Consider the following 144179-nt stretch of genomic DNA (forward strand, 5'->3'; position numbering starts at 1 on the left):
GGGTTTTGTGTGCAAGTTTTAACCCGAAAGCGCACTAGTTTTTCGTTTCGAGGTATATATGATTTGCAAATCTATTGAGTCGCCATTCGAGGGTGTATTTGACAGGAAAAAGTAATGGAAAAGGAAAACGAAGGGGTGATAACCTCGCCCGCCCGTTCTTAATGGACATATGTTTGTCTAAATAATTGGTTACCTTATTTTTACGTTTATAATTTTGTAATAATAAAATCGATATTAAGTTTATTTTCAGTACAGTTTTTAGTCCATGTGAGATGGGATCTAAACACGAACAGATTCCTTTTCCGATAAAGTCGATGGGTTTATTTACATTTAAGTCTGAAGCAGCTAAGTTTTCTTGATTATTTTGTTTCATCTTTAACTTCATATTTAGTTTTTAATGTGAATTTTGAAGTTATGTGTTTCATATTTGAGACTCTCACTTCCTGGAGATAGTACTTCCTGCATATTTATTGAAAACCTGGTATGTTTAAATGTCAGTGTTATCATTTTGTGTTTTCTTACATAATGAACGTTTAATTTTAAAATGTATTCTTATGTTTACGATTACTTAATTTTTTGCTCATCTATTTTTTTTTTAAATTAAGAGCTATTGTCATCACCTTGGCGTCGGCGTCGGCGTCTGCGACAGCGTCGGCGTCCGGTTAAGTTTTGCGTTTAGGTCCACTTTTCTCATAAAGTTTCAATGCTATTGCATTCAAACTTGGTACACTTACTAACTATTATGAGGGGACTGGGCAGACAAAGTTAGATAACTCTGGCTTGCAGTTTTGACAGAATTATGTGCCCTTTTAATACTTAGAAAATTGAAAATTTTGGTTAAGTTTTGTGTTTAGGTCCATTTTATTCCTTAAGTATCAAAGCTATTGCTTTCATACTTGCAACACTTACTAACTATCATAAGGGGACTGTGCATGCAAAGTTATGTAACTCTGACTGGCATTTTGACGGAATTATGGGCATTTTTTATACTTAGAAAATTGAAAATTTGGTTAAGTTTTGTGTTTTGGCCCACTTTACCCCTAAAGTATCATAGATATTGCTTTCATACTTGGAACACTCGCAAACTATCATAAGGGGACAGTAAAAGACAAGTTGCATAACTCTGGTTTTCATTTTTACGGAATTATGGCCCTTTTTTGACTTAGTAACATTGAATATATGGTTAAATTTTGTGCTTAGATCCACTTTACTTCTAAAGTATCACGGCTATTGTATTCAAACTTCATGCTATAATGTACCTGGCAAGTTGAATTTTACCTTGACCTTTGAATGACCTTGACTCTCAAGGTCAAATAATTAAATTTTGCTAAAATTGCCATATCTTCTTTATTTATGATTAGATTTGATTGATACTTTGACAAACAACTATTACCTGACAAACCACAATAGACTCCACCCAAACCATCCCACACGCTTCCCCCCGAATCCCCCCTCCCCCCCAAAAAGTGTTTTTCTTTCTTAAAGATTATCTAATAAATGATTACCACACCCTAACACTATACCCCTCCCCCAACCATAAAAAAAGATATTTTTTTTAAACATGGTTAAAAAACACAAATATTTTTTTGTATAATTTATTTTTGAAATACCGTCCAACCATCCCACCCAAGAATACCCCCCCCCCCCCCAAAAAAAAAATAAAAATGTGTTTGAATTTTTGGAGAATAATGTAATAAATGACCACACCCCCACACTATACACCCCCTCCACTCCATCCGTCCCTCCTTTGTGATTAAAATTGAGTTAGGTCCCTTAACCTTTAAAGAAGAAAAATAGATGAGCGGTCTGCACCCGCAAGTCGGTGCTCTTGTTTCGTTTGGGTGTGACTGGTTAGATGATGACGTCGGTTTAGTACAGCTGTTGAAAAAATTCGTCACATGCATATATATATATATATATATATATATATATATATATATATATATATATATATATATATATATATATATATATATTACTCGGAATACTTTTGATTTATCAACATTCTTTTTTAGTATTATTTTATGGATTGTATGGTTTTAGTTATTTGATTGTTTCTTGATGATGTCCGGGGTGTGTATGGTATGCTTGGGATGTGTGTTTGTTATGTTAATTTGCACAATGAGATTGTTAATGTTCTATTAACATGTTTTGCTAAAGAATACTTAACTTTTACAGTATTATAATAGCTGCTTATTTTTATATTGCTCTTAAATTAGAGGTTTCGGGAGGTGATGAAGGCACCTAGACACCGGTCTTGAGCCATGGGTCCTCATACGTCCCCCCCCCTGCCATTAAAAGAAAAAAGAAAGAAAAGAAAAATGAGCAGTAGGGTTGCGTATCCCGCTCGCGGTTTTACCTGAATCGTTTATTATTTTGTATGGGGTGTACATGAAGTCATGTAAACTTCTCTTGATTGGTGGTGGTGGATGAATCTTGCAGATAATAGCAGCTTCTTTGGGCGTCCTGCGTGCACTTTGGGCATCGGGGGGATCAGTTTAGTCAAACCGTAACTCTTGATTTTAGATATATATTTGCCGTCGAATTGTTATGAATAAATTTGCACTTTTCACATGCCATTTATGTGCATATTTAGTATTCAAAATGACATGCCCTACTTCATTTAGATAGTATCGTCTCAGTTCTTTACACATCTGAACAAGGATGTTACACCGTTGACAGTCGCCTCGAGTCTCATCAACTGAGCGGTGTCATTGAGGTCGATTTCCGTTGCACATGGAACATAAACGGGCGTCAAAAGAAATTTTTTTTGCATTTATATGTCGAAAGTCCTTTCAAATACAAGCACTCACTCCTATTTGTCTTTGGGTTATTATTTGTATGATAATGATTATTTTGTTGAAAGGATGATGATGATATGGTTAATAAAGATGAGGAGAATTTAATAGTATTGTGAGAATAGAGAATAATAAATTTACTCATAACTATGAGTACACATGCTGTCTTATATTTATATGGTAGTGAAATACAAATATTCATTTTGCTTCCATTACACTTATTAATGAAAGATCTTTAGTTTCGGAAATATAATAAATGAATTAACGTTGTTTGTCGCGTCTTATAATACTGTAAAGACAAATTATACGAGTTATTTAATAATATTTTCATTTAAATACAAATAACATTTGTTGAGCACATAATTAAAATATAAGTTTATAGGATTTACAAACAAAATATGGGTGTACATTGATGACCTACCAAAAGGTTTGCCTGGACTAATTCAATTCACAGACAAGGTATCCCGGTCAAAGAGCATTAGTATTATTGTTTCAAATCATCCTAATAATATAATGTCATTGTTAGCGATTTAATTAAAGTTTATAATTGTATTATTTATTCGAATCTTATGGATGTAAACACGTATGCTAATTAAATACATATTAAACATAAAAAGTTATACAAAAGGTTTTACAAGATAAGTAATGATGCAAAGCATCAAAGGGCGTCGGGAATTTCAGTGTAAAAGGCAGTCAATGAAGTTACATGGAACGATTTTTTTTTTTACATGAAAATATTAATATATTGGCCGATTATTTTAAACAAAATAGAAAAAGATACTGGTATAACCAAGTATCTATGTTTGTGTGTTATAACCCCCAAATAACAATTATCTATGATGTTGTGTTATAACCCCCAAATAACCATTATCTATGATTTTGTGTTGTAACTCCCAAATATTTCATAGTTCATTTTATTCACATTAGTTTCCTTTTTTTAACTGGCATTCGTGTGCAGTTTTCATTAATGGATCAGAATTGTGTAGGTTTTAAAAAATCTGCTTAATCTTGTAAGCGTAATTTCATATTTGTCTCAACTTCAAGGTGGGATGATTCTGAACTTATTCTTACGTTGCTCATTTACGATAGGAGTTGAGTACTCATTGATATGAAAACACTGTAAAAGTTTTAATGTGTTTACGAACCCCCCCCCCCCCCCCCACCATCTCACACATATATTTCATGGGCATAATACAAACAAAAATGGTTACAATAAAACAGCATATTTATTTAAACTAAAATGTCTACATCAAAACAAAAGGTTAACATAGAACACAAATAAAATAATTTTATTCTACTGGGGCTCGAACCTTGGGCCTCTCACATGTGAAGCGAGCGTGTAACCACTACACTACGGAACCGCTTGAACAATCACCTTCTAACTAAGATATTAATAAGCTATTAATAGTCGGTTTAAATGTTAACCCGGAAGTTTAAACGCTGGATAGTGAGCGGGGTTAAAGGTCCATACCAAAGGGTCCATACCACTGGCAAGATACGGGTCAGGCCTGCGGCCTTCTATATGTCGTTCTTAAAAAATAACCTGTAGGAGGACTTGATAGTAATGAGACTGGGGTGCTGTGATGGTGCTCCTCATTGATAAGCAGCTGCTTCCTTTATCAAGACTCATTAATACAGTTAATAATATGTGTCGCGCTTCGCGCTCTATAGCGCCTTTATTAGTAACTAGGTGGTTGCTATGATAGTGGAACAAAGAAGGTTTTAATGTGTTGACGAAACCCCCCCCCCACCCTCTCACACATATATTTCATGGGCATAATAAAAACAAAAAATGGTTACAATAAAACAGCATAATTATTTAAACTAAAATGTCTACATCAAAACAAAAAGTTAACATAGAACACAAATAAAATGATTTTATTCTACTGGGGCTCAAACCATGCACCTCTCACATGTGAAGCGAGCGTGTAACCACTACACTAAGGAACCGCTTGAAAAATCACCTTCTAACTAAGATATTAAGGTAGTGGGAGCCTAATGGGTACTTTTCCAGAAAAACTCTTTGTTATTATTTCCACATAGTAAATTTTATATCACAACTAATTGCAAATTTTTTTAACTTTTTACCAGCCGGTTAACTTTTTATACTTGGTTGAATATACCTACCCATTGACTCTGTTGGGCGTTTTCTATGGATTTACCCTATATCCAAAATATATAGATTTTTGTAATGGGATATACATATAATTTGACAATTAACTTAATAAGCGTACTCGACTGGATTTTGTTAGTAGATACAGAATTTAAAAAGTGTCATTGAAAGAGAATCGTGCCTTTGATGTCCAATAATAAAAGCACTTATCTGGATAAAATGGCAAAACAACAACAAATGGTTCAGTGACAAGAAACTTTAATTACGTTTCATGTCACTTGTAGTGTGGTGAAATGCATATATTGTACATATTTTTTTTAATTCTTTCTGGTGGTGTATAGAGAAATATCAGTGAATTAAAACTGATAATTTCACTGTTTCAAACAGTGAAAATTATCAGTGAATATTATCGATAAGTTTCACTGCTTACTGTGAAATGACGTCATTCTTTTTAACGAAATGGCGTCATTATTCCAGCGAAATTCTTTAATTTAAATCTCTAACAATGTATATAAACTGTGGAAAAAAAACATAAAATAAAAAGAACATGTGTTGGATTCGGTGAATTATCGATTTTAATTCACGAGTGATTTTCGTCACTGAAAAACTGACCGATTTTAGGGACCACTTCAGATAAAATATTTTTTGCGTTTGTGACTTTTGATTTTAGCAATGAATGTATCCCTAAAGTAATCCACTCCGAAACTAAAGAATATGACTTTCAAATGACACAAGGCCAGTTCATATCCCGCATTTTTTTCAGCTGTTGGTCGCTTTAGAGTTCCTCTATGCAACAGCACGTCTAACAATCTAATGTTATTTGTCTTTAAGGCTTTTCTTGACTTAAACAAACTGGATCATGGATTGCAGTAACAGTAAAGATGTGGGCCATATTGTCAGTAATTTTACATGTTATAAGCAAAGATCCCAGTGCTTCAACATCATCAGGAGCACTGTGGGCGTTGCAGATTGCCTGGAGAACACGTTCACTAGATCTTCTCGTTTGTGTGACTGTCCAGGATACGATTTTTGAAAACCGGCAAAGAGTCAACAAATCTGCTTACACAATTACAAAACGTTTCAAAACAGTGTGTGTTCATCAATGCACTAACCAAAACCGGAAAATCAAACCTGCGCCCATTATGAACAACAAAAATGGCTCAGGGATTTGCAAGCCACATCATACAATAATGTTGAGAAGTTTTAATTGATACACTATCAACACTTCCACCATTTACACGCATTATGCCATGATCATCAACATAGATGCCAATCACTTTCTGAGCTTCGAAAGAAATTGGCACTGTTGTCTTCACATATGTCGAGAACTTAAAACCCGTCTTCAAATGCACAGCAGCAATCTGAGTAATATCAGGCATTACTGTACCTCGAACTGAAATACAAAATTAAATTCACACAATGCTTATTTCATGAATTTTATAATTCCCCTTTTAAGTTTCATTCTGAAGCCAGCCTTATATGATCGTTGGTTATGAGAAAAATCAATTTTCAGCACAACAAGCACATTACATATCAACAAGTCGTTGAACTCAAATTATCGCTTGTGAAAAGAATTCACCATTTATATGAATAGCTCAGAATATTAATATAACCATGCTCCTTCATAAGATTTATTACTAAAAGTGATGAATTTATTTTAAAAAATTGTAATATTTGGAATAGCTTTTAATATTTATAATAGCAATCACAAATATTTAAAATAATGTGCCTGCCCTGGGGTTCTAACCAAAAATTATTTTTTTTAAGTTATTTTACCAAACTATGAACACAGTGCCTTTAATAAAACAATTATTATTAATATGTTTCATGTTCATCTGGAAAAGAAAATAAGAAGACAGTTGATGAGAAAGAATACTAAAATTTGGCACCAGAGTAGTCAATAACATTGTATTAAAAGTTAATTTTTACACTTACTCCATTTCTGTCTCATAAGCATCAATGGCAGCCTTGTTAGACGACGCAGTTGAGATTTTCTTGATGGCCTCCCCAGCACGAGCCTCCATCTTCTTAAGATTTCTATTTGCAATAAGCGTTATGTTAAGAGTGGTTAGGCAGTTATTTACCTTCACCGACCTGCCCAAACTGACTATCATTGCTGAAAAGAGAATTGAAAATGATAAGAACATGAAAACGAAATAAGGCTTTAGTTACTTAATAATGACGTCACAATGTATTTTCATAGAATCCATTCGTATCATCATTACATAATTAAATAACATGAATGAGCAATCAATTTGATTAAACAACACAAATGCGAAACTAAATTTGAAAACTGAATATGATGGACACCGGAATGTTTCCTTATATATTACACGATAAACAAATATTCACTGGGAATGACACTTGGACTTTTAAGGGATCTGAAAATGTGTAAGAAGTCCAAAGATCAATGGCAATTTACAATGATTAAACATTGATAGAAATGGCAGGTTGAAAAATGAAGACATGCATAGCTGTTCCAAGCTTGGTATTTACGTCAAAGCATGGCATTCCCTTGCTCTGAAATGGTACTGCTTTCCATACGCAACACGGTTGACTTTTCTACAGTCAGGGTTTTCACAAACAACGTACAAATAACCACTGAGGCCATTTTGTAGTTCGCCAACAATGTTATATATTGTCAAAAATGGGACAGAGATAACAAAACTGACCATACTGTAATTTGTTTGGCAAAACCTCCAGCTCAACGAGTAAATCAATCTTCTTCCATCCCCCCACCCACTTCTGCTTACTCTTTTCACGCCATTTAGCAAATGCGAATAGCTTTTACGTGAGTCATTTTCACACAAATCGCCATCGCAGAGCTCGGTAAATGAATAATTGTTATCGAACACAACGTTGTCGATCGGAGTTTGCTTCTTTTTCGATTTTGCAAGTCGCTCGCTTTTATTTCGCACTTTCATTTTGCGAAGAAAATGTCAACAACCGTGACGTCATAAACACAAAAAAATTATGAAACGAATTAATTTAACATATATTTGTTTTGTATAATTATTAAATCTTAAAGAGATAAGCAAATTTAACTCTTAAATAAAAAAATACAATTTTATTTCGTGTATTTAGTATAATTTCCGGACTTTACCGTATATATCGCTTATAACAGAAACGCTTTCCGAATACGGCGATATCGACCGACTATTCCCGATCTCACTAGGCACCTACTGCCTTAAAGGGGCCTTTACACGTTTTGGCAAATTGTCAAAATTGAAACAAGAAATATCTTTAAAAAGATATACGGCGTTGATGTTGTTATGTTTCCCACCAGCGAAAGGAGACGTAATGAAGCGACCATGTATTTTAATGAATGTAGTGAGTGATAATAAGATAATATATTTTACTGTATTTACAAATAAAAAATGAAGAACAAGAAGAGGTGAAATTAATTGTACGTTTTATTGTCAATAAGTATTGTAATGACTAGATTTCATAATTGAATGAGTAATAAATTACTTTCAAACGGAAAAGAAAACATATTTGCCACTGAAATACTTCTACTTCGTAGTTCCTACAGTCAATTGCTGACTATTACAGGTAGCCTATTATAGGCAGATATGGACACTGTTGAGTCCGTTTCCTGGGAAGAACCATTACTTTGTGTCTATGGAGGAGATAATGAGAACTACTATGAACGTAATGTTGGAATGAAATAAAAGATAATGTATTAAGATGTCAGTAGAATGTAAACATAAAAGACTCAATATTGCAAGCATCATAGTGACATGATTTTTTTTCAGAAACACAGAACATTATAACAAAATGAAAAAAACAAAGAACACAGAAACATATTTACACCAATAAACGCAACTATGAATAAGAATAAATCAAAGACAGATTAGGATAAAAACAAGTGAAAAATCTAACAACAATGTTGTCAAATGAAACATGAATGAAAATAAATGAATATTCATGTACATATTCACACATTTTTTTTGGCTGGACAGGGAATAGAAAGTGCAATACAGAGATTTATAGTGCAGGACTTTATATATGCTAGTAATCCTAGTTAGCATTAAGGAAGTAAATATGTTCTATATAATAGTTTGAGAGAAGTACACAAGGATATTAAATTAAAATAAAAATTATGTTATGTTAGGATTATGGATGTTGCAAAAGACATCAATGTGGTGTTCATTGCATTAGAGAAAAAAGGCACAATAAACATGTACATGTAAAGTGATGGTGTAATCAGCTTTTTAGAAAGTATGCAACACGAAACTGATGTAAATGAAATAGTAACAAAACAGTGTAAAGAACTGTACTGTCACATTAAACTTAAGTATTTACTGAAGGAAATTGTAAAGATTTATTTGCATAATGTTGGACAATCCGACATTAATAATAGATGAAATACAAGTAAGTCATGGTGGAAATGAGTAGGACAACACATTTTCGATGTTTAAATGAAAAACACATGCAAAATCAAAATAAGCATTGCAAGCATATAAAAAACAAGAGATGTGTTTGTCGGAAACACAATGCCCCCTATTGCGCCGCTTTGAAATAAAATTGTAATACATCATTTGGCAGGTTTAGAAATTATCTCCCTTTTAAAGATTATTACTTCCCTTGGATTGTATTTTTTTAATTTTGACCTTGAAGAATGACCTTGACCTTTCACCACTCAAATGTGCAGATTCATTAGATACACATGAATGCCAAAATATCAAGCTGCTATCTTCAATATTGCAAAACTAATGGCCAATGTTAAAGTTTTCGGACGGACGGACTGACTGACTGACGGACAGTTCAACTGCTATATGCCACCCTACTGTAGGCATACAAAATGTAATTTTAAGGAACACATGGACTTTCAGATTAATCATAGCAAATATATGTACACAATATAAAGGCTGCATAACATATAAAAAACATATATGCAAGAGAATTTTTGATAACACTCTTCATATGTAAAACATGTCAACAATTTACATGAACATGGGAGTTATGTAAATAATGCATGTTCAAAACTTTATGACAATCATGGCAGATATGAAAATGGTAAGTTTGTTTTATTATAGACTTAATTTATGATAGATACGCAATGCGAAAACAGACAAAAAATATTTCAGGGTGGCATCGAAGAATCAATACGCAAGCAAGGCGTGTCGAACTAGGCTTCTACATGCTCATCCCCTTTCAACGAGGTAATGCGGTGCCAGTGGACTGAGGATTCAACTAGTGTCTGAGCACTTGCTTGCCCGTGGGCATAGAAGGAAATTCAAGGAAATCTACTGAAAACTATTCGACACCTGGGACAAATATGAGGACGATGAAATCCTCACCACACAACTACTGAGGAGATGCAGACACTTCGCAGGGCTTTGGCCCCATTCAACACACGACCCAATCCATGACGAAGACATCTGAAAAGGAACATAGACATATAACAGACAGAACTCTGACTGTACTGTGTGTTGCGTACATAATATATGAAATGATTTCTGTGTATGTAGTGTTATTGAGAAGAGCTGTAGGGGCAATTGCACTTTACCGGTACGCAACACCTGATACCTAACACCTAACACAACACCTAATAATCCTTTTTATCCTATATATTTTCTTAGTATCGGGGGCTACCGCCCCCAAACCACCGCTTTGTCGATAGTGGTAAACAACTGTGTACCGGTAAAGTGCAATCTACCCCAGTTGTATTTAGTGTATTGTGAATTTGTGTTGTATTTGATTATGTCTTTATGTTTTATATGTAAATATTTATGTTTGGTGTAATATTGTTTGCAAATAAATGGATGTGTTGTGAAATGTAAATATATGAGTATAATATTATTATACCGTTTATTGAGTTCAAATGTATTTAATTCATGAACAGAACAGCACAAAAAACTGTTCTTTTAACATGGAAGAAAGGTGTCAATCAAAGGCGCTAAAGTTTTCCAGTATTATTCAGACCTATATATTACCATTGTGACGAACCCTCTACCCGTTTTCTACAGTAAATGCAGTGGGACGAAACTGCAGTGTTACGAAACCTACGTAAACCAACTGGAATATAGCAAATAATCAAGAATTAGGTCAACATCGTCAATCAATCGGGTGTTTGAATTAAATTGCAACCGATAAACATAATGGCAGCCAGAGCTGTTGCTGTACATTGAAAACCCGAAGAACTAGATATAATATGCGCTTGGTGAAATCTTCAATTAATTATTATTACCATCTTGAAATGAAAAATTCTTCAGCAATCGTCGATTCTTTCTTGGGTTTGAATACACAACCGCAGTACACCGGCATAAATTAATGTGAGGAAATTTAGTTCCATAACAATTATGATTATGATGCCACTTGTAGCGATTAATAGTAATTACACGTTTAATTAACATATCAGTAACATAAATATTGCAATAGACAAACACTAGTATAAATTATTACACTTTTTTACTTAAGACGTTGACGAGTATTACTACGCTGTTTACACATTTAGTGGGTCTCACTAAACACTGCAAAGTATCGGGGTCTCTCTAAAACGCATACGGGAAACGCAGACAATTTACATTATAACGGTTCGTAACATTGAAAAATGCATACGATATGAACAAAGAAGGAACATGCAGACGGTGATTGGTGCCCGTTATTATGGTTTTTATTATTGTTTCGTTGTTTGAATGTTAATGTTTGATGTTGAAAATAAATAATTGATTCCTAAATATCGATGTTTTGTTGAAAACGTGGATCGGAAAGAGCTTTCGACCCAGATCGGAATTAGCGTAATGTAACCTCCAACCTTATCTTGATCGACTGCGTTTTTACGTATGCGTTTTAGTCACCGCCCCGTTACGGCATGTAAACATCAGCTTCTTTTTATTTTAAAGAAGTTTGATTAATGCTATTATGCTTCGTAAACTAAGGAAAAACATAGCATAAATTCCAAATTGTTCTCTCCAATTAGAAGTCCGCATCCCCTTCGATGAGCAGTGTTACATGCTCTAATACAAAAACGCGGTGGTGTTGCCAATGTTCTGTGTAAAATGCTCAAATCAGCCAATGCAGTCAATGAAGTGTATTCATTTGTATTTAGCCGCGGGAAGTTTTATTTGAATTCTTTTGGACGCTAACAAAGGTCACGTAGGGTGAAAAGCTGGCTTAGACAGCTACGCCGAAACAGTTTTTTCAGATTAGCAAATTTTCGTTTTAGTTATGATATTTGTGAGGAAACAGTAAACTTGAACATTCACCATGCTCTAAAATATCCATTATATGCATCTTTTGACGATTTAAAAACCTGAAATCATAAAGCGTTGCAACGCGAAACGATTGAATAATTTGGAGAGTTCTATTGTTGTTTAATTTTGTGAAATTACAAAGATTACTTTTATAAAGTTTAAAATACATCTGTCATGCATACTTGCCAGGATGACCGAGTGGTCTAATTGGTTTTTACTCCAGGACTCCAGGGGTCACTGGTTCGAGCCCTGCTGAGGTTTACTTCTTTTCTTTTTAAAACAATTTTATTCTTGATTTTTTACTGGAGCTTCTTAGATCCAATGTTTACATTTATCAATATAAAGCATTTAATGACAAGCTTCAATATATGTCAAAATCTGTGAAGAGGCCCCTTTAATAAGTGACTGTATTGTAACGGTTATCAATAAAGCAATAAACGGTGTAATCGCTGTCGTCTTGTAAAATTGAAGAAAATACGCGTTAACCAAAACTCGAACAGCAAAAGTCTGCGCTATTGTTAAAAAACACAAAATAAATATATTTTGATTATGTTTTGTTTTTATACAAAACCAGAAAGTTTCGCGTATTTGCCCAGTGCCTGTTATCTTTCCCCTGTGATCAGTTATTAATTAAAACAATAAGCTTTGCATTATTGGCAATAAATGTTGTAATAAATGTAATTGGCATAAATGCAGTACTTATTTACACTAATTCACACAAAAAATCACCACTATGCAAGATATTCTTAAAACAAAAATATATACATTGATCCGTATAATAACTTCTCCTCCCATAAGCGAAAAAAAAATGCATTACATACTAGTCGCCGCACTCCAGTGCGACGCCAATAAATAATGTAATTATTCCTACATATAAATAATTGATACGCTATTCGACGTTGATAAATAAATTGTGTTTAGATATTATAGAGGAAAATCATCCTCCAAATTATACACATTGAATGGATGAGTATTTAATTTGTTTATGAATGAAAAATGGCCTTGAGTAATATCATAAATTATAAGATATGCGATTGCATACAATGTGATTATTTATTTTGTTCGATTCTAACTTGTAGCTATATACTCGTTTTTTTCCGAATAGATAAAAAGCGGACTTACAAAGTATAAAGGGAAAACAATGAATGTCTTTTAGTGAAATAATGTATGTTTGGCACATAAAGTTGTGATGATTTTACAATTGAGTATGGGTTAATACAAACATAATTGCATTTTATTTTTTATAAATATATAACATGGCAAGAAACATTTCAGCCATACTCTGTTCTGTCATCGCACTATCGGATACCTATCAAGGTTAAACAATCTTTAAACAAGCATTTCAATCTCTTAAATACTGCTAAATATCTTTTTATCTTTATCGCAGTTATAATAGGCTGTCGACATATCCATGAAAAAGTGAAGATTCTATATGACCTCTCGCGTCGTATATTAACTGTTTGTTATTGATTTAAAAATATTATTGATTTTGATATGCTCTAAACAAAAACAACTCACTTCCACCAATATCAATCCCAGATACTTTATCTTCTACGTTAAAAATCACATTCGAAGTATTCCTTGATTAACCTCGTAACCTTTGGAAATAGATGATTTTGTACACTGAAGAAAGAGCGAATCTTAAGAAGATACATGCATTTATACCGGTGAATATATATGGGAACTTCGAGGTAAATTTTATACAATTGAATGTGTTGTGTAACGTGTTATTTGCTACTGCTGTTTCGTGTGTTTAAAAGTGATTTATTTATTCAATATGTGCTCATCCAATTTTGATAAACACAAAAGTTAACGTGTAAATAGTTATAACGAATATTAGAAAATTCGTACTTTATGTCAAATAATAAATTATCATCCAATTACGCATACTTGAAAATATATGTTTAGTACAGACGATATTTTGATGTATCTAGCTCTAAGATTATATGGTTGTATTTACATTGTAAACATCGCGAAATGAACGAAGACAGATAAAAAATCTAATGTCCTTAAGTCGCTGTTTTTCATTTAATCTCCTTTCTTGAGAATTCATCTCACGTCTAATGATTTCTATTTCTGACCAGGACTTGCCCAACTTATTTGTGAACTCAAGACTATAGCTTCTGTAAATAGTTACTCAATGCGAGATGCTGAAAATAATGATTGTGTTGCTAGGTTCAATGTGTTGATGTTGATGTTGACAGCACGGCGTTATCATATTGATCAATCGAAAAATGCTACAACATTTAATACCGTATTTAGTTATATCAATGTGGAAAACTTTTTGCAAATGTATGTAACGTCAACAAAAAGTAAAAAAGTACTAGGACAAAATATTCAGAATTAATATGTGTACAGAGCTTGGTTCCGTACTTATATATGCAATTAAACTTTTGAATATGATTTGTTTGTATTAGATTATCCAGATATTTAACCTTTTGACGCGACCACAAACTTGTGGTTAATGACGGTGAAAGGAAAAATTGTAGTTTATACCAATTATTTACTTTCATTATTGTGCGGTATTATCAGTAAATAAATTCCATGAATATGTTCCTGTCACAGTATGGTAAAACACGATTTTCCTTATATTCATATTTGTGTATTTCTTGTACCTCAACTGTCACAGCAGTGTTTTAAATATATGTGTTGCATATGATGTATCCAAGTTGTGAATATTGTGTTTGTAAATGTATTATAATCGTCGAACCAAATTCCGATATTGAAAACTTTGGCATGCACGAATGTATTCAAATTTCATTATTATATTATTCAAAAGAAAAATATAAAAGTCGAAAAACTCGTAAATTCGTTACAAAATCATCATAAAACTTAAACAAGCTTTAGTAAGCTACGATTTATACATTCTATATGTATTTAACATGGGTTTTGAAATTCACCGGATATCTCACAGTACACGACTTTTTATGCAATGAAACTAATGAAATAAACAGCTTTATTTATACGGTGTTTTACTACAGATAAATATTGATATTGAAAATATGAAAAAAAATTAATAATTTGAGTGATTTGAGTGAACATAGCACATGTTGTCACACTGTTGTACCCGTTAATTGAAACAAAGAAGCCATTTGATGTCGAGTTTTAGTTGTTCGCGTAGTGAACAGCTCATGTTGTAACTGAAAATTTCAAATCAGTTCGGCTTACGTACGGAAAGCCTTCTACCCGCCACACCTACCGTATCCGCGCGAGAAAGAGTTGTATAATGTATGCAAGAGGTTTGAGTTCTCCAACTATATTCATTCACAAATGGAAACATTATGTGAATATCGTGTTAAATGGAATATTTTTGGAACGGAGCTTATATAGAAATTAATGAATAAACATCTTTGTATTATACTTGTCGCGGAAGAAATTATTTATAAATGATTAAAGTAGTCCACTATCTGCTGCGTCTTAATAACGTAGTACAGGTCATTCATAATCCGAGGCTATTAATAGATTCGGGAAAACAACGCTATAGTATATGGTTATGCTTGTTTATATTCTCAATTAATAAAAGTTGAACATGAGTTCAACAAAAACTTCAGGGATACAATAGACAACAACAAAAATACTTCATAATCGCTTCAACCGAATATAAAAACAATTAAATATAACACGAATTATCTGTTTCGTAATCTCGTTCATGCTTCTGCAGCGGGGTTAAATTTGATATTTCTGGGATAAGTTCTTTTATTCTCAACAGATAGCGGCGATCTTTTGTATTTACGGGTGCTAACAACGCAATAGAAGAAGGTTAAGCTTGTTTATATTAACAGTTCCTAATTTATAAAACGTTGAACTTGAGTTCACCAATTACAACAGGTATACTAAAGACAACCTCAAAATTTCTTTATAATCGCTAAAACCGAATATTAAAAAACAACTAAATATACAAGAAATATCTTTTTAAAAAGTAGTCGTTGTAAATGCTGACTTTTGCAATGTATGTTTCTAAATAAATTAACTGAAAACAAAAGTTAAACTATTGTGGGTTTTTTCACTTGTAAGTCGCATATTCACCGCATAAAATGTGTGTTATCATTGTCAAACCACAAATTAGTGTAATTAGATATGATTATACTACGGGAGTGCACATCATATGTGTCCTCACATGCCTTATTATGAGTAAATTACTTCACTATCGAAATATATCGTATGTTAATATTTGATTTAAACGAAGTTTCCTTTCGACACATTTAAATCACACTTTCATAGCTGCGTCATGCGAAAATGGGTCTTATGCGTTTCGGCCAGCGTATCTTATACCCAACACGTGCATTTGCGCAGTCTGGTCAGAGGCGATGCTGTTCGCTATAAAAGCACTCAATGTGTTATGGTCATATTATGTACATGTATCTCCTGACCAGACTGAGAGATGCGCAGGCTGAATGGGCTATATATATGATGGGCGCATATGGAATAAGACCCATTTTCGCATGACGAGGGTCAATAAAATTCTCATTGCGAATTGTAAATTGCACATTTTAGAACAATGATTTTCGATACAAAATTGAATTCATAATAGCAAACTTATAAATAAGGGCAGCCTTTCCAAGCCTTCAGGAACGATTTCCAGACGTGCTGACCGAGTACGGCAAACAGTTTGGTTGGATAATTAAACGATTTTCCTCTAATCATGACACTATACTATTTCGGTAATGTTTGTTTTCTCATCTTGAAAGCAAAACTGTGTTTATCGATAGTCAATTATATATTATCCGGACGTTTGAGTGAACGAGTACTGACCCTGAAATTCTGCGAGATGGGTTTTAACGCGTAATTGTAACTGGACCACACTGTGTGTCGTTTGAACATACAGAGAGTAGTCCGGAATTCCTTACACTGAACAGTGCTACATCTTTTGCGCTGAGCACAGACACGGTGATGTAGCCAAAGTTCAGAGGTTTTATCTCGAATCAACCTATGAAATATTCGAAAATATTCACGCGCGTCTGCGCACAAACTTGGTAAAAGGCATTTTACAGTCTGTCAACGATGTTTGTATACAGATTAACGTTGAAATATACGTTAAGGAGCGTAATATGCAGTACAAAAATAGTAATATTGGTTGACAAAGTGTTCGAATCCTCTTTTACTATCTGTATACTTGACCAGTATTCGCATATCAGCTTACTCGTTATTATCCCTATATATATTCGATATGTGTCTTTGTTATTTGTTTTAATTCTCCTGAGTATTATGTTCTCACTCCAATTTTCCAATTTTTAGCGCCACGATTAACTTTTCGATTTCATATTGAACATAAGATGTCGGTGGAGGTTAAACATATCTACATGTGATTCGATTATGTATGTCTTGAGACCTGCACACATCATAACAGATTTCTACTATTGTTTTGCTACCAAAGCATAGCTTTTGTTTTCAATTTCACAACAGTTAACGGAGCACACCGCATTGAAGTTTCCAAATTTGCATACTTGAATATAATCTACATTTTGTAATTTGTCAATATTTTATATTTATCTCCAAACATTCGCGTACAGAAAATTTGATATCATGAATTACGGATAGTGAATCATGCGTTTTAGCAAATTTTTAATGAGACAATTTGTTTTTATTGTTACAAATGACTACCACGCGTTTGCAAATTCAAAGTCAACGAATGCATCATCAATCATCGACATGTTTGATGAGCGTTATGTTCGTTGCACTGCTTTATCCATGAACAGATCTCGCTCTTCACTTAATATGGCTGTTAGGGGTGGATACATGTTAAAAAGCATTCACACGATGTCATAAACGGAATAAGGGTCATGTTGGTGTGCTCTTTGGCGACGTCACTCGCCTTTTCGGCGTCCCGGCTTTGGCAATAAGTTTTTCAAGCATAATGCAATTATGAGGAAGTGCTAGATTTTAAGTTTGCGCATGTTTGCACATGTTTGAAGATTATTATCACCCCTGACGGCGTCGAATTTTACCATTGTATGCATTCTTTAAAATTATCCCATTGAAACTAACGTCAAGAAAATCTTTGCATTAATGGCAGTATTATATATGTTCTCGGTATAAATATTCTCATCAAGCAATGTACATTTAATAAAATATTTATTTTATGCTTTCCGGTGGTTTATAGAGAAATATGAGTGGAATAAAACTGGTATTTCACTGTTATAAACAGTGAAAAATAACAGTGAAAAATATCGTTATTTTTCACTGTTTGAATGTGAAAGGACGTTATTTTTTCTACGGAATGACGTCATGAATCCAGCGAAATTATCCAGTTTTACTCTTTTACCATGTAAATTAACGGTGAAAAGAGCATAAAATAAAAAGATTTTTTTGGATTCGATGAAATATCGATTTTACTTCACTCGTGATCATAAAAAATACATATTTTCACTCGTGGCTGCGCCACTCGTTAAACTATTATTTTATATGATGACTCGTGAAATAAAATCGATATTCCATCGAATACAACAAATATCCTCTATATAAATGACATATTCATATATTTTTGGACATGCCCCGTCCGCCAAATAATGCGATTCGCATAATTGTAGTTCGAAATATTGGTCAAGATATTCGATCTACTTTTTAATAGACTGGTACAAAAACGAAATCTTAGTAACGGCTTGAGTTTCAAACCTACATGCGTTTTCGCATTGACCGTTCCAAGACAGAGAACACACAATTTATCATTTTCTCTACCGTCTTATTTTGTTCTGTTGTGACAAGTTTATGTCGTCATCTCCGTTCCATCCCTTAATGATACCATACGCGTCTCATTTGAAACTGGTTTAATTTAATCTACAACCTTTAATTTAAGTAAATATTTTGAATGTAAAGACCTGTAGAATCATACATTTTTTTAAACCATGTCTGTTCTCCTTTTAGTAATTTACGATGAACGCATTGGAGAAGTACAAAAGGTATGTCATGCCATATGTGAGAACGAAGTTAACAGTTATCAGAGGTCAATGTTTTTCATCGTTTTTCACATGAATTGATTGTAACCCGCCTTCGTATTAGTTTCCAGCTGAAGTATCAAATCTTAAAACATATAAATGATTTCTAAGAAAAACACGAGCAAAGAATAACATATCAAGTGTCATTAGTTTAAATCCTGTCTTAAATGTTAAGTATTGTATAATGTTGTGAAGTATAGTATAGTAAAGAATAGTACGAAATATCTCAAGTAATTAGTATACTGCAATCTTTACGCCTCACTATTTTTGTTTATCGCAGAAGAAAATGTCTATTCATCAACTGCATCATATACTTGCGGCGTATACAAATTTTCAGACATATCAACAAACTAAAAAATGTATTAAAAATGTATTTTAGAATTTCCTATGAAAAGCCACTGTGGATTGCGTATCAAGTAGTCAACGCATGTTGGATAAAACAGATAAAGACGCTAACTAAAGCGTGTTCATGTTTGGTTTTTGTCAGGATTTGTTTCGCTTTGAGATGTAAAATGCGAGTTTCTGCATCATTTGGTATAGTTCATAACCAAAAAAGCGATTTTTGCTGGAACAAAACGTGCCAAGCTCTCAACATTTCCAACTGATTGTCTTTCTCCCCTAGAACGCTTTAAACTCAACAAACTATGGCAATTTCATGGAGAGATCATGTAAAAATTATCACTTGGCTATAATTGCCTGAATACTATTTTAGTGACATAATGTGTTGGATATTGCGGAAAATAACTTCTGTAAATCAAATAACTTCTGTAAATCAAATTTAACATATGTCTGATTTCCCTGAACACATGATGAAAAGAGAATAACAATGAGTGTCATTAACTGTAAAAATCGTTTCCATTAAATCAATACCATTTTAGATAGTATAGAATTGCATACCGCAAATCTTTCGCCAGCTCTTAAAACGTTTGCTAAAACTCATGGTTCACTATCCGTACTTGATTATATCGATTTTTCCGTACGTGAATGCTTGGAGATAAACATCAAATCTTGACAAATTACAAATGTAAATTATATTCAAGTATGCAAATTCGGAATATTCAATGCAGTGGGCTCCATTAACCGTTGTGAAATTGAAAACCAAAGACCTGCTTTGGTAAAAAAACAAAAGTACAAATCTTAAGTCTCGATTTCCCAAATAAGGTGGACAAGTCCTGTCAAAAAATAGAAATAATTAGACGTGAGATGAATTCCCAAGAAAGGAGATCTAATGACAAACAGCGGCTCAAGGACATTAGATTTGTTATATGTGTTTATACATTTCGCGATGTTTACAATTTAAATACAACCATTTATTTTATGCTTTCCGGTGGTTTATAGAAAAATATCAGTGAATTAAAACTGATAATTTCACTGTTTCAAACAATGAAAATTATCAGTGAAAATTATCGATAATTTTCACTGTTTACTATGAAATGACGTCATTTTTTGACGAAATGACGTCATTATTTCAGCAAAATTCTTTAGTTAAACGCTTTAAAAATGTATATAAACTGTGAAAAGGCATAAAATAAAAAGAAAACTTGTTGAATTCGGTGGAATATCGATTTTAATTCACTCGTGATCATAGAAAATATATATTTTCTATGATCACTCGTGAATTAAAATCGATAATCCACCGAATCCAACAAATATCCTCTATATAATCAAAGAGCTAGGTACAACAAAAGGTCGTCTGTACTAAACAGATATTTTCAAGAATGCGTAATTGGGTGATAATTTATTATTTTACGCTGATATTATTACGTTGTCCTCACATATAACTGTGTCTTTTTATTGTAAATAGATTCCGATTCTCTAATATTCGTAATATCTTATTACACGTTTGCTGTTGTGTTTATCAAAATTGGATGAACACATATTGAATAAACAAACCACTTTTTAATACACGAAACAACAGTAGCAAATAACACGATGCACACCACATTTATTTATATTAAATTTACCTCGAAATTCCCATATATTCACCGGTATACATTCACTTCTTAATATTTGCTCTTTCCACAGTGTAAAAATGTATCTATGTCCAAAGGTAACGAGGTAAATCAAGGAATACTTCGAATTTGATTTATAACGTAGAAGATGTGGTATCTGGGATTTATATTGCTGGAAATGATTTGTTTTTGTTTAAAGCATATTAAAATGTCCCCTTATATTTTGAAATCAATTACAAACAGGTAATGTTCAACGCAAAAGGTTACACAGACTCTTCACTTTTTCATAAATTTGTCGGCATTCTATTTTAACTGTAATACAGATAAGAAGATATTCAACAGTATTTAAAAGACTAAACTCTTGGCGGCGCCTGTATCTTCTCCTAGAACTTGCAGCTGGTCGTTCAAAACGCCCCAGCCCTGTCACTTCGATTCGCACGCCAGCAGAAACGGTTACAAGGTGTGATTGGATAAAGGTCCATGAACAAGACATGAGAGTTGTCAGGTGAAAACAAATAGAGCCTTTCCTCTCGAGGGATCTGCTTCCAAGCGACAAAGTACCATCAATACGAATAACACCCCATACACTCCAATTTTATTTAATCATTACAGGTTTAAATGCTAATATCATATAATAACATGGTTACGTCTGCTCTGCGTTCTTCTATTATAGGATTGAGACGAGATTTTATTCAACATTGAACTCAACGCATCATTTTCTATATAATTGCTAAGATCATTCATATAATGTATTCAAAAAGGTTTTTACAGCTTTCCTCAGTGTAAAAGAGTATGTAAGAGACTAAGTCCCACATAATAGATCCAGGAAAAGAAATACTTAATCCAATTTGTCCGGACATCAAGACGAATTCCACACACGACGGCGTGCATAACTGTTGCCTTTTTTGGCGCATCTTTTTTTTAAAACGTTAACAGTATTTTCATTGCAGCTGCAGTTTTATCTTCAAGATTTCTTTTGTCATTTGCGTACAAATGTAGAAACGCGCACAAGCGAACTGTATTGTTTGATGTGTACGCTATGTTGCCGCTTTAAGTGGATTATTTGTGTTAATTCACCTAAATGGCATCTGATGCTGAAATTCTAAAAAGATGACAAACATACTGCCTTGAATATAATTTAGGAGCGAGATATAAAATTCAAGAATTTGTATGCGACACATCTTTCACCGCACGGTTATATAATATTAATTACGTATTTCAAATCTCATGGGAATATGACCTCAAAACTCCCAAACAATTCTAACAAACGCCTAAGTTCGTCTCACGTCATGTGTGTTTTGTGTCATAAAAGTAAAATAATAATAAGAATAAGAAACAAAATAACTAATTTATTAAAACGAAGATAATTATAAACGGAATTTAAATGTGTTTTTATTGTTTTATAAATAACCATGTTATATTAAACATTGAAAATGTCTTGCACTTTCAAGAACAAACTCTCTTCAAACTTAGATCAATCATTTCAATAAAAAATTCGCTCAAAGTCTCCTATTTCGAGTTTCATTCGAAAGACTTGTAAACAAAGAGTAATTTTATCCAAACTAATAATTAAATCAATTTGTTTGACATGCAAGTCCTCTTTGTGTTGACTGGAATTTCTATTTCTGTTTACGTCTGCTGATTTATATTATGCCACAAAAGTTAATCCCCAAGAGCAAAGCTGCAAAAATTTGCTTAAATGCATTATATGAATGATATAAGCAATTATATAGAAAATGATGTGCGTGGAGTGCAATGTTGAAAAATTTCGTCTCAATCCTATAATAAAAGAACGCAGAGAAGACATAGTTTTGTAATTATATGATGTTTGCATTTACACATGTAATGAGTAAACAAAATTGGAGTGTATGGCGGTGTTCTTCGTATTGATGGTACTTTGTCGCTTGGAAGCAGATCCCTCGAGGGGACGGACACAAATTGTTTTTGCCTGACAACTCTCACGTCTCGTTCCGGGACATTTACCCAAACACACCTTGTAACCGCGTAGGCTGGCGCGTGCGAAAAGAAGTAACGGGGCTTGGGCGTTTTGGACGACCAGGTCCAAGTTCTTGGAGAGGACTTTGGCTCCGCCAAGATTTACTCAATCCCCCAGAAAGGAGATGAATACGACAATAAAACCGACTATCAAGCGTGATCGGTAGGTCGAGGCATGGAATAAAAACGACCGAAAACTCCACTGCCAGACTACATGGTTGATGCGCGAGAAAAGTACTGGAGCTGCACCCAACGATCAATATGGCTACGAAGAGAACAACCATAAGAACATGGAACGTTAGAACAGTAGACTCATCTCCATCCGCATGTCAAAACATAACCATTATCCAGGTCTACGAACCAATATCAGACTACGAAAATGGAGAAAACGAAACGATTTATGAAGAGTTAGAGCGCATTTAAGCCAAGATTCCGATGAAAGAAATCTTAATTGTCCATGGCGAATGAAACGCCAAGATTGGACCATGCTGGACTATGAGCTGAACGGAGCACAATTAATCAAATTTTCAACTGCAGCATTGAGAAACACCTGCAACACCAACGTGAGTTCTTACACAATGACATCGACTTTACGAAAACGTTCGATCGCGTGTTCTGCGAAGATTCTACATTAGCGAAGAGATAGGCTAAATAATCCAAGCAGACAGGTGACTTATTCAGGTTATCAGTGCATTTCCGTCAGGGATGTCAGCTCTGCCCCGATCTGCTTAACGTTTTCCTTAAGAAGATAAGAGAGGATACTATCCACGACAATCACACCTTCATCTCTATCGGCAGCAGACCAATCTCAAACTTGAAATTCGCTGATGATATTGACCTCATGTGTGGCACCACCAGATATCTCCAAGATCTCACAGACTCAATGATGGCATGGTCGTGTTTAAACATCTCATTTTGTCATTTTCATATATGTGGCTGGGAAATGAGACTTTTACCCATAATGCGCTGACGTCGTTTCAGAGAAAAATGACTAAGTTGGCAATACCGTTTCGCGTACTTTGTCAACCTTTTTTTAAGCTGTTAAAATTAGTTTGATTTTCAATTAGAACCTAAAGCTAAATCATTAAGTACGGGGAATTATAATTTACGGTTTTTCTTTTGATTTTTATGGTCTAAATTAACCTAAGCTTATATGTCAATTAACAAAGTAGGGCGGATACAATTCCTGCTTTTGTTCAAAGTAGGTTTTTCTTAGTTGTTCAGTTGTTTTCTTCAATCAATATCAAAGTTTGTCTGTCTGGTTGGACTTTAATGTAAAATTAATCTTTTGAAGCAATCAGGGTGTCTGAATGAGTTGTTTTGGTTGTCAAAATAAAGATTTTAGACATTTTTACCCGAAAGTTGTCAAATATAACAAACTTCTCATTTTAGTTTTTGTAGTTGAATTTTCCAGGAATGGCAGTAATTACATGTGGTTGAGAATGTTTCTTGTTCATGTATTCTTCTTGCTATTTTATTTTCACTTATGTAATTCAAGATAATTGTAAAGCAGTTGATAAATTTACAGCAGACACACTGTGAACTGAATAGGGTTTTAACTTGTATGATACAATTTTATAGCAAATTTCTGTGCAATCCCTCTTTGGCAAGTAAGCAATTACATTTTTATTTGAAGTGACAACACAATTAAAATTGTCGGCAATGTGATACATTCTATTTGATGATGTTTATGAGTAAAAATTTAAATGCTTCTATTATTTTCAGAATTTTCAGTTGTGGATGTCAATATTAATGGTTGTGTTCATGATGAAGTAAAAAAAAAAACACTTACCGGAATATTGTTTTCTTAAGCTGCATCCTATAGGTCAGGTTTTTTAGCCAAAAATACAGATCGAGCAAAACGACAAATAGCGAACACCAAAACAAGTTCTCATTATTATTATGTTTCATATAGATGCACAACACAAATTGTTTCATGAGCAATTCTTCATTTTTGTGTCAAGTTGGTAGCTATACAAAATGTTCTATTTCTGAAAACACACCTTTTTCTAGAAAATTTGCATACATTTTAAATATTATTTATATGTTTACGATGTTCCATATCTGTCCATATCTTATGTTGTTGATATGTCTGTGTTTTTTTGTCTTAGATTCTTTAAAATAGTAATAAATATGAAAAAAGAACATTTTTGCTTCCATGGCAACCATGATTGTTTAATGATTTATAATACAACAATTAATTATTTACTTTGTAATAAAGTCATGGCCATACGCGAACAAACCAGTTATTATCAACACAAACAAATCAGCATAACATGTTATGAGTTCACTGAATTGAAACGTCATTTCATACAAAACAGCGCTATTCGGCGTTTTTTGACATGATACACAAAATGTGCCATAACTTCGCCAGTGTATCCTATGCATGTTCCCACCTCGTGTATATTATTTTGTATTCAGATTGATTGTATAGATCTGTGTTTGAACATTTCTTCTAGTCTTACTTTCACCTGTACTTTAGAATTACAATTATTTCCTATTGGATATAAATTTCAATATCTGCATTTATGATATGTTATGCACTACATAAAATCTATTACAAACAATCACAACATTATGTTATTTACGCCTGTGGTCGACAATCATTATACAACTGTACATTCTTATCAGTGCAGCGAAATGAGTTATGTAGATAACGATGAAGCTAACTACATAGGAAGCCATATGTCAGAGCACATTTTCATCACAAACTTTATCAGATGGGCGAAATCTCAAGTAGATAATTCAATTACAGTTGTAATAGCGTCTTTGGAAAGGCTAATAACAAGGTGACATTCGCACGTAACATTTATTTATGTTGGTTGATTCGACATATCCTGAAACTTGGTAATCTCGCAGTACTTAAGGAATATTCATTTGCGTCTATAACTATCGTCATATATCAGATAAATGATTTAAAAGTCAAAATATTTTACTTAACTGCATTGGATAATTGCATTTTTATGACGAAATTCCTTTTATTTTAACTGCGGTAGCAACCAAAACAAAACCGCTGTACGCAATTATTGTTTATTTGTTCGTTGCAAGTATACCGCGGTAAAAAGGTTAAAAAGCAATAAAAATAAATTAAACATGAATAAACTCAGATCTGACATACCATTCAAATTAACAATCAACAACGTTCATAAAAATTTAAACATATAGAATAGAAATAGACACCAAATAAATTTGATATCACAGTAATTTACAAGCAGTGTCTAAAGTTATGGATTTTTACATAAATTGGGTGCCAAATGATGTTTTCCGTCGTTTGGGGGTATTGACTTACAAAACATCTATTCATACTGACAGCGAGAGATGTTTTCTGTCAAATTTTGCAAGTCAGTCACGCAGGTTTGTTTATAAACAAACTCCAGAGGGCGATTATGAAATACCGCGATATACCCGTGGTTTGACTATACATTAATACGATAATAATACTTTAATAATTACTTGCCTTCTTTTTCTGACTACACTATTGATACGTGTTTGAAACGTTTTTTTATGGACTCGCCCAACTGAATCCTTAACATTCAATGTACGCTTATGTATTCTTTCTTGAAGTATTATGCTATACCAATGACTTGTAGCAATTACACTTTACACTTTTCCGAAAGTTTAATACAATGTAAGTTAACACTAACCGCAAGTGTGAAAGTGTTAGTGCAAAAACTGGGCAGCACACATGTTTTGAAAATAGACAGATTCCAGACGAAATTGCTGAAGTATGTTTCGTACATACTTTATGTTAACCGTACGATACTTTTTTTAAATACTTGGTCAATGACATTTGAATCATGCACTAATAGTGTTGGTGTGACTTCAACAATGTGCAGGATGTTTTGAAACGGCAGTGCCTTGAAACAATATTGAAACAAATATTGATAAGCAAATTGTTTTTTATTACATATAAGCTTCCTATCAACAATGTTTTGCAGAAACTTGTCAATATCGCCATGAACATAACAAAAAATGTTTGATACATGCATGTAGCTAATGCATAAACCTACTTTTAAGATTATTTTGCTATTCGAATGGGTCAATATCGCATAAAGAATGTATTTTTGAGGCAGATAGCAAATTCAATATCCTCGAAACGCCGTTTGTCATTTTATTTGTTTGATTGAGATTTCTTAAAATACCCAAATATATATTCTCGAGAACTTAAACGAATTGTTGATGCAATCCGCAAAAGCGTCTATAAAAAGATATTGAATAATTCGTTATCCCGAAAAAGTGTTGGTCAAATATACACTCCTCTTAAACCCACGATCAAACGCACAATAATTTCTTAAAACTACATAAGACTTATGACATTTGCATGTACACTTAAAAAACCTATTTATTATCGTGCAATATTACAAAACTTACTGTTTTAATTAACGCTTTTTAAATATTGATATTTTCAATTCTGGACATGTTCATGTTTTAACTTTGCGGACAATTACTGGAATCAATTATGTCTACGTTATTCGTTTGTATTTCAAGCATTAATTCATCATTTGTTAAAACATGGTGCGGTATATAATGTTTATGTTTGATGTATTTTGTAAATTATGATTTAGTTGATCTCAAAGTAATTGTTTGTTCAGTGAGTTATTATGTTCGTCTAACAGAGTGAAATGTTCATGCGATAAGTGCAGGTTGTAAAACCGATCAACTCCGGTTTCTATTTTATCCTTATGGCAAAAATGACACGCCCCTACGTTGACATACACTCCAATTGCCTTTGTGTATAGATGTTTCTTTCGACATTTATTTTATGCAAGTCAATCAGTCTATATTGGTGCAGATTAAAAATAATGTGATATTTGCGGTAATTAAATTGTATTACACAACGTTAATATTCAAGTTTCTACGTTTCATTTTGCGAACAATTAGACTGGTATTTGCTTAGTTCGTGTTACTTAATCTACAACCCATCTGAACACGGTCAGTACATCTCGTTCAAGCGTCAATTAACACACAATGTTTATTTAAACAAAATTTCGAAAGTCTATGTTAAAGGTTCGATTTTCGATCAACTGCACGTTATAACAATTCTAACTTTGATTGCAGCTGAGTGTTCGAATTCTTTCAGGAATTAAGTCGAGAAACCCATCTGACCCTATAAATGGTTTTTAGCACGCAATTGCTCACGACAAACTTCCATTAAGGACAAAAAAATCAAAGTATCTTGAATAATTATGTTCCTCGCAGATAATACAATTTTAGCCCCGTCTAAATATTAGATTATCATTCTTCTCTGAAGTTTATTCATTCGTTAGTCATGCCCTCTTGACATTTTTTTTTAAGTCTTTAAAAAATAACACGCACAAATCACCACAGCGTTTAAAAAACAAGTTGATTACTGAAATATACTTTTGATGGTTTTGTCGACGAAACACGCAGATAGTATTCATAATTAACATTCTTGGAAAAGTACCGGAAAAAATTGAAACGTGATTTAAAATTCGCGTAAATACAATTTTAACAATCGCCATCTTAACTTTAACATAATAATGCGAATGTGAATATGCATAATTTACAAACGTAATAATATAATTCACAATTCACAATTAGCCTTTGTGATAATTACAGAGTCATGTTGGAGTTTGCACTTTCGTTGTGTTTGCAACAGAGTAACAATATATGCACGTACTAAATAACTGTATTTAAGATGTTGCTTGCAGCCATTAATTTTCCACAACATTCGAAGTACATCTACGTCATAACTTAAGAATATGTCAGCTGAACGATTTCGTCCTTATGAACCAAGAAAATAATTATGTTATAGAATAATAATGTTATTTCAATCGATCGCGTATTAGTCCCATACCATTAAATACAATCGAACATCACAAAGGCGACGAAAATGTAAAATGCAACTAGTGAATATTTGTTTTACCTAGTACCCTGTTTTGACACATTTTTTTTCAAGAATAATAATTTATTGTTAAATACTGAATGCAAGAATTGATGGTGTAAAAATCAACCAAAGACTTACTTGTTAGAAATACCATTGGTTGTGATAATTTATAATCTGAAGGATAGCATTGTTTCTGTTGTATTAAAAGTTTACGATTTGCACTCTTATACCAAACAGTTCATCTAGACTGCAGTTAGCTGTCAGTCTGTATTAAAACATAAATTGACATAATGTTACTTCTGTAATGTTGTATCTCACCTCAAGTAGAACTTTTTGCTTCCATTGTTGCTAATCGAATAAATGTGTGTTATCATGTTATAATTCATGACTGACTTTTATAGAACTATTTCATGTGTGCAATAAACACTACACATCGGTCTATTTTGGCGGCATCAGGCTCACTCGTGTGAATATTGTACTATACTGAAAACTGCTAAACATTTGCGGTGTGTTTTATTTCACATGTTTCATTTGTTTTTTACCCGAAGTTGGTGGCATAATAATAAGAACGTATCGTTGGTGACTTTTTGTATCATATGATATCAGACTCTTTCGATATGACGCATAAAAAGGGTCGGCAAGGTTCGCCTTTTCCTACGACAAAATATAATTGTCTGATATCAAATAATATAAAAACATATGGCAACCTGTGACTCCATTTTCAACAGGATTCAACATTGACAAAGGACTTGTGAAAGTTATTCAAGAACACTGAGCAAACACCAGCAGCGCTGTACTTCTCTCCACGGACAAATGTGGACTTCTTCAGGATATCAGTAGGCGCTCGGCAGGGTTGTCTGTTCTCTCCCGTCTTTTTCAACCTTTTCATTGAGCAGATAATGCAGGATACTCTCCAAGTGAACCGTAAATGAATGAATTCCGATGTGAAAAAAACGTGCCACAAAAAGATAGTGTCTGCATTTTCAAATTAGAATTTTTACTTTAAGAGTAAGCATAGGTTATATTTTATTAAACTGGAATAAAAGAAGTATCAACACATTTTTTTTCTCAAGCAAAACTTTATAACGCTTCTGATCCGGTAATGGTAACTCGACTGTATGTACTTAAATTTACGCCGTTCTCGGGGGAACCTGTGTTATACAAGTGACCCCAGTCTTGACATTTACTGGCCAAACCTTTAAGATAATACATTGTTTAGTTTAACTATTTTTGGCGTTTGTCGTTGAATAAATGGGTAGGAATGAAATTAGTAATGAATACAGATGTGGTTTCTAATACATATATAAACATACAGATGATCAAATGCTATCTCAAAATCACGCACACATTCAACAGATATTAGCTGATAATGAATATCTGTACGTTATTGAAAGGGGTTTTTGAAATGATTATAGATTGTAATTCAAATCATTCTGTGTCTTTACTAGAAGCTTTTATGGAAATTTGGAAATCAAAGTCAGGTAAGTAATAGGAAAATTGTATCATTCCAATACAGTAATAACGCAGCACCATTCCAAGTCATGAGTTTGGCTATTTGATTGGAGCTTAGTGTCATTATGCTGATATATGTTTTGACCTGATTGACTTACATTATACAGAGTATTGGGTAAATGTCATTTTGTTGTTAGAGTCCCTACGTAAAACCTCAATATATTTTGTAACTTTATGTGTGAAAACCCTTATTAAATACACATTGTTAAAATGGGTATTTACACAAATTGCGGATTTGATAACAAATGCGTCGATTATTGCCCAAACATGTAAAATAAAAACAACTTGTATATTCATATTAAAACGCCGCACTTACTGTACTTACAAGTTTTCTATTATTGAATCATGTTGTAAGACCACGAATTATCAAAGTTTATAGGTAGTCAGAAAAAAACAAAATAAATAATTATATGTAATTAATATTTCAATAATACTTCTTTAAGTAACATCCAAATTAAATACATTGTATTTGATTGATGATGTGTCGTTTCGATAATTAGCCTGATTAATATTGGCGTTCATAAACGATATTCAGTTTCGTGCTATGAAATCCAGGTGTACGCATCGACCATTATCCTTAAAGTAATGGAAAACATGAGTGACATTCTAAACGGACCAATTACAGTTGAAATGAATGTATCCGTTAAAGATTTGCCTTTGTTCTTCGAGGCACCCTTCACTGTTACGAACAAACTCACGGCAACCATCACTTTACGTTATTAATACGGTAACTTCAGCCAAAAGAGAAGCGTCCAACTCTCTCCTGATTGTGTAATTATTTTTTTATTTTACGTATTTCGGTAGAGCGTTCTACACCCATGAAACGTAACTCGTTAATCACAATGCATTAGGAGGTACACAATACAAATTTAAACAATGAATATTAACTATATAGCTTTTAATCGACCTAATCCACTTTTACGTTTGAAACGGTCGGGTGTTAGGGCAATTGTCAGGATTAAATCTTGGCGTTACATACCCAGTCTTCACAACTCTGAAAGCTTACTTAAAATTAATAAAACATCATTTATTAGTTTTGACAACAAATTTTCCTTTCTTGAAAAAAAAATGTTAAAAAAGAAACGAATTCATAATAATTAATATATTTGTTGATTGAAGCACGAAATACAACGAGATCGACATGTTGTTCCTGTGTGAAAGAATATAAAAATAAATTATAAAATGTACGGTTAAAATAAGCTTTACAATCATGGGATTTGTAAGTTAACGTCAAAATTTCAAGAAACTACAACAAAGTTCAGGATAGGGCACATAATGTTTCGCGTTTCACATGTTAATGTTATAGTGCAATAAGTATACAATTGATACCAATTGTTTGTATTTACAAGGTCTCCCAAACACATTTAAGATGTAAAAGAAGAACAAGTCATCAGATGACAGGGTCGTTCGTATTGTGGTTTTTATTATAACATTGTATGAGTACTATCTCAACGAGTCTGAAACAATCGAACTAAATGGATGATAACGATATTATACATGTATAAGCTCACAGTACATTTTGTTTTGTCTATCCCCTTTCTGTAATCATAATTAGTTATAATTATATTTATGTGTATTTTGATGTATTGTTTTGGAACTCGGCCACAATTCCTAAATTTATGACAAACGGAGGCTCCAAAATGTTCTTTTCACAAAATGTTTCTAGGCATTCATCAATTCTGTAACGCATCGAGGACCAATTTACTCTAACATAATCGTGGATCATGCTACATCGACAAGTATCTGCCCATTGGTAAATTAAAACCCATGGGTTCTGAAATATAATGTACATCAAGCATTGTGTAAGTTTTTTGTTAACAAAATATTTAAAAAAAAACTGCAGCTTTGCACATTTTGACGCGTGGATTTTTCTCAGCATGCGATATCCCTTAACGTTCTTTCACCTGAAACCATAATTGAACTGTACGCGTACTGTCAGTGCAAATTTTGATGACATGCATAATTGGGTAGTTAACGACTAAACACACAATTCACTTAGACTTGCGACAATGACTTCTTTAAAGTGGCAGATTGATTCGTGGTCTTACAACATGATTGACGTCGCACTGAAGTGCGGCGACTAGTATGTAATACGTGTTTTTTTTCGCTTTTGGGAGGAGAAGTTATTTTACGGATCAATGTATATATTTTTGTTGTCAGAATACCTTGCATAGTGGTGTTTTTGTGCGTAAATTAGTGTAAATAAGTATTGCATTTGTGCCTATTACATTTACTACAACATTTATTGCCAATAATGCAAAGCTAATTCTTTTAATTAATAACTGATCACAGGGACTGGGCAATAATAAAAGATCACAGGGACTGGGCAAATACGCGAACCGGTGAAACTTTCTGGTTTTGTATAAAAGCAAAACTTCTATGTTCCACTATCCTAGCAACCACCTAGTTACTAATAAAGGCGCTATAGAGCGCGAAGCGCGACACGTATTATTAATTGTAATAATGAGTCTTGATAAAGGAAGCAGCCGCTTATCAATGAGGAGCACCATCACAGCACCCCAGTCTCATTACTATCAAGTCCTCTTACAGGGTTTTTTTAAGAACCACATATAGAAGGCCGCAGGCCTGACCCGTATCTTGCCAGTGGTATGGACCCTTTGGTATGGACCTTTAATCCCGCTCACTATCCAGCGTTTAAACTTCGGGTTTACATTTCAAACGACTATTAATAGCTTATTAATATCTTAGTTAGAAGGTAATTTTTCAAGCGGTTCCGTAATGTAGTGGTTACACGCTCGCTTCACATGTGAGAGGCCCAAGGTTTGAGCCCCAGTAGAATCAAATTATTCTATTTGTGTTCTATGTTAACTTTTTGTTTTGATGTAGACATTTTAGTTTTAATTAAATATGCTGTTTTATTGTAAACATTTTTGTTTATTAGTATGCCCATGAAATATACGTGTGAGAGATAGGGGGGGGGGGGTCGTAAACACATTAAAACTTTTACAGTGTTTTCATATCAATGAGTACTCAACTCCTATCGTAAATGAGCAACGTAAGAATAAGTTCAGAATCATCCCCCCTTGAAGTTGAGAAAAATATGAAATTACGCTTACAAGATGAAGCAGATTTTTTTAAACCTACAAAATTCTGTTCCATTAATGAAAACTGCACACGGATGCCAGTAAAAAAAGGGAAACCAATGTAAATAAAATGAACTATGAAATATTTTGGGGTAACAACACAAAATCATAGATAATGGTTATTTGGGGGTTATAACACAACATCATAGATAATTGTTATTTGGGGGTTGTAACACAAAATCATAGATAATGGTTATACCAGTATCTTTTTCTATTTTGTTTAAAATAATCGGCCAATATATTAATATTTACAGTAGACAGTAGCGTAATGAGAACAAGCTCCAATCAAATAGCCAACACATGCCTTGGAATGGTGCTGGGTTATTACTGTAATGGAATGATACGATTTTCGTATTACCTACCAGACGTTGATTTCCACATTTTAATAAAAGCTTCTAGTAAAGACACAGATTTGAATTACGGTCTATGATCATTTAAGATACCCTTTTCAATAACGTAAAGATATTCATTATCAGCTAATATCTGTTGAATGTGTGCGCGATTTTGAGATGGCATTTAATAATTTGTATGTTTGTAATATATGTTTGAAATCACATCTGTATTCATTTATTTCATTCCTATTCATGTATTCAACGACAAACGCCAAAAAAGTTATACTACACAATGTTTTGTATTATAGGTTTGGCAATTAAATGTAAAGGCTGTGATCATTTTACTACACAGGTTCCCCCGAGAACGGCGGAAATTTAAGTTCATACTGTTTTCCCCACGTGACAAGTTGGAAGTGTGTTCATCGAAACTATGCCAATAAACATAATAATTTGTTCTCCAAGACTGGTACAGTTAATCACGCAGGATCCGAAATATGTAAACCTTTTGCCAGACTAACGTTGTTCCGCATGCTGCAAAGTCCCAGCCGTGACGTTTCCGGTTTCAAAGGGAGCTCGTAGGAATCGAAAACACTGGAATATAACACAAATCCGGCAAGCATCGCGTTACAATAAGTTATTGAGTGAGGGGAGGGTGGAAAATGAAGAATTGTATAAACCAGCTACTAACTCGGATATGCGACACGCTCGATTCTGGTCGAGGGCAGTGGTTTTAACGACTGGACGAGTCTAAGTGTTACCATAGACTGGGTAGAATGGGTTATGCAATAGGGGATTTAGGTTTCGGCATTCCCTAATGAAAATAGCTTTTGCGTTCAATAAGTTTGTTCTTGAGCGAAAAAACATTATATATCATCACCCCGAAAGAAAAAGTACTGTTAATAGAACACATAATATGCATTTAATCTGGAAATAATTATTTAGAATTTTAAATTGTTAAATTGACATTTCGCAAAAACAGAGAGCGATGCTTTTCATACTATATTAGATTGATGCTTTGTCGTTCCTTTCATTCTCTGGATTGATTTTGGCATTCAGTTTATGCTGTTTTTGCAATTCATTTCCTGAAAAAGAATATTGACGGTTCGTACGGGTCAGCCTAAAACCTAGATCCTGTCGTTTTTCTGACAGTAATTAAACTCATTTGTAAGATATTGGATTGACACATTACAGCTGAAATAAAGACCTTCGTAAAATGATGGTGTTTGTACTGTACCGTATCCTTAAATTGCCTTTCAACACTTAATCATACCTATTCCTTGCAGAAGTCGCCTCCCAAAGTGTCTCCGGTACATGGCGTTACGAGTAAAGTGTCTCCGGTACATGGCGTTACGAGTAAAGTGTCTCCGGTACATGGCGTAACGAGTAAAGTGTCTCCGGTACATGGCGTTACGAGTAAAGTGTCTCCGGTACATGGCGTTACGAGTAAAGTGTCTCCGGTACATGGCGTAACGAGTAAAGTGTCTCCGGTACATGGCGTTACGAGTAAAGTGTCTCCGGTACATGGCGTTACGAGTAAAGTGTCTCCGGTACATGGCGTTACGAGTAAAGTGTCTCCGGTACATGGCGTTACGAGTAAAGTGTCTCCGGTACATGGCGTAACGAGTAAAGTGTCTCCGGTACATGGCGTTACGAGTAAAGTGTCTCCGGTACATGGCGTTACGATTAAAGTGTCTCCGGTACATGGCGTTACGAGTAAAGTGTCTCCGGTACATGGCGTTACGAGTAAAGTGTCTCCGGTACATGGCGTTACGAGTAAAGTGTCTCCGGTACATGGCGTTACGAGTAAAGTGTCTCCGGTACATGGCGTTACGAGTAAAGTGTCTCCGGTACATGGCGTTACGAGTAAAGTGTCTAGAATTAAAAGGGTTTGTTGTTGTTTGTTTCTTATGTGATCATAATCGGTGCAGTTTCTACACAACAAGGCCTTTTATTTTTCATTACAGTCTATAATGCAAAAGTGAGCCCAAAACCTAGTTACAATAACAAATAGATCGTAATCGATCACGCTGGTTGTTATAACGGCATGATTCGTTTTAAGCTATTCTGCAGACCGAAAATTGTACTGGCAGCAGCATGTGAAAATCAGATAATATATGATGTGTTTGTTGTAAAAATTGTATTACGTCGCATTCAAAACATATTTACGTTACATTTAAAGCGCGGACTTTTTTTTATTTAAGATATCAATACAAATCGCATACAGTGCGTATGTCTTGTAAAATGTTGCTTCTCGGTAAGAAGAGGGATAGTTTTTGCAATTGGTTCGATGATATTGCGTGACGTCGATTTGTAAATTTAGTCACAGCAACGGCAGCTATATTGCGACGTGCGGCGTAATATGAACGCTGCATAATTGTTATTCAAACAATTACAAACATACATGGCTGGCATGTCCGTATTTATTGCTTACATTTTAAATAACATGAAGCTCGATAAAATTAAACCAGTATAAGTACCTAATGGATTGCAGAGACCGTTTCAATATATCTTGTTCTAATCATGATGTTTGTTTTATGTGTTGTATGTTGTCTTGTCCTGTATTTTGTTGGCAATTGGTTACTAGTCTTCATTAAAGTCTAACGGATGGTCCATGATTTCTTAACTGATAATGTTTCTGGATATTCATCAATCCTATACTTCGATTATAACACAATCGTGGATAACCATTTCAGTCTGAACGTCCCACCCAAAGTTAATGAATACGCATATATATTAAAATACACTTAACTTCAAGCATAGTTCGTATTCCAGATTAATACAGAAATGCAGCTAATGCGCATTTTTAAATTTTCGAAATTCGCACTGAAAAGATGAGTCAAATACAATGAGTGCATATAAATATCTATAATTGTGTGAAATGTAAGCATTGCATTTGACTTATCTTCTCAGTACCAGTTTCGATGACAAGCTGTATTGGGTAGTTAAAGACTGAATACCGAAATCCATAGAATTCATATATGATGTAACCGAACGGTAAAATATATCATTTCTAAATTCAGTCAGCATAACGGCACATTAGGCCATATCCTAAAACACAAAGCATGTTTTCGAATTGTGTTGGATTATTAGTGGCATGGCATTACAAGATTTACATATTGATTAATAGACGTTGATCGCCACATTGAAATACATTCAAATTCATTATATAGTCACTTAATTGCACCTTTTAATCTCTAAGGATATAGGATATATCAGCTCATAACGAATGTTCGTGATCTAGAGATTACATTGAACAATTTGCAATGCAATTTATCGGTTTTTAATTATATCTTCTTTTTTCTGACGTTGATTTTAACATATCATTGATATAATTACTTCCCAAACCTCACACTTTCAAAAGCTTGTATACTTGTAACAGCTACATATGATGCGTTTCACGAACACTTATTTCACCCATTTATGCCTAGCGTCTAGAAAAAAGGCCTTGGCAAACAGCGTAGACCCAGATGAGACGCTGCATGATGCGGCGTCTCATCTGGGTCTGCGCTGTTTGCTTAAAGGAATTTTTGTAAGAAATATTCTAAATATAGAAATAAATATACTAGATATCCCTAATTTTGGAAATAAATTGATCCAATTTAGAAAGATTGGTCTCGGTATTGGAGATTCCACTAGGCTTAAATGCGTTAAATGCATTACAGGAAATCAGACAGCTTTTGTATTTATTTTTGTATTAATGCTTCGATGTTTCAGATATAGTTTATTTAAAAAAATACCGGGAACGCAAACCCCAGCTACATAAATAAATCGCTGTTCAGCAATTTATTATGAGAAGTTGTGAATTCAGATATTAACCAAAGAATTCAGAATATGCTAAGATATATTTACTACAAATGGCGAGCCAACCGATGTTATGTCTAAAAGATCAAAACACATACATGTATACAGCTTTGTATACATGTGATATATGTGACTTAAAAATATATATGTGACTTAAAAATGTGTTGGATAATTGAATTTATAGCCTGATAAGATTTACGTTTTTACCAATATGCTTTGATTGTCAAATTGCAAAAAGCAACGTCTAAGAAAAAACACGTTTGCATTGCAGTTTTTGTCATTAAATATTCGTTTAATAATCCGGATAATAATCAGTAGATGGCGAATGTTCGTGCTATTGCGATATTATTAAACAATTTGCGATACAATATATCCATCTATAATTACGACTTTTCATGTACGACTGTCTGAATTAATGGTAGATTTTCATTACCTCTGCCTTATCTCAATTTGTATTTGAATGAATGTGTACTTTAAGAAGGTAGCAACTGATGCATTTAATCTGAAAATAATTATTCGAATTGGGAAAATATTACATGGAATAACGCGCAAACCGAAATCAAGCGATCCGACACTGTATGTGATTGATGCTTCGTCTTTCATTTCATTTTTCCGATTTATATTGGTATTCAGTTCACTCGTATATTGTATTTACATGTTGCTTGACTGTGCATATATTAAGCTTCGGACTGGTATTCAATAGCATACTCTGATAGTTGTGTCGAAATCATTCCAATATTTTCTGACAATTATGAAACCCATCATTTAACGATATTGACAGATAACAAATAAAGCAATACAGTTAATTGTTTTTAAATTGTAACGTGCATGGATAAAAAACCCTCTCAGCGGTCCCTCCAATACACTATAACGAATAACAAAAACTGTCGCCACTAGTAACGCTCGAGTTGTTATTGTCGGCTCGGGTACTACTTGCATGTACCCCGGGTACTCTTAAGTATACTTACATGTACCTCGGGTACGGTAAATATACTTAAACGTACCCGGTCGATATTAGAATGTACCCGATTTGTAATCCCGTCCAAAATCCAATGTTGTAAAACGCGCTACCGATTACCGTAAAACGATATTGTTTATCTGAAACAAACTTCGCTTTTAAAAATACTGCATCAACATGCTTTTTGAGTGTGAGTTTCGATAATAGAGGCCATTTAACAGAAAATTTGACATAAAAATGAACATAATTATTTTTTTAAATAGCCGACAACGACCGATTTAACGTTAAAATCCTGGGTACGTTTTCTTATATTTACCGTAACAAGTGTACATGTAAGTATACTTAATAGTACCCGGACCGTCAAAGACCAATCGAGCACTAGGCTCGATCCGCACCCCAACCCCTCCCGAAAAAAAACTGCGTAAATGGTTTGTATTTTATGTGATGTTGATCGGTGCAATTGTCTTCATTTTTGGTACTTTCATCTTTCATTTACAGTCAACAAAACATAAAAATTAGTTTAAAATTGACAATAGGGTCATTATTCGCCATAAGCGCTCACCTGAGTCTATGACACACTAATTGTGAAAGACCTGAGTTTGTGACCTAGTTTTTCCCACTTGAATAGCAATGAAATGTTGATTTGATATTGTAATGTTACCCATGTTTCATCAAGATTTTTTCTAAGATTTGGCATATTTGTTCGACACACGTTACCCAGATTTTTACTTGATCCCAATATTTTCAAGATATTAATCTGAACATGTTGCATGTTGCATAACGATAGAATAATAATTTTTGGTTCTAGTGGGGGACATATTTTTTTATGTACGGTACCGAGTTTCGAACTTATATATATATTAATCGTGTTCTGAGAAAACTGGGCTTAATGCATATGCGTAAAGTGTCGTCCCAGATTAGCCTGTGCAGTCCGCACAGGTTAATCAGGGACGACACTTTCCGCCTAAACTTGATTTTCGGTGAGGAGGGACTTCCTTGAAACTAAAAAATACCATAAAAACCGGAAATTGTCGTCACTGATTAGCCTGTGCGGACTCCTAATCTGGGACGACACTTTACGCACATGCATTAAGCCCAGTTTTCTCAGAACGCGGCTCAATTATGTAAAGATAAGTACTCCAATTAATATTCATAAACATTGATTCATAAATAGCTTCTATAGTGATAATAAGGTTTGTCTAAAGTTTGACCCGTTTACCTAGTTTTTCGACACACATTACACAGAATCGATCTTGGTCTAGATATTGTCATGTACATTTTTTTACGATTTTATGACGGAAATTGGTCCAAACTACCCCTGGGACCTAATATCAGCGTTACATACAGATCGTACTGAAAACGTTACGCGGTTTACAAGCATTTGTTTATACTAGAGGCATATTTTTTGTTTTATGGTCGGTTTATAGTAAGCCGGGGATACATTGAAATTGTGTTGTTTTTTTTAATAAGAAACTCATCTACTTGGAAGATTGTCAAACAGTAATGCAAGGGGGACCACTGCGTTTGGTCATAAAACAAATCTATCGCTATTCTGGTTCCCGTCGTACTAATACTTTACAAAGTGTCAGGGGCAGGTAATCCAGACTAATCTATCGCACACGAATTGCTGTATATGGCTTGCATTGTAACAATTTCCATTATTCCTGTGTATTGCATTCTTTTTATAAGATAAAAGGAAGTTTTTCATGAATGTTTACACAATATCGGACAAAGTTTCCATGAAATTAATATTATAGACAAAATATTTTGAAGAAAAAAGATTTATCAGATTAATTACGGTTAAAATCAACCGAAGAAGTGGCATATGTTTGCAACATACTAACTGACACTTTTCATGAAAATTTGTAAAACAAAACTACGACAACTTACAAAGTGATTGAGACTTGAATAAAATATGTTTAATTTAATTTAATTTGAATTGAATTGCAAACTGTTTGTGAAAATAACATTAATTATCCCGAAATTCTTTGTTAACTTTCTCTTAAACAAAAGTTCAACATTATTTCTTGAGAAGACAGTTTGTTTTGCGAAAACTAGAAAAATACCGAAACATATTTTTGCCAAACTGTGTCTATTGATAATCATTTGCAGTTAAATGCACTAATGAGATATTGGCCACTTGACATGAAATCTCAACCTCAGCACATCTCATCTTAGCATGTGGTCCCGTCTGGGATATAGGCCGCCGACAAGCTTTTTTCAAGCGTTTCGGTTCTCGGAGAGTCTATCCAGCTGTCCCTACGTCTTGTCCATCTGCTTGGCATCTGCATCCCGGTCTCGACTGTTTGCCGCCCTTTTTTTCTTCACCCGTTGGGGTTTAAGGTGAGATATTGCCATGTCGCATAATATTCATACGTTTGAATGGTGTGGCCTATCCTTCGCAAACGTCTTTGAGGGATGTCCTCTTCAACGGGCTGCTGCATTGTTCTTCTCCATACATTTTCTTTGTCCAGCGGATCTTAAGGATCTTCCTGAGAAAAGTGGTGATGAAGATCTTGACTTTCTTGATGGTGGTTCTGCAGGTCTCTGCTCCATATAGTAGTCCTGGCGTCGCAATTTTATGAAAGAGTCCTCTTTTGGTGTTGATGCCTATTACGCTGGATACCCAGATGTTCTTCAGCTGATTAACAAAACAAAACCTATTTTAAAGGGATCTTTTCACGCTTTGGTAAATTGACAAAATTGAAAAAAGTTGTTTCAGATCCGTAAGTTTTCGTTTTAGTTATGATATTTGTGTGGAAACAGTAATACTGAACATTAACCATGCTCTAATATAGCCATTATATGCATCTTTTGACGATTTTAAAACCTAAAAATTATAAAGCGTTGCAACGCGAAACGATTGAATAATTTGGAGAGTTCTGTTTTTGTCGTTAAATTTTGTGAAACTACGAAGATTGCTTATATAAGGTATAAAATACGTCACGAATGTGTACTCGGCGGAATAGCTCAGTAGGCTAAAGCGTTTTTACTTCAGGACTCTGGCAGGACTCCAGGGGTCACTGGTTCGAAACCTGCTCCGGGCAATGTTCTTTTCCCTTTTTTAATTTTTTTCTTGATTTTTTACTGGAGCTTTTATGATCCAATGTTTACATTTATCAATATATAGCATTTAATGAATAAGTTTAAAAAATGCCAAAATCTGTGAAAAGGCCCCTTTAAGCACATATCTTCAAATACCTTTTGAAGATTGACTAATGGATGATACTTTTTTTTCAAAGAATAATTTGATTATTCAAACTTTTGCAAGTAGGTGTTAAGACCCATTTTACCATTGAAAATTCAATATCACTGTAGAGACTCGGAAGCGTCACGCGAACCAATATTTTAAACCATACATACTTTATTTGTTTAGTGATCTCTAACCTCGGAATGACATTTCCGCATCTGCGAGTGTAGACAACCCAACACATTTTTTTATCTTACAGTGCATTCAATACTTTCACAAGTTGTAAATTTGTTAGTTTTATATTCTTATATTAACAGATTCCGTTTATTTGTCATCCTTTTGAATATTCGTGTCTACGGATCACGTTTGCCAAGCTGGCTTTGAAACTTATGTAAATTGAAAGTAGAAAATCATGGATAAAGAAAGTCAATCTTCATCTGTACATGATCCGCTAATATACTTGTCAGAGAAAGATAGACAACGTGCTTCAAGTGTTATTTCACAGGCCGAATATGCCGGATATAAAAGCGGACCAATCCCTCAAAATGCGCATGTTTCATCATTTGATTTTGACAAAGGTTACGGTTCGAAACTTGGCGAGCGACCTTCGTTTATCACAGCTTATCCTGTAACAGTAATTGGTAAAAGTTATGTTTTGTTCATGGTGCTTTACTTAACCTCAAAAATATGTTTTTAAATATAAAGAGCTAACAGTTTTCTCCTTCTGAAGCAGGGGCCTTATAAACGCCCATACTATCCTTAAAGTACCTCTTCTCGAACTGCACCTCTTTTGGAACCCTTCATTTGTTGGTATCTAGTCACTTCGGCACCTGGTTACTTCGGCACCGTAAAAAAGTGTTAATAATTTGATGAGATTATGTAAGAGATATGATGGTTATTATGGATTATTTTATCGTTTTATTGACTAAACAAAGGTCCTTTATACATGTTTTCCATTACTGTAACCAGTGTTTTTGCTAACCAGTCAGTGCGCATGCGCTGAAAATCCCGAATGTAAACAATAACAATTTACTCCTCTATCGCCCTACAAGCCCAGAAAAGCGAAGATCAAGTCGCCTGATTTTTTAAGTAAACAAGACTGGAAAAGCGAAAATCAAGCTGCCCGATTATTTTTGCTAAGGCGTGCTACCTCCCACAGGCGATTAGCAAGTTTATTGTTTGTTGTTTATCTAACAGTTACACAATTAACCCCCAGCACTGATCGTAAATTGACCGTGACAAAGAAGTCCCTTAATATTGGTTGCTATAACAACACACTCATGCCACTTCGCGCGTGATGTAAGTTGTCTAATGATAACGTGCAGTGATTTTTTTTGCTTTAATTTGTTACAGCCTGTGCCATTTGAATTGGGAAAATTAGCGCGATAAACCGTGAAATTGGGAAAAATAGCGCGATAAACCATGAAATTGGGAAAAATTAAGCATTATAAATAGGATTATAAGTAACAGAAGTGATATTGTTTTTAAGTGCATGTTCAGGGAATTTTCTAGAAAAGGAGTCTGGTCAAATTGGGATTTTTTTTAATCAATAAAAGTGGCAAGTTTGGGAATGATTTACGGACAAAAATGACTAAATTAAAGTTATATATTTTGTAAGATGTTTAAAAAATAAAGTTGAGACCTAGATTTAAGAAATCATAATTAAGTTATATGAGACTTCTTTCTAAAAAAAACCAACAAATTTTTTTTATTTTTTTGGAAGTTGGGCTTTTTTGGGGAATTTTGGGGAAAAAACGTGTATTTTTGCGATTGGGAAGCAGCCAAAAATCGGCTGTAAATTTGAGCAAAAAAAATCACTGACGTGATAATTGATTGACCATCCGATAATTGCAGGATTTTGGCAGACAGCACGGTTAAAGAAAGTCGGCAAATAAATTAAAGAAAAACAAAATTGATCAAAGGTCTATTAATTACGTAGATCCACTATCAAGTCCGGCGAGTTTTGTCAGTTTGTTAATCAACCGATAATTACGAGTATTTAACAACCATCTTATATAAACTAGAATCACGGTTCATTTTTATACTAACAAGTCATAATACTACACATAAACATTGAGAAAACACATTTCCTCGATTAGATATAAATTATCCGAGTAGAATTAAATCGCTACGTCATGACCTTTGACAATGCAAATGGCGGACGTATTGTAACATTAAACCCGCGTTTAATTCAAAGCCTGCGATTCCAATTACAAGTAATGGTGATTCAATAATGGAGAAAGCATTAACTGGATTTAACAAACATTTGATAATGTTTGTTAAACCAGATAACAACACGAAAAATTTGGATTATTTAAGTTAAACAGGTAATGCATTCTTAAGTGTACATATTTCTGACATGTATAGTATTCGGATAAACAGTAATATATATACTAGATGTTCCATGCATTCAGATTGTGTTTTGTTATAGGGATGATGATAAATTGATAATATAATGACGTAAATATGTAATGAAAAGGTGCTGCCGGTACATTTCTTAAATTACTTAAATGTGTTAAAGGACTTAAATGTGTTTCAATGAGAATTTATTTAAATTTTTTTACAAAAAACATAGTATAATGATAGAATTAATAAAAGTTGTGAAATGAACATGTTTTTTATTGGATATTTTTTGCACGAACTTCTCTGTAACTTTCCAAACTTCTCCCTGTTTTAGAAAAAAGGAGAAATGACTTCTCCCTATTATTAAGGCCTAGGGTAGTCCCTGTTCCTTTATATGTAATTTGTGATCTTTTTTATGCTTTAATATTGATTTGAAATTAAAATTTTGAAAAGTATGTCCGTATGTAAAATCATTTAATTTGCATATCTAATAATTAACATTGGTATTCTTAAAAAAAACACCCTATAAGGCATTATAACCGATATATGCATTTAATTTATTTTAAACCTAGGCACTTTTAAAAAAAAAAAACTAAGTGCTGAAGCGTCTAACTATAATTGCCGAAACGTTGAACTTCAAGTGCCGAAATAACTACCAAGTGCCGAAATGACTAAAGTCCGAAATCACCAGATGCCGAACTGACTAGGATTCCATTTGTTTAAATTTCATAAGCATGGGTGCACACGCACTTTGTTACTTTTTTTTGTGTATAATTAATTTGTTCACGCTGACCCGCACATAGTGGCAAATCAACGAAAATGCACCAAAAACCTGTAGAATAAGTAGATTAATCATAAAACACGTACAAATCATAGTGTTCCTTAATGCTTGTTATGCCCCCGGATCGAAAGATCAAGGGTATATTGTTTTTGGCCTGTCTGTCTGTCATTCATTCATTCATTGTATGTGTCCCAAAACTTTAACCTTGGTTAAAGTTTGATAACTTTTGCAATATTGAAGATAGCAACTTCATATTTGGCATTAAGGATATCACGTTTACAGATTTTTTATAATGTTTAAACGAAATGAAATAAACGAAATGTTACCATTTAAACGGTATCCCTATGTCCGTTTAAAAGCATCAGTACCGTGGCAGTTCCAAACTGGAAAATAGTAATTATTTTCGTAAGTAATATTCAAGGTCAAATTTATGGCTTCAAAGCGACGCAATAGGGGGCATTGTGTTTCTGACAAATACATCTCTTGTTACATATGTAATGATTTTCATTAAAAAAACTTATAAAAACATGGTCTTATTTTCGTTCTTAACTTTGTTTGACAATTTACACAAATCGGCTACTGTTATAATTTTTATATGAATACAGATTGATATATAAATTATTATGGCATGTAGGTTCTCAGGGGTTTTAAGCCTTATGTAACAGAGGCCTATTAAAGGCCGCTTCCCAATTGAAAATTTCTTTAAAATCATGCAGTTTTCCCAAAAATCCTAATAACCAGTATATCTTATTCTGGCCTGTAAAAAAAAACAACTGCATTCAAACAGCCAATAGCCAGAGCAATATATTTAAAATATTCCACCATATATAGCTTCATTTCCACAGTACTGTAAACTTCTAATCAAATTTCAACGGCACTAAAAGACAAATTCAATACTGTTATATCTATTTTTATTTCAGGGTTAGCGGCCTGTTTTGGCATTGTATGTTATGGCGTATTGAGGCGCAATAAGAATTACTTCAGCGATCAGTCGTTAATGAACATCTGTTGGGCAGCGCAAGTTGGGACAGTACTTTCATTTGTTGGACACCGCTTCTATCATGACTCAAAGAAACAAGCAGCTGAAAGTAAACAGTTAGGTGCTGTGAAGACATTATCAGAATAATGAGACTAAAGTGATATTTTTTGTACAATTAAATAACAAAACGAGGGATACTGAACAGTGTTAATCATTGCATGGAATAAGTATGGAGCGAGTTGCAAGTGTCAAATATGGTGCATTGCACATGTGTAAAAATAACTTTACATTATTGTTTAAATTTAGTGTTTTCCTTGTCTTTTGAAAATATGTTAAGCCCTTAGCAAATATTTGAATACTTGGTTTAAAGTACATATATCAAAGAGTTTATCAAAATTACACTGTATCTAAAGCGCAAAGATTGCTGAGATAGGTCAGTATTGACTTGTGACAATTACAGTTATAAATGTATACACCTTCATGCGTTTACTGGTGCGTTTCGGCAGTTCAAAGCAAATTCAATAGAGAATGGTTACCACCCAAAATGACCTGTGATGTTTGACAAGTTGGATTATTGTTTATCACAGTACACAGGTGCTAGAGTGGTGTACAATGAGAGCAAACAATCTGGTTAAAACTGGATTATGAATGTCGGATTAAACAGAAATTAAGGTGGATGAAAAAAGGGTAAAATACAACTTTGAAACGGATTTTATCTCATTAAATTCTCAGATATTAAAGCATGTTATTTAGAGATAATGCTCATCAGATTTTTGGGAGCCATTGCCGATTCGCGATATATTGGACAACGCGATATAACGGAGCGTGATATATTGGAGTTGGAGTGTATCAAATTTTAAACTTAACATTTGTTGGACTCGACCCTGTCTGTTTGTATGTATAATTTAGTTGTATGTATAAGTATGAAAGAATTTTCAAAGAACTTGGAAGTTGTTTACGAGTTGAAAAAGTGTTTTGTTCGAATAACAGAGCCCTTGTTCCAATTTTAAGGTTGCACTTAAAGTAACTCATTAAAGGTCTCAATATTTCGAGCGTACTTAAATCCATTATTGATTTTTTTTATCACTAGGCAGAAATGTTCAGCATGATAACCAATTGTGAGCAATTGTTTTTGCATGCATGAAGTACTCTCTAGGTTAAGGTCTTAGTGAAAGGTCAAATGTAACACATTAATAAGTTCTGTTGGAAGCGTTTTGGCCCTGCATGGGAGAGCCCTAAACAATTTTTGGTTTCAAGGTTTTATTTATTTTCCAGAGCAGAACTATTGTACCACCCTTGTCAAAAAATAACCCACTTTCATACCAAAACACACATAAACCAACATAAAACTGTGTTTTTTCTGAGTTTTTCTTAGCGGAAGTTGGTTTTTGCTAATAAAAGTGAGTTTTATGTGCGCTAAACTGTGCTTAACTGAGTTTAAAGTTGGTTATTTTAAGAAGATGTGTGTTTAAGCGAGTTTTTTTCTGTAAGAAGTCCGTTTTTTGTGTGTCAAAAGTGAGCCTTTTTATTTATGAGTTGGTTTATGTGTGTTTAAGTGTGTCTTTTTGTTTTATAAGCGAGTCTTTTACAACAGAAGTTGGTCTTTTTTTAAACAGAAGTGGGTTTAAGCGAGTTTAACTTGGTCTTTTTGTAAATAAGTTGAGAGCTGCAACGAGGCTTAAAGACTCACTTTAACACACTTTTCAACAAGTTGGTCTTTTGTTTATTAATATAACTCATCAATGAAACAATAATTCTTCAACTGGGTCTTTGTTTGATGTTTATAGCCATAAATAAAACAAGTCAATTGTAAAGGGGCTTTTTTTACAGCTTGTTTGCCATTGTCCCTATTGTACATTTGTGTGCTCCCCATAATTTTTAGGGAATATTGGATGAAAATGGCTCTTTCAGAACATCACAGGTTCACAGATGGACAACAAGTTTCACTGACAAAAACTATAACAATGGTCAAGCTTAGTTTTATACATGAAAATGAAAGAGTTTGTGTTTCACTTTGAATTTTTATCTTTATGGTTTTTTTTTTATTATAAACAATATCTTATGATTGTTTTATGTCTTTATTTTTAATTTTTTTTAAACAATCTCATATGATTAATCTCATATGATTGTTTATATTTGTTTAAAACAGTATTTACTTGTTAAATCTGCATATTTAAATAATTATGGTATTGGAAACATTATTTTGGAAATAATCTATTCATTTTTGTACATAAGTTATGCAAGATTTTGATATTTGCATATGATACCATCATATCCATTTTCTTAATTTGCAATAAAATAATAAAATGCCAAACATGACCTGTGTTACATAAACTGTCAACAAAATAACAAGACAATACCTAAAAACACCCTTATTTCACACCACTAACAATAAACAGATAACAATCTGTCAGGCATTCAGAGCAAAACAGGGTACTGATTATCTAGGGGCAGATAAGGCTACTGATGGGGTTTGCCTAGAGATAAGGCTGTGTGGAATAAGATATAAGGCTTTTGATTGGCTATTGCACTGAGGAAGTTATCTTTTTGAAAACAACAACTTTTGAAAAACAAGCTGGTGAATTGAATATTGAGCTAAATTTAATTCAGCAACATTAATATAAAGAAGTGAAAGACTTATAATGGTAGTGTAAAATGTCTTGAAATTCTGTCAGCATGAAGTATTGTGTGATGAAAACAATGTTTTTTTTACTGCAATGTGGAAATCAATAATAAGTTGGTTGGAAAGGGGGTTGAACTGCCTGTTGTTGTTTTTGGAATACTGAAGAACAGTTTTAACAGGTTTGTATTGTCATTTCTTCACCCCTTTTTTATTTAGTTTATTGAATTAATTATGATCATTATCATATTTATGTATTGTCACTGGGAAATGTAAATGGATAAGTTATTGTATTGCAATTTAAAGGATAAACAACACATTTTGAAGCGAAAATAGATAAACTTACACATGAAAAAGTGTAAATGTTGTGTACAGTGAATAATTATGGTTGTGTTTCATGGTTATTGTCATCTAAAATTTTATTTAGATATATTTCTGGTTATTACTGAACGGATTTCTTTCCCTCATACTTAATTAGAACTTATATATTTTAATTTTGAAGGTTAAACTCTTGCCACAAGGCAAAATTGACATCGATGGGAAGATCCTTTGGAAAGAATGTGCATCATCGCCTGCCTGATGTATGGACTTTTAAACCTGGTTTTTACCCTGCACAAGCTGGTAAACTTGAGGGGAACAAGAGTGGGAAAACCTCGCCCTGTCCTTGACCAAGAAAGCTCGATTTGTTGAGAGGTAAACTATACAGGTTATTGCATTTACAATGCCACCAGACCACACAGCCAAATGAGACCACGCATCTTGGTACATTTTCAAACTGCATTTTCTACCAAACGCAATTTCTTTTAATAATTGATGAAAAGTGCTAAGTCACATGTGATCACGGGATTAAAATTTCAAAAATAAACAAACAAAAACAACAAGCAAATAACTTAAATTTATTATTATTAAAGCAACAAGATTACAATAACAGCAATATTTCATAGTTAAGTGGAACGAAAACATAACCAATCAACATGTTTGAAGAATGCCTTGCCCTTTTGAAAGTGATATGGTATTAATCCTTTGCAGATCAACTGGCATAAGAGATGCTCAAGAGGAGAAGGACACAAGCAGCATCAATGGTACAACTACATGTCGCTCCAGCGCCCGCTTTCCAGGTCTCTACCAGCTGCTTTCCAGGTCCCTCCACCTGCCAAGATCAGGTCTAGGTCCCTGCACTGGCTGCTTTCCAGGTCCCCTAGCGGTCAAGGTCTCTCCAGTAGCTGCTGTGCAGGTCCCAACACCGTATGCCGTCAAGGTCCCTCCATAAGCTGAAATCTAGGTTCCTCATTCCACTGCGGTTCAGGTACCTCCAACAGCTGAGATCCAGGTCTCTGCAGCAGCTGCGGTCTAAATACTCCACCCGCAGTGGTCCATTGCGGTCAACCTTTTGCTTTCAAATCTTCCACAAATGTCTATTATTGTATAATGTATTGTAAAAATAATCTGTTTGTATTAATTTGCGGTGTACTATTTTTGTCATATAAACATAATTTTCGTACACATTGTGTTTTTTTCCCTTTTAACCACATGGGGCTTATAATGAACTGTTGTAATTGCTTCACAAAAACCATTTTTTCTAGAACATATCAGTCCAAAATTATTTTTTTTCACACTGCAAAATCCCACAAAAGGCTCACAAAAAACCTACTTTCTTAAAAAAACTCACTAAAACACTGTTAAAACCGACAAAAATCAACTTACCCAAACCCACAAATTGCTTTTGTTTTTTTCACAGATAAAATACTGTTAATAACTAGGTTTAAAGCGAGTTAAAAGCTGTTTTCACTGTGAAAAAAACTAACAAAGGCGTGCTTTCAGCTCACTTTTCGCTCACTTAAAAACTGTGTTTAGACTGCTTATAGCTCACATAAAAAACACACTTTTTACCCACTTAAAACCAACTCCACAGACAGAAGTTGGTCTAAGCATGTTTAAAAAACCTCAAAAAACCAACTTGTAGAAAATCATACTCACTTTAAACCCACTTAAGATGGTTAAAAAACCCACAATTTTGGTTTGAAGCGAGTTAAACCAAGATTTTACTCAGAAAAAACCAAGTCGGTAAGCTAAAAAAACCAGTCGGTAAGCTAAAAGCGTGTCTGAAAAACCTGCTTTTAGCACAGTGCAAATACCGCAGAGTTAAACACAGATGCCTGAAAAAAACTCACTTTAAACCCACTTAAGACGGTTAAAAAAACCACTATGTTGGCTTTAAGCGAGTTAAACCAAGATTTAACTCAGATAAAACCAAGTCGGTAAGCAAAAAGTGTGTTTAAAAGACTCGCTTTTAGCTCGGTGCCAATACCGCAGGGTTAAACCCAGTTTAAAACTGGGTTATAACCGGATTTTGCTCACTTTTTTGACAAGGGCATATAGGTATTTTCAACAGATCCATAAATGTTGAGATATAAAGTACTTTTCTTTACCTACTTGTATTGAATTGGTTGAATATGTATTAAATCTTCAGCAATTTCAGCTATCTGCTTGATAACACTTGTCAAATGTCATAAATTAAATAATCATTTCTGATATGTTGGTAAACAGGCGAGTATTAAATGGTAATGCAGAAAATATGCTGTCTTAAAAATACACTAAGTGTAGAGGAATAAAAACTTATTAACTTGCATTTTAATAAAAATCCAAAATATGTACTCATTAAATACTGCATATTTAATGTTCATGTTCTTTCAAAACTGAGTATTTTTCATATGTTTTTGTTAATTGTTCAGTTCATGATTTTAATAAAAAAAAAATTATCTCCTCTTTTTAGTTATGATATTAAGGTATATCAATATTAAATTAACTGCATGGTTAGCTTATATCGCTCAGACTTGTGAATTTGTAGACAATACCATGGTACTATTTCTTTCTATTTTATTAGAATGACAAAATGTATGCACTTTGGATGGTTAAAACTCAATATTGTATTATAAATGTTAAAAGCATTATCATTAATTTTGTAAACTAAATTGTATATATTTTGACATGCTTTTCAAATTGTATGTCACAACTTGACTTACATTAAATATTATAACGTCTCGGTAAAAAATAATTGTTAAAACTATTATATAATGGGTGATATCCATTTATGTCCTGTAATCAAATTAATTAAATGAAATATATCAAGTTTTATTAAATCTTGCTTTAGGAGATTTAGAAGTGTTCCTGCATAAATGAAACATCCATCGTTTGGTAGCGTCAAATATGTGGTTTTGGTCAATAAGTATATTTTGCATTTTCCAATCTTAATAAAATTTTGGATATACAGAAGCAAGCTTGCATGGAGACCTAGGAGGGGTTCATATGTGAGGCATGTTGGTTCAAGGTCAAGGCCATAAGTACTTAAAATATAAACATATGCTGCTCTATAACTTGAGTTTGGATGGAGATATTGCACTAACATTATACATGTATGTGTTGGTTACTAAGATGAATGAGGTTATGGTGTGTTTAGTTAAGGTCACGCTCGCTATTAATTGAGAAAGAAAAACAGGAATGAGGTAGTTTATTGGCAGTAACTTTCCCTCACATTGGAGAACCTTAATGAAACTTTGAGATAAGCAAGCTTGCAGGAATATCTATGTTGGGAGTGAATTTGGTACAGTTTGATTAAAGATGTGGTGACCGTTATTTAGTTTGCATTAACCAATCTAAATAAAACTTGGGATATACAATAGCAAACTTGCATGGAGATCTAGGTTGCGATATTAGTTGATGCATGTCAGTTGAATGTGAAGGTCATTGTTACTTAACATTGAGAAACAAGAAATATCTTTAAAAAAGATATACGGCGTTGATTGTGGTCGATGTTTATGAACGATCAAAAGTTATCTCTATGAGATAAAAAGTAGCGGATGCCTTTTTTCTGCGCAGTTCTTAGCTACATCACAAGCAAATCAATTACGGGGTGTTGCGCCAGATTTCGTGGCTTATTTTGCTTTATGTGATATTTTTACTCAGATGTCTATATTTACAGAATAGAAAAACACAAGAAACATGAAAATAAACGAGTGCATATAGGTCAGCCGGCAATACTCGAATCTTATTTAATTGCATAATTATAGTATAGTGAATTATTGTGCTCATGCTGAATAAACTGGTCAAAATGGATAAATATTTCTAATTAATTTTATCAAAATTGGTCCTTATCATGCAAATGTTGAAAACATATTAAAAATCGATGATTGGCATACCACAATAATATTGCCGAATATCTTTATTTAGTATCTTTCTGATCAAAACAGACTTCAAGTGCACAAAGTTTACGAGACGGCGTTTATATAAAGATTTCTGCAACTGACCGCAAACTGACCTTGATACCTTGCGGATTGGAATGCAATGCATTAAAGTTAGGTAACAATTCTGCTGCTGAAACGACGGATTGTTTACGCCACAACTGTACTCGACCAAGGCAACAGCTGTGCCTAAAATATTGATAAAGCGACTAAACGAACTATTTACTCCATCAGACAAAAATAGCATAGATTCCAATTTTGTCCTTCAATGAAAAGGTCGCAACCCCTTCTGCGAACTCCGGTGATGAACTGTATATAAACTCTGACTTTCGCGGGTTGAAATGCAATGCAAGTAAGTACTAAATATGAGAATATAGCCTTTAGTATAAACGCTTTTGCGCTGGTAATTCTCTGAAAATAAAAGGTGAACGCACAAACTGTATTTATGTCGAAAATTGATTGTAAAACTGTTCTATCTATTGAGCCTTTTCATTAGAGATAAAATTGTTTCATGCAGTAAAACAGTGTTACAAAGACGCGGATATGTTTCCAATGTTCTGGTGTTATACTCAAATCAGCCAATGGAATAAATGAAGTGTATTCATTCGTACCTAGCCGCGGGAAATTTTATTTGCATATTGGATACTTACAAAGGTCAAGTCAGGGTGAAAAGCTGGCTTAATACAGCTTACGCCGAAAAAGTTTCACTTAATAAATTGAGTTTGGAGTAAGATATTGCATTACAATTTTGTGTAAAGGTATCTTACATGAAGACGGTTTTGGCATGTTGGGTCAAGGTCACTATTACTCAAAATAGATCAACAGCAAAGCGGTGGTTTACTGTCAATAACTTTTACTTGCATTAAACTGTCTTATTATGATTTTGCAATATTGCATGTAAACCTATCTTGGAATTATTTTGGGGGCGGGCCAAATAAAGATTGGTCAATGTTTCTGAGAAAAATAAAACAAAAGGCTTACTCTCATTATATTGAATACATGCAGACCTGGCTTTGAGTCCGTCAGGTCACTTTTTTAAATAAATATAAAAAACGGTTTCCAATAAATAATTTAAGTATTGATAGAGGTATTGTTTGGAAGTTTTGTTAATATATTGCTTTTATGCAACGATGTTAGTTATATGGGTCCAGGTTGGTTTGATGCCAAAATGTATATGACTAAAAAGATATAAAAAGTTCCCCACTAAGTTATACTGATTGGATAGAGATATTCTTCTTATAATACTCTGTATGTATGAGGTTAACATGCAGACCTTGCTGTGGATTGCATTTTGGACCAGTTGGGTCAAAGTCAAGGTCACTTTTACTTAAAATATAAAACCCTTTTCTGCTTCATAATTTGAATTGTGATGGAGCTTTTGTAGGTAGCTTCAAATGCAAATATTGTGCGTTTAGTTTTGCTTTCCTTTCTTTGACTCTGCTCCACGATATAAATGTTTTAAATACAAAATCAGATTTCAAAATGCAAGCAACAATTATACCACCGCTCTATAATATTTGTGCTCAGGTGAGCTATTGTGATCACCATATGTCCGGCATGGTGCGGTGTTTTAAAGTCAATTTCAAGCTTCTTAACCATGCAAGAAACCAAATTATTCAACAAATATTGATAAATCTTGGTCAAAATGTTTAACTGAACACTTTCTATGACGAGTTGGAATCTGAGTAAAGTACCTTCAAAAACAAGGTAACCAGGTCAAAGCTTTGAGAACTCGTAAATGTAACCACTCTAGAGGCCATATTGATGACTCAGACATGGTCCGCCAGTGTGGTATGTATATACACAAGTGCGTTACACATCTGTGTCATTAAACGACGCAATAAAGTAATAACTATGCAATGTATTTAAAGCAACTTTAAAATAGTATTGCATTGATGAATACAATATGGAATGAACACGAAATAAATATTTCAGACATGCAAATGTGGTCCGTATACACGAGTCCATATCGTATCGTCCGTGGTCCGTATCGTCTGGTCTGCATGGTCGGTATCATCTGGTCTGAATGGTCCGTATCGTCTGGTCTGTTTGGTCCGTATTGTCTGGTCTGTGTGTTTCGTATCGTCCCTGAAGTCATACACAAAAGTAAAAATCGTATCGTCCGTATCGTCTAGTCTGTATGGTCCGTATCGTCTGGTCTGTATGGTCCTTATCGTCTGATCTGTGTGGTTCATATTGTCTGGTCCGTATGGTCCGTATCGTCTGACATGTATGTTACGTATAGTATGGTCTTTGTGGTCCGTATTGTCTAGTCTGTATGGTCCGTATCGTCTGGACTTTTGGTAGGTATCATATGGTCTTTATGGTCCGTATCGTCTGGTCTGTATGGTCCGTATCGTCTGGTCTGTGTGGTCCACATTGTCTGGTCTGTATAGTCCGTATCGTCTGGCCTGTATGGTACGTATCGTATGGTCTTTATAGTCCGTATCGTCTGGTCTGTTTGGTCCGTATCGTCTGGTCTGAGTGGTCCATATTGTCTGGTCTGTATGGTCCGTATCGTCTTGCCTGTATGGTACGTATCGTATGATCTGTGTGGTCCGTATCGTCTGGTCTGCATGGTCCGTATCGTCTGGTCTGTATGGTCCGTATCGTCTGGTCTGTATGGTACGTATTGTATGGTCTTTATGGTCCGTATCGTCTGGTCTGTATGGTCCGTATCGTCTGGTCTGTGTGGTCCATATTGTCTGGTCTGTATGGTACGTATGGTATTGTCTTTGTGGTCCGTATTGTCTGGTTTGTGTGGTCCGGAGCGTCTGGTCTGTGTGGTCCGTATCGTCTGGTCTGAATGGTCCGTATCGTCTGGTCTGTATGGTCCGTATCGTCTGGTCTGTTTGGTTCGTATTGTCTGGTCAGTGTGGTCCTTATCGTCCCTGAAGCCATACACACGAGTCCAAATCGTATCGCCCGTGGTCCGTATCGTCTGGTCTGTATGGTCCGTATCGTCTTGTCTGTATGGTCCGTACCGTCTGGTCTGTGTGGTGTACCGTCTGGTCCGTATCGTCTAATCTGTATCGTCTGGTCTGTGTGGTCCTTATCTTCTGGTATGTGTGGTCCGTATCGTCTTGTCTGTGTGGTCCGTATCGTCTGGTCTGTTTAGTCCGTATCTTATGGTCTGTATAGTACGTATTGTATGGTCTTTGTGGTCCGTATCGTCTGTGTGGTCCGTATCGTCTGTGTGGTCCGTATCGTCTGGTCTGTTTGGTCCGTATCGTCTGTGTGGTCCGTATCGTCTGGCCTGTGTGGTCCGTATCGTTTGTGTGGTCCGTATCGTCTGGTCTGTTTGGTCCGTATCTGATGGTCTGTATAGTACGTATCGTATGGTCTGTGTGGTCCGTATCGTCTGGTCTGCATGGTCCGTATCGTATGGTCTGCATGATCCGTATCGTATGGTCTGTTTGATCCGTATCGTCTGGTCTGTATGGTCCGTATCGTATGGTCTGCATGGTCCGTATCGTCTGGTCTGCATGGTCCTATCGTCTGGTCTGTTTGGTCCGTATCGTCTGGTCTATGTGATCCGTATCGTACGGTCTGCGTGGTCCGTATCGTTTGGTCTGTGTGGTCCGTATCGTCTGGTCTGTTTGGTCCGTATCGTCTGGTCTGTGTGGTCCGTATCGTCTGGTCTGTATGGTCCGTATCGTCTGGTCTGTGTGGTCCGTATCGTCTGGTCTGCATGGTCCGTATCGTCTGGTCTGTATGGTCCGTATCGTCTGGTCTGTTTGGTCCGTATCGTCTGGTCTGTATGGTCCGTATCGTCCCTGAAGCCCTGTCGTCCCGCTGATACGTAATCGAGACATTTGAAAGAATCTAACGAATGAAATTCACAACGAAGCGGTGTACATTTTAGACAAATTGTATCAATTTGAGTGGTGTTTAAATAATCTTTTTGCAGTTCGATCTGCATCGTCGTATGAAAAAACTCTGTACGAAATATAGCGTTGACGCAGACATTGTATTGAAATGCATGCGGGAAAGAGCCAATATGTATGCCCCTCCCCTCCAGATGACATGGCCGTCGACAGTCACGTTAAAGTATTGCCTTGTAATCACCAACCAATACTAAGACTCGTAAAACTGTCAAATTCATATCAAGTATTAAAATGTTGCACTTCATTCGAAATTACAAGCTTAACTAACAAATCCTGTGTCAGTCATATTTTCAACACAACAGAACCATTTTCGAACTATTTTGACGTATAATTAGAACTGAACAAGTATTCTGAGAGAGTTTCATGACGATTTGGCAAAAAATGTGACTACATAAGTAATAACTAGTTGTCAATATAGCCATGGCAGAAAACTTCCCCGGACCAGGCAGCCATGTTTTCTAAAATCTCGCATAACAATATTTCAACATCGGCAAAGATATTAATGGGTGAACATTTTCTGTCCAAGTTTCATGAAGATTGGACAATAAATCAAAATGTGGCCTCTACTATAGTGTTCACAGGGTAGTTGTTGATGACGCACGATTTACGGGCTCAATGCGATCACAAACGATAATCCTATGAGCTCAGCCAGGTAAGCTAGAAATGAATAATTGTACACCTATTTGTCAACATCATCCACAACAAAGAAATGTACCAAATATCATAGTAATGCTTGTTTTTACTTTTTACCGGATATCACTTGAAAGCACGTTTCGAATTTCTTTCCATATTGTATTGGTTAGAAGTCCAAACAGTTGTTTATGTTGGAAGTCCAAACAGTTGTTTATGTTGTTCATTTTTTAATTCGATATGTTTGCCAATAGTGTGTTTTAGCTACTGTAAAATACATGTATTCATACAAACATATCTAATATGCATTTTTATAACATTATCAGTACTGTATTAACAGGTGAAGACAACCCAACAATTATAATTGTTCACCAACTTTTTCCTTACATCCCTCCTTTGCCTAATAGAAAACAAACAAAAATTCTGTTTTTTGGTACTAGCCATTGGGACTCGCATACCGGCTGAATTAATAGAACGGGCTACTAGACATAACATAATTGTAAAACAATACAATATTAAAACAAGTGTTCTTAATATTTACATATACAATTACAAACCTAAACACTTAGACACCCTTAACCTCTCATCAATCGAATCCTTGATATAACAATCCTTCGCGGACTCACTGGACCATCGTCCGTGACGCTTAAACAAACGGTCAGGAATACCCATATTAGCTGCCGCCGTGGCAACACCCGATCTTAATGAATGCAAACCATAACATTTTATATCACTTACAAAAGGTTTGATAGCATCAATTAGAAGTTTTTTTAAATTGCTGTATGATAAATGTTTATAAAATTGCCTTATTTTAAAACCGTCTTTTGTTTTTGACAGTTGAGAGAAGACAAAACATTCTGAATCACTTGGTATCTTAGCCCACACAAAATACATTTCAAGATTAACTACTGGGCATAAAACAGTACCAGTTCTAGCTAAAGGCACCCATGCTCCATCCCGATACTTGTCGGTCTTGGATGACTCACTAAAAATACTCGTATACATTGAGTAAATAATTATATCACATCTCTTTAACACCCCCGGAAACCCGATATGCTGTGAGAAGTTGCATGTGCTAGGAGAAGTTGCCGATATATTTCGATGAATTTCGGTAGGGTAAGTAAATCCAGTTCTATAATTGTTTAAAGGCATTTTTGAATTAAAATATATGTTGGTGTATGCAAAGGAGGTAGTACCATGTATTTTAGAAAAATCCAGGTTATTAGTATTCAGGATTTATTGAAATATGGCTATTTAAAGTCGACGATGCAGGGATTTGTATCATATTTAGCACTTTATTTACACATTTCTTTAAAGGTATGCAAGTGAAAAAGTTTTTGCACTGACAATTATATTAACCAATGTCCCCGAGTAACATATCCGCCAGGGTTTCTTAAAAAAAATCGTATTGGTGGAAAAATTCGACTTAACATTCAACATGTTGATGAAAAAATGATATGACATGGTGCTGTACAAAGATGTCGAGAAATGACGTAAGTGCTGTTCATTTATAAACTTAAAAGCGCACTATTACAGCTGATTTATGCCCACTGTGATGCATTGTAGATCATTTTCATTGAAATTTGAGGTTTTATAATTATATCAGTTCTGAAGCTAAGTTAATTTCCAGCTTATTTGTATCTTTTTTTTATTGCTTGAAAATCATTGTAAATGTAAAGCAATTGATTCATACAGGTAAAAATATACGTCCGGTAGGCAATCTAAACATTTACAATAATATTTTCTGCCTATAGTTCCAAATATGGGTAGACTTTCATAAATGTGAACTAAATTTGGATCTATTATACATGACTTCAAGTTGACAGCTTTGCAAACATCTCCGACAATGCACGCGTGTAAATAAATGTTTGTTTCTTTTCGTTCTTTTTGGTAATAATATATGCAAAATGTAAACATCAAAACCCAATCCACGCCTCCTTCTTATGTGTATTTGCATAGATAACACGCATTTTTCATCTGATGAAGCCCCAAGCCTTGAAGGAATATATTCAGCCAGATTTCAGCAAATTATAACATTTAAAACTAGGGCGTACTTTCCATTAGAGAGTACAACGCATTTGAGAGAAATCGTCAAGATTGCATTTAAATTATATAGCTCTGGTCTTTTATCGCTATACTCATTAAATGACGTCATAGAATGTGTTTAACTTTACAAGTCATTTAAAGTTTCACGTCATGGATAAAAGGTAGTTATCGTATTGAATATTAAGTACGACGTACAGTTTGTTTGCAAGTCGCATAACCCACTAAAGGTAGATTATTAACTAACGGCTCGCGTCCATACAAACAGTGAAAAACTCAAGTACAGATACAGAAATTGGTTCTTTTCTTTTCGAAGGTTTACTTAGTCTCCTCTTAGCAGCCTTTAACACCTTTTTTAACTAAATTAGAATCAGTTGGTGATTGTAAGTCCAACAAGTCATGATACCACTTTATACTATAAAAAGCATTCACAATAGGACTTGGTGAGTGAGCAGTTTGAATTAAAGATGTCATATATAAAGCCACATGAAACGCCTTGGCGGGCAAAGTATCCTCACTGGTTAAGTTATTACTCAAAACCCAATCGCACCACCTTTTTAATCCCCTTTGTATTCATAGCTCTTGATTCTTTGAGTAACTCCGGCAGCAAGAAAACTTCCCCCACCAAGAACTCAGGCAGCGCGTTTATATCATCTGCATGTCTCTGAAAAAACAGATGTAAACACACAAATTTATGTTAATTAAAAGTTCAACACAAACTAATACATTCCGATGTATACTACTATTCCGACAGTCGATGCCGGCACGTCGTTCCGTGCTTATACGCACGTTCCCACACCTGGTGTGTAACAAGCCACATTGGCTTCTATTTAGGCAAGCGCCTTACCCGCGGAACCATCAGCGCATACTCAATCACGAGTAAAATTAATAACATACACGTATTAAACACTCACATTGGAGTTAATAAAAAAAATCAACATAAACACACACATTAAAAAAAACAACAGACAAATCCATTGCAATTTATATTACAACCACGACAGCGAATACCGGCACGTCGTATCGTGCTTACACGCACTTTCCCACACCTGGTGTGTAACAGGTCACTGTAAAAAAGGCAAGCGCCATAACCGCTGTACTTCTCAGCGCATACTCATTCACGAATAATCTCCTTTCTATGAATTTTGGGCTAACACAGAATTAGTTATGTATGGAAACACCGAATTCATGGTATGGTTGTTATAATAACCTTTTATTACCTCCCTCGGTAAATAACACATGCCGATTTGACATTTAAAACCCAACGAAAAAAGCAATCATTCTGAACCGCAGGTTTTCCATACCTAATATGCCAACACCATTTCTGCATGGTGTATATGAATCTTAATTTGAAAGCAAAAAGATAAATTCTTTAACAAATGCACCTAAGTCGCCAGAATTATCACATATAAGTGGCCAAAAACTAGCCGATTTCCATTCTGGCGCAACCAAAACGCCTTTCGCTTTACAATACGCCATTTTACTCAAAACTCTGGGAATTAGAGTAACCGGAGGAACGTACAGCCCAAAAAACATGCTCCAGTCAAATGTAAAAGCATCGATACCTGCAGATGTTGGGCACCAAAATCTACTAAAGAATGTTAAAAGTTTTGCATTATGCTCTGAAACAAAAAAATCTACATCTAAATGGCCCCATTTGCTTTGCAACATTTCAAATACATTCAAACTCATTCCCCAGTCATCCCTCTCGACAATCTTAGATAAATAATCTGCCAATCCGTTTTCTTCTCTCGGAATCCATTCAACTTCAAAATGAATTGAATTTTTCGCTGTTTAATGGAATATTTTGATAGCTAAATATTGTAAATCCTTTTTCATACAACCTTTTTAATAACACTACAAACTCCTTGATTGTCTGTAAACCATTTAACGCGGTGACTTGCAAGCACATCAATTAACGACTTTAAAACTCTATAAACTCCACAAAGTTCCCGCCAAGTAGAAGACATTTTAGCCTCCTCAGACGACCATGACCCATGCGCCACACCATTGACCGTCCCTACCTCATATCCGGCATAAGACACAGCAGATGCATCACTGTATCCTACTTTTGAGCAAGCGCCAGTAGTAACAAGCAATCTTTTGTTAAGCAAATTGAGCGTTTCTCTCCAAAATGCCAATTGCTCTACACTATCGATTGACAACTTATCGTACGCATTCCACGTGCACTCTTTCGCAACATCGATACTCAAATATCTAGTCATTATTTGAGCTACAGGGCCAATTACCATACTCATAGAAATAATTTGACCAATAAAACTAGCTGGCATATATTCAGAGCCCAATAAAATCTTGATGGTATTCATAGCCTTGCTAATTCTTCTATCAGGAATTCTCTCTCATATTAATATTAACACCCAGCCACTCCATTTCCTGTACTGGTTCCCAGATACATTTATCTACGTTAGGGATTAACCCAGAGAGAAGCAAATCATGCTTTTTGTCAGACGCAAGCTTTTTCGTCTCCTCATTAACGATCATGTGTACCAAAACCATCACCCAAAAACATATTAACTCGTTTACCTTCGCCCCGCCACTTTTCTATAAGTGGCCTTGTAAGCTTAGTGAAAAAATAAGGTGCTACACCCAACCCGAATGCAAGCACCTTGAACCTAAAGTAACTAACTACACCATGATCATCTTCAAACGAAAACCCAAGGTAAGATGTATGTTCCGGATATATATCCACAAAATGGTAAGCAGAATGAATATCAAACTTTATCATGAATCCCCCTTCTTTAAGAAACATCAAACCTAATCTCATATCCTCATATTTAACAGATTGTTTCATCACGTATTTATAAACACATCTCAGATCAAGAATGAGACGCTTTTCACCATTACTTTGAATGGAGACAGATAGTGGATTAACAACACGAGGTGGGACATCGGTTTTTTCTACCAAATCCCGATCTAACAAATCTGTAATTGCTTTCCTAACAAATTCCCTATTATCACATGCTGATTTATTGTTTTTAAGAAATACGCTTTCAGGTAAAGAATAAAATGGAATCTTGTAACCATGTTCTATAGAATTAATAATAAATTTATTGGCGCCAATGTTTTTCCAAAATTGGATATGTTCTCTCAATCTATTTTTAACAATAATGTCTTTCTGACCTTGCTCGTAAATAAAATAATCATTGGTAAATCTGTCATCTTGTTCATAAAATGTAATACCCATTTTTAAACACAGCACTTTCGATCCCGGGTGGGCTCGCCTCAGTGGCATCACTACTTCCTGGCCTGAGCGCTCTCTTGCTGACCTCTGGTAGTGGGGCACGTCCGCCGGAAGTGACCGAACTGTCCACACGCGAAGCATGACCCGAGCTGGGGACCCCATCCAGAGTAGCCACGAAAAGAACCAATCGACGGTGGTGTGGGCCTCTGTGGTAACGGGTTAGGCGCCGGACGTGTTCCTACCTGTCCCTCAAGCAACTGGCGGACTGCGTCCGTTTGTCCATACATGACGGCTGGCTTTTTCTTCAACTTCGCCTGCATAGCCTTCTTTTTCTTTAGAGCTTTAGGATCCGCCCTATTGATTCTCGACTCGTCATTAGAGTCACTCGCGAGGGGGTTCTGTTCGTACTGGCTTACAGTTTCCCACCCGCCTTCTGATGTATCCGCTTTCCTTGTGTTTATTTCTCGTGTGAATTTTATTGGCAACCTCCGATAAAACTTCATTTGCGTAGTCGCTTTTCTGGTTTTCAATTGCCCACATGCATTGCTTGATTCCTTCATGGACATCACAATTGAATTCATATTGCTTTTTGTTTCCTTCAAATTTCCATTTAATGTCTTTATGTTCTTGTTTAGACGACACTGGTAAACTAACTTGCTGTTTCAAAGAAGTTATCTCTACTTGCTGTTTCTTTAATTCGAACAAAATTTCCTTCAAATTGCTATTTATGTCTTTCGAACACGTGTCTCGGTCCATATCGTCCAATGTTTAAAAAACTCTAGCATAAAAATGACATGTATACCGTGCGAGTTCCCAAAGCTGAATGACAAACCTTCCAGAGCGCCACTAGCGGCAAATTCATACTGAAGGAAAAGTAATTTTCGACTCATTCAATCAATTTCAAACATCGAAAATGATATTTATTGTGTTGGCTTTATTGTATTCAACTGTTAGTATATTAACATCCGAATTGTAAGGCATTAAATTTGATGATCAACATGTGCATAACTTGAACGAGTTTAATAAAGAATTGGAAAAAAATGAAAAATTACTCTTCCCTCAGTGGCTCCAGCTATTATGTTCCCTTGCTATAATATTTAGATATGCCTCTTATTATAATCTTACACTGTATGAAAACTGTGCAAGTTAAATGACGATTACACCTAGTCAATTTCATCGTTCAGGTCCATTTTTCACAAACAAAAGGCGATGCCTCTGATGTTTAAAGGGTAAAATTCCACTTCTTGTATAATCTTGTGGTAATAAACAAACTGCGAGACCCGATAATTGTAGATAAAAAAACTAGTCTATCCTTAATAACCCGTATGTGCATGTGTTCTCATCGAAAATGACTCGGAAACATAGGTAACAGTCTTGGATATACTTGACTGCATCAGCCCTGCTGTCTTATTTCCATCAACATATACTAAACAAGATTCGTGAAGATTGGATAGAAAAGTTTCTACCTTAAATCATGTAAACCAGTGGTATTATTTAAGTGCACATTCAAAGGGACATAACCTTAGTGTGTACCACATCCCGATCGTATACAAACTCGGGACGCTTGGTAAATATTTGATGAAAAATTCAGTGTATAGGGCATAATAACAACTTACGATGAAATACGGCAATAACTATATTTATAATTTCCAAACATCATAACTGGGGTTTTAAAGTCATAATACTAAACTGCGAGTTTCGATATTTTGGATAAAAATGGCTGTTTCATCGCAATACCAGTCACAAATTGTCCACGGAATACGTCGGTCGGATGTCGCCCTTATACCAGTATCTCTAACCAATCATTTTAGTTGTGCTTAGGTGAGCTAAAATGTGAAACTAATGAGACACGAGGTAGGTTTCTACGTCATCCGTAACGAAAACAAAATGTATTTATAGCGACAGCTGAGAAGAAACTCGAAACATTATTCTAGAAAGGCAGCAAGACCTTTTCATAATTATAAAACTTCCCACTGTCTTCAATATTTAAGCCGTCCATAACATTCATCAGCTTGTCGACACACTGCTCGGTGCTCATGAGATCCTTCATGTTTTTATGATAAGGTCTGGACAGCTGTGTGTCCACGTTTCCCGGATGAAGCGAGATGCAGATCACCCTGTTCTTGCCCCTCCCCAGCTCGATGGCCAAATTTCGGGTCGCCATATTGAGAGCCGCTTTTGCCAGTCGGTAGCTATGCCAACCTCCCAGATCTGCGTTCATGCAAAAGTTATGTTGTCAATTTTATGTATGCATTTAACATAGTGTATTCTTGAATATATGCAGTATGTAAAACATTTGACTATATGTTTAACTCGTATTATAAGTAAAGGAAAGCTAAAGGCTAATAAGATTGTTAATCTTTACAAGCATATGAAATTGTATTCAAATGGTAAAATACAGTACTAGAGAGCGCGATCGTACACAAACAACATATTCAAGTATATACTGAACACAAATTCTTAACCGCCACTTGATATTTGTAAAAAAAAATCAAAATACAAGAAGCGTACACAAAATATGCTTATGTTTACAATTCATTTCGTTGATTTTTTAATATTTCCTGAAAATTATGAGTTAATCAAACAAGTCAATAAAAATTATGGGATTAGGCAGTCATTGTCTCACTGAAACAGAAAGTACCAAAAAAACTATTGAAACGCTTTTTACTTCTCATTTGGGCTTCTGTTCGAAGCAGTCACAACGAGATTCTTTTCCTGTAAGATTAAATGTATCTATTTAAGCTGTTTTGAATAACAGATGTCCACATCCATATCACGTTAAGTGTTATGTGACCTATATTTTGATAAGGCAACGTGGCTCAGACTTTGGTTAGTCCGTCCTTTGTCGATTTTACAAGTTTCGTGTGCTTCTATTCAAGTTTTTATTGATATACTGAGAAAGAATGATTTTGAAAGGCACCCAAGTTTGATGTATCCAAAACGCACAAAAAGTATCAATTATGTTGATGATTTTGACCATATATGGCTACCGGAAAAGCGACTAAGGAGAATTGCAACAGCTCCACTATGTTCTAGCTTGCTTATTAATGCTTAAGCTTATGATATTCATCAAAATATCTCTTAACCAATACACGGACCGCATTCAAACATTAACAGGTGTTCCGCGGTCAGAGACATATTCCCCTCTAAACAAGGCTTTGAACTAGTGACCCAAATTTCAATAGGGGTCATCTACTGTCCAAGGCCAATGCGCATGTGAAGTATCAAGCCAACCGGTCAATTAGTTGATGAGTTATTGATCGAAAACAATTTTCACACTTATTATGACAATGAACTTTGACCTTGCGACCCAAATTGTGATAGGGGTTATCTACTGTTCAAGGCCAATGCACATGTTAAGTATCAAGCCAATCGGTCAATTCGTTGACGAGTTATTGATCGGACACGATTTTCACACTTAGTGAGATAGTGACCTTTACCTTTGACCTAGTAACCCCAATTTCAATAGGGGTCATCTACTGTCCAAGACCAATGCACATGTAAATCGGTCAATTCGTTGACGAGTTATTGATCGGAAACGAACTGGTCTACCGACATTCAGACTGGTCTATCGACTGTCTGCCAGCAAAACTATATATCCTTCTTCGAAGAAGAAGGGCATAAATATGCAGTATACGTGCCCCCCCTACTATCCCCAGGCAAAAAAATATAACTTGAATCCGCCATTCCGTTCGACCGCTCTGACCGAAACAAAGTTGTGTTCCTTACTTGCACCAAAAATAAAAAAATATTAAGTTGACTTTTGGATTTTTTTGCGTTTTTATTGAGGTCTACCATATCGTGCAATCAAAGTCATTAAATAAACTTAATTGTTTTGACGTTCATAAACCCGTCATGATTAAGTTTACCGTTAGCCGTTATGGAGCCAGTCTTGGCCGATATGTTGGCAAGCACGCCCGCGTGTTGCAGCTTCACATCCGGCGACTGATGTCCGGCTCCAGTCCCCTTCTGCAGCAGTTTCCCAAAGTGCTTCCCCATCAACAGCGGACCGAATGCATTCGTGGCACATGTCTCTGCCAGACCCTGTGCATAACATACAGTACAGATGGACGCTTTATAACATATATGCTTTTGATCAACGGGTAAATGTGAGATGGTTTAGAGCGAATGGCGATTTTTCTATGATTTTGCTTGACACACCTTAACTCTATTAAAATGCAATAAAAACGATTTTGCAGAAATTTCCCTCCATTCATTCACCTTAACTTTATATGTTGCACAAACAACAAGGGCTGTTTGTAAAACATGCATGCCCCCCATATGGGCTGTCCGTTGTAGTGGCAGCCATTGTGTGAATACGTTTTTTGTCACTGTGACCTTGACCTTTGACCTAGTGACCTGAAAATCAATAGGGGTCATCTGCGAGTCACGATCAATGTACCTATGAAGTGTCATGATCCTAGGCAAAAGCGTTCTTGAGTTATCATCCGAAAATCATTTTACTATTTCGGGTCACCGTGATCTTGACCTTTGACCTTGTGACCTCAAAATCAATAGGGGTCATCTGCGAGTCATGATCAATCTACCTATCAAGTTTCATGATCCTAGGCATATGCGTTCTTGAGTTATCATCCGAAAACCATTTTACTATTTCGGGTCACCGTGACCTTGACCTTTGACCTAGTGACCTCAAAACCAATAGGGGTCATCTGCGAGTCATGATCAATCTACCCATGAAGTTTCATGATCCTAGGCGTATGCATTCTTGAGTAATCATCCGGAAACCATTTTACTATTTCGGGTCACCGTGACCTTGACCTTTGACCTAGTGACCTCAAAATCAATTGGGGTCATCTGTGAGTCATGATCAATCTACCCATGAAGTTTCATGATCCTAGGCGTATGCATTCTTGAGTTATCATCCGGAAACCATTTTACTATTTCGGGTCACCATGACCTTGACCTTTGACCTAGTGACCTCAAAATCAATAGGGGTTATCTGCGAGTCATGATCAATCTACCCATGAAGTTTCATGATCCTAGGCGTATGCGTTCTTGAGTTTTCATCCGGAAACCATGTTACTATTTCAGGTCACCGTGACCTTGACCTTTGACCTAGTGACCTCAAAATCAATAGGGGTCATCTGCAAGTCATGATCAATGTACCTATGAAGTTTCATGATCCTAGCCCCAAGCGTTTTTGAGTTATCATCCGGAAACCACCTGATGGACGGACTGACCGACCGACAGACCGACATGTGCAAAGCAATATACCCCCTCTTCTTCGAAGGGGGACATAATAAGTTTATTTTGTCTGCTCAAACCTGAATGGGACGCCGAAATGTGTAACCCACGCATATCACCTTTTAGACATAAACAACGGTATACCTGCATTGTGACATCTTTGAGACTGGTCTCCCCTCTTCCACTCGGGTGTAACATGCCAGAGCAATTGATGAGCAAGTCAAGTCTTCCAAATTTGTCCCCCACGTAATTTGCTGCAGCCTGAAACAGCATGCACCAAGTACGATATTGCGAAAGATTCACGTTCGCTGTTTAATCAGCATAAAATCAGCATAAAGGTCTCCTATAAAACTTAAATTTAATAATACGCACTACACATTCAGTCATTAAACCGGACAATGTAGCGGTATATGCACTACGTGAACCAGCTGATGACGTATTTGAGTATGATACAGTACTGGTACCCGTATATAAAGGCGGATGACATAAGTCACATAGACGCTGACGTTAACCACGAGTCAAGTCGTCACTGAATCACATAGCCTTTTTAAGTACCCTTGACCCTGGCATTTTACGATTATCGCGCCGTAATAGGACCTCTGGATCACAGGAGAAAACGCTGAATACTCGGAGATCGCGCTTGAGGTACGTAACTTATATTTTGAGCCATCATTTACGTCCATGCAAACACAATGAGACATGCATGCATAAATTTTAGCTGCTCCTTGAAAAAAACTTGTGATAAGGATATCTGCGTTGACGTTCGGAAAACCAGACTTCAACGTAATGTTTATGCATGGTGCTCATCGTGATATTGTAAAAACAAAATTAATATATTTTGAGCCATCATTTACGTCCAAGCAAACACATGCATGCATAAATTTTAGCTGCTCCTTGAAAAAAAACTTGTGTTAAGCATATATGCGTTGACTTTCGGAAAATCAGACTTCAACATAGTATTTGTGCATGGTGCTCATCGTGATATTGTAAAAACAAAATTAGTAAGAAGAATACAAAATGAGTACGTCATGAAAGAATTAGACTTCTGTCTCACTATAAAATTGATAAACAATGTTTACCTCAATATGAGACTCCTGTGTTACATCTATTTTGAGCACGTGCAGTCTGTGAGGATCTTGGGATCGCAGCGCCTCGAGATCCATGGCTCCTTCAGGGCTTCTGCACGTTGCTATGACGACTGTGTTCGGTTTCCTTAACAACAAAGCCTTACAAAACTGCAGCCCTATTCCTCGGCTGGAGCCTTGCACTAACGTAACTAGAGGAGCGGTCATAGTCTGGAATACAGTTTATAAATACGGAAATAAATATTGTTTAAAAAATATGTTTTCATAAAAATCGCTCTTCGTATTTAGCCTTTAAAATTTCAAATATCGCTACATTTTTTAATCGACGATTATCATCAATCTGAATGAGTACAAATAAGTATTAACAATTTATACAATTACGGCAATGTTGAAAGTGCTTCATATCACCAATCAGAGCATACTTAACAAATGTACTGCAACAAACGACCCATGCCATTCGAAAATGGGCCTTATGTTATATGCTACCATCAGTCTTTTCAGAAGCTTCGCTTTCCGCTATGAAGTCATGCAAGATTTTGTTGAGTCATTAGCGGACATGACAGTTCTTTACAATCATGCTTATTTGCATGTTCTTATTTCAAAACGATCTTAAACCTGTGCAAACAACATGGTAAATGGACCTTCCATCCCACAGACCGACTGAGAGGAGTAAAAAATATACCTTTGCTTTAGTTAAGTGGATATAATTAAGTATAATTAAGAGTACCCGGGGTACATGTCAGTAGCACCCGAGCCGACAATGACCAATCGAGCGCTATTTAACAGAAAATTGACATAAATGTGAACATAATTAATAATAAAAAAATAGCCGACAAAGACCGATTTAGCGTCAAAATTCCCGGGTACGTTTTAGAATATTTACCGTACCCGGGGTACATGAAAGTATACTTAAGAGTACCCGGGGTACATGTAAGTAGTACCCGAGACGACAATAACCAATCGCGCTTAACTAACCTCTGGTGCATGCGTAAGTTATAGGAAAATGCTTTCAAGTAACATTATCTTGATATGCACCAACACCATCATACAACAGCTGGTAAATAGACACATTGTCTTTTGTTTAACGGGTCAACTTGAAAAAAGTGTTAACCCCTCTAAAAGCGGTTAAGTATAGAAATGATCTTTACTCCACACTGATTATTTAAGTCGCATTACAAATATTTTATATCAAATGGAACTTCTTAGTTATTACTCTGTTATTTTTAAATTCTGCCCTTTAACTTTAAAGTCTCTCTTTTATTAAATCGTGACAAAAATAAACGTGATTTAATAAGAATTTGTTCTTATTTTACATAAAATGTATTATTTTAGTTTGAATAGATACTTGTTATTATTTCTCAACAAATACATGTACTAAACAGCCAACTATGAAAAATTACGACGATCACGTCACATGTCTTTAAAATGCAGCTGCTTATTCTACATATTTAATGTGCCGACAATAATTTGACCGACGACCGATCTTATCTATTGTTATGCAATCCATCAATAAATGGGCATGTTATAACCTAATTAGACAATTTAATTACCTATAGCCATAGGCAGTTCCAAGGGGGCGTACGCGGCGTACGCCCCCCCCCCCCCCCCCCCACCCCACTACAATCGCCAATTAAAGTAAAGTAAATTCATTTGATGTTTCACACTTAACTAGATCTAAATAACCTATTTAAATTCATTTTTCTTCTTTTTCTAGCCTGATAACCGTTAGTGTGTTCTTCTTGATAGCATTTCTTCCGGCTATATCCATCCGTATTACGTATAAACTACCTGTATGAACTTTTTGGCATTATAATGAGGTACTTTGATGAAAGTATATAAGGCGTGCCATGCTCTAGAAGTGGTTGTCAACGCCTTCAAAATCACTAAAATCGTGGAGCTTCCGGGGGGCTTCGCCACCCTGGACCCCCTATCAGGGCTTAGCCCTACAACCACCCGGTGCCCTAGATGCCCCTGGACCCCCAGCAAATCTTTCAATATTCCGGCCGCCCCCCTAACAAGAAATCCTGGAACCGCCCCTGATTGCTGTTTGTAAAGTGTAAAACCATGTTGTTGGTGTAATATAAACAGAACTGTAGCTTCACCAAAATAATTGGGAATATTGAAGTTCTAACAACTTTATGCTTTACTATTGACACAAAGGGTGTTAGCATCACATCTGACCTCAGCTGGAATAAACACATAAACCAGGTTACTGCAACAGCCAGTCAAACACTAAACTTCATCAAACGAAACATTCCCATAAAACACCCACGCATTAGAGAATTTGCCTTCAAAACCCTGGTCCGCCCACAACTTGAGTATAGTAGCTCAGTGTGGAGCCCACACACACAACACAACATAAACAAGATCGAGATGGTCCAACGCAGGGCCGCTCGATGGGTTACAAATGATTACTCATATCACAACAGTGTCACACACATGCTAGACAAATTAGGGTGGCGTTCACTTGAGAACAGAAGGTATGACTCCCGGCTACTGATGTTCTATAAAATTGTCCACGGACTGGTTGCTGTACCAATGCCTCCCTATGTCACTCCTCCGACCCGGCTCACTAGACATTTGCACCCTCTTTCATTCAGACAAATCCCTACTCCAAGCAACTACTATAAATTCTCCTTCTATCCAGCCACTATTGTCCTATGGAACTCTCTACCAGCCAATATTGTACAGGCACCTACCCTGGACCAGTGTAGGCTGGGGGTGACCAAACTAGACCACAGTTTCTAAGCAGGTTGGCTGTTTTTAACCTTTTATCTGTATATTCCTTCTTTTAACTAACACTATCACCTTTGTTTCTATGTCTCACAAATACATTATGTATTACTTTTATCTCCTATACACTTCTTCCTTAATTTCCTAGCACTGACACGCACCTGCTTGTAATGCTAATTGTTGGCGACTAGCAGCATATATAGATATAGATAGATAGGTACGCCACATATTTATAGAACAAGATACTAATTTGACTGAGTGTCACTACTTTTCGCGATTGAAAATGACACATGCATGTCAATAACCGATGTCCAACATCGAGTCAAACAACAATTCTCAAACAGAGACGTAGACAAGTCTTTGTCTGATCATAGAGTTCCATTTTTGTTTTAATTTTAAATTCGTTCTATAGTTTTTATTAAATGCTGCCCTTTAATGACGATTTTTCCTTATTGCATAACGTCTACAATTAAATTTAAAATACGCTGTGTGTGTAAGTTATATTTAAATGTGCAAATGTTTGTATTTTCTATATTAACAAGTGTAAAATGAGCAACGAAAGCAACTTACGCGAATTGTTTTTTCCAGATGGATGCAGACAAGTTCAATTTGCAGTCCGAACCGCAACAAGATAACCCTGGTCAACTCCAATTGAAAGTGAAACGAAACATTATTATCTTATTTGTTAATTAAAGTAAGAAGTAATGGTCGCGGTGTTTACCAAAATATTATGTGCGTATCAAACATTTAATTAATTCATTATGTATGCATTAAAATATCTTTTTGCATCAATAAGTGTACACATTATGTAACGGTAACAAGGGCAAACTGAAAGTCTAAATTAAGACTGAGAGCGACATCTATCGGTAGCCCTAATCAGAAAGTGTAAATCACGAGTAGACAAGTGTTGCAACAAAACAAACGTTTATTGCAACATTATTCAAATTTTGGGCGCTTTCTAGAATATTGTCAACCAAAAAAATGACCGTCAATGGTTTTTCAAATATGAGGATCATTGTTCCCGTGGTAACACTACTTGGTATCGTTGTTTAACGTATTTATTACTTTCATTAATAAATGAAATATTATTCGGAACACGCGATTCGGATATTAAACAAATAACTGAACGGCTATTAAAAGTAGTCGATAAGGTGGTTGATTTGTCATTGTAAATGAAAGACATTAACATTGAACTTAATAGCTATACCTCAGAATAATTGTCTTTGTTCCAAATTGTTGTTTTTAATTCTTTGCTAGATTTATTTGAACTAGAGTCAAGAGAGCACCATTTTAACAAAATGAATATAATTTATGAAAAAAAAAGAAAAAAGTGTTTCCTCATTAGGTCTAAAACCATCGGCCTTTAGATTAAAAGGAAATGGCCTTAAACACTTGGCTATCCTTACTATCATATATATTTGAATGCATTTGATACTTAAATAACTACTCCACAATTTAACAAAAACAACCAAAACATTCCAATTTATTCAAATTGTTTACACACAAGCAACTTTATTTTCAGTATGAGTCTATGTCATTAGTGTTATTTTGCTCCTTAATGACTACATTTTTCTTTTATTTTACAATTTTGTGACAAACTGTTATTTTATTTAGGTGCAGCTGTTGCCTTGTTATATCTACTTAAGAAAAAGTCAAATAAAAAGAAATTGGCAGAGTGGAGGTTTCGGAAACTTACCACGAGAGTTGTGTTTGTTGTCTCATCGGAGGAAGAATGGGAACAAGTCTTTCCAACTGTTTCCTTGAATTGTGAGGTGATAAGGGTAAGATGATCAGTGTTTTCTTTTCGTTTCCATTCCCAATGGACAAAAGTATTTATTTTTCCCAAATGAGACCTAAAAATTCCCCATGGAAGGTTTTCAACATTTTGTTCATCTCCCATCCAGCCATATAAGTTCAACCTTAGTAAAATAATTATAAAAACACTTCTTTTCTCAATTTGAAGCATTTTTTAGAAAAACAGCAACAACACTAATTTCCCAATTTTAGTAAAAACACTGCAAAGTTTCCCAATTCAATGGGACCCGGCCCCATTCCAAAAATGATGAAAAAAAATGACTGATGATAATTTATTATGTATTGAAATAGTGTGATATTGTATTGTACCAATAAGGTATTTTCAGAAATGGCAGTGTCAGGAGTAAAATTTCTGTATTATATTACATCACATTAGTTTTTAGACAATAACTAATGAAGGGCTTCTCAAAGGTAAATTATTTAACACCTATAAGTGTTGCCTACAAGAAAGGTTAAGATCAATCTTGGTTGTGAATCAGATAATATTGAGTTGTGTCCCTTTAGAGCATATTCATACTTTAAACTTTGTATCTGGAGAAAACTCATGCAACGCTTGATATAATTATACTGGCAGGAGATATGGTGCTTTTTAATAATCATTGTTTTTACTTCGGAGTTGCAGAGAAGTTTTCATACATTTAGGTGCAATTAAACTGTAATGTTCATTCTCTGATTAATGGATGCCATTGTTGTGACAAGGTCATACTGTAAGGATATATTGGTCACACTTCTTCTACCAAAGAAAGCATAATAATAATTAATCATGATGAAATAAGAATAAACATTGTATAATACCTACAGCACATAAGTCTTGATTTGTGAAGAACAATCTATTTGCTCATAGCTGGTTACATTTAATAATGAGATGAACAAACAAGCATTTTTTTAGCTCAACTATTATATATGAAATATATATGGTGGAGCTATCCTACTCACCACCGTGTCGGCGTGACCGTCTGACTGTTACCGTTAGCGTCTGTGTTAGGGTGCAAATGTTAAAGTTTTTGTACTACCCCAATTATTTTCATTGTCCCTTGACATATTGCTTTCAAATTTTGCATACTTGTTTACCAACATGACCCCAACCTATAAACAAGAGCAGACAACTCTATCAAGCATTTTGTCATAATTATGGCCCCTTTTCCATTTAGAATATGCAGCAAATGTTAAAGTTTTCGTACTACCCCATTTATTTTCATTGTCCCTTGACATATCGCTTTGATATTTTGCATACTTGTTTACCAACATCACCCCAACCTATAAACAAGAGCAGACAATTCTATCAAGCATTTTGTCATAATTATTGCCCCTTTTATACTTAGAATATGCATATTATTGATAAATCTATGTTAAAGTTTGCGTACTACCCCAAATATTTCCTATATCCTTTGACATATTGCTTTTATATGTTGCATACTTGTTAACCAACATGACCTCAACCTATAAACAAGAGCAGACCACTGTATCAATCATTTTGACATAATTATGACCCCTTTTACACTTAGATAATTGAATATTTTGCTTAAATTGCCATTATTGTTTATTTATGATCACATTTTATTATTACTTTGACAAAAGAACACTTACCTGAATGCCACAATGGATTCCACCCAAACAATACCCCACGCCCCTCCCAGAATCCCTTCCCCCCCCCAACCTCACCCCCCCCCATTTTTTTTTAACATCATCTAATCAATTACCAAACCCCACATTATACCCCCCTCTCACCCCCCTACCCCCACCCCCCCTTCCCCCCCACGCCCCCCCCCCCCCCCCAAAAAATGTTTTTTTGTTTTAAACATCATCTAATAAATTGCCACAACCCAAATTATACCCCCCTCTCACCCCCCTACCCCCCACCCCCCCCCCCCCCAAAAAAAAAAGTGTTTTTTTAAACATCATCTAATAAATTACCACACCCAACATTATACCCCCCTCTCACCCCCACCCACCCTACCCCCCCCACCCCCCCCATTTTTTTTTTAAACATCATCTAATAAATTACCACACCCCACATTATACCCCCCTCTCACCCCCCCTACCCCCCACAAAAAAATTTTTTTTTTTTCCTTTTTTTATTTTTGAAAAATCGTCTAATAAATTATTGAATATGAACAATTTCCCCATGATGGCTTACGTTATACTGTCAAGCACTTGAATAGTCGAGCGCGCTGTCCTCTGACAGCTCTTGTTTGTTTTGTTTTTCCATTTACATACAATACTGCTCTTTCCTGTAGACAATGTCAGCAATAAATTGTATGGGCATCCAAAATTTATGTTAGTCTGAAAATTGGCTGTTAAGTTTTTTGATTGTAATTTTATTTCTGAAGCTTGGAAATGGGTCCAATTATCCAACCCCTGAGATCTGTAGAAAAAGGTCTGCACTGGACAAGTACTGCAGTACTTTGGTTAACAGAAAATAATGCATATACATGTATTTGTGTATTAAGATGATGTACTTTTGTTTAAGCCTGAATAAAGTGTCTGTCTGTCTGTCTTTAATGGAAATGTTCAGCCAATAATGTGGCCCTTTTAAAAGCAATTCTAAGTGCTTTGATTTAAATGGATAGTTTGGCAAAATGACAATTTTTAAACAAATTGTCATAGTTTAAAAAAAGAATAAATGTACAGAATTCACACATGCAAAATAACATACACTCCTGAATAAGAGATATTTTTATGTCCCCCACCCACTATAGTGGGGGACATATTGTTTTTGCCCTGTCTGTCTGTTGGTCTGTTTGCTCTAACTTTAACATTTGCAATAACTTTTTCAATATTCAAGATAGCAACTTGATATTTGGTATGCATGTGTATCGCATGGAGCTGCACATTTTGAGTGGTGAAAGGTCAAGGTCATCCTTCCAAGGTCAGAGGTCAAGTATATGTGGCAAAAAATCGCTCATTTTATGAATACTTTTGCAATATCGAATATAGCAACTTGACATTTGGCATGCATGTGTATCTCATGGAGCCGCACATTTTGAGTGGTGAAAGGTCAAGGTCATCCTTCAAGGTCAAAGGTCAAAAAAAAAATCAAAGCGGCGCAGAAGGGGACATTGTGTTTCTGACAAACACATGCCGCACATTTTGAGTGGTAAAAGCTCATTTCAAGGTCATCCTTCAAGGTCAAAGGTCCAAAAAAAAATCAAAGCGGTGCAAAAGGGGACATAGTGTATCTGACAAACACATTTCTTGTTAAAAAAGTGTTTTGTTTAATAAATGTACTGTCATCAATCAAAATCACAAAACTATTAACATTATTATTTTTCCTTAATCTGATCTGATTCCAAAGGTCTGTAATACTACTATAGCGCTTAAAGTATATCCTTATATTTCAAAATCACATTTGGGGCAATGGAAGTGTGTTTTTGCTTTAAAAGAGACAGCTTGATCGCAGATAAGCCTTGCTATAATTATTATTTCAACTTGTTTCAAATATTATAGTTGTGTTAGAAGATGCATCGCACTTTATTAAAAAACAACAACGTAAATATGTGAATAAGTCTTTATAAGGTTGATGCCTTGTTTGTATAATTAATATTAACACGAATGGTTGCAGATCAAAGGAATTGTAAGAAACAACAACATAATATTTGAGAGCCAAATATCAATTTAAATGATTGCGCAATTTAATTATTATCCTTATTATAAATATGATAAGCCTTGTTTTTACTTTCTATATGTTTTGCAGGCCGTAGGATTTGATTGTGAGTGGGTTTTCTCAGGCAAAAGATTACCAGTAGCACTCATTCAGATAGCGACGTACGATGGATTCTGTGTCCTGATTCAGATCCACAAATTTACATGCATCCCTTCCACCCTGAGACATTTTCTTGGTGATAAAAGGTACACTAAATGTTATTGTAGGCTTGTTTTTATGACAGGAATATAATACATTATACTAGCATCTGTATTTTAACCAAAAGGATAAGGAGAAAAAAAGAGTACAAACTGCAGGCTGACTCTGTTGTTGTTGTTGTTGTTTTTCAGGGGGGGTCTTAAATTACTAAACAAAAATTCATTAATTTTATCTAAATCCCTAAACAGTGAGATGCTTTGTTGTCCCCTTCCGGTTTCACCGGAGGGGACTTATGGTTTGCACTCTGTGTGTCTGTCTGTCACTCTTTCCAGGATCCTGCGATAACTTTAAAAGTTCTTCATATTTTTTCATGAAACTTGAAGCATGGATAGATGGCAATATGGAAATTATGCACATCATTTCATTTTGTTCCTACGTCAAAAATTCTGGTTGCTATGGCAACAAATAAAAAATTATGACAATGGTGGAGCCGGTAGGGGACATATATTGCTTGGCAATTGTCTTGTTTATCATGAAGCCAGGTAGGGTACAAGCGAGACCCCATTTCTTAGAGATACCATGTGTAATTTATGAATGATTTTAAAATAATAAGCAATTGTTCAAGTGATATAAAAAAAATAATTACATACTAATATGCATTTTTTATATTTCTGATTTCAATGTAAAATTTAAAACAGTGTTTGTTTCACTAGTTGTGAAAGATGTGTAAATGTATATATCTCTTTTTATCTTTAGTTTTAGTTTTTAAACAGTTTTTTCTGAAGGAAAAAAACTGGTTATTAGATTGGAAAATGTTGGCTGGCGGGCGGGCGGAACAAGCTTGTCCGGGCCATAACTTTGTCGTTTATTGTGAGATATTAAAATCATTTGGCAAATTTGTTCACCATCATTAGACAGTGTGTCACACGAAAGAGTTATGTCGATATCTCCAAGGTCAAGGTCACACTTTGAGTTCAAAGGTAAAAAATGGCCATTATGAGCTTGTCCGGGCCATAACTATTTTATTCCACAGGTGGTTAGCGTGTGGCTATGATATTAATTAGTGAAAAACTTCGTTTTGAATGATAAATAATCATATTATAACGAAAAATTAAATTTAATGAAAAAAAATTCACTATCAAATATATATATATAACAAGGTATGCAACTCAAAATCACCCCAAAACGGGGTGCATCGCTTTGAACAGCCATATCTTCATCAATTGTGCAGCGATTTTCACGATATCGGTCTTATTCAGCGCAGAAATGAATTTCCTTTCTGGAAATGTATATGTCTTGCAATATTTTTACAAATGCTGTGTCAACTTTTAAGAAATAACACGATACACAACTCGCATGACCCAGTTGACAATGATCATGCAGTCTTAAAGACTGAAATCTTCACGGAGTAAAGGGCATCTTCCCTACAAAGTTCATGTACCTCGATACCATAATTCAATAAAACGTATGAAAACACATTATTACCGTTCTTGTCGTTACATTATGCATCAAGACTAACTGTCCAGCGCCGTTTGAAACCTTTGTTTACATACATTTCAACTAACTGACATTTTAAACATACGAGTGATTTCATTGGTCCAATGCGGAGGTGTGTCTTTACAACTGGAGATTTCATTCATAAAGACTGCTGTTCAAAGCGATGCACCCCGTTTTGGGGTGATTTTGAGTTGCATACCTTGTTATATATACATTTGAAAGTGATTTTTTTTTCATAAAATTTAATTTTTCGTTATAATATGATTATTTATCATTCAAAATGATGTTTTCACTAATTAATATCATAGCCACACGCTAACCACCTGTGTTTCATTCATTGTGAGATTTTAAAATCATTTGGGCACATTTGTTCACCATCATTGGACGGTGTGACGCGCGAAAGAATTACGTCAATATCTCCAAGGTCAAGGTCGCCACTACTAAAAATAGATTGATTTTGAAACAAGGGGGGTAACTGAACAATCAGTAACAATGCACATTTTGAGTTGGTCTCCCTCCCTTTATCATACTTTTTTTTCAAATTGAAATCAAGGTCGCCACTAGTAAAAATAGATTGAATTTTACTCAAGGAGGGTAACAATGCACATTTTGAATTGTCTCCCATTATCAGACTTTTTTTTTCAAATTGTAAACCTGGTTTTGTGACAATTTTGTCCCTTGTTTTTAATATTAACTCAGCATTGTACTGTTTTTTTAGCATTCTTAAACTTGGTGTCGCCTCCAAAGAAGATGGCAAGAAGTTACACAGGGACTATGGAATTGTTGTTGAAGGTTGCGTGGATTTACGATACATTGTTGGTAGACTACCTGCACTGAAATGGTACGCAGCAGGGCTGTTTAAATCTTACAGATCAAAGTGCTGAAATCAGGTGTCATTCCCAAGCACATTTCATACGAAGGTCACAGATTTGTTTTTTTTTTTGACAAGTGTCAGTTAATGTATTAACTTACTAATATATAATATACAAAAATTATTTGCTATACCTTTTACCAAAATCTAATGCATTGGTACCATCCCAAGCTATTTATATTACCTGTGATTGTGTAGTCATAATGCAAGAAATGAAGTGCACATATTCCCTAGCAGTTAACTACTTACAAACTTTTCCTGTTTTCCTTGCTTTGATTGGTATCACATGCTTCAAAATATATCCATCTTAACATAATATCAATGCTAAAAAAATAATATTGAAAATCAGCTTAACCACGATTGAATTATGCTTTAACCTTTGACCAAGCAGATTCTGAGAAACCTTTCAGAAGTTAGGAAAGTACACGTCGTACTTACGCTATGTAACAAATTATACAAGCACTTACTGTGACAAAATTCAAACCTGACGAGACAGTGGGTCTGGCAAGCCCTTCAGAGGTTTTGTGATTATTTATAACACTGTGACAAAATTCAAACCTGACAAGACAATGGGTCTTGCAAGCCCTTCAGAGGTTTTGTGATTATTTATAACACTGTGACAAAATTCAAACCTGACAAGACAATGGGTCTGGCAAGCCCTTCAGAGGTTTTGTGATTATTTATAACACTGTGACAAAATTCAAACCTGACAAGACAATGGGTCTGGCAAGCCCTTCAGAGGTTTTGTGATTATTTATAACAATCTTAACAAGCTCTGTGTAATATTTTATCATTTCATTTTTTTACTTAGTAGTAGGGCTTCCCAAGGATCAAAATTTTCTTTAGCCGAATTTACGGTAGAACACATAAATTCTTCACATTTTATCAGTTTTATGTTGTTGTTTTTTAAAGAAAATGTAGCCAAATTGAAATTTATTGAGCCATTTTTAGCTCATCTATTTTTTGAAAAAAAATTATGAGCTATTGTCATCACCTTGGCGTCGGCGTTGGCGTCCGGTTAAGCTTTGCGTTTAGGTCCACTTTTCTCAGAAAGTATTAATGCTATTGCATTCAAACTTGGTACACTTACTTACTATCATGAGGGGACTGGGCAGGCAAAGTTAGATAACTCTGGCGTGCATTTTGACAGAATTATGTGCCCTTTTTATACTTAGAAAATTGAAAATTTTGGTTAAGTTTTGCGTTTAGGTCCACTTTTCTCAGTGAGTATCAATGCTATTGCATTCAAACTTGTTACACTTACTTACTATCATGAGGGGACTGGGCAGGCAAAGTTAGATAACTCTGGCATGCATTTTGACAGAATTATGTGCCCTTTTTATACTTAGAAAATTGAAAATTTTGGTTAAGTTTTGTGTTTAGGTCCATTTTATTCCTTAAGCATCAAAGCTATTGCTTTCATACTTGCAACACTTACTAACTTTCATAAGGGGACTGTGCAGGCAAAGTAATGTAACTCTGACTGGCATTTTGACAGAATTATGTGCCCTTTTTATACTTAGAAAATTGAAAATTTGATTAAGTTTTGTGTTTAGGTCCCCTTTATTCCTACAGTATCAAAGCTATTGCTTTCATACTTGCAACACTTATTAACTATCATAAGGGGACCGTGCAGGCAAAGTTATGTAACTCTGACTGGCATTTGGACGGAATTATGGGCCCTTTATACTTAGAAAATTGAAAATTTGGTTAAGATTTATGTTTTGGTCCACTTTACCCCTAAAGTATCATAGATATTGCTTTCATACTTGGAACACCTAAAAAACTATCAAAAGGGTACAGTAAAAGGACAAGTTGCATAACTCTGGTTGTCATTGTTACGGAATTATGGCCCTTTTTTGACTTAGTAACTTTTAATATATGGTTAAATTTTGTGTTTCGATCCACTTTACTTCTTAAGTATCAAGGCTATTGCTTTCAAACTTCAAATACTTTCATGCTATCATGAGGTTACTGTACCTGGCAAGTTGAATTTTACCTTGACCTTTGAATGACCTTGACTCTCAAGGTCAAATTATTAAATTTTGCTAAAATTGCCATAACTTCTTTATTTATGATTAGATTTGATTGATACTTTGACGAAACTACTCTTACCTGACATACCACAATAGATTCCACCCAAACCGTCCCCCGTGCCCTCCCCCCTCCCCCCCTCCCCCCACCTCCCCCCCCCTATTTTTTTTTTTTAAGATCATCTCACAAATGACCACCACACCCTCACACTATAACCCCCCCCCACCCCCCCCCCCCCCAATTTTTTTTTTTTTTTTTTTTTTTTTTTTTAAGATCATCTCACAAATTACCACCACACCCTCACACTATACCCCACCCCACCCCCCCCAATTTGTTTTTTTAAACGGTTATGTTTGAAATACCGTCCAACCATCCCACCCAAAAAATCCCCCCCCCCATCGCCCTTCCACAACCCCACACTAACACCCCTCTTCACTCCACCCCTCCCTCCTTTGTGATTGAAAATGAGAGTCCCTTCACCTTTAAAAAGAAAATAGATGAGCGGTCTGCACCCGCAAGGCGGTGCTCTTGTTTTATTTGTAACCATTTTCCTATTTGGTGAATGGCAGAGCAGGTCCTGCTTAATAAATTATGGAAGCGATCTAATAAATTTGTGTCCTGTTCTGTGAAAATTGGGCAAAATGCATGTGCGTAAAGTGTCGTCCCAGATTAGCCTGTGCAGTCCGCACAGGCTAATCAGGGACAACACTCCACTTTAATGGTATTTTTCGTTTAAAGGAAGTCCCTTTTTACCAAAAATCTAGTTTAAGCGGAAAGTGTTGTCCCTGATTAGCCTGTGCAGACTGCACAGGCTAATCTGGGATGACACTTTACGCACATGTATTATGCCCAGTTTTCTCAGAACACGACTCATATGTCCTTCAGTACTGCCGGTAGTCTACAAGCTCTGGCTGATAGATTTCTTGGAGTGAAAATGAAAAAAGATCGTAACATACGCTGTGGGGATTGGCAAGCGGAACTAACACAAGCGCAGGTAAGGTTAGGTAGTCTTATTGGAGTTTTTGCCATATGTAAATGTCAGTGGTTGAACCGGAATATATGAAAACTATGGCATTTAATCTGCCTCTGTGACAAAAAAATAGATTGAAATCCTAGACTATATCTCATATATTTAATCAATGGACATACAGGCTCAAAAGTTTCAAGTTTTCACATTCTTGGTGTGATTTGTTTGCCTTATATGTTTAGTGAAACTTTTAAAATCTTCTCCTCTCACACCCCATAGCCCACAGGTTTTGTAAGCTCAACTATTATATATGTAATATATATAGTAGAGCTATCCTACTCATCCCGGCATCAGCGTTCCTGTTAGTTTTGCAATGTTAAAGTTTGCGTACCACCTCAAATATTTCCTACATGTATGTCCTTTCACATATTGCTTTTATATTTTGCATACTTCTATACCAACATGACCTTAATCTATAAACAAGAGCAGACAACTGTATCAAGCATTTTGTAAAAATTATGGCCCTTTTTCACTTAGAATATGCATATTATTGATAAATCTATGTTAAAGTTTGCATACCACCTCAAATATTTTGACATATTGCTTTCATATTTTGAATACTTCTTAACCAACATGATCCCAATCTATAAACAAGAGCAGACAACTGTATCAATCATTTTGACAGAATTATGTCCCCTTTTATACTTAGATAATTGAACATTTGGTTAAGTTTTGTGTTTTGGTCCATTTTACTCCTAAAGTATCAAAGCTATTGCTTTTTATGTCCCCCACTATAGTAGTGGGGAACATATTGTTTTTGCCCTGTCTGTAGGTCTGTCTGTTGGTCTGTCTGCTTGCGCCAACTTTAACATTTTGCAATAACTTTTGCTATATTGAAGATAGCAACTTCATATTTGGCATGCATGTGTATCTCATGAAGCTGCACATTTTGAGTGGTGAAAGGTCAAGGTCATCCTTCAAGGTCAGAGGTCAAATATATATGGCCAAAATCGCTCATTTTATGAATACTTTTGCAATATTGAAGATAGCAACTTGATATTTGGCATGCATGTGCATCTCATGGAGCTGCACATTTTGAGTGGTGAAAGGTCAAGGTCAAGGTCATCCTTCAAGGTCAGAGGTCAAATATATGTGGCCCAAATCGCTTATTTTATGAATACTTTTGCAATATTGAATATAGCAACTTGATATTTGGCATGCATGTGTATCTCATGGAGCTGCACATTTTGAGTGGTGAAAGGTCAAGGTCATCCTTCACAAGGTCAATGTCATCTTTCAAAGTCAAACGTCATATAGGGGGACATTGTGTTTCACAAACGCATCTTGTTATACTTGGAAAACTCGCTAACTATCGTAAGGGGACTGTACAGGGCAAGTTGCATAACTCTGGTTGGCTTTTAAACAGAATTATGGCCCTTTTTTGTCTTAGTAACTTTGAATATTTTGTTAAATTTTGTGTTTCGATCCATTTTACTTCTAAAGTATCAAGGCTATAGCTTTCAAACTTCAAATACTTTCTTACTATCATGATGTTACTGTACCTAGCAAGTTAAATTTGACCTTGACCTTTGAATAACCTTGTCCCTCAAGGTCAAATTAATAAATTTTGCTTAAATTGCAAACTTCTTTATTTATGATCACATTTGATTCATACTTTGACAAAACAACACTTACCTGACATTACACAATGGACTCCACCCAAACCATCCCCCATGCCCCACCCCAGAATCCCCCCCCCCCCCCAAAAAAAAAAATGTTTTTCTTGTTTTTCTTATTTTGAAAGATCATCTATTAAATGACCACACACCCACATTATACCCCCCTTTCCATGATGGCTAACGTTATACTGTCAAGCACTCGAATAGTCGAGCGCGCTGTCCTCTGACAGCTCTTGTTTTTGTTATGTAATTTAGGTTTGGTCCTCTACTATTATTTTTAATTTGCTCAAATCATGTTTGTGGATCAAAAAGCGGCCACGCTCAGAGGCCACCAGTTTTATGTACACTATTAAATTTAAGGAAAACTTGTACAAACTTATTTAAAAGTGGCAAAGTACAAGGCTTTTAGATTTGGAATGTTCCATCATTTAGAGGTCCTTTTAAGTTTGTTCAATCCATGCCCTTGGGGTCAAAAGTGCCCGGACCCATGGTCAACAGTTTTACATAAACTACAATAGAAACTTCTTGTCTGAAACAAAAAAAGCCAATTTTCTCTCATATTTTGAATGTAACATCTGCGAGAGGTCTTCTGTGAATTTTGTTCAATAATGCCCCTTGGATCAAAGCTGACCTTGTCCCATGAGTCACATTTTCAATAAGGACACCTAGAAAAATAAATTTTGACAACAAGGCCTATATCCATGATATTTAGTATGTAACGTCAGAAAGTGGCCTTCAACAAAGTTTGGTCCAAACTATGCTGTTTGTTGTTAAACATTGCCCCAGCTGTCACATTTGTATGTTGACTCGAATACCAAATTAATATCAACATTGGTCATCTCTACAAGGACAAAATACAAAAATGTAATATTTGTATGTAAAATCAAATAGTGGGGGTCTGTTCACATTTTGCCTCTGGGGTTAAAATTGTACACACCTGTGTGGTGATTTTAAATGATTTATATAGACTTGAATAAAAATAGACATGTTCAAGCTATGCCATGCCATCAAATGTAGCCCCAAAGCAGGGTTATCAAGTCATAAATCACTGAGATATACTTTATGAAGTGATCGTTTAAGGATCTCAAAGGTCCCCTTTTTGGCAGATCTGTCAAATAATTATAGTTAAGGTTTATAATGATATTCCTGTTTAAGCTTTACTTACTATAGTTAAAGATAGACACTAATTTATACAGTGTTGTATAACATTTTCAGATAGACTATGCTGCAGATGATGCCCTGTTTGGCATGGATATATTCTTACAACTTGTGGCGCTAAAAGTGACTGGGAGGTCAGTTAAAGACTCGAGGTACTTTGGTCAAGACGTTTGCATATCAAGGGAAGAATTCTGGAATAAGGCTAGAGCTTTATGCCAAGGTAATGAAAGGAATTTGAAACCTTTACTTATTTATTTTTTTCATAACACCAATTTATTTCATAGGTATTTCTGTTTTTCACTGTTTCTCAAAATAATGAAGCCATTAGTATTCATATGTGATTGGGCCAGTTTTAGACATATCCACGTTTATATGAGATGATAGAGATCATGTTAAGTACCAACTGAAGTTTTATACATGTGAAAATTGATTAATTATTTTGTGGGCCCCCCCCCCCCTCACCGTATAGCTATCTAAGGCTCATTGGGTCATTGTCGACCTGAAATGGCCCACAAGTCACCCGGGACGACTAGAAGCCGATTCATGTCACCTTGGGGTGACTTCAAGCAGACGCTAGTCACCTCAGGATGACTAGAATCGGGTTCATGTCACCCCAGGGTGACATGAATTGGCTTGAAGTCACCCCAGGGTGACATGAATTGGCTTGAAGTCACCCCAGGGTGACATGAATTGGCTTGAAGTCACCCCAGGGTGACATGAATTGGCTTGAAGTCACCCCAGGGTGACATGAATTGGCTTGAAGTCACCCCAGGGTGACATGAATTGGCTTGAAGTCACCCCAGGCTGACATGAATTGGCTTGAAGTCACCCCAGGGTGACATGAATTGGCTTGAAGTCACCCCAGGGTGACATGAATTGGCTTGAAGTCACCCCAGGGTGACATGAATAGGCTTGAAGTCACCCCAGGGTGACATGAATTGGCTTGAAGTCACCCCAGGGTGACATGAATTGGCTTGAAGTCACCCGAGGGTGACATGAATTGGCTTGAAGTCACCCCAGGGTGACATGAATTGGCTTGAAGTCACCCCAGGGTGACATGAATTGGCTTGAAGTCACCCCAGGGTGACATGAATTGGCTTGAAGTCACCCCAGGGTGACATGAATTGGCTTGAAGTCACCCCAGAGTGACATGAATTGGCTTGAAGTCACCCCAGGGTGACATGAATTGGCTTGAAGTCACCCTAGGGTGAATCAGCTTCTAGTCACCCCCGGATGACTTCAAGCCATTTCAGGTCGACAATGAGCCTAACTAAGCAGTTCAAAGTTGCACTATTTAAGTATTTATACAAGCAGTGGTTGCAATAAGCATCATCCAGTTTGCAAATTTTGATCTGGGATTCCTCAGATGTGCTTTTTATTATGTCTCCCTATTAATGGGAGAAGCATATAGACGCCTCTTGTCAGTCTGTCCGAAATCTAATTGTGATGAAATGAATCATGTAATAAAAATTGGCAAATTAATTATATGGCTTGAGACTGATTTTCCAGAAAATAGGTTCCAAGTGACTTGATGTCTGTCTGTCTGTCTGTCTGTTTGTTTGATCGCACCTCAGTCCTGAACTTAATAACCAAATTTGATAAAACTGTATATGTAGTGTCCTTATGGAGTGAAAATGTGCTTACATGTATCATCAGGTCACTCTGCTTCATTTATGCGAAGTATTTCTCTTTGCATTAAGAGTTGTTTCCTAGCCAGATCTCATACATGTATGATCTTAATTGATGGAACATTTACAGAGATTTATCAGGGAGTTATTGATTTTATTAAAATTCTGAAATTTTCATTACATGATATTTTAAACCTATGAGCCAATGTCAATGACATTATGTTTAGGTTCTACTGGTCCATTGATCTTTAATACATTAAGTACCAGGTAACCATAAATGCCCCTTTTTCTTGTTCTTGTTTCTTCAGTTGACCGTTAAATTGACAAGATCCATGATCAGGAGGCATCAATCAGTTACATTAAAATATATTTTTCCTAAAGGGGACCTAAACATTCCTTATGATGGAAGGTTTCCAAAGATATGTATATATATATATATATATATATATATATATATATATATATATATATATATATATATATTTATATATATTATTATATATCTATATAAACCGGAGGGGACTTATGGTTTGTGCTCTGTGTGTGAGTCTGTAACACTTTTCTTGATCCTGCAATAACTTTAAAAGTTGTTCATATTTTTTTATGAAACTTGAAACATGGACAGATGGCAATATATGGAGATTATGCACGTCATTTCATTTTGTTCCTACGTCAAGAATTCTGGTTGCTATGGCAACAAATAGACTAGAAATATTGCTGAAAATGGTAGATCCTGCGATAACTTTAAAAGTTTTTTATATTTTTTCATGAAATTTGAAACATGGATAGACGGCAATATGGAGATTATCAATGTCATTTCATTTTGTTCTTACATTAAGAATTCTGGTTGCTATGGCAACAAATAGATTAGAAATATTGCTGAAAATGGTGGAGTTTAACCGGAAGGGGACCATATTGCTTGCCAATAGTCTTGTTTCTTGTTGTTTTATTAGTCACAACATTTAGTTAATCTTCTATCCAGTTCTTTCTTTAAGTTAAACCTTAATAAATGTCATATTTAAATCACTTTTGTTATAAATTTTTAAGTATTTTTTAGCCAAAAACAATGAAAACACTAATATCCCAAATTTAGTCAAAATGATGTGAATTGTACAAATCCAAAAGGACCTGTTCCCATTCCCAAAATGGTGGAAAATTAATACTGCCAGTGATTGTCAGATGTCAGTCAGTCCATAGACAGTTAGTTTTTTACTATATCTAGACAGAGAAGTAATAGTCTCTGATGTAGATAATGCTTTTCCTATGATTACAAAGGAAAGGCCGCAGGAAATACACCTGTTAATTTTTAGGTCAATGCCTAGGTCAAGGTCACAGGGGCTTTTAACATTGTCTTTATTTCCACTTGATATCAAGAGCATGCTTTTACCAATGAGCATCTCCAGTCAACAATGCTGATTTCAAAAATTGTGAAAAGATGTCAATGTGTTCCTGTCAGGACTTAATAATTCTTGTAAAAATTACAGTGAAGCCCATAATAATGTAAAAAATGCATAAAATTAAAGTTGATTTCATGAGATAATCAATGTATTTATTCATTTTTTTCTTCTAGTAAACAATGTTAATCTCTTGTGAATTTAAATTGAAGATCAAAAGAAATCAAACAATATTCTATTTGTATCATGTTCTTACTCATACATGTAAGTTATTGAATTAGAATTATACAAACTCCGGCTTTCTTGACCAAAGTTCTTTTTAGCTCACCTGTCACGAAGTGACATGGTGAGCTTATGTGACCGTGTGATGTCCGGCGTCCGTTGTGTGTGCGTGCGTGTGTGCGTCCGTAAACAATTTGTTTGTGTAGACAGAAGTGGTCACTGTTTTCATCCAATTTTATGAAATTTGGTCAGAATGTTTATCTTGATGAAATCTGGGTTGGGATTGTATTTGGGTCATCTGGGGTCAAAAACTAGGTCAAATAATAAAAAAACCTTGTGTAGACAATAGAGGTCGCAGTTGTCATCCAATCTTTATGAAATTAGGTCAGAATGTTTATTTTGATGAAATCTGGGTTGGGATTCTATTTGTGTCATCTGGGGTCAAAAACTAGGTCACTAGGTCAAATAATAGAAAAACCTTGTGTAGACAGTAGAAGTCCCAGTTTTCATCAACTAGGTCAAATAATAGAAAAACCTTGTGTAGAAAATAGAGGTTGCAGTTTTCATCCAATCTTTATTAAATTTGGTCAGAATGTTTATCTTGATGAAATCTGGGTTGGGAATGTATTTGGGTCATCTTAGGTCAAAAACTAGGTCACTAGGTCAAATAATAGAAAAAACCGTCAACAATTTGTTTGTGTAGACAGTAGAGGTCACAGTTTTCATCCAATCTTTATGAAATTTGGTCAGAATGTTTATCTTGATGAAATATGGGTTGGGATTGTATTTGGGTCATCTGAAGTCAAAAACTAGGTCTCTAGGTCAAAAACTAGGTCACTAGGTCCAATAATAGAAAAACCTTGTATAGACAATAGTGGTCACAGTTTTCATCCAATCTTTATGAAATTTGGTAAGAATTATCTTGATGAAATCTGGGTTGGGATTGTATTTGGGTCATCTGGGGTCAAAAACTAGGTCACTAGGTCAAAAAATAGAAAAACTTTGTGTAGACAATAGAGGTCACAGAGTTTTCATCCAATCTTCATAAAATTTGATCAGAATGTTTATCTTGATGAAATCTGGGTTGGAATTGTATTAGAGTCACTTGGGGTCAAAAACTAGGTCACTTGGTCAAATAATAGAAAAACCTTGTGTAGACAATAGAGGTCACAGTTTTCATCCGATCTTTATGAAATTTGGTCAGAATGTTTATCTTGATGAAATCTGGGTTGTGATTGTATTTGGTTAGTCAGGTGAGCAATTCAGGGCCATCATGGCCCTCTTGTTTGATGACTAGGACCAATTATTATGGTATGGTATTTATTTTTTTAGGAATCACAGATGTTACATACAAGGGGAAAACTGCTGGTAGGGTAATGGCTGAAGTCATGTGCAGCAGCTCGGAAGATGATGAATACCTTGATGATAGTGGCAGTGTAAGATGTGTCATTTTAATGAAAGGAATTCAATTCCTGATACTTCTAATGATCTAGTTCAAATTTCTTATTATATATTATTCTTTAAACCAAATCAAACTTTGAACTTTGTTGATAAGTGAATGGAAAGGTATCCCGACAAACGGACCCAGACAAGCGGCTCCCTGCCTTACTTTGCATTTCCGGACAATCAGCACCTTGTTAATTTGTCAACCACGTCAAAATTGGCCCCCGATTTAATTATCCATCCAGACGATTGGCTACAGATTAAAGGCAATAGATAAAACTCTTCAACACTTTTTTGGACTGATTAATTTAATCCGCTAATTGGTTTGGTAAAAGAGATGATTTATAAATCGAGTTCAAATCCTGTCAACAGTTATATTCTCAAGCTAATTTAAGCATGCACTGATTAAGCTTATATGCTAATTGGTTTGAAAACACTCGCAAACAAGTACATAGTATATAAACAAATATTATCAAAGATAATTAAAACATTTCCTTGAATTATGATTTTTTTTCCGAAAAACAAACTACAAAAGAAAATTAGTGTTAATAAAAGAAAGAAAATGGATTTATTTCATAAAAAATAATGGAATTCACCAGGATACATAAGGGTGTGCGAAGGTTGTGTTACAACAACTACATGTCGTTATTTTCGCAGTCAAATCAAGTCAAATGTCTTTATGTGGGAAACATTACATGTTTCATAGCCTATAATTTGGTGCAGATTGTCTGGGTGAACAATTAAATCAAATGACAATTGTCCTGGTCAACAAATTTACGAGGTGCCAAATGTCCGGGAATGAAAAAAAGGCAGGGAGCTGATTGTCTGGATGCAGTAGCCCTACAATCAAATGGAAAAGGATTTGATGAATTTCAAAAGGGAATTTCATTGTTTTCTCAAATAATGCAAATTAACTAAATAAAAGAAGTCTCCATACAATCGTACAATCAATATGTATCAGTTTTTTTCCTCTTAGACCTCATCTTTTTTCGTTTTGTGCAAGATTTAATTAGCACTGCAGTAGAACAATAAAAATGACAAAAATGTTCATTTTAGGTTATGTCTCCCACATCATTTTCCTCTCTTCAAAGTCACAAAAGTAGCAAGAATACGAAAGCATTCATGACACGCCAGCGACCCCTGTACTACAATTGCAAGCTGCTGGCCCCAGATGGAGAATGTCTCACACTTTGTGATATCAGGAAAGCACAGTGGTACATAGACAAAGAGTTGGGAGGTAAAACTAGCCATGTAATGTACTAAACCCCTTAACCCTTAACCACTTACATACGTATTATCACGCCTTTGTAGTTTCTCATTTCCAACCCTTAGATACTGATGAGCAGCAAACAGCATTAAACCTGAACAGACTATGAGTTACTCGCAGGCTGTTCCGGTGTTATGCTGGTTGCAAAAGCCGTTTTCACTTTGCTTCTTATGTGGGAAAGGATTAATTTATGGATTTAATTTTGCATTAGTGTGTACAACACTTAGTTTTATATTTCATGCACATTCAACTTTTAATTAAAGTATGCATTGTTGGAAAGATAATATTCTTTATTATATCTCAAATCAAAGTTAGTGTGTGTGGGGGTGGGGGTGGGGGGCTATGTATGAAGTACTTTGTGGCGGTTGTCTATCTGTTGGTCCATCTGTTAGTTTGACCATGTCCCAAACCTTATCCCCATTAAGCAATTGCAGGGCTTTTGTTGGCTGATGTGATAGCAGGGACGTAGATGTTGTCTACGTCTCTGGTGATAGCAATGTTGGGTCATATTCTGATGCCAAAAAGTATCTGTTTTTCCCTCATCTAGTCCTTAAATTCCCACTTTATAGTTTAAGATATTGGAATGTTGGCTTATTATTATGTTGGACTTTTTGTCTTTTGAAGATTTAACAACCATTTTACTGAGTTGTTTTTATTCAGAATATTAAATTTGTATGTAGTGTTATATTTAAATCTTCACATTTTATCTAAAAAAATTGTTTTCTTAAAATAACATGAATTTATTTTAAAATTCATAATTTTACAAGTATTGGTCATATTCCTTAAATTGTGAAAAAAGCTCATAATTTTGAAATACCCTTGCTGAAATGTAACCTCAGTAACCTGTATAAAAGAGCCTTAGGATTTGCAAAACCCAGGTATTTTCACAACATTTTATTGGCACTATAAGGCTTGTTTCAGCTCGCGCTTCTGGAATTTAAAATAATTTGGGACACATTTGAAAAAAAACAAAGCAATTTGTCATGCACATGAAACGTATGACTAGCATTGAAAGTTAAGGTCAAACTTAGAGGTAAAAAATGTTATTAGATGTTTTTTCATACCTGGATCTCAAGCAGAAACTGAATATAATTCAATAAGATCTGGATTGCAAGACAAGGTCATACTTTAAGGTCAATTGTCAAAATAATGCATCTCCGTCTTTAAATAAAGCTGCTATTTGTGTCAAAAGGCATCAAGGGCTTTACATCACCTGTAATGATAGGTCTAGTCTTAAATATCAAGCAATTTTCTAACTGCCCCAAAGTATTTATGTGTCCTTATATTGTATCAAAGCAAAGCTAAATAAATGTATATATGTTCTTTGGCAAACATACCTAAAGTACTGGCTGTACGACTCAAATTTTTTCTGAATAAATGTTAACAAAACATGTTACATATAATGTTGCCAGACAAAGTGAGTGACGATCCTTTCACAGTGAAGTTGCGCTTCGAGCCAAAGAATCGTCCAGCATCGAGGCAAGACTACTACCTACAGGAGAAGGAAAACACGTGTGTTGTGTGTGGATCACATGAGGACTATGTGCGCAAACTGGTCGTGCCTCAGGAATACAGGAAGTATGTGTTTTTGTAATATTTATAAATAGTTGTACTCTCCATAACTTAAGGCACATTTTCTCATATGTTTTGTTTAAACAACAGTGCCTCATTTTGTGGACAAATGGTAGTTTGATTCCAATACTTATAGATGATAATTATGTTATGTGCTCTAGGACAGATATTTGATGGGTATGTACCGCCAGGTAATTGTTTTTCGAAAATCTGACACATTCCTTAGTAGGTGTATTATAAATGAAGAATAAAAGGAATTTTCAAGGTTCAAATGAGTTATCGTGTTGTTATATAAATAAGGTTAAAAGTGCAATTGTTTTGTTAAAAAAATAGAATATTAAAGAAAATAAATTATTCTTTGGTAAATAAAATATGCTATATAAACTAAATATATATTACTACTGCAAATATTTAAAAACAAATATGTCTTTATGGTCGTTATATCTGGTAACATTATACTTTTAAAGCAAAAGAATAGTAAAGCTTGCTGTCTTGGGACAGCTCTTATTGAAAGAGTTATTGCTGTTGGAAATAAAAGTGTGTAATGAGTCATTAGCATTTTGCATAAGAACCAATCATTTGATAAAACTGTATATACATTATCTGTATAAGCGGATGGTCTAAATATTGTCAGGTAGTTTTTCTTTTGATTTTTCTGATTTTTGCTTTTGAAGTTATAACATGTTTTTACAAATAGGACATTTCTAAAGAACTTTAATGTTTTTCAACGAAAATCAGTAATTTGAGGTCCACCATTGCTGAAACTGTTTTAAAAGTGTACTTTTAATGGTGGTCAAGCAAATGTATTCCAATGATTTCCATAGGAACTTTTTATTTTGAAATTATGCCGTCTTTACTTGCTGTACAAGATCTTTGGAACTTATAAGCCATTTCAATTACATTTCCCTACCAAGGCATCTTATGCATATTTTTGGTTATTGTGGTCAATCTATCTTTTATAGTAATTTTCTCATTTTCTTATTCTCATGTTTTAAATCAACTTACACAGTGACAAAACACATTAGCCCATGGAGAATCCATAATTTTCATTTTAATCCTATTTGTAATTGGTAGTTCATTATGCCTCCCTTCGAAGAAGAGGGGGTATATTGCTTTGCTCATGTCGGTCCGTCTGTCGGTCCGTCCACCAGGTGGTTGTCAGACGATAACTCAAGAACGCTTGGGCCTAGGATCATGAAACTTCATAGGTACATTGATCATGACTCGCAGATGACCCCTATTGATTTTGGGGTCACTAGGTCAAAGGTCAAGGTCACGGTGACCAGCAATAGTAAAATGGTTTTTGAATGATAACTCAAGAAGGCATAAGCCTAGGGTCATAAAACTTCATGGGTAGATTGATCATGACTTGCAGATGACCCCTATTGATTTTGAGGTCACTAGGTCAAAGGTCAAGGTCACGGTGACCCGAAATAGTAAAATGGTTTACGGATGATAACTCAAGAACGCATACGCCTAGGATCATGAAACTTCATGGGTAGATTGATCATGACTCGCCGATGACCCCTATTGATTTTGAGGTCATTTGGTCAAAGGTCAAGGTCACGGTGACCCGAAATAGTAAAATGGTTTTCGGATGATAACTCAAGAACGCTTTTGCCTAGGATCATGACACTTCATAGGTACATTGATCGTGACCCGCAGATGACCCCTATTGATTTTCAGGTCACTTGGTCAAAGGTCAAGGTCACAGTGACAAAAATCGTATTCACACAATGGCTGCCACAACAACGGACAGCACATATGGGGGGCATGCATGTTTTACAAACAGCGCTTGTTTTCCTCTGAATTTCCTGAATGTTCACAAATAAGACAAAATCAAAATTGAGAACCAACAAAATGTATCTATTTCTTTTATAGATACTTTCCTCCAATTCTAAAGAACCACTCATCCCATGATGTACTCCTACTTTGTATCCAATGCCACCTGAGATGTGCCGACTATGAGACAGCTGTAAGGCAGCGTTTGGTCGCAGAGTGTGATGCCCCTTTAGACTCGGGGAAAGACTCCAAAAGACGTCTGGATGGGGATCTTGCAAAAGTTGTTTCAGCTGCCAAGTATGTTTAATGAGATTGCCCAAGTTAAAAATCTAGAGCAGACTGATTTATTTTACCCTTTCCTACTCAGAAGCAAAGTTATAATGGCTGTGTGCAAACAGCATACAACCAAAACAGCCTGCGAGTAACTCGCTCACTGTTCAGGTTTTATGCTGTTTGCTTCTCATCAGTATCTAAGGGTTGGAAATGAAGCCTGTAAAACTTGAATCTAGTTAGGAAGGTCTTGAATTTAATGTAACTTTCTAAGGGACTACAAATGTGTCAAAATACGTATCTAAGTGGCAAAGGGATGAAAGAGATAAAATCTTTAAGCAAGGATGGTAATGCTTTCATTTGCTATTTTATTATCATGCAAGTAATAACATTAGGAATTACTAGGATGAATAGATTTTAAGCTCATCTGATTGCTCAGGTGAGCTTTTGTGACCGGTCTTTGTCCGTCGTATGTCCTTCCGTCCGTTAACATTTGCTCGTAAACACTCTAGAGGCCACATTTTTTGTCCCATCTTTATGAAACTTGGTCACAAGCTTTGTCCCAATGAAATCTCGGCCAAGTTCGAAACTGGGTTGTGCCGGGTTTAAAACTAGGTCACAAGGTAAAAAAGAAGAAAAACCTTGTTAACACTGTAGAAGTCACATTTCATGCCCAATCTTCATGTTTCTTTGTCAAAATGTTTGTCTTAATGATATCTTGGTTGAGTTAAAAAGTGGTTCCGATCCGTTAAAAAACATGGCCGCCAGTGGGCGGGGCAGTTTTCCTTATTTGGCTATAGAGAAACCTTGTAAACACTCTAGAAGTCACAATTTTTGCCCAATCATCATGAAAGTTGGTCAAAACATTGGTTCAATTGATGTCTCGGACGAGTTCGAAAACGGTCGAGATCGGTGAAAAAACATGGCCGCCAGTGGGCGGGGCATTTTTCTCTATATGTATATAGTGAAAACATGTGAACACAGTAGAAGTCACATTTTTGGCCCAATTTTCATGAAATTTCTCTATATGTATATAGTGGAAGTTTTCCCTATTTGGCTATAGAGAAACCTTGTAAACACTCTAGAATTCACAATTTTTGCCCAATCATCATGAAAGTTGGTCAAAACATTGGTTTTATTGAAATCTCGGACGAGTTTGAAAATGGTCAGGATCGGTGAAAAAACATGGCCGCCAGTGGGCGGGGCATTTTTCTCTATATGTATATAGTGAAAACATGTGAACACAGTAGAAGTCACATTTTTGGCCCAATTTTCATGAAATTTGCTTAGAACATTTGTTTCCTTGATACAAGAGTTGAGTTCAAAAATGGTTGCGGTCAGTTGAATAACATGGCTGCTGGGAGGGGGGCAGTTTTCTCATTATGCCCCCCCCCCCCCCTTTCGAAGAAGAGGGGGTATATTGTTTTGCTCATGTCGATCCGTCCGTCCACCAGATGGTTTCCGGATGATAACTCAAGAGCGCTTATGCCAAGGTTCATGAAACTTTATAGGTACATTGATCATGACTCACAGATGACCCCTATTGATTTTCAGGTCACTTGGTCAAATGTCAAGGTCACGATGACCCGAAATAGTAAAATGGTTTCCGGATGATAACTCAAGAACGCTTATGCCTAGGATTATGAAACTTCATAGATAAATTGATCATGACTCGCAGATGACCCCCATTGATTTTCAGGTCACTAGGTCAAAGGTCAAGGTCACAGTGACCCAAAGCAGTAAAATGGTTTCCGGATGATAACTCATGAACGCTTATGCCTAGGATCATGAAACTTCATAGATACATTGATCATGACTCGCAGATAACCCCTTTTGATTTTCAGGTCACTAGGTCGAGGGTCAAGGTCACGATGATCATAAATAGATAATGGTTTCCGGATGATAACTCAAGAACGCTTAGGCCTAGGATCATGAAACTTCATAGGTACATTGATCATGACTCGCAGATGACCCCTATTGATTTTCAGGTCACTAGGTCAAAGGTCAAGGTCACGGTGACCCAAAATAGTAAAATGGTTTCCAGATGATAACTCAAGAACGCTTATGCCTAGGATCATGAAACTTCATAGATACATTGATCATGACTCGAAGATGACCCCAAGGTCACAGTGACCTGAAATAGTAAAATGGTTTCTGGATGATAACTCAAGAACGCTTATGCCAAGGATCATGAAACTGCATAGGTACAATGATCGTGACTCGCAGATGACCCCTATTGATTTTCAGGTCACTAGGTCAAATGTCAAGGTCATGGTGACCTGAAATAGTAAAATGGTTTCTGTATGATAACTCAAGAACGCTTATGTCTAGGTTCATGAAGCTTCATAGGTATAATGATCATGACTTGCAGATGACCCCAATTGATTATCAGGTCACTAGGTCAAAGATCAAGGTCACAGTGCCAAAAAACGTATTTACACAATGGCTGTCAAGGTCACGGTGACTCAACTTAGAAAAATGGTTTCCGGATGATAACTCGAGAATGCTTACGCCTAGGATCATGAAACTTCATAGGTACATTGATCATGACTCGCAGATGAAATAATGATGAAACTTGACCAGGATGTTTGTCTGGACAATATCTAAGTCAAGTTTGACATTTGGTAAAGATTGAATGAACCGACTCCTCTCAGGTGAGCGAACTATGTTAATGTTGTTACTGTTGATTTAGAAATTTATGAAAAATATTCCCTTTTTATGCCCCCGTATCGAATGAGGGGGGCATAAACTTATCATTATGTGGAAAACTTTAACCTTGGTTAAACTTTTGCAATAATGAATAACTTTTGCAATATTGAAGATAGCAACTTGATATTTGGCATGCATGTGTATCTCATGAAGCTGCACATTTTGAGTGGTGAAAGGTCAAGGTCATCCTTCAAGGTCAAAGGTCAAATATATGACTTCAAAGCGACGTCCAAGCTTTAGCCTTGGTCATAACTTTTGCAATATTGAAGATAGCAACTTGATATTTGCCATGCATGTGTATCTCATGGAGCTGCACATTTTGAGTGGTGAAAGGTCAAGGTCATCATTCAAGGTCAAAGGTAAAATATATGGCTTCAAAGCGGCGCAATAGGGGACATTGTGTTTCTGACAAACACATCTCTTGTTTGAATTGGGAATCAAATTTTAAAAGTTATAGAAATAACAAAAATGTTTTGTTGCATCATGCAGTTAAAGGATACAGTGCATTAAAACAATATTTTGTATCAATCAGTTGATAGAATGACATTAGATGAAAACTGTCTTGCAATGAATGTAATATAATTGGTCCTCAATTTGTATATATATGGATTCTAGTTTTGAGCTTACCTGAGCACATCATACACATGGTGAGCTGTTGTGATTGCCTTTTGTCCGTCGTGTCGTTGGAAACATTTACCTTGTGAACGCTTGAGAGGCAACGTTCTTTGCCAAAACTTTATAAAACTTTATTAGAACATTTGTCGAAGCCAAGTATGAAACTGCGTCAAGTGTTGTCAACTTCTAGATTACTTGGTCACATGAAAAAAAAAAACTTGTAGAGGTTTTGGAGCCATATTTGTGACCCATGAAGGTTTGTTTGAATATTGAATCTATCTGCCTAGCTTGAAACTGAGTCATAGGGGGGGGGGGCAGAAACTAGATCACTACGTGCCATTAAAGACAAATATTTATAACAATCTACAGCCCAAATTTATTTCTCGCTCTTCAAGAAACTTTGTAAGAACATTTGCCCCAATGATATCTTGGCCGAGTTCAAACTAGGTGATATGGGGTAAAACACTAGGTCACTTGGTTAAATTAATTAAAAAATTGAACATGATTATGCCCAAATGTATTACTCAAACTGAATGAAACTTGGTAAGACCATTTGTATTTATTATATGTTCCCAGTTTGAAACTGAGTGACATGGGGTCAAAGTTACAAAGTCACTATAACAAATTAAAGAAAAAGCAAGTGAACAATCTTAAGGCCACATTCATTGCCCATTTGTCATGAAACTTGGTAAGTATATGTGTCCAATTAATAACTCAGCCGAGTTTGAAACTGGGTCAATTGGTTTTAACTACTCCATGTAAACATCCCAACATTAAAATTTGTCTTTATCTTGGCTGAGTGTGAATGAAAATTATCATCAATTTGCTGCCTGGTGTTTGGACAGTTTTCCTTTTACATCTATTGTTAAACCATGTGTACCATACCTTCTCAGAATAATTAAGTTCCTTGTTGTCTCATGCTGGTTTTCTGTTACTTATAGAGCCTTACTGAAGAGCAAGGGCAGTATACCTGAGGACAGACTACAGGACCTTGAGGCCATGGTTAAGACTTTCTACGGGGTCAAGTCACTTCCAGCAGAGCTATTGGAGGAGGCAGTTTCTATGGAAACCAGGTGAGTGGGATTGGAGGGTATATTAGTGTGTGGATGATTTTGAACTGGTATGATTTAGAACTAGATTATGGCTTTAAGAATCGGAAATCTGAATGCGGCAGTTATTAAAAAAGAAATCTGAATATTACTCACGCTGCAAAACAGAGGGTGGTAAGCTTGAAATCACCATCTGTCCATATTCACAAACTGTTTCAATGACATGCTTCTGCACTTCTTTGCACACCATCTAGCTTGCATAATTACAATCTTCTTGTTGAGATGAAGTTCCGTATATGCGAATTCTTTTATGTAAAAATTGCAATATTTTCCCCTTTTATTACATGATATTGCAATATGTTCACAAAACAACATTCAGCCTTAGGAGTTGGCTTTGATATTGATCCCTACTGTGACTATTTCTAGTTATTCATGTTGCTGTACATGTGTTAAACATTTTTTAAGGCAAAATACTTAAATTATTTTAAAAAATACTGACCAAGATCAAAATAGTTAAGAAGAATTGACATGGTGCAGAATCAACAGGGTTTTCATGGGCTGATACATATGCTGGACAGAATGTAATCACGCAGTTAAGAACTTTATTTTTGAAAATATCTCAAGTTATTGAAATACATTTGCAAAAATCTATAGTGCATTTAAGACAGGTTTTCTTACAGTTTGTGTCAATATCTTAAGTTATAAGGATAAATCCTTGAATACGTTGGAAATCGGTGACAAAATTTCACGTTGCGTGACACATAACCGTGTACAATGAATGCAGTAAAAATGATTTTTCTTACCAAGAACACATACTTGTTAAATAAAGTAATTCTGATGTATTTCACATTGCCATAAGCAGCATAAAAATCTGGCTTTTATGCACGAGTTTAAATTCTTACGAAAACTTGTTTTAAAAAGTTATTTGAAACAAGACTATTGCCAAGCAATATATATCCACTACCGGCTCCAACATTGTCAGATTAAAAAAATAAATAAATAAATTTGTTGCCATAGCAACCATAATTTTTGACGTAGGAACAACATGAAATGACGTGCATAATGTCCATATTGCCATCTATCCATGTTTCAAGTTTCATGGAAAAATATGAAGAACTTTTTAAAGTTAACGCAGGATCCAGAAAAGTGTGACAGACTGACGGACTGACAGACAGACTGACAGACACACAGAGCGCAAACCATAAGTCCCCTCTGGTGAAACCGGTAGGGGACAATAAAGCACCACTTACTGTCGTTTAAATCCCTAAAAGTTAATAGTTAGAAACTCCAAAAAGTCACATGATCCTGCAACCTGATTGAATCAACATGTTGTTTTCAATTTGTTAATTGTACATATTTAAATAATTCTAAGCAAACTGTTACAATCATTTGTTGGCTATTTATTGCCATGTCAATTTTCCTGTGACATTGCATTAATCATTTTCAGGGTCAACAACAGCTCGTTCGTTCCACACGGTAAGAAAGTGGTGGACTTCTACATGCAGAAGCACGGGGGACTGCTGGAGTTTGAGCGCATGTGGCGTAGGCACTTCCTGGAGTCCATGCAGCCCAAGTACCTACCAGCTCTGTGGTCCGTGGAGCACCAGCCTGAGCGGTTGAAACCGGTCACGGAGGATGTGAAACATAACATTGTCTTAAATGGGTTAGACAAAAATGGTGTGAATGACGCCAGTAGCTGAAGCGTCAAGCTGGAATAGAAAAATAGAAAAAGGAGATTAGGATTTTCACTTGCAACCCAACCTGTACAAACAATTAAGGAATTTCTAGTTTGAATGGATTAGACAAAGTTATTGCAGAGGATGCTGGTAGATAAGGGCTCAAACTGGAATACAGGGCTTAGGATATATGAGAAGCCTCATGTGAAAATGGGTCTTACGACATATGCGGCAAGCGTAGCTCCAGAACAGCCTGTATAATCACACAGTCTGCTCAGGACTACCTTGTCCTAAATAAAGTCATGAATGGTTTCTGCGTGTTATTAGCCGACCCTGTAACTCCTGAACACATAGTGTGTATATCCATTTTTGCATGATGTAGCCCAGATGGTTTTTACACAATAGTTTACCCTTAAGAAATCTTTTGAGTGTCTTGTTCACTGTTTCAGGTGATCTGTAGAATGGAGATAGGAAGATACCTAAAGACCTAAGAATGCTTTTTTTTTGTGCAAAATGCACTGAGGTATTTTTACATGTCAGTCTAGCTTGACAGAAAATTTACAACTGTCTCTAGTTGGCTGGCAGTCCATGTGTATGAAGATTTGTTGAGAATGAAAATCAAAAAGTAGGAAAACAAAAAAAAACATTGCTACACACGGTATTAAAGATATGTTTGTTGGTAAACTTTTGAGAGTTTCACAGCAGTTTGTGAGGAGAAAATGAAGATTCTGTGTGATATAAAATAAAAAAGACTATATTCTTTAAATTGTTACACAGAGTGACACAACTATTTGACTGTGTGAAGATATTGAGTTTTAACAATAGCATTAGTGATCACCTTATGTTTATCATCCATTGTCTGTCATCAAAATGTACTTCGAGAACACCCTATATGCCTCATTAATAGCCCATTTGTCATGAAACTTGATGAAGACATTTGTCTGAATTAAATTTAGATTGAGTTCGAAACTGGGTCACTTTGGTTCAAATACCAGGTCACTAAAAGCTGAAATTAAAGAAATACCTTGTGGATATTAAAGTCATATTTTTACCCAATAGATTTGAAACTGGTTTTAAACATTAATACTAATAATATCTCAGCTGATTTTGAAACTGGTTCCCAGTTGTTTTGTAAAACATGGCCACCAGGTGTTGGAGCAGTTTAACTTTTATGGCTATAGTGAAACCTTCTGATGACTCTACATGACACAGAGTTTTTTTCCAATATTCATGAAAATTTCTCAGATTATTTGTATTTTTTATATATCGTCCTAGTCGGAAAATGGCCGCTATGGGCAGTTTTGCTTATATGGTTATAGTTAATGATTGTTTGACAGAGTTCAACTTGTTCAAGTCTGTTGAAAAACATGACCATAATTAAATAGGGCAGTTTTCTTTTATAGCTATTCTAGAACATTGTGAAGACTTTAGAAGTCAATTTGTATTTCCAGTCTAAACACCTTCACAGAACCTTTGAAATTATGATATCTCAGCTAAGTTTGTAAATGGTTCATGTTCATAGAAACGCATAGCCGCCAGGGGGTGTTCAAGTTTACCAACAACGCTATTGGGGAACCGCTTGAACACTCAAAATTCTCAAGTTTTGCCCTGTCATCCTTAAATTTTATCAGAATAATTGTTCTTATGATATATCCGCAGACTTCATTTATTTAAAAGAAAAACAGCAAAAGAAAATTTGTGTTCCTTCTAGTTCTCAGGTAAGCAACATAAAACCTTTGGGTCTCTTGTTTGGAACATTTTGTGATGTAAGTGAATAAGTCCATTAAATATTTTATACTGTTCAAATTGTTAACAATCCTATCTCTATATCTCTTTTGCTATACTATTTTTTTTGTTATAATTTGATTATTTTGTGTGAAATTTTAATATGGAACTCGTATTAAAATAATTACCTTATAAAATCCGCGTAATTACTCAATATGTCCCAAATTAAGAAACAACAAAAACAGGTATTGATACCTCTTTGAGCCATGATGCTTGTTATGTATACAAAAAACAATGGAACATCATAATACTTCCCAATTAGCAGTCACTAGCTACTATTTAATCAATATTTTATTTCGCGAATTGTCAAGGATGACCCGACTTGCGTGTCCCAACATATTTAGTTATTACGGTAGTTACTGATTTCAAGATGCAAATATATTGTTTTCTATCATTTAATTTTGCAGTTGATATAAACTAATTTATTATTTTATGAATGAATATTTTATTTCTTTTATTTGTATTTACTTAAAGTATGATATTAAGTTGAAAGTTTATTGTTGTTTTATTGTGAACAATTAATTTTACGTTATAAAAACTGAATAAACTTAACTGCATGCATTTGTGTATGACTCATCGTTTGTTTCATCTCAAATTGTTTAGTGGACATGCCTGTGTTTATAATTAACAGTCTTCATTGCATAGCGATCTAAGGTTTGAGTCGCATATGGGGCCTGTTCTGATAGACCAGTGTTCTGATAAGGTCAGTATGTATCACAGCAGCTTGTCATGACGAGGGTGTACAGTTTACCTTCCAGCCTAGCCTACAGACTATGATTGGAACCGTATGTACAGGTTTTTATATAAAATAGTGTATCTGAAGCTAAAACGCAGGACTCTGAATATCACGGGCGTCACTATTTAAACGAATGAGTGTCATACGAAAATAGGTCTTATCCCATATGCGACCGGCATAGATCCAGATCAGCCTGCACATTTGCACAGGCTTGCCAGTAGTTACCCTGTCTGCTTATGTGACCACTATTCCATGCGTTACTCTATTTTCCCTGAACATAATGCGCAGGCTGGGAGCCATTTTCGCATGACGCGCCTGAAATAATTAAACGTTTTATTGGCGAATTTAAGAAATATATTTATCTGCCATGGAAATATTAAGTTATAAAACATGTGATGAATTGACTAAAATCGGCTTTTTAGTAACTTAACAAAAAGGTTTATCATGACATTTAAAAACTCGTCAAGTTCACTTTTGGCACAGAAAACTATCAACCACAATTTTCCTGCATCGGACAGAAGCTCGCACATGTTTTTGAACCCCGGAAAAGCTTGCGCGGACAAAAGATCGACCATCAAAATCATTTCAATGTTGGTATGTTTTTGGTCGGTTATTGTTTCGAATGTACCTTTTAAGTTATTTTTGTCGGTGATTAATAAACGTGTTTTAATTACAAATATGGTATATATTTTCAAATTACGAATAGTTTGCAACACATAGTGTTAATGATATTGTCATAACCTCATACCACCCCCTGTACGTCGATAATCCAAACTCGGTTGGATAATTTAAACTGAAGACAAAAATGTTGGCCGAAACTGAAACTGAAAGGTAGATGACTTTTTTATCATTTCTGCTAATTTAGTAAATACAATGACGTAATTGTTCTACATATGTGATAGTGAATGTCTGACACACACAGGCGTTTTGAATTTTGCAATGATTTAATAGTTTTCTAGTAAAAAACGATAAATTTGTCTTTGAAAATGCTAATTTACATGAAATGCGACCTATGTGTCGAATTATTGACACGTTAATTGACAAAAAGAGCGAACGAAACTGTAACAGAGATATGCCAAATTATATCAGGAATGCCCTTTAAAAATTTTCTTTTCACACCCAGTGTGTTTCTGTGTTAAAATCATGTGTTTGCAGGACGGGTATTAAACTTTATGGATAACTCCAAACTGACATAAAGACATCTGGCAGTTTGGTCATTATCCATCGACTTCTTGATGTTAGTCTGGAATTATCCATACACTAGTTAGGTCATTATCCAATTTGTATATTTTTGTCCCAAACAAATACGAATATATCGCGTTTTCGAGCATTTACGCCAATACTCTTCTTTACATACATTCATGAAAGGTAAATACATTTAAGTCCAAGCATTAAAACATTAAAATCCTTCGATTTCAATTGTTTTTGGCCTAAACCTTTCGACAATTTCATTTACTTTTTCAAGATTTTCAAACATATTCATTTTATTATGACGTAATTGTTTTTAATTGTTATGGGTTTATTAGCGCATTGTATCCGGCAAATAACATTTTATAAAAAAGAAACGTTTATCATGTCACAACTAAACACATAAATGTGTTCTTAGAAATAAATGACTGAAGTCTTTATTTCTGTCGCCATGTGTTTCTTCAGTTTGAATTACCCTTCTCAGTTTGGATTATCGACGTACAGGGGGTGCATACGAATATTAAAGAACGTGGTAAGCGACCGATATTTAAGATAGCTTTTGGGTTTAAATTATGTCAGCGAAAGCTTTTGCACTGGGATCAAAGTAATGAAGTAAATGACACTGTTTGGACTTGCAAATGACATATTGACAAAGTGATTAAAAACGAAAATTAATATTTACAGACGGAAATTTGTTTCAGTCAATGACTTAAATAGCTTGTTTCCATTAATGTTTTAAATTACGCAACATATTGGACCAAGATATGTGCATGCGAACGTCTATATTAATATGTACAACGTTATGATATTTACTGTTACTTGCGTTGAAATTAATAACTGTATTAAGCATGGATGCGAACAAATCGGCGAGTATTTATCTGCTGATAAAATATATTTTACTGCTTCTGACACACGGTGAGTCACTTTGCTTTATTGCTACCATCATTGCAACTTCTTCACTTACTACTTTCATTATTATTATAATTATTCAAACATCGCTACTGGTTCCACTTTTGCTGAAGCTACTTACCGGTATGCTATTACTGTTGCTGCTAATTTAGCTATAACTGTTTATAACAACAACAGGAGCAAGACATTTTGTACTTATAAATGCATGTCACTCTCACGGAGGATTCCGGAGATAGTCGATGTATCACGATTGAAGGCATGTATGATGGTTTCGGAACATTTGGGATGCGGGATGGGTGTGAGCAATTTATGTATAAGACAAATTTTCCTCCTTTTTAGCTCGATTTTTCAAAGGCAAGGCAACCTACTCTTCTAGGTGTCGGCGTCCGATCTATGTTCAAGTTTTTCGCTTATATTGTTTCTCATGGCTCTAGGGATTGGTATCCCTTGCTTGAAATTTGTCAAAATAGGGGCCATTTTGTACTTATTCAATGACCTAAATCAAATAACCTTTAAAACAAAGCTTGATGTTTATACCACATTTCAATTAACATTTTCAAGGCTTAAAAATATTACTGATTTGATTTTTAAATGAAATATTTGTCTCTCTCGTGATCGACGGGCGTGTACTAAGAGGAAAAGCCCGCCGCCGAAGGCAATGGTCCTTCCGCTAAATGTTATTTACTGCCAGCATTGATAATGCCTGACAAAGCGCAATTCTTTCATTATAATTATGAACTTTTTATGATACCAATCAACATATAAAACATGGCATCAGCTACCAAACAAATAACGCTAGAGGGCCATCCACAGTACAAGGGTATGTACACAAAGATGACAGATTATTTCTTTATAGCAACGGTAATTACTTTAAACGTTAATGTAGTGATTGTCGATTTGATTTAAAGCGTTCCATGGTTCTCAATTTATGCTAGGTTAATAATTTTTGACCCGTAAATTGTTTCGGAAAGCAAAAACCAGGATTGAGATCTGTAAGTTACTATGAACCAGCAACGATAAAATCGTTTTAAAATCTCTGATCGTATTCAGACTTAAATAAAATGGCATTCACCTGATTAAACTTCAATCAATATGATTCCATCAATTGAGGATATATATATATCAGTTAACAAGCCTCGGCATCTCTGTATTTAATTATCACGATTTAATAACTATTCAGCTTACACCACAGTGAAATATTTGCATCTATTTACCAACCTATTGATGTATAGACACGGCATAAATAAGCTCGATTTTTACTCATGGGCGTTTTCAGAATATTCTAAGATACTAAGCAATGGTTCTATCAAGGAAAATAATGTCTCCATAAGCCGAGGGCTTTGATTGTAATCGAGCTAACAAATAAGATTAAACTGACTTCCCGAATCCGACTAACAATGTTGTGCCAGTAACTTTTAGCCAACATTGATTACTTGGCTTAGCCAATGGATTTACAGCCGTACTTTTGAATATTGGTTGACATAGATAATGCTAACGGGATTCAAGCCCAGCTTCAGAAGACGAGGGAATGTGAATTTAACTAAGAATTACGTGCGTTGAAACTTCCAGACTCCGGAGTTTCTGTTTCCGGTCTTCTATGCCTTGTGTCAAATATTTATACAACCAAGAATAGTGCTCAACTTTACCGTAAGCCTGCGCTTCATTTCGTCAAAATAGAGCAAATAATAAGATACTTACGTGGATTTGAAGTTTCTTAGCGGAGGCAATGTTTACAATTTTCTACTTGGCGTGCTAGCCAAAATGACGTTACGGAACGTGGTATGGCCACACTGGTTTCACTGTTGACAAATATCATTTTGGCTTATTCTGTGTTTCGTATTTATAATATTTTATTACAAATACTGCAGACTGTTAAGGAAACAATACACTTGTTTTGCACCTAGGCAAGACTCTCTGACAAGTACAAGAACAGTCGAGTGCTAATTAAAGATTCTAGTTAGAAAAAAAAATGATTACGTAATATGTCCGAAGATCAGAAAGATTCCTAAATGAAATATTATTATTTTAAATCGTTTATTAAGTCACAAAACTCGAAAGGCTCATGGTTTTGGCTTTCTCAGCGTATTTAAATAAACCTTAAATAAATCTGTAAAGACTGTCGATTTAAACCTTTAGAGGAAAACTGCCTTGCATGGTAAGTAATAAGACAAAAGGCGCCATTTAAATCGGTCGAACTGAAAAGATGCAATCTATTAATTGAGTAACACATTCATCACCCGATTGGTTTATACATTTAACCGTAGGATTAAAGAAGAAGAAATAATAGCCTACCATAGGTAAATGTAACAGATGATGCAGAAACAGAATGCGTGTCCTATTACACTTTTGGCACATGTCACACTTAAGTTTAAGGTTTTATTTAAGTAAAATTAATATATAATTTATTCTCAAACACAAACTGATGAAACTTACGAAAATTAAAACTTACTGGTTTCCACCACATGATTGGTGCTCGACCGATAATACATTCCAATGATCAGGTCTCTCGTGCTCTAAATGTCTCTATTTAACCATATGATTATCCCAACTATAACTACAACTGTTACGGCGTTTTGAATATAAAAAAACTACAAACGCGACTATATATGTGCACAACCATAACTACTTGTTAACGACCTGTCATTGTAGATGTATCATGTGAAGGACAGACGAAACCCAAAGTATGCATGAATAACAAAATTTATGCCTTCAATCAAAATGGCTGGCACAGTTATTCGCACAACGATGCCGTGACTTTTTGTTATAACAACAGCTTCAGCATAGCGACCATGGACGCCAATTACAAGGAGGAATTTGTTAGGGTCATCATCAACTGTAGCTTACCATTGCCGGCCGCACAATACTGGATATCGGGTGAGTCCGTCTATTGGAAATTAATTTAAATGTAATCGAGGACCAACGCAAACCAGACAATTTTAAGCTACAGGTTCCCGTTTACAAATGTAGATACTATATATTTTATTAGATTATTTTACCACAAATGGAAATTTGACTAATATCTCCGATGTTCTTTTTGAGTTTTCAGTCGTGTTATTTGTTAGCGATGCATCGAATATAACATTCAAGTAACGGTGCTGTAGACATGTGACGCTGACATACTTAGTTACTTACAGATACTACACCATCGACGACTTGCTGGAAGTTGTCATTAAACATTAGCATGCACGGACTTACTTCTGCAAGTGTAGAAACATCGTCATGTGAAGATATGCTGGAACATGTGCTTTGTGAAGTCCCATCAAATCTAACCTCTAGTTCCACTATTTCAAGTCCTACAGCTAACTCAACACCAGCACACATGCTCAGAACCGAAAACCTGTTGCCTTCGTTCACTACCAGCAATCAGTTGTCGGTCAGTTCTATGACACCGTTGACTGATTTGCAACATTCAACATACTTTTATCATACGCCCCTCACAATCGCAGGAACTGCATATACACCATTCAGTTTGATGACAGGGGAGTCTGAGCAATCACCAAAGGTATCGCTTTGGACGGAAACAGCAGGATCATTTGATGACGTTACGTCTACAAAATCATCACTTGATCTACAGCAGTCAACGAAAGCAGATACACCGACAACAATGATTTCAACTTTAACCGAGAAGCCCGATTCCTCTTTTGGGTCCACTGAATCACACCAAGTCATAGCTTCATCTTCAAATGTAACATATACCCCAGCGATGAATACTGGCATTCCCGTGACTGGGTTCTTACCAGAATACACGTATAGTTCAGGTAAGATACGGAGTTGTTGAAAAGAACTTTATGGTTCTTTTTGCTTCATTTGCCACTCACCGTCATTTATTAGTTGTGAGCGGTAGCTCACGACTAAATTTACAGAGCATGTTTTGCAAATCAGTATGTGCTTAGAAGCCTTAGCTACGCTAAGAACTGTAACTCACTATGCTAGGAACGATTACCGCTGCCTGTCTGCACTGCAGACGACGAATGCTTAAGAGCGTCTGCATCTACTACTGCAGTGAGTGTATTTACCAGCTTGTTAAACGACATTGGCCAGTCTAGTGTTTATCATTGAAATCTGTACATATTGGCTGCTTTCAGGGAAAACGGGGCTTAATGCATGTCAAATAAGATTAGCCTGTGCACAAGTTAATCAAGGACGACAACAGCGAACAACTTCAGTGCATTCAGCGCTTTGATTAATATAAGTGCTCTATTTTAAGCCCACACATAAATGAAAAACAGGTTGAATTGCTACTGTTTTCTCTCAACGCCCCTGATCATAATCATTTGAATCTTTACTTTTCATTTCAAGGGACCGTCAGCCAAATTGACGAAAAAAAGAAAAGTTCTAAAATACAGTAGTTTTTTTTACAATTATAAGTTTATATTGATTACAATATAACGACTGGTATATTACATTACTTGAAAAAGTTGTTAAGTTTTCATATTTTCAATATAGTCGGTAATAAAAATTTTCTGGGTATGTATACCAGTAAACTATAAATAACGCAAGTAGATTGATCATCATCGTCACGTGGTAAACCCAGGAATGCAAATTGTGCATGCGTAACGAATTGTATATATTTTATATATAAAATGATCAATTTACATGCGTTGTTTATAGTGTGTATATCGTTATGTCACCTATTTTCGCGACGTACTTTCGATTTTACATCGCGAAATTTTATAACCGAATATAGATCTACTAAAAATATAAACTTTTGTCAAGTAATGTAATATACCAGTCGTTATCTTTTAATCAATATAAACTAATAATTGTAAAAAACACACGGTATATTAGAACTTTTCTTTTTTTCGTCAATCTTGTTGATGGTCCCTTAAAGCCATGGAAAATATCTACAAGCCATTGTGCACTTCCTATTAATGTTCTCTTTCAATATACAATGTTTAATATTATATTTAATATCAATTACGTCGTCAATAGTGAAGACCGTTTGTCATTAATATTTCGTCTCACAGTCCTTTATCTAAATAATCTAGTAGCTGCGGTATAGGCGACTAATAGGATTGAAAAAAATAAGTTGGGGTTATTTGTTTAAATTAGATATCGTGCAGAAGATTAAAGGAGGAATAATTATTAATGTTTGAAGTGAAAATCATTAAGCAGTTAATAACAGTTGAACGTTTGAAAAATATGTATCCGGTCCTGGGTGCTTCATATCCTGTATGTCGTCTCATTGCTCTGGTGACACGCTGATATGACCCATACCGTCTGTTGAAATCCGATGGAATGTTATTCGCGGGATAGCAAATTCCTGTATATATCATAGGCGCTCTATGGTAATGTTTTTTTTAAACATTTTTTTAGTTACCTGTTGTTTATTATAATGCATACACATACTAAATCAATAAAAATCTTACGACAAAACGTCATCTTAAAAAAAGATAGTTCGACTATGTGCATAGATTTTGACAAGGTAGGGCACTCCACTCTCTTACACTGCGGTTCATTGCATGTATGGTGAGGAACGAACGACAACTTTGCTAGGAGAATGAGGGCACTCGTCATTTTCTAAAACAACGGAAGTGCGTCATTACCCATAATTAAATCGCTGTCACCTCGCTCGCTTATGGAAATGCGCGCGCAGACCGGGAACCTCGCTCAGTTTCAGTTTCAACAGAAAGATCCACAGACGATGTGTTAAATCGCTGTAACTAATGGGGTAATCAACAAAATTTGTTGTAAATTGCATACACATGAATCCTTCCGAATTGCAGTCTTTGAGAGAGGACACCCATCAACAATCTACAGACTCCACAAATAAAAGAAACCCCTAGAGTCTACCGAGATGGGGGTGATAGACTCGAAAGGACGGATTACATGGTATTGACACGGCCTGCCCAATCGACTACGAATAGATATGGAACAGTCACCTGCAATTGTGGAAAGGTGTGTAAGAACCAACGCGGTCTACGCATCCACCAAAGGAAGTCCGGTTGCCAACGTGTGCGGTCACAACGACAGCGCATGGTTGGTGTGGCTAGTGAGACGCAGGAGTACCCCAGTCTGGATTCAACCCACAGTACTGAGGAACTCATCATCAATGAGACAGCACATGATGTCTTCCGGAAACCAGAGGTGGAAGACGATCCACTCCTTGAGCTACTTTAGACACAAGAAACCACAGATGCAGACCAGGCGACTGTTCCGGATAGACCAACGCAAGACACTGCCACTAGAACCAGAAAAGAAAGGATCAAGTGGCCCACTCGTCTGACAGGAAATCATGAAAACCACTTGACGAGGATCTCGACATCATCCTCGAAACATCCTTGCAAAGACCAAAGGATCGGAAACTCACCACCCTCACCACCCTTATCTACTCGGTAGGGAGGGAGAGGTTTGGAATTGAAGAGGGAAATACACGAAAAGGACCTCCACAACCTAATAGACGGCAGACCCGTATACAGAACCTGAGACATTAACTCAGACAGCTTACCTCAAGATTCCGTACCAGTTCACCTACGGAAAGTACTGGACTAACGCAACACCGGCAAAAACTACGGTTAGAGCTTATGTCACTTCGGAAAGCCAAAAACACAAGAAGGAAAGCCAGGGAAAGGGCTAAGAAGAGAGCGGCATTTACAGCCAACCATACAAGTTTGCAAGATCCTTACTCGACAAAGAAAGGTCAGGGAAGTTAGAAGCACCACTTGAAGAGGTTGAATAGACCCAGCGAAGTAACCAGAGAAGCCGTTAGATGTTTCGGAACCAACGCTGGGGGAAGTAAAGGATGACATCAAGAAAGCGAGGAGCGCTTCAGCGCCCGGACCCAACGCCATCCAAAGTATACAAGATGTGCCCATTACTTCTAAAGCGGTTGTGGAGGCTTCTTAGGGTTGTATGGAGGAAGGGGGAGATTCCAGACGCATGGAAGAAAGCAGAGGGAGTATTGACACCAAAGGAGAGGAACAATTGGTAAGGAATGATTCATGTGTATGCAATTTACAACATAGTTTGTTGATTACCCCATTAAGTGACTAATTGAAACAATAGTTACAGGGATTTATCACTTCGTCTGTGGCTGTTCTGTTGAAACTGAAAGTAGATAGATAAAGAGCAAGGTTCCCGGCCTGCGCGCGCATTTCAATAAGAGAGTGGGGTGACAGCGATTTAATTATGGGAAATGACGCACTTCCGTTGCTTTAAAAAATGGCGAGTGCCCTACCTTGTCAATATCTATGTACATAGTCGAACTATCTTTTTTTAAGAGGACGTTTAGTCGGAAGATTTTTATTGATTTAGTATGTGTATGCACTATAATAAACAACGAGTAACTATTCAAAAATATAGATAAACAACTAAATATAAAAAATATTGCTATGGTATATATTGGTTACGAAGGTTTGATGGCCGTGTCTTAACACGCATGCTCATGCATGGCAGAACAAACTTTCGTTACGTACATGTGTTATTATTTTGTGCTGCACGTCCGGTACGAGCCGATGTTCAATACAAGGGGTCCTGAATGATTAGCCATCCTGAAATCTTCTAAATACACTACACGCTCCAAACAAAGCTGAACCGAATTTTAAATCAATATGTTTTAATAACAGACATACTCTCTACGAAGTAAAACAAGCAAACCTCACATTCGTGAATTTGCACGTGCAGCACGATTACAAATACATGTACAATTCCGTCTGCGAGTAATGTATGAATGCTTTAATGACAACCTCAGATATGATGTCAAATAACAACGTATAACATTATAAATTAATATACTGAACAGTTTTTAAATTACAGATTATAATTATAACTTTTGATTTACAAATAGGATTAAGTTTAAATTCATAATCTGTGTATAGATATTATTTCTCATGTGTCGATACTTTATGTTCGTATTCCAACAAGTTCACATGTAGCATTTGTGGCAATGACACATTTATAAAACACACGTATGTTGTATTTGTCTCCTAGCTAGTAGTATTTATCTCGTAGAATGGCGACAACTAGACACTCATGAATACATTGTGAACACAGCGGCTCTCCCACTTGATGTGGCCCGTGCCTTCTGTCGAAACTTCAGTGACGCATCTGTACTGTCTTGTCCATCCGTCACCAGATGCATTGGCATCGCGAACCGTCTTAACCTGATCAGCGGGGAGTACTGGTCAGCAGGTACTTGGTTTTATCTCGCCTCATTCTCAAGTAATCGCATTCTTTGATCAACGCTATTCGTTCCCCGAATGATGTTCGTATGCTAATAATAATTTAATCACTAAATACACATATAGATATGTATTGTTTTCTTTCATAACATTTCCAATTGAAGTTCTTATAAGAAATATAATATTAACGATTGCTTTTATTACTGTGTAGATGGTGGACAATAGCTTAGGCGCATAAGCTGAATCCATTTTAATTAAATATGCAAAACAAAGAAAACAACAACAACATCGTTTTAATACCTTACTGCAGGTCCCCTTGACGACCCCTCTGCAGGAGGAGTGGTAATCAGATGGCCGGAAATGTCCTTCAGGATGGTGGCTCGTAACACTTCGAGGTACACAATCTGCAGTCGCATGGCCAATAGCACATTGGAGATTGTAAAAGCGAACTTGACACGGATGCTTAATGACATGACGGTGGCGCCGAATAAAACCGCGAAAGCTCTGTCAAAGCTCAGCTCAGCCGAAGACAACCGAGTCTCGGCGCAGAATGTGGGAGCCTTCGGTGTGGCATTTATATGCTTCATTGTAATGATGCTTGTAGCAGTTGATGCAATCAATTTAGTACGATGGTTTCAGCAAGGGCGCACTCCTGCTTAATCAAAGCACTTTTGTAAGGACATTTAAATCTGGTGTATGTAGATTACTAGAACTAGAGTTCATTACAGACATTCGGTTGGTGCATAGAGATTCCCTCATGTGGATATCCATATTGTATTGAGATAAAGTTTCCTAAACTTCGCGTAACGTTGTTTCGGAAAATATATATAAGGTTTAAACCGCAAGCATAATTTGTTTTAAAACATGTAAAAGTAAAAACTACTAGAGAACATTTACCGGTAGATCTAGAAAACCAACCTTTTGCATTTTACTAAAATTGCATAAACAATGTTTACATAGATGTTTATGTTTTGTGTTTATGTTTTTTGTAGATAAAAATTTAGAATCTAATAACGAAATTTGATTTCTGCAAATGTGGTTTTAAACAAACTGCAAACTCTTATCTGTGGTTGTAACGTTATTGGCATTTTCAAGAAGTGATTATACAACATATGTGCTTGGGTGCACCGTGTAAACATTATGGCTATACCTCATGCACATGTAAACGCGCTTTCTGTTAACTTACGCTAATCTAGTATTCCTATGATTTATTGATTCGTTCAAAATGAATCCGGGTTATTTTTATATACACTGTTCACGCTGAGTTTTAAATTCGAATATTGACCGATGATAACGTTTTTAACAGTTAAGTTTTGATTTCGATCGCTTACAGCTTACTAGTCTTGTAGGAACGGAGGTCCACGGTGAATGATTGGAACCTTTTTTTCTTTTATGCTAATGATGTTCTACATCGTTATGGGTAAAAGAAAATTGTTGTTCCCAAGAAAAATGTCATGCCCACGGGGCTTAAATCCAAGATGGCCGACCAAAAACATAGGAAATACCGTTTTTTCTCAAATGACTTTAACAGCATATATTTTCCATGATTTTGGTAAGCTTTGTAATTAAAGCAATTGAGAACGTATTATTCTCATAAAAACAGTTTTTGGTGAAATATTAATCATTGTATGAAAACAATAACTATATCAATGAAAAAAGGTACAAAAAACATGTGTTTTTGTGCGTATGACATGTTTCAATTTGTACCTGAAAAACAGTTTAGATACAATTATCATCCTAACTACATTTATACCCACCTATGGGACTAAGGAGTTTAAATATATAATATTTCATGTGAATATGATATAACAAACATGATTTGTAAGACAAGAAAAGTGGTTGGGGTAAATGACAAATATACACTTTTTAAAATTAATGAAAAAATCCCTAATGTGCATATTGATATATAATTATTTAGGTATATAAGGCTTGTTAACTTGTTATGTTTATGTATTTGGATCTTTTTTATTCTTTTAAGTGCATGCACATTGTTTTTAAACATAAAATTCATTTCTCTTAATTATAATAATAAAATTAAAGATAAAAATCAGTTATCAACAAAGGGTATAAAAATCTCTGGCATTGAGCTCTAGTAGTGTCAGGGGCTCACGCTGCATGATTCTAAGATTTTATTTTAAATGCTGATGATAATCTACATTTTCTTGGGTAAAATTGTGTTTTTGTTTCCACGAAACTTATATATCAAATGGTGTCTGCTGGCTGCCCATAAACCTATAAAATACTATGTTTGCACATATTGCATAAACAACATCGCAAGTCGAACATTTTGGTTAGCTTTTTAATTTAAGCAATGTTTAATATATTATTTTTAAAAAGTTCAATAATCAACTGTTTTAAATGAAATATATTTTATGAAATGAAAAAATTATATATTACACGTTAAATTGGTGCAAAAAATAGTTGTTTTTGCGTAGGTCATTTTCAAGTATAACCTGAAGAGGTACTTCGATGTAATAACACATGTCACCTGCATATATAAACCAAAGAGACTTAGGAATAAAATGATATATTATTTAATGTGAATATCATCCATGATTATTATATGCAAGAAAGAAAAGTGGATGGGGCAAATGACAATTGAATAAAAAATGCCTAATGTGCATAATGATATATTTAAAGATAATTTATCATTTTTAAACTTGTTATGTTCACGGATATACAGATTTATTTTCGTACTGATTAGTGCATGTACATTTCATGTAATTAGAATCTAATTCCACTGACTTATAACAGTTTTGCTAATAAAAATATGAAAACTAAATCATATAATTGCATGTAAATAGCTTACGCCTTAAAATCACTCAAAAAACACACACTGTTGTAATATATCACTTAACACAGTCATATTAAAAAAAGTAATTTTAATGTATTATACATTGCAATTTGCAGCATAACAAACTTCCTTGTATGCACAAGATGAAATTCTTCATAATATAATTTTAAAACAGTTTTTTGAAAAAAGCACCTCTTACCGGTGTGTTTACACCAATTAACGTTTAACTGTGAACCGAACAAAAACACGTGATAATGCATCCTGATAATGCCAGACAACTAACATTTAATGATGCAGCCATAGCGAGGCGCGGAATAACCTTATAAACGTTACCCCAAAAATCACACGGTGAGCGGCGACATGGTCTATTTCAATGTCACGTAATTAGCAGGATCATTTGTCAAACATAACTTATTTATTGTATAGCGTGCAACTCCATAACAAACCTATGCCCAAATTATGTTAATAGACCAGTGAATGCTCGTTCACATATTGTTGAAAATGATAAAAACATTTAGTTTCTTTAGGGACGCTACTCTTTTCATATTGATAGATATTCATAGTCGAGTTGTTTCCCTTTAAATTCAAAATGCAAAACAAATCGGAAAGCGCTGGTAGCATTTTGCGGACATAGAAGTATTTTATCTTCAAAAATAACTTTATCATACAAAATCATTAAATGGTTGCTATATATCTCAAGACAATACTTGTAGAATAGTAATGAGTAAATTGGTCATCAAGTACCATTATACGCACGTACACTTTTGATTCCAACTCCTTATTTGTATAGAAAGATTCTCATAAATATTCGTGATTTGTGTATCGGTAGGCGCGAGTAGGAATCTCACAGAAATCTTGACTTCGAATTGAATACATTTGGTATTGAATACATCTTCCCAAATAATTTATATAAAAAAATCATTGATACTAAATAAACATCTTATCAAGTGCGTGTCAATTTTGAGATGGGAGATGCACCTCTTCAAATTAAAAATTGCGTGTTCAAAAAGCTCAAATAAGGATTGTGTCTTAACCCTTCCGTTTAAACACAGGTGGCTAGCGTGAGGCTATGATATTAATTTAAAAAAAATCATTTTGAATGAAAATAACCAAATTATAACGAAAATTCAACTTTTCTGAAAAACAAATCACGATCATATTTATTTATATATCAAGGTATTCAACTCAAAATCACCCCAAAACAGGGTGCATTGCTTTGAACACCGATAACATCATCAATTGTGCAGCTATTTCCATGAATAAAAGACACACCTTCGGATGGGACCAATGTAAACAAAGGTGCAGCACAATTACCTTTGATGCATAATGCAACGGCAACAACGGTAATAATGTTTGTTCTTCCGATTTATTGACTTATGGTACCTAAACCGTGAACTTTGCAAGGAAAATGCCCTTTACTCCGTGAAGATTTCAATCTTCGATCGGGTCTGATCGTTGACTAGTAGGTCACGAGAGATGTGTATCGTGCTTTTTCTTAAAATTTGACCAAGCATTTGTAAAAATATTACAAGATATGTTCATTTCCAGAAAGGAAATTCATTTCTGGCTTTGAATAAGACCGAATTCATGGAAACGCGACTTCATGGTCCTTTGTTTTAGAGAACGATTGCGTTTGATTCGGTGAATCACATTTCTTCGTACGATTGTGCATTGCTATACAATGGTTTAGCATGCAAATAACGTAACGCTCGAATAGCAAAGAAACATCACTTCTGTGGAAAGTAAAACAGTCAAGAGTGAACGTTTTTATCCGTCCGTTTGTACTTGCAAAATCATCTTAATTTTGAGCGCATGTTTTCAGGCATCTGTGAAGTGACATACACTGATTGAATGTCTAACGGAATCCTTACATTTTTGCATTTGGCGTCATGACTATTTACCGACGGATTTCAACAACAAATTGAATGTGAGTCAATAAATTATTTATAATACATCGACGTTTTATTTGCATTGATCCACAATGCCATCAAAATAATCATATAAGCATTATCACTGTTAAAAAAATCAACAATTTACATAATCAACACATTTTCACTTTTGTAAAAAGATTTAAACAGTTATAGCTCGACACCAATGATCAAGTACTCGTGAACGCCCATTAGCTTTATTTAGTGTTCTATATTTACATTCGCTTTCGTTCGTGAACGTTTTGTATGAGTTACATGGGACCATAACTGAACAGTGAACTTCAAGAGGTACGATTCAATCCATTTGAATCGCTTGTACATGTAGTTCGGAGTCTTATATTATATTCATCGTACTTGTATTTTAATACATATGGGCCGTGCTCTGTACAAAGGGGGTTTAATGCATGTGCGTAATGTGTCGTCTCATATTAGCCTGTACAATCTGTACAGGTTTATCAGGGACGACATTTTCCACTTTTATGATATTTTTTGTTTTAAGAGAGTCTATTCTTATCAAAATTCCAGTATATGCGGAAAGTGTCGTCCCTGCTTAGCCTGTGCGGACTGCACAAGCTAATCTGGGACGACACTTTACGCATATGCATTAAAATATCCCCTTTTCACAGAGCACGGCCCATATATATATTCATACAGGTTAGTGCCAGTTTAATGTTTGCGCTGTACAATCATAATTGAACTCACACTGAATAAGTATCTGTTTACTGTTTACTATGATGACATTTGGACACATCTATCTCAAAGAGAATCTCATAAAAGTTGATGAATACCGAGTGCGTAGTTTTACTTTCTAGAATGCTATACTTCTGGTTCCAGTTGACAGGATAGCAATTCGTATCTTCACATGCTTACGCAGCTCGTTACAAAACGTACAAAAGGTTAAGAAACCATAACTCAATAAAGGACTTTCTTCCTATATTATTCTTTAAAAATCCTGTTGAATTATACATACTTAAAAAAGATGCAAATGCTCTCAATAACGATATTTCATCGGGGACTACATTAACATTTACAATAAAGACTAATTTTCGTTGATTATAATCATGGTCTTAAAGTGCAATTCAAAAATATATACATGTATTTAAATAGTTCAATGCGTTGGAATTGTTGCTATTTTGAGAAAATCGTAGAAATTCACTGACTTTATTTTTTCTACCAACATTCCTCAGTGAAAGCATTCTTGATATGAATCCAGAATTTATACCTGATAGTTAGATAACGATGCTTTGTGTATACGAAAATCATAAAAGAAGCGCAAAATTGAGATAAAACTAATGATCCAGATAATTTTCATAATTCCTTCTTATTATAAGCAGACTGGCAAATATGCGCTCATATAAACTTAAGGGGTTGGTTATTTCGCACTGATTAGTATGGAATTGCAGGTATGAGCAGCTCTTTATCTTCAATTAGGAAGATAAACGATATAGAGCACGTACACACTGACGACAAACGAAGGTATGAAATTTGATAAAACGCATTTACGCCAAACACAACTGGAATAGTTATTAAAAGATATGGAAATCTAATAAGGAATTAAGATTATGGTAGTAAACGTAGAATATTATCAGAAAACAGTCTGATTATAAATATACCGATAATCTTCATGAGGATTCGTGGACACTTACCGATCATTATAGAAATCAAGAGTATTTAAGTAAACGTACCGATCATCATAGAAACAGCGAGTAAGTTCTGAAACATACCGATAATCGTATACATAACGAGTGCCGGTATGTTTGCTGAAGCGATTATGCACGATTTTGTCAAATATTTATGAATTCATATAAAATGTGTAAAAAAACTTATGATACATATATTTCGATATAAATCAAAATAAAAGTTACGACGAATATGCGTCGAAAAATGCGAAATAAGCCAGATATTTAATTCTGAAATCGAAAATGTATGTACAGTCGAATTCGCCAGCATGTATATCATGCATGTACGATGTGAATCTAAATCTAGTTCAACGGATCATTTTTATTTCCTGCAACGATATCTATTCATACGACACACGAACACTAAATCCTTATAAAAAGACGAATGCTTCGGTTATTGTAAAAAAATATGTACGATATATCTTCGTCACAATCGGCTCGGGGTGCTAATTTGTCTTTGCTGCATTTTATGACATTCGTCTTTAATGTATAATTTTTCTTGCTTATTTTGTGTTATTGTAACATATTTTTATCAATATATAACAATAGTACACATACAAAAATCGTGCATACTCGCTTTATCGCACAGATAATCGTTGAAATATTGATGTTTGTAATACAACCGATAATGGCAGAAATAACAGCTTTGTAAGTAAACGCAATTCATACAGTGATATAAAAGGAATAAATTATAAAACTAAATGAAAATTGCTGTTTATCAGTAATACATTACATTGGTCGGTAACTAGCCCGTTTGTACTAATTCCAGAGTCATTAATGCATTTCGTTGGAAACCTGTGGGGACTTTTGGACATTCCATGGATTACTGCGGAATGTTAAAAGCTTCCAATAGTAGGTTCTGGAAATCGATGAATTGCCTCAATAATCATTGTAAACATTCCATGGAAACAAGACGGATAATTTGAACTTTAAATATCTTTTTGATAATTTCTTGTGTGAAATGAAATGAAAAAGCGTCGCATTCTCACTAATCTAGACGTCACATGCATGTATCGAGTTCGATGAAAGTTGGTAAGAATGTGTTATCAATATCTAGACCGACTACGACGTCAACAACTGGAACAACAGGTCAAATCTTTAAAAAAAATCTTGTTACCACGCCAGACGTCAAATTTATGACCCAGTCTTGATATAACTTGGTCATAAGGCTCAACTTTACACTATCTGAGCATTATCTGAATCTGGACTACGTGCCTTAAAAACAAGGTCACTAGGTGAAATTTAAGAGATTGTTTTATATATTACAACACCGGAAGTCATATTATGACTTAAAATTGATACAACATTGTGACATGTATATCTTGACAATATCAATACCAAGTCAAGTCTTTGACACTTTGTGTATCTGCAACTCAGGTAATGATTTATATGGCCATCCTAAAGCTCCTGTTCAGAGTTATGGACTTTGAAGATATCTGTATAAGTATTGATGCACGATTTTGTTCCAGAGTATTTGGAAGCAACTACTTGCCAGGAATTTCAAGAGAATTGTGACGGTATGCTTCGATATCAAGAGGTAGTGGAATGCATTATAACATGACCTTATGCTTCATTGATCTTTCCAGAATAACGGGCATTAAGACGGTTTCCAAAATGGACATTTAATGCAAATTTTCCGTTCTTTGTCGTGGGTGAGTTTTGATAAGATATAAATTACAGTTCATGGGAAGCTTTATTACTCAATGGAAATAAACCACGATTTCAGCACAATCTGTTTACAGAACTTAATACTGAAATATAGTCCTTCGTGATTCTTCAGTGATTTAGGTTCATGTTTGTATCATATGTTGTATTTAAATCTAAACGAAGAATAATCATGGTCAGACAATGTAGAAGCTTAATTGTATACACTTTTTTTTTACAAATTAGCAATTTTTATATGAAACATGTTACATTATACTATCCATATTGCTTTATAAGATTCCAATCTTCGACGTAACTTCTACAATGAACACTACATAAAAATAGCCAATCACAGTAGCGAGCTTCTTGTTTTGATCAATTGATAAATATAATGGTAAATGTCTTACCTGTTGCATTTATTGCTTTTGGAAGTGAAAACTTTATTTTTTTTAGACCATGGTATTCATGGTTTTGGTGTTGTGCAGGAATTTTGACAGTTGTATAAAGTACATTTACAGTATATATAGAGTATTTGTTTCTTCACGGGTCATGTGCTTTTGATAGATGAATCTGGATTTTAATTCATACTTTAATATTCAACTGTCAGTCCTCAGCCAAGAATCCTTAAATCGTGTAACATTGGAGATGTTCGGAAAACGATTGTGACAGCTGTTATTTCTGTTTAAATTTGCTAGCATTTAATGACACGAGAATGAAAATGAGGACACATGTTCGTAAAATCCATGACACATTGATTATAGCTTGAGAAGGAAATATATATATTTGATGACTGGACCAGTGTTATATTGAATAGCCAGACTGATATACTTCTTAACGCAACACGGAACTCAGAAGTAATTACAAATACAAATTAGCCTGTGCGGACTGCATTAAACCCCCTTTTCGCAGAGCACGGCCCATATTTATATATGCATACAGGTTAGTGCCAGTTTAATGTTTGCGCCGTATAATCATAATTGAACTCACACTGAATAAGTATGCGTTCCTTATACTTGCATCATGTATGTCAACTCATTACTGTGATGACATTTGGACACATTTATATCCTAAGGAATCTCATAAAAGTTAATGAATACCGATTGGGTATTCTTACTTTCTAGCATGCTATACCTCTGGTTCCAGTTGACATGATAGCAATTCGTATCTTTACATGCTCACGAAATCATTTAGTAAACGTACCAATCGTCATAAAAACAGCGAGTAAGTTCTGAAACATACCAATAATCGTATACATCACGAGTATCGGTATGTTTGTTAACGCATCGATAATCGTTGAAATACTGACGTTTGTAATACAACTGATAATTGCAGACATAACAGTTTTGTAATTAAACGCAATTCATACAGTGACATAAAAGGAATAAATTATAAAACTAGATGAAAATTGCTGTTTATCAGTAATACGGTACATTGGTCGGTAACTAGCCCGTTTGTACTTATTCCAGAGTCGTTGAGGCATTTCGTGGGAAATCTGTGGGAGCTTTTGGACATTCCATGGATTACTGCGGAATGTTAAAAGCTTCCAAAAGTAGGTGCTGGAAATCGACGAAATGCCTCAATTATCAGTGTAAACATTCCATGGAAACAAGGCGGATAATTTGAACTTTAAATATCTTTTTGACAATTTCGTGTTTGAAATGAAATTAAAAAGCGTCGCATTCGCACTAATCTAGACGTCACATTCACGTATCGAATTCGATGAAAGTTGGTAAGAATGTGTTATTTAGACCGACTTCGAACGTCGTCAACAACTGGGGCACCAGGTCAAATCTTTAAAAAAAATCTTGCTTCCACGCCAGACGCCAGATTTATGACCCAATCTTGAAATAACTTGGTCATAAGGCTCAACTTTACACTATCTGAGCATTATCTGAATCTGGACTACGTGCGGTAAAAACTATGTCACTATGACAAATTTAAGAGATTATTTTATATATTACAACTCCGAAAGTCACATTATGACTCAAAATGGATACAACATTGTGACATGTATATCTTGACAATATAAATACCAAGTCAAGTATTTGACACTTTGTGTATCTGGAACTCAGGCGATGCTTTATATGGCCATCCTAAACCTCCTGTTCAGAATTATGGACTTTGAAAATATTTGGATAAGTATTGATGCACGTTTTTGTTCCAGAGTATTTTGCAGCAACTACTGGACAGAAATTTCAAGAGCATTGTGACATTATGCTTCGATATTAAGAGGTAGTGGAATGCATTATAACATGACCTTATGCTTCATTGATCTTTCCAGAAAAACGGACATTAAGACGGTTTCCAAAATGGACATTTAATGCAAATTGTCCGTTCTTCGTTCTTTGTCGTGGGTGAGTTTTGATAAGCTATAAATTACCATGCTTTATTACTCAATGGAAATAAACCACGATTTCGGCACAATCTGTTTACAGAACTTATTACTGAAACGAAGTCCTTCGTGATTCTTCAATGATTTAGATTCATGTTCGTATCATATGTTGTATTTAACTCTAAACGAAGAATAATCAAGGTTAGACAATGTAGAAGCTTCATTTTATACACTATTTTTAGCAATTTTGATATGAAGCATGTTACATCACACTATCAATATTGCTTTATAAACTTCCCATGGCCGACGTAACTGTCTACAATGAACACTACATTAAAATAGCAATGTTCAACTACAGTAGCGAGCAATAAAATACAAAGAGACAAACGTTTCTCTAAATAGATTAATAAAAAGATGTTGGTTCATTTTCGGTCAATGAATGAAAGTGAACGTATTTATGTTTAAAGTGGTGCCTTATTGTCGAAAGAAAATACTTAATTGTTTTTGATAACTTACATTTTACAATTCTACTTGATTTGATCAATTGTCGAATTGATAAATAGTATGGTAAATGTCTAAGCTGTTGGTATACTGTTTAGCTGTTGCATTTATTGCTTTTGTAAATGAATTTTTCGATATTTTTTTTAATCATGGTGTTCATGGTGTTAGTGTTGGTGCAGAAAGTTTGACAGTTGTATAAATTATATTTATTGTATATATAGAGTATTTGTTTCTTTACGGGTCATGTGCTTTTGATAGATGAATCTGAATTTTAATTCATACTTGAATATTCAACTGTCAGTCCTCAGCCAAGAATCCTTAAATCGTGTAACATTGGACATGTTCGGAAAACCATTGTGTCAGCTGTTATTGCTGTTTGAATTTGCTAGAATTTAATGAGACGAGAATGCAAATGAGGACACATGTTCGTAAAATCCATGACACATTGATTATAGCTTGAGACGGGAATAGATATCTTTGATGACTGGACCAGTGTTATATTGAATAGCTAGACTGATATACTTCTTAACGCAACACGGAACTCTGAAGAAATTACAAATTCAAATACAATTACACATTAATGATAATAAACATAAATGGAACGTATGGTATGGCGGATGAATGTATTGATGGGGGTTATTTATTTTTGAAAGATCGATGTTTTATTATTAGTTTTAACAACGAAGTCATTTTGCGAGTATTATGTTATAATATGTTCCAATTAATACATACTTTGGTCTAGGACTCGTGTTTGTCTGCAACAACAATAAAAGATATGTGCTTAAACTGAATGATCAATTTATTTATTTCGATTATAGTACACATATTCACACTATGTGTTCCGTACGTTCAATTTTAGTGTAGAACATACTATTTACCTAATATAAGGAACATATCATTAATTTAGAACATGGTACGCCTCAAAGTGTCATCTTTTTCTAAATTAATTTGCGTATTAACAACTTTCCATTTCCGAACTGTTTACATTTGCCTAAATCCGTTGACGAAGTTATGTGAAGTTGTTGCAAGTTTCGTTCAACAAATTAGTTAAGTCACCATAAAATGAATAGAATTGCTTTTACGAACCGACTTTTTCTACTAAGAGTGCATTCTGGCGAAGCTGTCTTAGATTGGTTTTGACCCAGATTTCTTGCGAAAATTACATGAAAAGGGAACATTGACTGCAAATAATATTGCATAAATGTTCATGTTTTAGAAAATGAAAATTACACAACGGTTTAGTGTAAAAAACACTTACTGTTGAAGACTAAACTTTACGCGTATACATGTTAAAATAAAAAAGTTAAAATAAACCGTAAACATTGTTTTGACATACATTCTAAAACTGAAAATAGTAATGAACAATTCAATTGATTTGGATGCTGTATTCATTAACAGAAAAAATAACTATTTTCTTAAGCATATAAAAGTAACACTTTCATTGCAATTTAAATGAACTCATTCCCGGATATAAAAAAGTTAACTTCATAACAATATTATTTATTTACATATTGTTATCATTTTGATATTTCACGTTGTTACTGACTTTACGGCGTGAATTAATTCTAGCTGTTGAGTAAAAACCTCCAAAAGAGAGTTTCCTTAAAACAAATGCACGGATGTGTATACATGTAATCACATTTAATTAGCGTACATGTCAGTCTATGAATAAAGTGTGGTCACATTGATTGAGTTGTCAAACATTTGTTATTACATCAATACTGCTTATTATTCAAAGTAAAATGTATCCACAGTAGTTTTGCAAATCCACTAAATGTATTCATTTTAATATGGGAACCTTATATGAAGGGACAATTTCGAATACGAGTGACCCGTAAAATACAATATTTAGCATAACCAAATGTAAATACCCGCGTGTGATATAATACAATAATTATATTTTTTTATTTAACTAATTTGCCTGACATTTCATGAATCAATCAATTATGTTAACAAAATTATCGTAGTAATGTTTCTTTTCCTAGATGAAAATATGGAGTGGTATATAATAGCATTATTTACCGATCATATTATTTAATCTCAAATAAAAGTTGCGTCGTGTTTTCCAAATATTACTTTTTTAGAAGTCTCGTTTAAAGAACGCAATCATCAATGGTTCGAAAAGACAAGTTGCAAATCATCTATGTATTCCTGTTGTAAACATACCAACATTGCCTAAAGATTCAAAACGATTTCCAAAACGCACATTTGGTCTCATTTTTAACGCGTTTAGAGCCTAAACTTGTTTTATATCTAACACCAGATTTTGTTTACACCAGAGTTTTAAACCACTAGATGTTTGGTCTGTAATGTGTTCATAGTTTACATATAGCTACAATCAAAAGAAATACTTTTATGATAATTAAAATGTGTTTTTATTATGTATGTGCCTGTGAATTTAACTGTGTTTTGAACAATACATTATTAATTATTTTTTACATAAATAATTTTATCACAACTGACGATCGTTATGCCCAATTTTCTCTTCAACACAATATATTTATTATTTGTCTATTTCGTTTATAACATGACACATACCCGACTATGAGGAGAATGAGTACTATACGTTTTCGGTATCTCCCAGCACAAAATGGTGCATAACTGCAAGAGTTATTTTGTAGAGTTGTATTTGGTACTTAAAATTCACAACATGGTATGCAGAAAGCAGTTTTTTCATTGCCACAGTCACTTCGCTGAAATTGTTTCTGGCTTGTTCTCACTGACAACCTCATAATCTTCTTTCGTCCCATCTGAATCACCAACATTCATCAGTCTAAACGGTGTCAATTTTCGAGTTTTTATTGCTTCCTATTAAAGTACATATCAAAACAGATGTCAATCAAAAAATACCGTATTGTTTAGCATAATTGACGTGAAGCAAACGGTATGACAAGCGTCATCAAAAGTCGCCAATATGACAAGCAGAGGCCTATTTCAACCCACGATCCACAGCGAGCTTCATGCATAAACATAGCTTTCTATTATACACACATGATAGTACACTAGCTATTGGAGTTTTTTGTAAAATGGATGCTACCACTATTTTTGAATGTATTAAAGTACGTACTTATTAGGCCATTTCATTAGGGTTTTAATTATTGTTGTTGCTTTATCATGTTAACAAGTTCAACACATACACGACACAGAGCTGGATCTGAGTATATTAATTCATGACTTCCACCATTCTTAGTTATTGAATTTCGGTTTTATCCTTGCTCAAGTTCTGTGATGTCAAAAGGCTCTGAACAGCGTGGTCTTTCTCAGCAGAGTCAATACAATTCAATTGTTATACTTTCCATTAATTCAAACATAAATGACTGAAATAACCTTGACGTTTGTTTCGCACATTATCTCTCTGCCGACCTGATATAACATTTTCTTTGTTGTATTCTTCTTACTCGTACAACTCGGCTACAAACCCGTCGTCCGTTGCATCTCTGCCGCTTGGATTTGGCCTTTGACTCGTGCATGTAAAATCTTGCTAATTTACAAGTTTGATCTTTTCCTGCAAATGCAGCTCGACTGCTTCTTTTCCTGCTTGTATGGTTTTGGTTTTGCTATTGGAATGGTGCCATTGAATGGTGCGCTGGGCAACAGTCGATCAGCTGGCACTGCGTCTTTATTCCAGAAATAAATGATTATTTTCTTGATACAAAGTTCCATTATGAAACTGACTTAAAGTATGCGTTTCATGCAATTGCAGCCAATGCGAACTTTGTTATAACTTTCCCACTGTTCTATTTCATGTACGTGGCACTTATGTAGTGATACTAGCGTTTGCATGGAACACATGCTGTCATATGCGAATATTGGTAAAGAATTGCGGGAAGCAAATATATGTGGGAATGTTCAGACAGAGCCTAGTTGATCATGCTTCATGAGTCGTGAGGTGTGCCCATCTCAGATAAAACATGGGCTGTTTTTTATGTTTGTATATAAGAACGTACTTGATGAAGCTAGATTTTAAGATGTCCTGGAATATTTCATCACAACACGGGCCTCAGGTGTCGTGCAACGCATTATCGTTAATTTGCTTCTCTAAATAAATTTTCGACATGATTATCGTTTTATATGGATACATTATTGATAGATAATTGTTGCTATACATTTCGTACTATATTTATTTTATGTTATGTATTATCAGGTTTTGTTGCGTTACCGGTGTAGTACTTACTTTTTTTTACAAATATGTTCAGACAAAGTGAACGTGTCAATGTACATCTACCAAATCCTCATGACCACTGCACTACAGACCATAAAGGAATCAATTTGAGACAGTATAAACATCAAATCGAGTTAATGTTAAAATCAATACGAGACAATATGAACATGTATCATGATAAGCATCAATACGAGTTAGAATAAACATCGATGCGAGAAAATACTAGAAATGCTAAACAATTAAAACATCAATGCGAGGCAATAAATATAAAAATCAATGTAAGACATGATTATCGTCAATCCTACAAAATGTTAAAATCCATGCGAGACAATATTTATAAACATCACTGAAAGACAATATAGAAATCAGTGCGAGACAATAATAATAAAGATCAATTCGAGAGAATGTTTAGTCAATAGGTTTGATATGCTTACTGTTCAGGTTTAATGTTGTTTGCTGCTCATCAGTAACTAAAGGTTTGAAATGAAGCCTGTAAAACTTGAATCTAGTAAGAAATGTTTTTAATTAATGTAATTTTCTAAGGGACTACCAACGCGTCAAAATAGGTATCTAAGTGGTAAAGGGTTAAAGGGACCTTTTCACGTTTTGGTAAATTGACAAAATAAAATACAAATTCGTTGTAGCTATGATCTTCGTGAGGAAACAGTAATACGGAACATTTACCATGCTCTACAATATCCATTATATGCATCTTTTGACGATTTAAAAACCTGAAAATTATAAAGCGTTGCGACGCAAAACGAATGAATAATGTGGAGAGCTCTGTTGTTTTCGTTATATTTTATGACATTAAGGGGATTGCTTATATAAAGTATAAAATACATCACTTATTGTATAAGCACGGATGGCCGAGTTTTCTACGCATTAGACTTTTATTCCAATGGTCAGTGGTTCGAGCCCAATTGAGTGTTACTTTATTTCTTTCTTTAATGTTATTCTTGTTTTTTTTCTTGAGATTTTAAGATCCCATGTTTACATGTATCAATATAAAGCATTTGATGACAAACTTTAATACATGCCAAAATCTGTGAAAAGGTCCGTTTGAACTACATGTAGGTTGATAAAACTCTATATATGAAGATTGCCAAACGGTGAATACTCACGTTATAAAAGTTTTTGCGTCAGATAAAGATTCGGTTTGCTATGGTTACAATAGTAATTGGAAAGTAACATCTGCGTCCTAACTAAGGAAAAATACCTAAGTAGACTTTGTATATTTTTACAAAAATGTTCCTCGCCCAAACATATACATTACGTTTAGCGTGTGTTTACGAAAACAACGTTGTTATTTTACTTATCAGTATTGTAAAAGGTCGAACGGCGTCACCTGATACGTATTAAATGTCCGTTTGTTTGAAACCCAAACTTAATAAAAAATAGTTTTACATGATGGTTCAGTAACCAAACACGGTAATTGAAATCACTCAAGTACGCCTGCACTACTTCATATTTATATCTGTTGTAACTTTTGGTAATTCTTTGGCAAATTGAACATTAAATTCATTTGAGTATTTTGTGTAGTTTGTTTTTAAATATTTAATGTGCAAATGCGTACATATCATCGATAACGGTCATGATATGACTGCATTTTACAGTCTGATGCTTAAATGGAAATCGTCCGACACGTATGTCTTTTTGTCTTAATAAGTAGTTTTCTTAACCATATATTAAGATTGATATAATTAAATAAATAATTATTTTGAATCGATTCGGATAACTTCAAGTTAGAGATAGGCCAACATTTGTATAGTTAGTTCGTGTATAAGATAGATACCCCGAACGTGTTATGGAACCCTGTTAAAGAGAAACAATTCCCTAATGTTAAATTCACGGTACGCTTTCAAATGGTTTTGGTGATCAGAGCTTTTATATTTTTCATATAATAGTTTATACTTTTTATTGGAAACTCGTGATTATTCTTTTCGGGCCAGTGGTCATAATGAAAATAAAACAAGGTTCATCTCTTGCTGACGGAGCCGATGTTTCACTTTTATCATGCATATTATAGAAATCTGGGCCACTTTTCAGACAGCTACGTCGAAAATCAAAAACGCGCATCCTAAGAAACATTAAAATATCTCCCACGTCTAACCCTGTTATTTTAAATTGGTGTACGTTATTTATAAATGCCTGTTCATAAAAGTGTACCAAATAAAATTATAGTAAACGGCGTTGTTGTGACAGCCCAGTCATCCATAAAACATCAAGATGACTGATATCGGTTATATTTTTGAAGGGCTACACAAATAGGTAACCAAAAGGACGGAGGGTCATCGGTCGTGTTTACTATGTTTTATGATTGAGGGGTGATTGGGAGGTCGCTAACAGGGCATACAGCTCGTAGGGGTGTTTTCTATGTCTTAAATTTTCTTATAATTTCCCAAACATTATTTCAACAATTCAAATGCATTGAATACATTTGAATTCTTTTTAAAACAACAACTTTCAATTTTCATTTTACGTTTTATCAAAATGAATATCAAACATGTACAAAAAGACCCAATTTATTCGGATTGTATTTACCCTTAATAATTAAAATTAAGCAGATGATTTTTTTTATATATTACCTAGTAACTTATACCAAATATGTTCAATGAAACATGTTAATGTTATCTGATTATAACAAATTTATTTCGTGCTTGTTTATATTAATTATATGCATATTGCAAGTCGATCAACGACCGAACTGAAGTAAACATGCCTATACTGAACGCCATAATTGATGAACTTACGACCTTGTTTATAACTTGGCAGAAATTTCGGGGGTCGCGGGATCAAAGGGAACTTACGATAAAACGAATCTTTGTGTATTAAAAGATGATAGATAGTTGCATTGACATTACAGTATACAGAATTTAAAAGTGTATTACAAATATGCAAGCAGTACAATTTGCAAATTAAATTCATACGGTATAGTTCAGTTCAATGATTCACGATTTTGCGTCAAAGTATTCAGCGATGCTGAAACAAACATTTATAAGTTAGATGCGCTCTACTGGTTCATAGATGTAATTATACGGACCATACACTGGTTCGAGTAATAGCGGCGGTTGGATGGTTGTTCGTCTTTCTGTATTCGAAATCACAGATGATGAAAATCAAAACAAGTTTGAAAGAATGTTATGCGTGTGTAATTCGAAGTTTATGAGGTCCTTTTCGAGCTTGAGGCTGCATTATGTCTGGACCCGGAGTGAGCCCCAGCACTCATGCTTAATTAGCCTTCTAGACCCACGAATGTTAGAACGAATTTTGAAATAAAGCCGCAATTTCGAGCTATTTCGTTGTTACTGACAGAACTATTTTTCAATGCTGGTGTGTTTTTGTGTTGAGGGGGAAGCCTGCGTACCCGGAGGAAACTCCACCTGTCCGGTATGGTCACCACCAACCAAACTCACACGCTGCTGGAAACGGAACTGAACCCGGATCGTTTAGCTGAGAAGCGAGTGTACCAATCACTGCGCCTACCAGACAGCCGAAACACTGTATTATAAATAAGATGCGATTACAATATAAAGAAGTGAAACTCCAGCTTCTGGAGCAGTATTGAATTCTTATTAAAAACAATTAGTTGGTCTTTTATTTAAGGCAAGTGACCGATTGCCCAAACAGTACAAAACAGCACAAAACAGCACAATACAAACCAACATAAACACAAAATATGAATAAAGCTGGGGTCACCGCCTTGGAACGGTCAATGCAAAGCATTGGGGGTTTAAACCGGTTATAGAGCGCTCAACCTCACACTTGGCCCAGCAATATTCATAATACATTTAAGTGTAAATAAAATTAAACGTCATAGCATTGTAACTCAAATCAAACAATAATAAAAGGGAATTAAAACTCATTCAATTTAATTACAATTTAATTACTCAATGGTACTGAAGATACCAGAGTAACAGAGTTACAACTTTTTGACGAACGATAAAATGAAACTACAAACAAGTGTCAACTACATTCCTTCTTTATAGAAAAAGATTTAAAAATATAGCGTCATCAAGTTAATATTTCAGATTATCATCGCGCAAATACAGGAAGAAGCAGCAATACTGGGTGTAAAAATTCCATATAACATTGCTTGGTTGTTTATGTGACTGCTAAAAATTAAATTAATAATAATTAAATCAAAAAAGAAAAAAAGAAACGCCTATCAGAGAGAAAATATAAATCAAATTGAACGTTATAAACCCAATGACCTATGCATGTAGCTTACAACTGGTAAGTTGATCGTATGACGTCAAAAAATCCATGTACCCAGGACTATAATATAGTAAGCATAATCGCGGCGGTCGGTGTGATTCTTCTGCTGATGGGAAATTGACAAGTCGCTCCTCTCCATTCCCTCTGTACCGCCTTTGTCTTCCAATCTTTCTGTCATAGGTGGTCGTTCAGAATCCCTTACAGTTTCCCGATCACATTAAGTTTACATGGTACTGTCGGCACGAGGCACATATTTAGTTTTCATAGGACCAACCTTTCGATGTCTGCTTCTTGGACGTTTGGTGTTGCTTCCAAGTCCATTGTTTACGTTATCGTCTAACGTTAACAAGTATTGAACAATTAGAAAAATAGGAAATCACGTTTATAACATGACCTACGCTCCAGGAGTGAAATAACGTGATGCTCAATTTTGTTTATTACATGGGTGTTATTACACTAGTTATATAACTGTGAAACGACGTCATTTTTTTGACGAAATGACGTCATTATTCCAGCGAATTTCTTCAGTTAAACTCTTTTACAATGTGAACAAACGGTGAGAAGAGCATAACATAAAGAGAAAATTTGTTGGTCTTGTTATAAATAGAATCTTATATTCGTGGTCATTTTGTATTGAATTTATTAAACTCGTCATCTAAATAAAGATAAAAAGTCGGCAAGCCTCGTTTTAATCTGTATTTAGATGACTTGTTTAATAAATATAGTACAAAACGACCACTTATGCAAGATCCTATATATTTATGATGATAATACATGAACACAAGTTTTTGACAGTTTTAATCGGAAGTCATGTCAATGTAATTTTTACATCGGACAAGAATAGAATTGAAGAATGAAAAAAAGGTAAATCCTTACGGGGCTAAAACTAATGTTCTTTGGGAATTTTTAAAAACGATCTTGTTGTGAATGGCTATGGTACATTTATTATTATGCAAATGAATAGGTGAAAGATGTTTACTGCAAATGGGAACGTATATGTATATTGTTATAATTAAAATAATAGTGTTGAATATTTGTTTGTTATTTATCAGCAACAAAAAGCATCATATTTATTCACTTACTTTAGTATATATGTATTCCCCACTACATGATCAAAGAAATAATAATAACTTAAGAATATATTACACCCGAGCGTAATATCTATATATTTTATAAATTATAATAATATTACGATCTTTTTATTTGCTCCATATGTACTTATCAGGCCTTAATTATGTTGATTTTATGAAACTAATAAATTTACGCTTTTGAATTAGTACTAACAAAATTAAACATTTTTTATACCTGACTGGGCATCATCTTGATATAGGAAAATAAGTAGCCATAAAATGCTGTTGATGTCTCGTATACATTTACTGCAAGGTATGGGTACTACATATCCGCTAAATATATTATATTAATACATTAAATTTCATTCAATATCCAGTCTTGTCGAACAATGAAGAAAATGCTGTAAATCTGCCAAACGGATCTTGGGAATAATTCATTAAAAACCACTCACGTCTGTTAAGTGCTCTTGTATATGACCGACTTTATTAAGTGTGCAGTTCTTTTGAATTCTTAAACAATACACGTGTCATTCAAGCATGCGCACAAGGTTGTTTTCTTCAATCTTATCTAGAATAATAATAGTTGTCATTCTCTTATTGTATGGATGGCGTGCAATAACGATTGAAGTCAATTATGCTTCAGAGTTAGTAATTCTTGCTAAACACTTGAGCGAATAGATTTTATAGTATTAACTAGACATGTTCATGTCGCGCAAAGTCAGACATTCATTTTAAATAAATGAATATTTAGACAATAGAAGCAAGAGTTATTAATGTTAACTTCAATGATGCACGCTCACAATTTTCAAAAGGTTATACTGAATGTAAGTGTTCGAAACAACACTATGTTGAAATTATTCACATTCAATTTAAAAGAACGCTGACACACTGAAACATGTGTTTTTTACAAAATAAATTCTTTAACGATTTGCCTGGTCGTATTTACTTGATTGTAATTGTTACATATATTTCTGAGCCTAATATTGAATCAACACTACCCTTTCTGAACCCAATTTTGCGTTTCGACACAACGTCTGCAATTTACTAGCAGGTTAAATGGATGTCAAAAATGGACAAATCAGTAAAAACTATGTAGTTTCAAAAACAGCGGAAATTTATGTAATATCACTCTTCGTTTAGCATGTTAGTAACCTACTTATGTGACTGTAATAGTGAAACACATTGGATTTCGCCATCCTTATAAAAGAAAAAGAGATTTTGTAAATGATGTTTTATGCGATGCCTTTACATTAACCAAGACTGCAAAAACGTAACGATTCAGAACAAGAGCACTGCATAAGTACCCCGCCGGTAACAATTTGCGAAAATATACAATATAACACGCACTTAACTTTAAAAAACACACAATGTTTTTGTGTTTAACTGACATCATTTTAATACACGATGTTAAATATCTTGTGTTCGATAAGAATTGCTTTCATTAAGTTTGTTTACTGTGATTGTTGATTCAGTGGCGCAAATGGCACAGCTGAACTTAAAAAATGCTTTATTACAAAGTGCGCTATAAATTGTTTGTGTTTTGAATATCATGCTTGAAGCATATTTACATACAATTATTACCAAAATACTAAATGAACATAATTTAACATGGAACTCTATTGCGGACGCGGGGGGTTTTGCCTTCAAATTTTAATATGTGTAGCCAATTATGCTTCGTTATTGGGACTGAACGACTTGATAGAAAATCAAGACATAAACAGACCACCAGACTTCGAACACCTGCCATCGAATGTATTTATAATTGCATTTGTAATGTGGTAAGTGTTGAATTAGCATCACTGTTGGAACTTCTGTTCATTTATTTACAGTTGCCTTTTCTTTAGAATATTTGATAGGGTTTAAAGTACGTGAACATTTACATATTCAGAAATACATGTATTTTATACGAACGGATTCCATCCTTAAACTATTTTAGCCGTGTAATGCGAAATTGGGTCTTATGACATATGCGGCCAGCGTGGCCTAAGACCAGCCTGCGCATTCTCACACTTTGGTCAGAAGCTACGGTGTCCGAAAATGAGACCGCGAAACCTTGCGTGACTTTATAGCGGACACGGTAGCTCCCGACCAGACTCCATGGTCTGGAGCTACGCTGGCCGCATACGACATAAGACCCATTTCTGCTAATGCATGAACAGAAATAAAACACATATATGAGGGTGAAATTTTAAATTTGAATGCAACGCCATCGATATAATTGAATTGTATTCCCTGTGTACTCTTTTGCAACGCATTCGTTTATTAATGGATTAAAACAGTAATCAAAGCGCTGAAGGCACTGAATTTGTTCGCTATTGTATAATCTTAGACGCAACTCAGTTTTCAAAATTATGTTATAGCTTTTTATATCGCAAGTTTGAAATGATCACAACCCATTCAAATTTATAAAGAGTGTGTCTTAAAACACAGGTCGAGGTGTGTGTGTTTTTTCAAATCATTGATACAGCTAATCAGTGTGCACACCAGAGAAGCAGTATAAAAGGGCCACAAACTCACAAACTATCTACTATTCAGTTGTACACTGGTGTGTAAACAGCAGAAAATAAAAATAATTATTTTTATAATATTTAAGTTTGTATTTAATATTTTCCAAGAAAATTTGGCATACATATACTTTAGTATACAAACAATATGTATGTGTAATTTGGTGGTTGAAAGTTATATAGTTATTCACTTACAGAAAAAGTTTTTTGTTGTCTGCTTGAAATTCAAATTTCCCTGTAAATGCTAAGCAACGCCCACTTGAAATGTTATGAACTTATCTCAACCAGTAGCTAGCGAATGACTCAAATCAAGTTTACATGTAAATACAGATTCAATAGTATACCAAATGCTGTCTGCTCAAACACGTGTTTCTATTTATAAACACTCTAATGTTAGCAGCAAATCACTGGCAGATAAACCCAGCCTACTAGTTAATGTTGGTTAATATTTTACGACCGCAAAATCAAGCAAATGAGATCCAGCTTTTAAGCCCCGTTTTCCCTGAAAGCAGCCAATATGTACAGATTTCAATGATAAACACTAGACTGGCCAACGTTGTCTTGCTACAAGTTGTTAAATACACTCTATGTACTGTACCAGTGAGAACAGGTAGATGCGGTGATTAAAGCAGACGCTTTTAGCATTATCGTCTGCTAAAGTTTACTGGAGTTATCCACACAGGCAGTCACGGGTTACGGTTCCTGCCGTACCTAAGCCCATACTGATCCATACTGATTTGCAAAATTGCGTCTGCATTATTTGTGAGCTTCGCCCACAAATAAAAACGCTGCAAATGTCCATTTGCGCCACCTCCTGTCATTAGCGCCACCTCCTTAATTGGCATTGGCTCCATCTCTTTTGGAAAAACACCAAATTATCTATTAGATCGAAAAGAAGCCGATGTTTTTGTGCATGGAACAATTTATAAATGTTCAAAGCAATCGTTTGACGTTGTAAGTGATTTAATTAGGTGGAAATTTGTTCGTCAAACCGGCAAAATACATCGATTTTCTGTTAAAATCTTCACCATGCCACAACTTATAAAGGTCATCACGTTTCCGGATGGGTTGTTATTATGTGTTTCTGTACATAAGTGGATGAATAAATCTTCGATAAATCTCACTACATTGCCCGATTTTAAAAATAATGAGAAATATCCGTGAAATTTTAAAACAGCCGGTCCTTAGTGTCACCTCGGAAGCAGCATTGGCTCATTTATCAATGCATCGAAAAAAAAGATGTGGCGCCCGTGATTAACGACCGTGAGTTATGACGTCATAATGAATATGACGTTGTAATCCGAATTCAACCGAAACGGCGCCCTTAGTTACTAAAAAGACGTGTTTTAAACGCTCTCGAAAATTGCTTAACTTAGGCTCAATTTCAACTTTTTTTGATACTCAAGGTAAGATTATTCACTCTACAGGCAGCACTGATTAATAAGAACATTTAAATCAATAAATAAAAAAAAACAACAACAACGATTTTTACACTTTTTAAAATTTATACATGTAGGTGGGGTGTTGGATATTGTTTCGGTGATTTTTTTTGTCGAAAAAACAAACACAAAGAAATCAAAAGGCAAAATGCCGTGTTTTAGTTGTCAAATAGTATTTTTTTTTACAAAAATTAAGAGCAGTTTCACATGTGCATGATGTGGATTGTTGGTGAATTGATCGAGCAAATTTAATTAATTTGAAGATCTTCTTCAGTACTTGACTGATTTTTAAGGTATTTGAAACGTTTCTGTTCAATGCATGTGCATTATTTTAATTTGATGCGATGTATGTAAAAGGGATTGAGATCAAATTTGATGTAACACAACGTTCCTGGTTTACATTTGGATAGACTGCTGCTTAGATAGATCGGTAGTAGATGGAGCATTATTGCGTGGATGAGTTTATGAAAAGATAACTGGATATTTAAATAGATGGATGAATGGTTGGATATGTGGATGGATATTTTGATAGATACGGTGGATGGTTATTTAGTTTAGGGAATGGTTGGATATGCGAGTTTATGGTTGAAGAGGTAGATGGATTGTTGGATAGGAAGGTGGATGGTTTGATCAATCTGTTAATAGTTGGATAGTTTAGTGCATGGTTGGATAGCATGGTAGGTGGTTGGAGAGAAATAACAGGGTAGTTGGAAAGATATGTAGATCGTTGGATAGGTTTGTAAATGTGAGAATAAGTGAGTTTATAGTTGGAAATGTAGGTAGAGGATGTGCGGTTTGTGGATGATTGATTGGTTATTCATGTAGATGGATGGTTGGATAGATAGATTGGTGATAGGAAAGATAGGTAAATGTTTGGATGAGTAAGTGAATGGTAATTAAAATAGGTAAATGCAAGGTAAAATAGGTGGGATGATGGTTGGATATGTGGGTGGATGGTTGGATAGATAGGTGGATGGTTGGAAAGATAGGTGGATCGTTCGATAGGTTATTGCATGTTTGGATATATAGTCGAATGGTAAGTAATTGGGCCACCTTTTACCACCGTATAGGGGACTTACAACCTGTTATAAGGGCTGGAAAGAGCTGAGAAAACTCTCAGTATAAAATGGCGTCCAACGTACCTCGCTAAAGCAAATCGAATATCCTCTTCCAACGAGAAACCCCGGGAAAACGCGCCGTAGCCACAAGTAGAATTAATCACCCACTAGAAACTCATTCAGTCTGGTTCACATCTCGCAGAGCCTGGTTCCCGCCGTCAAAGTAGCGAATGCTACAGATAGGTGGTTGGATGGTTTGATAGGTTGAGGGAGTGTCAGAGATGTAGAATGATGGATGACTCGATAGACAAATGGTTGGAAAGATAGATGGATGTTTGGTGAACGATTAAATAGAAGGCGCATGGATGGAAAGATAGATGGGTGGTTGGAAAGATATGCGGATGGTTTGATATATGAGAGCGTGGTTTGATAGCTAAATTGATATTTTTCTATTTTGGTAGAGGGTATGTGGGTGTATGTTTTGAGGTGAGTGGTTAGAAAGGTAAATGAATGGTTTGATATAAGAGTGGATGGTTTGATGGATGGTTTGTTGGATATGTGAATGAACGGTTGGATAGGTGGAAGGATGGTTGGATAGGTGGGTGGAGTATGGATAGATTGCAGGTTTGATGGTTGGATAGTATGATTGATGGTTGGATAGAGGATGAATGGTTGAAACGCTAAATGTTTAGTTGTATATGTGGGTGGATAGTTTGATAAGTTTTTATATAGCTGAATAGGTAGATGGATGATTGGTTAGGTTGGTTGATCGATTGATTTGTGTCATCCAATCAAAGTCATCCATCAAGACGTCACGATTATGATTAATTCGTTTAAAGGAAATGCGTGCGTGAACCTATTTTGAGCATTCGCCTCATGGGTATTGGGGTACGGGTAATGTTCTCCTGAAAAGTCATTGCCACGTGGACGTCGGAGGGTATTTTACATCTTTTTCTACCTATATTATATTTCAAAAATGAAGGGCAATACAGATGAAAGGTATTTTTTTTAACAGAGAACGGATTAAGGAAAGTGCTCTTCTGCAAAAAGTATAAAACAGGCAATAAAAAACAATTTATATGTTACTCTATGAAATGCACATCAATGCTTATGGAAAGATATTTACATATATTTTAAACATTACAGACATCATAATACTACTTATAAGAAAACAATCGCATGAGTAAAACTGATAAGCGGATTGTAAAATATCAAAGAGTTTAATTATTTAAATTGAGAAGTAAAAAAATTATCGTCTGACCATATGACGGATATTAATTACGTCCCTAAATTAAAATTTCTAAAACTACGATAAGAACTGCGCACGAAATTTTACACAGTCAAATAATGTTTCAATTGTGTCTTGGTCATTCCGTCGCAACATATTCCGTGTGTATAATTCTGAAATCGGCATTCCTCATCTGGGTTAGGCGACGGTTTATTGCGTTTGTATGGGCTGTCTATTTTTCGACTTTTTAAATTGTAAAGCTTAACAATGAATATAGGGCGTTAAGTAAATGATTGGTATTCAACACATGTGCTTATTGAAAGCATATATACAATACACTGTATTGTAGATACACTTGGAGACTTTTCTTGAATATCATTGTTATCTCTAAGAGTTAAAATTTTGACATACAATGTTAATGTGATCATTTGACTACATTCTGAGCAAGCTAATGATAAAATCTTTCATCCGTGACGAATGGACGTGGGGTAATATGGTTTCTTCTGTTTGCACGTGCAAATGGTGAAACGCAATATTATTATCACTGTAATTCTATTTCATCATTGAAGGTGGGTCCCTTCCTGGAATAAGTGATCATGACATCGTCCTTATCCAAACAACTGACAGCGTACCCAAACAACGACCAATCAGCCACAAAATCTTTCTCTGGAAACAAGCCAACATCGAAAGCCTCCAACAAATGGCTAGAAATTTTTCATCTGATTTCACCTCAAAATTCAGCGACAGAACAGATATCTACACGCTTTGGTCCAACTTCAAAGAATTCTGCACGACAGCCATGACAGCAATGTACCATCAAAAATGACTTCACCAAGATACAGTCAACCCTGGGCAAACAAAAAGATCAAACGTCTCTCGAACAAGAAAAAAACGTGCATATAGGAAAGCCTGTAAATCCAATGACACCCAAGACAAGGAGCACTACAATCAGCTGCGTAAAAGCTCCAAGTACGAGTGCAAGCGAGCTTACAACTCCTATGTAAACAACTTGACAACTGACGGTCATGGCAAGAAACTCTACTCATTCATAAAGAGCAAGCGCTGTGACAGTTCTGGTGTCTCCTCACAGAAGAGAGATGGCGTAGCACACAGCGACCCCAAAATAAAGGCCACCATACTCAACCAGCAGTTTAGTAGTGTGTTCACCACTGAGGACCACAGCTACCGCCCAACATTGATTGGTGACCCATCCCCAACAATGCACAAATTCTCGATTGGACTTGAGGGAGTTAAACGGCTCTTAGAGACTCTTGACCCCAACAAGGCCCCTGGACCAGACGCAATACCAACACGGTTCCTGAGAGAGATTGCCATCGAAATAGCCCCAGCGCTCACGCTTGTCTTTGCTGCTTCCCTACAGCAAGGACGCGCCCCAGCTGAATGGAAGTCGGCACATGTAACCCCAGTCTTCAAGAAAGGGGACATAAGCAACCCGGCAAACTATCGCCCGATCTCTCTGACATCCGTATGCTGCAAACTTATGGAGCACATCATCCACAGCCAAGTCATGTCTCACCTAGACAAACACAACATCCTGGCCGACCAACAACACGGCTTTAGGCGAAGACGCAGTTGCGAGTCGCAACTTATCCTCACCCTACAGGACCTTGCTGCATCCCTTGACGCTGCCGAACAGATCGATGCGATCCTACTCGACTTCTCGAAAGCCTTCGATGTTGTTCCGCATCAACGACTCCTCATGAAACTGAGCCACTACGGCATCAGAGGCTCAGTCCTTACCTGGATAGAAAGCTTCCTATCTGGTCGAAGCCAACGGGTATAAGTTGAAGGACAGTCCTCCAACTCAGACGACGTCACATCAGGCGTCCCCCAGGGCTCTGTCCTTGGACCTCTGCTCTTTCTGGTCTATATCAATGACCTCCCAGGCACAGTAACATCAAAGACAGGGCTCTTTGCTGATGACACTCTCCTATACAGAAGGATCAAGACAGCACAAGATGCAGCAACACTCCAATCTGATCTGGATTCCCTACAGAGATGGGAAAAGGACTGGCAGATGTCGTTCAATCCTTCAAAGTGTGAAGTCATACACATCTCCAAAAAGCGGCATCCCATAAAGTCAGAGTACCTTATTCATGGACAGAAGCTTGTACCTGTAAAGGAAGGCAAATACCTTGGTGTGACTATCTCGGATAACTTGTCCTGGAAACCACATGTAGCTGCAGTCACCCGAAAGGCAAACAACAGTCTAGGCTTCCTGAGGCGCAACCTGTCTAGCTGCCCACCTAGCGTCAAAGCACGGACGTACACCACCTTAGTGCGTCCAATAATGGAGTATGCTGCTACTGCATGGGATCCTCACACACAAACGTGTATCGACCAACTTGAAGCAGTCCAGAGACGCGCTGCTCGCTTTGTCAAAGGGGATTACCGAACCACAAGCAGCAGCTCACAAATGATAGCAGACATCGGATGGCAGCCCCTTCAAGCGAGACGCCAAACATCTAAGGTTACCATGATGTACCGGATAATTAATAACCTTATTGATATTCCGTCTGACCCCTACCTCCGCCCTGCTATGTCATCCACTAGAGGCAGCAGTATTCGATACATCATACCATTCTGCAGAACCGACTACCTCCGACACTCCTTCTTCCCGTCAGCAACAAGACTGTGGAACCAACTGCCCAACCACCTTGTGACGGCTCCCAGTCTTGAAGCGTTCAAGGAAGGGATGGCACCGAAATAGGCCACAATCAATTTGTAAATAGTTTTAAAAACTTATTTTATTCTAACTGCGCCACACAGCGATTTTTAACCATTTTCTTGTACGACAATGCCCCAGAGAGGGATATAGTACAATAAACGAAGAAGAAGACGAAGGGGTGCTTAAAACCAGAAAAACATAAATTTAATTTTACAAAAAGTATGGCTCATATGAATATTCATAAGCGCAACTGCGAAATTGGCAAATTGCATACAAAATACCCACGTGATAAAGCGTCCGATCGTCACGGATAAATGATTTTATCGCTAGGTTGCACATATAAACAAATTTTTACATGAAACATTTTTGTTTTACCCGTGTGCATTGCCTAAAATTGATGCAATTAAGGTCAAAACTAGTGAAACAAATTGTTATATAATATGACGTTTTCGGTTGATATTTGTATACACTGCTGCTTAGATAGATGGGTAGATGGAACATATATGGGTGGATGAGATGTTAGACAGGTTCTTGGATGGAAAGATTGATAGACTCATTGTTGGATAAGTGGATGGGTGATTGGACAATTAGATAGGCTATTTATAGTTGGATAGATAGGTGGATATTTGGATTGGTTGTTACATATGGGCAGGTAGGAAGGCGGTTGAATGGAGAGGTAGATAAATGATTGGAAAGCTAGGTGGATAGGTGGGTATTTGGTGTTTGGGTGTATGGTTTGAAAGTTGGATGGATGCATCAAATAGGCAAACGATTGGTTTGATAGATAGGTGGATTTTTTAAAAGATATATGAATGGTTGGTTGAAATTGTTAATGAATGGTTGGTTAGGTGAGTGCATGGTTGGATAGGTTGGTGGATGGTTTGATATATGGGTAATGAGTATATGTGGTGATATTTTGGATATGTGGATGTTTGGATGTGTAGGGGGATGGAAAGCAGGATAGGTAGATTGATGGTTTTATATTAGGGTGCATAGTTGGATAGGTGGATGTATATTTTAGTAGGTGGATGGATGATTGGATAGATGATTGTATAGTTGAATGAGTGGATGTGTGATTGTGTATATGAGTGGATTGATTACTGAAGTTTATAGTTGGCTGGATTATGGAATGGATGGTTGGATGGATGCCAAAATAGGCAGAAGGATGGCTGGATAGATAGGTGGATTTTTGAAAAGATAGGTGGATGGATGGACATTGGTTGAATAGGTTAATGAATGGTTGGTCAGGTGAGAGCATGGTTGGA

At 35.3% G+C, this 144179-nt stretch overlaps 3 protein-coding genes and 3 long non-coding RNA genes across 9 annotated transcripts; 4 read left to right on the forward strand and 2 right to left on the reverse strand.

Moving 5' to 3' along the window:
* Positions 1-31505: 31505 nt before the first annotated feature.
* On the reverse strand, positions 31506-34833 carry LOC127858659 (uncharacterized). The gene is made up of 3 exons (XR_008039011.1): positions 34288-34833; positions 33706-33780; positions 31506-32253 (listed from the first exon to the last, which is right to left on the reverse strand). It is a non-coding gene; the product is annotated as an uncharacterized LOC127858659 (long non-coding RNA).
* A 7127-nt stretch (positions 34834-41960) lies between these two features.
* Positions 41961-46780, forward strand: LOC127858428 (uncharacterized). The gene is made up of 2 exons (XR_008038886.1): positions 41961-42375; positions 45779-46780. It is a non-coding gene; the product is annotated as an uncharacterized LOC127858428 (long non-coding RNA).
* A 1808-nt stretch (positions 46781-48588) lies between these two features.
* LOC127859057 (uncharacterized) lies at positions 48589-49790 on the forward strand. Its single transcript, XR_008039249.1, has 3 exons — positions 48589-48639; positions 48960-49150; positions 49487-49790. It is a non-coding gene; the product is annotated as an uncharacterized LOC127859057 (long non-coding RNA).
* A 14290-nt stretch (positions 49791-64080) lies between these two features.
* On the reverse strand, positions 64081-72326 carry LOC127857900 (C-factor-like). Its single transcript, XM_052394627.1, has 5 exons — positions 72051-72326; positions 68742-68957; positions 67807-67923; positions 66327-66501; positions 64081-64668 (listed from the first exon to the last, which is right to left on the reverse strand). Exons 2-5 carry the CDS (start codon positions 68952-68954, stop codon positions 64388-64390), a joined length of 786 nt encoding a protein of 261 aa, XP_052250587.1. The 5' UTR covers positions 68955-68957; positions 72051-72326; the 3' UTR covers positions 64081-64387.
* A 14-nt stretch (positions 72327-72340) lies between these two features.
* Positions 72341-103284, forward strand: LOC127857899 (exonuclease 3'-5' domain-containing protein 2-like). Of its 2 annotated transcripts, XM_052394624.1 has the most exons (12): positions 72341-72519; positions 73095-73261; positions 76990-77144; positions 79313-79435; positions 82385-82493; positions 85361-85523; positions 89880-89983; positions 91047-91227; positions 92670-92835; positions 94711-94908; positions 99147-99278; positions 100702-103284. In XM_052394624.1, exons 1-12 carry the CDS (start codon positions 72462-72464, stop codon positions 100952-100954), a joined length of 1809 nt encoding a protein of 602 aa, XP_052250584.1. In that variant the 5' UTR covers positions 72341-72461; the 3' UTR covers positions 100955-103284. The 2 variants fall into 2 exon arrangements, with proteins under 2 accessions (XP_052250584.1, XP_052250586.1); XM_052394626.1 differs by lacking the exon at positions 73095-73261 and having other exon boundaries at positions 72350-72506.
* A 35-nt stretch (positions 103285-103319) lies between these two features.
* On the forward strand, positions 103320-115900 carry LOC127858896 (uncharacterized). Of its 3 annotated transcripts, XM_052396225.1 has the most exons (6): positions 103348-103418; positions 103935-104045; positions 108198-108422; positions 108683-109306; positions 113499-113678; positions 113979-115900. In XM_052396225.1, exons 3-6 carry the CDS (start codon positions 108236-108238, stop codon positions 114326-114328), a joined length of 1341 nt encoding a protein of 446 aa, XP_052252185.1. In that variant the 5' UTR covers positions 103348-103418; positions 103935-104045; positions 108198-108235; the 3' UTR covers positions 114329-115900. The 3 variants fall into 3 exon arrangements, with proteins under 3 accessions (XP_052252186.1, XP_052252185.1, XP_052252187.1); XM_052396226.1 differs by lacking the exon at positions 103935-104045 and having other exon boundaries at positions 103320-103418; XM_052396227.1 differs by lacking the exon at positions 103935-104045 and having other exon boundaries at positions 103397-103500.
* Positions 115901-144179: the final 28279 nt, after the last annotated feature.

This window comes from Dreissena polymorpha, chromosome 14, assembly GCF_020536995.1.
Source record: "Dreissena polymorpha isolate Duluth1 chromosome 14, UMN_Dpol_1.0, whole genome shotgun sequence".
NCBI lineage: Eukaryota > Metazoa > Mollusca > Bivalvia > Myida > Dreissenidae > Dreissena > Dreissena polymorpha.

What these genes read in the sequence shown, in the direction of transcription:
- LOC127857900 (XM_052394627.1), bottom strand. Translation starts at nt 68,954, where the DNA reads ATGACCGCTCCTCTAGTTACGTTAGTGCAAGGCTCCAGCCGAGGAATA. An exon ending in CACAGGAGTCTCATATTGAG is followed by an intron (nt 67,924 to 68,741) that starts GTAAACATTGTT and finishes ATGCTGTTTCAG; the next exon opens with GCTGCAGCAAATTACGTGGG. An exon ending in TGGCTCCATAACGGCTAACG is followed by an intron (nt 64,669 to 66,326) that starts GTAAACTTAATC and finishes GCATGAACGCAG; the next exon opens with ATCTGGGAGGTTGGCATAGC.
- LOC127857899 (XM_052394624.1), top strand. Translation starts at nt 72,462, where the DNA reads ATGACCGTCAATGGTTTTTCAAATATGAGGATCATTGTTCCCGTGGTA. An exon ending in TCCCGTGGTAACACTACTTG is followed by an intron (nt 72,520 to 73,094) that starts GTATCGTTGTTT and finishes TATTTTATTTAG; the next exon opens with GTGCAGCTGTTGCCTTGTTA. An exon ending in CATAGACAAAGAGTTGGGAG is followed by an intron (nt 91,228 to 92,669) that starts GTAAAACTAGCC and finishes TAATGTTGCCAG; the next exon opens with ACAAAGTGAGTGACGATCCT.
- LOC127858896 (XM_052396226.1), top strand. Translation starts at nt 108,236, where the DNA reads ATGAATAACAAAATTTATGCCTTCAATCAAAATGGCTGGCACAGTTAT. An exon ending in AGAATACACGTATAGTTCAG is followed by an intron (nt 109,307 to 113,498) that starts GTAAGATACGGA and finishes TTTATCTCGTAG; the next exon opens with AATGGCGACAACTAGACACT. An exon ending in CGGGGAGTACTGGTCAGCAG is followed by an intron (nt 113,679 to 113,978) that starts GTACTTGGTTTT and finishes ACCTTACTGCAG; the next exon opens with GTCCCCTTGACGACCCCTCT.